The 144179-nt window shown below is 43.3% G+C and overlaps 2 protein-coding genes, 1 long non-coding RNA gene and 1 pseudogene across 18 annotated transcripts in view; 2 read left to right on the top strand and 2 right to left on the bottom strand.

Moving 5' to 3' along the window:
- The window catches only part of Ripor2 (RHO family interacting cell polarization regulator 2), a 223841-nt gene extending 212709 nt beyond the window's left edge, over positions 1-11132 (bottom strand). For 4 of the 5 annotated variants that reach the window (XM_017600533.3, XM_017600530.3, XM_017600535.3 and 1 more), the window contains exon 1: positions 10783-11132. In XM_017600533.3, coding sequence (XP_017456022.1) covers positions 10783-10858 — 76 coding nt within the window. In that variant the 5' untranslated portion in view covers positions 10859-11132. The remainder of the gene's footprint in view (positions 1-10782) is intronic. The other variant, XM_017600531.3, reaches the window with a different exon arrangement.
- A 9517-nt stretch (positions 11133-20649) lies between these two features.
- Positions 20650-105838, bottom strand: Cmahp (cytidine monophospho-N-acetylneuraminic acid hydroxylase, pseudogene). Of its 11 annotated transcripts, none has more exons than XR_010058898.1 (18): positions 105720-105835; positions 103369-103460; positions 102941-103141; positions 97820-97911; positions 91477-91586; positions 89916-90106; positions 86747-86894; positions 86346-86427; positions 85406-85543; positions 82815-82950; positions 64110-64250; positions 60687-60861; positions 57283-57399; positions 53312-53427; positions 49677-49772; positions 29435-29585; positions 21633-21750; positions 20650-21346 (listed from the first exon to the last, which is right to left on the bottom strand). XR_010058898.1 is itself a non-coding variant. In XM_039095890.2 (16 exons), exons 2-15 carry the CDS (start codon positions 103377-103379, stop codon positions 49697-49699), a joined length of 1734 nt encoding a protein of 577 aa, XP_038951818.1. In that variant the 5' UTR covers positions 103380-103460; positions 105720-105835; the 3' UTR covers positions 24473-29585; positions 49677-49696. The 11 variants fall into 11 exon arrangements, 8 of the variants coding, with proteins under 8 accessions (XP_038951818.1, XP_063132678.1, XP_038951817.1 ...); XR_010058899.1 differs by lacking the exon at positions 105720-105835 and adding an exon at positions 103581-103977; XR_005495302.2 differs by lacking the exons at positions 20650-21346; positions 21633-21750 and adding an exon at positions 24477-27775.
- Positions 23280-82733, top strand: LOC102552189 (uncharacterized). 2 transcript variants are annotated; one of them, XR_010059163.1, is made up of 4 exons: positions 23280-23418; positions 29910-30021; positions 51506-51646; positions 81676-82733. It is a non-coding gene; the product is annotated as an uncharacterized LOC102552189 (long non-coding RNA). The 2 variants fall into 2 exon arrangements; XR_005495369.2 differs by lacking the exon at positions 29910-30021 and having other exon boundaries at positions 23281-23418; positions 81676-82728.
- On the top strand, positions 30380-30475 carry LOC120097967 (U6 spliceosomal RNA; annotated as a pseudogene).
- Positions 105839-144179: the final 38341 nt, after the last annotated feature.

The following is a 144179-nucleotide window of genomic DNA, read 5'->3' on the forward strand; positions in this document are numbered from 1 at the left end:
AGTGACATGAAGTATCAGGACCCAGAACCGAGCAGCCTCCAGCCTGCACAAGGTCTCAAAGGGGTGGAGTTCAAGGGTGAATTGCAAATAACCCCAAGGAAGGCTTACCTGGGGAGATTGGGACACTGGACCTAAATAAGAGTAGACAACTGTGCTGTGACTTCCATTTTCCCCAGCAGATCACAGAAGAAAGGGTTCCGGCTATCTGTTGTGAAGGAAGTAGGTTACCACATCCTTGGTTTGGCTACACAAAGGACATTAAGCATAGACTCTTGAGCACGGAGGGCCCAAGAGCTCAGATACAGTGTTGGACACTGAGCTGGGGCCCTGCTCAATGTGAGACTTGCACCTTTGCAGATCTTGGAAGTCTCAACTTCATGGGGCAAGAAGTAGCTTAGCCAGAGACCTTGGTAAACTGGCTCCACAGAGACTGAGCCTTCCCATCTGCTCCCAGCTCACACAGGTGGCCCTCTGAGGAAAGAGTCGAGCATCAGTTGAGCCCAGCCCAGGTTGCTGAATGATCATGCTCCTTTCTCAGTGGTTCCAACCCCTCGAACTAAAAGAGTTTCCAGGCCTCAGACTAGATGCTCTGAAATGACTTCACTGGTGGCCCGTCATCTCTATGCTGCTTTCAGTGTCTGAATATTTACCTGCAGCAGACAACACTACCCAGTCCTGTCCTGCTCACAGGCAGTCCTGTCCTGGACTCCCTTCCTAAAGGAACACCCCTAGGGAAAAGCAGAGGGTGCTTGGACACTGCCTGTGAGTGGCAGGTGGAGCCTCTAATTAATTAGTTAATTAATTAATTAATTAATTCAGTTTTCACATGAGAAAAAGGGAGGTGCTGTAGCCAAGCAAGACTTCCAGCTTTGCAACCTGCGAATTCACACATGAAGAATAGAGATAGAAAGTTTTGATTTTTTTTTTCAGGCTGACACGTTAGGCCACACCATCTGGTCCACACTGGTGTCAAGAATTGGAGGAAGAGCAAGGCTGAGCCCATGCAGAAGGAAGAAGAGAAAGACTATGAAGGTGGGGTGTCCAGGACTGGGAGGAAACTGGTTAATACGAGAGCCAGCAGGTGCAGGAGAGAAAGTGACCAAAGAGAAATGGACAAGCGTTTTAGTTTCATGACTTCCTTGTGATAAAATACCTTAACAAAAGGAAGCCTAAGAGAAAAAGGTCCAGTTTAGTTCACAAACTGTGTTCAGTTCACAATTCCAGATAAGTCCATCATAGTGGGAAAGTCAAGGCAGCAGAGACCTAAAACAGGCATATCAGTTAAGAGCGGAGAATGCATGCACAGGTAGTTCTTTTCTCTACTCTTACACTCCAGGGTAATGGACCTAGGGAATGGTGCTGATGACATTCAGGGTAGGTCTTCTACCATTTATTAAGATAATCAAGAGACATTGCCCACCAAGACATGCCCACCTGATCTGGGGAACTTTCTTCCCAGGTGATTCTACACTGTGTTAGTAAGAAAATTAAAATTAACCATCCAGCATAGTTCTAGCTGTAGCTAAAAATACGTATTAGATGTGTTAAGTGGGTGAGGCCCCTGGTTGATGTTCCACAGAGGCCTAGAGCCAAAGCAGGGAGTGGGTTCCGGCTCTGTATGGTGTGCTAAGAGCCTCCTCCTATCTTCTCATGCAATGCAAAAGCAGGAGCTGCTGTGGAAAGATGAGAACTGTGTATGCGGGGGAGGGCAGCTGAGCATGGCTGGAGAGTTGTGAGCCTCAGCCTATGTGAATAATTTCATGGATGCCTCTGTTTCTACCTATTGGAATCCACACGAGGCTCATTGGATAGCTTTGGAGTGAATCAGTTTAGAAACATTTGAATTGTGCTAAATTCCAAAGCGTTCCTTTGCTTTTGGTTAAACAGAGGTGGTCTGAAGGTACTTACTGTTGTGTCCTAAGGTCACTGTCAGTTTTGACTAGATTTGGAAGCACCCAGAAAACACACCTCTGGGTTGTGCATGGGGGTGTTTCCAGAGAGGTTTAACTGTAGATAGAAAAATGTAGATAGATACAGCATAGGGTAGGCTGTGGTCCTGGATTGAATCAAGGGAAGCCAATGGGTGGAGCAGCAGACTCTCTGCAGATACAATGTGTCCCACTGCCTCAAATCCCTGTCAGCATGACTTGCCTGCCACAAAACTGTGAACCCAAACAAACCCTTCTTTCCTTAAGGTGCTAATGCTGGGTGTTTTGATAACAGCAAGGAGAAAAGTATCTGTACATGAACATGAAGAGGAGCTTAAGCTATGTTATTAACTGAAAGAGAAAGTTGCAAGACATGGTAAGAATATGATATGAAAAGAATTTTGAATATTTAAAACAAGAAATGAGAGCAAATTCCTTTCCTGCTGGGGATTGTACCCTGGGTCTCCTACATGCTAATCACACGACTGCAACTAAGCTATACTCAGAGCCCTAATTCATAGTTTTTTGGTATTGTTTAAATTTTACACAGCCACAAAAACATTAGCATTGTGTCAGATCAAAACAAAATCAAGGGTTTTGTATCTTAGTGCAAGTCTTGTAGTTTACAGTTTTGACAACTGTGTTTGTGTTTGTGTGCATATAATTAGCATATTCTTAGGCTGTGAAGTGGTTCCTAAGATGCTGATATTTAGAGAGAGAGAGAGAGAGAGAGAGAGAGAGAGAGAGAGAGAGAGAGAGAGAGAGAGAGAACTGGTACAGTGTAGCATGAAGTGAGGCTAACAGATTTCAAGATGCTGACTTCCCCACAAGTCCCCTTGCTCCCAGCTTCGTATAGTAGTTTAATGCCTCCAAGAAACTTTACAGCTCAGGTGACCTATTGCTTCTAACCAGGGATGTTGTCGTTCTGGTGACAAGCTTTCTGATTCTTTAGTCTCTTTTCTCTTTCATGGTTCAGTGGTTCATCTTTATCATTAGCTTGATTGGACTTAGAATCTCTTAGGAGACACACCTCTGCACATGTCTGTGATAGTGTTTCCAGAGAGGTTTAATGAAGGACTATCCATTGTGAATGTAAGGGTCACCGTGCCATGGGCAGGGTCCCAGACTGAACCAATCAGAGAGAAAGCTGAGTACAGGCACTCATCTATTGCTTTACTACTTACTGTGATAGACTGTATCCCTTCAATATGGAGCCAACATGAATCCTTTCTCCCTTAAGTTACCTTTTGTAAAGTATCGGATCAGAGCCACTGAGAAAAGTAAGGAATGCAACCCTGTTATGAGTAGTCATTCTGAGAGGCAAGGGCTCTGGGATTCCCGAAAGCCCTCTGACCTTGATTTGCCTTCTCTTTTACTTGCAGCCTTGTCTGGTCCCTCTCTCTCCATACCCTTCATTCTGTCTGGCGGTGGCTGGAGACAGCTAAAATATCTGTGCAGATCAATGTTCACACAAAGAACACTCTCTCACCCACAGATCCTTTGAATTATTCAAGGTATCCCCCCTCGCTCGATTTTCCTATTGTTTTTTGTTTTCTTGGTTTGTTTTTGTTTTTCTTGGCAGTGGGAGCTGACACTGGACATAAGACAGCTGCATGAGTCAATCTTCAATCAGTCTGGTGTGTGTGTGTGTGTGTGTGTGTGTGTGTGTGTGTGTGTGTGTGTATAGGGGTTGGGGATGTTTAGGGGGTAGGGCTTGTCCATGGGCAATTATTTTGGAAGATGCAGATAGGAAAATAGGAAGTCTGAACCTATATAAGGAGTTCTTATACCAGTGTAAACCAAACTAAAACAACAAGTCAGTTTCTACAGCAGGCAGAGCTGTTGGAAAACCAGATACAGAACTAGACAGTGATGCAGGTCTGAGAACTCAGCTACCTACAGTCCCTAAAAAGGCTGTTGATGAACAGCTGAGCAGGAGGTTGGGCCAGAGGCAGGAGACTAAAGATCCCAGAGCTCTGAGAGGCTGTTCATCTCTTTGTTTTCATACATTTATAATGCTCTCTTTGACTTCACCCCAAATCTCCAATCTTATGTCATCAAAGGAAACAGACAAATAGACAGTGTGCCACCTGTGTGTGGTGAGAGCGGCCAGCCGGAGGAATACGCCAGCCACAAGCAACTCAGTAAGTCACAGGAGTAGCATCGGGGAAGTCAGCCATGCACCCTCTGCCACAGCCATATCCACATCCCATGAAGTCTTGTGGGGAGGAGAAGGGGAGAAACTCGAGTGTGACTGAAGCAACATGTCTGCCTGCCAATCTTGCCAAGGAGCAGGTCAACAGACTAAAAGCCAAGAGTAAGCTCGGTTGCTCTGTAAGATGATGCTGTGTCTCCCAGAGAGCAGGAGCATCTGGCACAGCAATAGACCCAGGTTCAGAGGCTGCTGGGAGAGTCACTAGCTCAAGGCGACTCCTCCTGACCAGGCCACTTCATCTCCTGGAAGTCTGCTTGTCACTGGGGACAGAAAGAATTGCTAGGGGTTTTATTTAGGCCTTGTTCCTGTGCCCTGTGTGGGGTGGGAATGGCAAAGTGTATTCTTGCCTTCCTCTACAGAGCAGACAGCCACAGACAAGGGACCCCTTTCACAGGCATACCTGCACTCCAGCCACGGTACCGAGGCTGGTCTATGGAACTCAGACCTCTCCTTGCTGAGGTCCCCTTCTCACCCAGCCACACTAAGAATGCTGCCATCTTGGGCTGAGGGGATGGGTCAGTGGGTAACATATTTGCCATGCAAGCCTGAATACCCGTGTTTGGACCTCTAGGATTGACATAAAGCAAGGCACAGTAGGGAACACCTGTGATCCCCATGTTGGGGTGGAAGACAAAGACTTGTGTCCCTGGGGTTTACTGACCAGTCAGTCTAGCTGAAATGGCCAGGTTCAAGGAGAGACCTCATCTCAAAAAATAAGGTGGAGAAGGATGTAGAAAACACCCAACATTGGCCTCTGGCTTCTACATGTGGGTACAAAGGTGAAATACAACCCCAGCACCTACAAACATATGCACATACATACACATGGAACCTCCCCCCACCCAAAGAATACTACTAGCATGCTGAGGCAGGAGAATGGCCAATGAACAAAGCACAACAAGTCAGCTGAGCCACAGTAACTGCCACTAAGATGCCTGTGTGCCCCGCCTCAGTGCACAGCAGCTTTGCTCTTGCTGGCCTCTGGAGGAACATGAGGAAGTCATTCTCCTTCATTTCACTGGCCCCACAGAGGTCACCACCCTGTAGTCTGCTCCATCCAAACTCTGCCTTTCCAGAAAAGGACAGCAGGTCTCCGTGTGGGCTCCAGTGTCTGCTTGCGTTCACGTGCCTGAGCAGATAACACTACTACAGTGATGACTGACGCACATCCCATTTCCCAGAAGAACAGGTGGCATGTCCTGAGAGGCCAAGAGTGCCTTTCCTAGGACACTTGCCTGGTACTGTGCAAATAATTTGATGGTGGAGGAGGGTGCAAAACTGACCAAGGAGGGATGCCATCTCCAACCTGGCATTCCCCTGTAATGAAGTCCTGCCCCCGACACCATCCACCCTCTGCTATTGTCAAGTCCATTGTTACCAATCTTAGGCTTCCTATACGAAATAGCGACATGGGCATGTGTCTATGCTCAGTGCTTGACATAGCTCACGTCTTTTAATCCTTACAAAATACCATGCCTTTGATATCATTACTATAATGATTTCATGGTTCAGGCAAATAGTTACACTGGTGGAAGATTTGGAACCAGACCTCATTGTTGTTAAGCTTAGACACAGGCTTTCTTTCTTTTAACCTCTCCAGAGTGGCAGACTCAACACCACCACCACCACCACCACCACCACCACCACCATCACCACCACCACCACCACCACCTCCAACAACAACAACACCAACAACAACACCTGGCTGCAGGGTACCCAACTACCTGTACCCAACTCTCCTTCTCAGGCCCTGTCCAACAGCCCTGCCATCATTTACGAAGTCCAGGTACAAAGTGTGCATGGTGGCCATATTCCTGTAACTCCAGCACTCAGGAAGGGGAGGAGAAAGAATTGTTGGGGCTCGAGGATAGCCTATGCTACGTAGTGTGTTCCAGGACAGCCTGGGCTGCAGAAAGAGACCCTGTCTCCGGGAAAAGTACAGGTGTCTCTGCAGACTCCTCTTTCCCTGGGAGCGCTGAGTCCTGCGGCTCAGCCTGGGGCATATGGTACAGGTGAGTTCTCTAATATCTGCTCGGTACCTCATGTTTGGGTCTTTGTAGTAAGCAGCCCAGGCTTTCTTCTCACATGGTCTCTTTTTTTTTTTTAAAGGCAAATCTCCAAAGGAGGATGATATGCTATGATTCTCATTCCTGGGTTCTGCCATTTCCCATGTGGCTGGAAAGTAATATTCCTTACAGGTTCTGGGAGTGAACGGAAAGTGTAAGAGTACTCGATGAGAGCCAGACGTTAGGACCCATTATCTTCTGTTTGTTTGTTTGTTTCAGTTACATTTAGTGTGTGTGTGTGTGTGTGTGTGTGTGTGTGTGTGTGTGTGTGTGTGTGCGCGCGCGTGTGTGTGTGTCACAGCACACTTGTGGAGGTTGCGGGAACAACTTGTAGGAATTATTTTTCTTCTTCTACCATGTGAGCCCCTGATATTGAGCTCAGGCTGTCAGGCTTGGTGGCAAGGACATTTACCTGCTGGGTTTGCCCAGGAATCTTCGATTTTGCTTTTGTTTTTGTTTTTGTTTTCATTTTCAGGGCTGAAATGGAACCCACTAAGCTACACAACCCATCTGTTGAACCATAACCCCAGCCTGAACATAGTTCTGATTCAACTCAAACCTAAACCTGAGGCTGGACCAGCAACAGCCTGTGGGGAGCACGTGAGACACTGATCAGCAGTGGACTGACTTGGCAGTCAAAGCTATACAGTTCTTACAAAATCCCCTATGTGTCTCAGAAACAGGAGCTAACTAAGAATGACAGTGACATTAAAGAGTTTGGATCCTGTCCTAGTTACGTTTTGTCAACCTGATACAAGCTAGAGTTATCTGGGAACCTCAACTGAGGAAATGTCTCCAACAGACAGCCAGACTGATGTGGAGGGCCCAGCCCACCTTGGACAGTGCCACCTTGGGGCAGGTGGTGCTGGGTTGTTAAAGAAAACAGGCTGAGCAAACCACAAGGAGCAAGCCAGGAAGCGGAGATTTTCCGTGGCTCAGTGCCTGTCTCCAGGTTCCTGCCTTGAGTTTCATCCATGGCTTCCCTCAGGGATGACCTGTGATCCAAATAAACTCTTTTCTCTGCAAGTTGCTTTGGGTCACAGTAATAGAGTCCACACAAAGACATGTCCCCAAAGTAAAGCATATTTTGCTAAGGCTTATAGCCACGCTGTACACACTAAGAGTGGGTTCCTACAGGAGATCTGAGTACTGACCATGTACTGAATATTGTCTGGACATGATGAATTTTATTAGGTGGTGAGGTAGAAAAATGACATTATTTGGGCACACTTACCAAAATAGTTAGGGTTGACATGTTATAATGTCTATAATTTATTTTAAAATGTTTCAGCTGGGAAATAAATGAAGTAAATATGACAAATTTTTAAAATTGTTCATTTAAGTGACAGGCATATGGGATACATGACACCGTTTATCAGCTTGTTTGTGTATTTAAAATTTCTCAAGAAAAGATGTAAAAAAATATCAAAGCTTTTCAGTAGTCAAAAAAAAAAAAAACAATTCTAGGTTGTATGGTAAGAAAGACATTGGTTTCCTGGTAAACAAAATTCTTGGAGGGCTCTAGGATTTTTGTTTCTAGTACACATGCCCTGTGTAATTTCCTCATTTCTAGTGTACACAGATCTGTGAATGGATATGATGATATTTACCTCCATGGTCAGATTAGGCCTTAAGGCGACAATCAAGGGCTGTAGAGATGCCATTGAGAGGTGCATGGTCAGCTGACTCTGAGCTAATCAAAAGGAGTGTTATCTTGGGTAGTGGAGTCTAACATGATCAATCAAGCCTTTGAAGGAGAGATTGGCCGCAACAAATGACTCTTAGGGCCTTGAAGAAGCGAAGGGGCAAGTAGTGGAAAGTGCCTTGAGGACTGGGGCAGGGAACCCTGGGAAGTCGTTGCTTAACGAGGTCCTCAGACCTGCTGCTGCACAGAACTGAATTTTGCCTCTTGATAAGGACTCAGCCGATACGGCCACATGCTGATCTCAGGATCGGGGGACCAGCGAATTGGCAGATGCTTTTCACTCATGGAAACTGAGGTAGCTAGTTAAGGCAATCAACTTTATGAAGCAATAGGACATAAAAACAGGTTTCAACTAATGAGCCAATACTAATTAGTTAGACGAGTAGCCTTGGGTGCTGTGTAATAAAGGATGCTAGGGATGGATGCTCTTGGAGCTAGAGGAAGAGATGTGATTGATTAGCATTGTCTGAATGGACCGGGAAGTCATGGCTTAAGTCTTTTCCTACCATTCTAAGTCCCTTATGTGTTGAAGGAAACTGACTTTAATGGACTTATTTTTTCCTCAATGACAATATAGGACTGAAAGTCTTAAGCCTTCAATTGGAAGGGACATTGTGCTGTGAGAAAAGTCTCCCAGACGGAATGCAGAGACGTTATCAATGTAGGTTACAGCAGTTCTAAAATCTCAGGGTAGTTTTGTAGGCAGGCATGGGCAGAATGAAGCTCCCTCCTTGCTCTTCCCTAATTCTCACCCCTTCTCCCTTCATCCCTTTCAAGCCCTTTGAGTAAGCACAAATCTCCCCTAAATGGCAAGATCCATCCCCTAAAATTTTGTTCAATCTTGCACTTCTCTCTAGGGATCTAATACATCAAGGTTCATGACCATCCTGAAGGAATGACAGACAGAATTCCTGAGACACTTATTCCAAAGAGTGTGTATGTATGTATGTATGTATATATATATATATATATATATATATATATATATATACACACACACACACACACATATATATAGTATATACTCATACAGTAAAAGTATATATTTATTGTATATAAGTATATATACTTATACAAGTAATACTGCATTTGTATAAAATAAGTAAATGTATACTTATTTTACTGGTAGCTGCTTAGCATTGAGCTTAGATGTAATGTCTACTGACAATTCATATTAAAACTGTGAGCAGATCACAGCATAGCACCCAGCAATCAGCTTCATAGTTCAAGTATCTTCTCTGGAATGAAACAGGCTTCCACCACAACTTTTAGGGTATAAATTGCCTTCTACCCATACTGGTGAAACCATGCAAGTTCAGGCTCCCCCTTTTCCTAGTGATATACCCCCACACCCAGCTGTGGTATTGTCATGAACCTTCAAGACTTCAGCTGCTTCCCAGTACACACAGAATGAAGCAAGACAAAACAAAACAAACAGACAAACAAACAACAACAACAACAATAACGAAAAACCATAGTTCAAACAGCTGGGGATATAGATCAGTGGTACATAGTTTGCCTAGCATGCACAAGGTCCTGGGTTCCATTCTTAGCAACACACACACACACACACACACACACACACACACACACACACACACAGACACACACACATGAGTTTGAGCCTAAGAGTCCAGTGAAAGAAGCAGTCGATAAAGGGCTAAAGGCCAGGGGAAATTACTAATGGCTTCTGCAACTATACTAAGGAAAAATAAATACTTTGCTGCATGCAAAATATTTCCTTGTATGTGAATGCCATTTAGACCGACCCTGTTTGCTCCTCAACTAGTGGACCGTGACTGTGTATTTGACACTGCCTCCAGCACTCATTCATCTTAATTTAACTGTCTGCATCAAGGCCTTTTAACACATAAGAAGGACCCATTATCATGCTTTTAAGTACAAATAACATGGTGGGACAGAACTCTGATGAGAGCAGCATCACACAAATAAAATGGCTTGGTAGCTGGTTGTAAATAGCTATGTCATTTTATCCTGTACCACTGATGATTTTCATGCTTAAGTTTAAAGAATTAAATGCCTACATTGACATTTGAAAGCTTTTGCTTAGAAACTATTATCTTTTACTTGTATTTGAAACGTTGTAAAATATGATGACCATATGAGGAGGCTGAGTGGGAGGCACAGTGTCTCTATTGCACTTTACTGTGGCTGCCTGCTGGGGTCAAAGTCAACCGTGAGCTATCACAGTTTCATCGGTGATTGGAGGTAGGTAGAAAGCAAAGGCTCTCTCCCTCACGGAAACAGACCCACTCTTTCCCCACCCACAGTCTCCCTTCTCGCCATACTGCCACACTGTCCAACCGTCTATTGTTGACAATAGTGATCTTGCTTTTACTTTCTCCGATTATTTCCACACTAAAATTTTGCTTCTGGTCAAAATTCATGTTGACTCAACAAGAACCTTTCTGTGAGTTTGGTCACTGGACAAAAACCCCCAAAATACAAAAAACCCACATGATCATCTCTGTCAAGGAATGGATTCATTGATTCTTGAGGTTAGCCCCATTCTCAGCACACCTTCTGCATTCAGACATTCCATTTTTGTTCTCGGCGTAACATGTAGATCAGTTCACAAAACACCAGGAACAATGTGTGTTTTCCCATCTAGACGGAGGAGTAAAGAGGCCCTCCCCTGCTGGCCACTTTGCACAAGCTGTATCTGGTTACCTCTAACTGGAATGAGGCTGTGGGGAAGAGAGAGGAGGCCTGAGAGGGATAGAAAGTTCCCTGAAAGTAGATACAAGAAGAACAAGGGAGGTGAGAAGGGAAAACACAAGACGACAAGTGCGTAGAGCAAATAGGGGTGGGTACAAAAGTGTGGGCCATTCTTCTGGGGACACTCACGGTGGAGCCGCCGCCTCCGGATCCTGTCCCTCCATGGCCTGTTTCTGATCCAGTGTAATCGCGAAGGCAAGACCATGGTCCCCAAACGGCAGCCTAAGACCTCATGACCACGCCACCAAAGGTCTCACAGCAATTCCGGAAGTCGGTCCAGATGCATAAAAATGACAAAGAATGTTTTTTTAGAGCTTCTCTCTCCCGTCTCTCTTTTTTTAATGTCTGGGGTTTCCGTTGGCTTATTTTATCTCTAGCTATCCTTTACTTCCCTTCCTTTAACTCCCGACTGGCCCCCAGGCGGCTGCAGAGCTGAGCTCCCTGGGGCCCAGCCTCTCTCAGACTTCTGTACCATGTTTTATGCATGAACACTGTGGCGTGGTAATTTATTCGAGCAGGGCTGATCCCTGAGCTCCTCTGTCTACTGTGCGTCAGAGGAGCCAACAGTGGCTGGGGGAGGGCAGGTGTGTCTGCTGGCACAGGAATGACTTGAAATGGGAATACAAGTCTGCAGCCTGGGACTGCAGGCTGGCCTCACTCCTGGAACCCTACTACACCTCACACTCAACGGCACGATTTATTGACTACAGAGTGCTGAAGACCTAGAAGTAGTCTTGGCACTTGGTAGGTGGGCAGTAAATAGTTGCTGAGTGAATACATTGGTTATGTGAACTCAACTCGGTAATTTTTTTTCACTCACTCGAATCCTTTGAGTTAATCTATCTTCTTAAATTTTATGTAAATGAGTGTGTGGCTCCTGACTGCAGAGACCAAAGTAGGTGTGAGATCCCCTGGAACTGGAGTTATAGATGGTTGTGAGCCACCATGCTGGTGTCAAGAACTGAACCTGGGTCCTGTGCAGGAGTGGTCAGTGCTCTTAACAGCTGAGCCAAATCTCCAGACCCTGAAGAGTTGCACTTATGTACTGCCTTCAAATATGTGTATTTGAACCTCCTCACTCTTCTTTTCTCCCTACTCTTGAGCATCACTTATCCATTCACACTGAAATTCATGTTGCTGCAGTGCTGGCCAATGGATGTAGGGCCATGCATGTGCTAGGAAAATGCTCTCTCCCTGAGTTACTTCTTTAGCCCTGTACACGTGCATGCGTGCGTGCGTGCGTGCGTGTGTGTGCGTGTGTGTGTGTGTGTGTGTGTGTGTGTGTAGGTTGCTTGTCCACTTCGTTTTTGTTTGTTTGAGACAGATCTCACTGGGAGTTGGAGCTTGCTGAACATCATAAGCCAGCTGCCCAGCAAGCTCCAAGCGTTCTCCATCTTTCATCTCCCCACTGCCCAACTTTTCTACGTGATGGGATCAAACTCAGTATACCTGCAGGAGTGAGAGTGAGGGGTTAGTTACAGGAGTGAGGGTGAGGGATTACCTTCACGAGCATGGGGGACTCCAATAGGTGCGTCACCAAGAAGTCCACCCAGCATGCAATTTTACCACTCCCTGTGTCCTGGAAAGGCAGGGTTTTTGAGCCTTATCCTTCCCTCCAGGTGAGGGCACAATCTCTTGAGCGCCTCCTGGGGGTGATCTCAGATGCTCTGGCAACAATGATGCCCAGCAAGGAAGAAATACCAGGAAACAACAGAGGTGCAGAGCCCAGACAGGTGTGGCCCAGGCTCTGTATCATGCTTTCTTTATCTTAAGATGAGGGTAGCTGTTGACTCCGGGAGCTGTTGAGCTAAAACAGGATGCCATTTCTGGATGTAGCTGACATAGTCCCTGCGAACCAGCCCTGAGTGTAAACTCTCAGCAGCCAACTTAGCAGCTGGTTTAGCAACCACAAAACAATAGCATCCAGTGCCTCAGTTTGTCCATCTGTAAAATGGTAATAAGAATGAGAGCTGTTCCCTAAGGATTATGCTGGTGATCACACAAGTAAAAATGTACACCAAGAATGAGGAGCTGTGTTCGTCACAGAGGTCTCCCTCTCTCTTGTCAGCAGTCATGATTTATTATTGGCATAGACTAAATAGAGACAGTGGAGTTGGAGACTTGGCTGAGTGATTACGAGTTTATCTTGCAGAGAGGACTACAGTTTGGTTCCCACCACCTGAGTAGCGCAGCTTACAACGGCTAGTAATTCCAGCTTCGTGAGATCAGGCGCCCTCTTCTGGTCCCCATGGACATCTACATGCAACTCTCTCTCCCCTCACTAAAGAAAACGAGAGTCTCATGTACTAACTTCCGTCTGCTTCCATAAAAAGTTGCTGTAATTTTGTGGTTTGGAGCATGGTTAGTTTCTCACCTTATGCTTCCAGATATCCGGATCTGAAATGATGTCAGAGAGGCGTTTTTCTCACTATACCAGAGACGGATCTGCTTCTAGACTTTTCCGTCTTCTATCGGTAGCTGGTAAAGCTTGAATCTCTTTGAAAGCAGGGGTAGCCACCACTCTGAACCTTGACACAAACTGTAGCAGCATGCCTAGATTGTTGACCCTGGACCTTGGAAACTCACCATGTGCTTGTGCTCCAAGTTCCATCTTTAGAACCAGAGAGTATGTCAGAGATCAAGAGTAGCCTACCATCCGTCTAAGACGAAGTCTTCTTGGCGATAACAATAGCAAAATCCCCTAGGATGGCAAATTCAACCCAAAGAAACTGCTCAAGACACATAGAAATAGGTGTGGCTGCCAAGTCTCTTTCCAGTGAAATGACTGAAGTAATAAAGTTATCCTGTCCTAACTTGTCAGCCTTCCACCCCAAACAGCCACATTTGCCTTGGCAACAGTTTTGAGACTGTCCATGCATGACCTTAACCATGTCCAAGAGTATCATGTAGTATCTGCAAAACAAAGCTGAGCATTACAAAGAAAGCAGATGTTACTAGGCTGCCCAAACCCCTCACCCCATATAACCTCCCACCCCGAGCCTTAAGCACTGATGTCATTGTGGTTTGTCTTTTAAAATGATGTTCCCCTGAGCTTTGAAAAACAAGAAACTTTTCAGAGGCTCAAGCCTGCTCTTGGTCTAGCCATGAAAAAAAAAAGGGGGCTAAAAATTTGAAGTGGCTTAATCAGTGTGGTTGTCAATAACTACCTTGAGAATTGAACCTGGGTCCTGTTCAGTTTTTACCGTCTCTTACAGCTTCTCACTGCTACACCTTGCTATCTGTGTGCCATTTGACTGAGGTCAGGGCTCAGCTAGGCAAATCTGACATGAGAGAAGTCACAGAGCCATCTTCTGCCTTCTATCTCTTCTTGGGTCCTGAAAATTTGAATATGAAAATGTGGTATTAGGTCAAGACTCCTTCCTTTTCACTCCCACTATCAGACTTTCTTTCCTTCCTCCTTCCTTTCCTCCTTTTCCCTCCCTCCTTCTTCCTTCCTTCCTTGCTTCCTTTCCTCTCTGTGTCTCTGTGTCTCCGTCTCCGTCTCCGTCTCCGTCTCTCTCTCTCTCTCTCTCTCTCTCTCTCTCTCTCTCATTAAGCCACACATTTCCCAAAGCCTCTCCTGGGTGTGTGTCAGCCACATTCCTGACACACAGGGCTGACAACCGCAGAGGAAGGACCCACAAAGAGCAAGGTTGGCAGAGGTAGCACAACCTGCAGAGAGGCTGATGAAAGTTCCTTTTCTTTCTCCAACTCCCTATGTAAGTAACGTTGACCTTGAAGTCCTGACTCTTCTGCCCCCATCTCCTAAGTAATAGGATTGCTGGTGTGAGTCCCCATGCCAAGCTTCTCTTAGGAACCTAAACCAAAATCTCACCAGTTTTTCTCCATTATTATTCGAGGTCTAGGAGGTAAGATCTGAAGTTCAGGACTCTTGAACCCTTCTGGGTGGTTTCTGGTCAGATCTTCAGGGCTCAGGGGCCAGGGCCTGGGTCCTGTGACCCCATTTTGTGAACTTCTGCCATTATCTTCTCGATGACGGTGTCCATTCTCATAAATGCCTTAAACACACTATCTTGCAGCATGTTACTCTCCCCAGGCATCAAGCGTAAGGTGTCGATTTTTCCCCTTGTGACAGCCCACAATGCGATTACACATTCTTAAGTCATGGAATTTCATGGTGAAAACTTCATAAACTCAGCTGGGAGTGATGGGCTAAGAACAATATGGGTGGAAAAAAGTATAGTTGTGGGATTCTTTCCTTTTTCCTCCTCTCCAACTCGTTTTCAGTAAATGGAAGCTGGATACTGGCCTCTGGAAAAAGCACACCAGCATGTAGGCTTCTACTTGAAAACTGCCCCGAGGAGAAAGAGACCTTCAATTACTCAGTGAAGAAGGGAAACTGCTGGGCCAAGCATGTGGCAGACTTTTTAAAGAAAGTCACTGTGGAAAACTTGTTATTATTGTGAAATTAAAGCTTATCAAACACCAGGGGGAAATGGCAGCTCTCCACCTGACTTCTCTCCTGTCATCAATGTGGGAAAGAATGCTCAGCATAGAGGCTCGGCGTAGTCTTTGTAGGTTAGGAAAAAACCTTGGAGCAGGTGAACCGCAGCTGTTGGGCCAGCTATGCGCATTTACAGAGCCATTGGGTGCTTTATGTAGATGTGAGCTCCTGTTTCCTTTCTCCCACACACTGTGAGACATTTCGTGCTGATAAAAACTGTGGAGGTTAGAGTCATTGCTTCAGATGATAATTATGTAACACGTGCATCACAGAGGGCGGGCCATATAACTCCCTCCTTCAGTCTGTACCTGGGACGATGGGTTTAGAAGTTAAGAGCACTTGTAACTCTTACAGAGAACCCAGGTTCAATTCCCAGCACCTACATCGTGGCTCATAACCTTTTGTAACTCCAGTTACGGGGATTCAATAGTTTGTGTGCACACATAAAATATACAGACATAACATTCTTATACATAAAGTAAAACAAAGAATCTAAAAGCCCATGCGCTGAACCACAATCTGTACTAACTCTTCAAATTAAGTGAATAAGCTTCGCAGCAAAGGACATTTCTGGTTCCCTATGTGAGGTTTGGCAGCAGCGTTCTGTCTTAGATATGTGTTGTGGATTTGACAAAGCCAACGAGTGAAGAGCAAAGAATGAGAGAAGCAGACAGCTCTTGGAGAGTTACCTGAGACGACAGCATGTCTGAAGGTTTCATTTCATGGAAAGAAAGGGAGACTGGTATCTAGAGAGATTAAGAGACACTCAAGTTTGTACACATCTGTGGAGTGAGGCCAAGTCTCACCCCATACCCTTTCTAACCTCAACACTTCACTCTTCATCACCAGTCAGATGAGAGTGTGAGCTGTTTTAGGTGTAGAACATATTAGGGGTGTGTGTACATGTGAGCGTGCACGACTCTCTCTCTCTCTCTCTCTCTCTCTCTCTCTCTCTCTGTGTGTGTGTGTGTAGCAGAAATGTGTGACTTTGAGTTGGGGCAAGAAAGAAGTCAGGAGGCCAAAGAGAGGTTAGCGCTCACAGTTAAGACACTCCCCCCTAGCCAGTGCAGCCAGTCTCTGTCCTCTCTTGTCTCTCTCCCAGCCCTTGGTGGTGTCCCTGATCCCTATACTCAGAACATACACCCAGAGCAATCCGATTCAGGCAATTTTACAACTTAGCTACCTCCCAGCTCTTCTATCTGGCTGTCCCTACAGTCACAGACCTGACTCAAATTGTCATCACCCATCTCTGACACCTCCTTTGCAGGCTCCTAATAGGTGTCTTCTGGACCCAGTTTTGTCACCTTAAACTGTCTTTAAATGCAGCTCTGAGTGTGAAATGTCTTCTGGAACTATGTGTTTGAACAGATGATGGGGCTGTCGTGCAGGGGTTCTGGGAACCTTGGGAATGTGGGGTCTCCAGGAGGAAGTAGGAACAAGCTTCAAAGGGTACTGTGTTTCCGGTTTCGGCCTTTCTTTTTTCCTGCCTGTGATAACATCCACAAGAAGCTACCTCCTGCTCCCAATACCAAGGACCCAGTGACTCCTGTTGGAACTTTCTCACTGTGACAAGAAAACCCCTGTGAAAGCAAGAGGCCAGATAATCCTTTCCTCCCTGAATTGTTTCTGTCAGACATTTGGTGACAGGGGTGTGACAATAATGAGCTCCTAGCCACCAGGAGCCTTTCTGTAACACAAATTACTGCTGGGAATAAAACCCCAACCCCTTAGCCAAAGGCACAAGCTAGTCACTTTGGGAGGGAGGAGGCAGATATCCTGGTGTGACTGGTGGAAGGGGAGGAGGCAGATGACCCAGTGTGTCAGTGACCTTTATGGTTTGGATGTGATGCATTTGTAAACATAGTCCCCTGATGTGGCACTCTTGGAAAGTTATAGATCTTTAGTGAGACCTACCTGGGGGAAGTGGATCAGGTGGAGTGGATGGAAGGAGTCAGGCCTTAAAGTTTATAGCTCCACTGAACCTTCCCGGCCACAATAGACAGACCATACAGTTTCAAAAGTGAATAACCCTTTTTTCCTGTTAAGCTGCTTTTTGTAAACACACACACACACACACACACACACACACACACACACACACACACCCCTAATGCATCAGGGTTGACTTGTTGGAAGAGAAAGTACAAAGCGCTGTCCAGGAGATGAGATTGAGTGGGAACGGATACCAAAGAACAAAAGGAAGCACTAGAATTCCAAGATGATCTTTTAGCTGTTAGGGACCAGCACTGTCCAGGGAAACACACGAGACGACTGTGGGAGCAGCTGCTGTGAACTTGTCATTTTGGTCACCCCAGATTTGTTCCCAGAGAGTCTTCTATATTTCTCTGAGATATTAAGGAAGATTTTATTTTCTTCTGGGATAGGGTCCAGATAACTTTAAGTCTTAGAATGATTTACTACGGGAATAAGGACCAAGTGGCATCAGAGGATGGATATTGTCTCCTATGTCATAGAGGGGACAAGGGCAGGCCAGCTTTCCTGGCTGATTCCATCAGCTCTAGGGCACAGTCTTGGCTGACCAAGGTAGTGGACTTTAGAGCAGTTCACCTTTGTGAGAAGCCCCTCCATTGACATCTCAAGACAGCAAAGAGTCCAGTCTGGTGGTTCAGACCTGTAATTTCAGTACCTGAGTGGCTGAGGCAGGAGAATTGTTGTGAGTTCTAGGTCAACTTGGGCTACATAGTGAGTTACAAGCCAGACTGCACTACAGAGTGGAGATGATGTCTCAAAAATACAAAAGAAGAAGAAAAAAGAAAACCATAGAAAAATACAAAAGAAGAAGGAAAAAGAAAACCATAGGAAGGAAATATTCTCTTTTAACTATTTTAGAGCACTTGGCTTTTCTTGGACCCTCACGACACTGGACTCACAGCACTGCCAGAAGACAAGGCAGTGAAAGGTCCCATGATTCAATGTCAGCCTTCCCTTTTTACGTTTTACAGAATCACAAAATCTGAATGTTCCAGAACTGCACAGCCAGCAAACTCAGACATCACCCATCCACAGTCAATTCACAGAAGAGGAAGTAGAAACTCGAAGGAGATGTGCTAGAATAATCCAGTTCATTTTGAAAGATTATAGTAGTGATCACCGAACATACAGAGACTGGTAATACATGGGGGTTTGCCCCAGAAGGCTCAAAATCCAGAGAAGGTAGACAGATGCATAAGTCCGCTGACTGCTGTCAATGCTGGTGCTCATCCGGCTTGCTTTCTTCCCTTTTTATTCAGTCTGGGCCCCAGACCATGAATCCTGACACTCATATCCAGTGTTGGTCTCCCTTCCATAGTTAACCGTCTTTGCAAATGCTGTCACAGACTGACTATCCAGAAGCCTGTCTCCTGGGGGAATTCAATATCTACTCAGGTTGACCATGAAGGTGAACCATGACAATGGGGACATTTGTGAGACCAGCGGCTGCCGCTCACAGCAGCCTTACAGAGGCAGTGCGCTACAAGCTGGGGCTGAGGTGTGAACACACCAAGGGAGAGCTGCCTCAGGGAACTGCCTCACACCAAGCAGAGCACCAACAGACAGCGAGCACCCTGCGTTTGAATTCAAGAAAGGAAATGCATTGGTTTTTAAAGAGGAAGAAAAAATGAGAAAACAAAACATCTGCATTAACGTATTTTTAAACATTTAAACAAATTATTAAATTTCAAAAATGCAAATATTTATTGAGTACTTGTTGTATGTCAGACTCAGCATTGTTCCCCGAAGAATAGAATCTGAATGAAATGAACTGGTTAGTTGATAGTTACGGTTTTAATCAATTTACCATACTCAGCCCAAGTTTGTTTGTGGGAAACATTCCTAGCAAAGTCTGCCGTCCTGAGAAACCCCGAGTCTTGTGCAAAGCAGCGAGGTTGACCATTGGGCATCAAGTTATGATGGCCTCACGTTTCTGCTTGTGTCAGGGTTTACCTGTCATTCCTCCCATTGGAGCGTCCTCTCTGTTGGGCAGTGCAGGCTGATCCCAACCGAAGCGTTCCCTGCCCTCCTTCCCATATCTGCCACAGTACACCCTCAGGAGATGATGAGGCAGGGCTGCAGGTGGGCCCACTCCGTGGCATTCCTTTTTATGCTGTGCCTTCTTGCTCTGTGGTGGGAAAGCCCACAGACTTGCTGCAGCTAGAGCCAGTGAGTGCCTCAGTGGACGTGCACAGCAATGTGAATCTTGGAAGGGGCGAGAGAGCAAAGCAAGTTATTGGCCTTGCTGACCAGCGGCTTGACCACAGGCTGGGGGGCAGGACAGCATGGCTTTGTGGTTGGAGGATCATGAAGTAGAGTGGGTGCTTCTGGGCCCACAGCAACAGCTTCACTAGCAAGGTGGTTAGATATTGTGTATTCATTTCCATTTTCAACTCTAGAGCTTTAGTGAGACACCTTTGGGTGTGTCTGTGTGGACGTTTCCAGAGAAGGTTCATTAACAGAGGAAGACCTATTCTGAATATGGACCCCCACCCAGGGGCTGGGGTTCCAGACTGAATTAAAATAGAGAAAAGAGAAAACCGCAGACTACCAACACTCCCTATCTCGGCTCTTTGATCTTCCTAGGGCTGAACAAGTGGCCAGCTTTGAGCCTTCCTGCCACAGTGGACCAAACCCCTAAACCATGAGCTTGCTGCCACAGTGAACCAAACCCCTAAACCATCAGCTTCCTGCCACAGTGGACTGTACCCCTACACCATGAGCCTTCCTGCCACAGTAGACTAAACCCCTGAACCATGAGCCCTGCCTGCTGTAGTGGGCTGTCCCCCTGAACCATGAACCAAAATGAATCCTTTTGAGTTGCCCCTTTGAGTTGCTTCTTTTGGGTTCTTTGTCACAGTAATAAGAAAAGTAACGAATAGTGTGCCGGGCCCTCTAGAGCACTTTGTGCCTTATTAGTTCATTCTTTGTTACTGTAACAGAATACTTAAAACTTAACAGAGCTTGGTTTGAATCATGGTTTGTCTCATGGTCAAAGGCCTGCACCAGCAATGGCCTCCTCGTGTATATGTCCTAAGACTGAGGCAGGAGACAGGTGTTTCTATGAATCTTTTTACCTCTTTCCTTATAAAGCCAGCAGCATTCAACCCCAGACTCTCTACCCTGATAATGTTGATCTCCAAAAACCAGTCAAGTTGAAGTTCCACGTTCACAATACCTCACAAGGGATGATAAGTTTCAATATCTGAGCCCGTACAGAACCCATGCAAACCATGTCCTAAATACAGCTGGGAGCTGTGAGTTCCTCCAAGGGGCTGTTGCTTCCCTTGTTCCTTGGCATAGCTGGAGGACTCTTCAAGTTACAGTGAAAATCACAGTGACAGGTGACCAGGATGCCATAGCTGTACACAGCAGTTCCCTGTAGCACTTGCTAAACACAGATCTGAGACCAACCTCCCAGAGAAAGATGGCTTTGAACAAGGGTGGAAGATAAAGGGGGGGAGCCGGGGGCACACCTATTGTTTACTGCTACCCAGGGTTAAGATTTTTGACAAAGATCTATTGAATACACTGTATCACTTTTTAAAAACAATTTATTTCTTCACTTCACATTCCTATTACAGCCCCATCCCTCCTCTCCTACATCCCACCCTCACAAGTCCCTCCCCTTTTAGCCACCCCCCTCCTCAGAGAAAGGGAAGCTCCCCATGGATACTAACTCACCCTGACACATCAAGTCACAGCAGGACTAAATACATCTTCTCCTACTGAGGCCAGACAAGGCAGCTCAACCACAGGAAAGGGATCCAAAGGCAGGCAAGGAAGTTGGAGACAGACCCCTTTCCAATTGTAAGGAGACCCACATAAAGATCAAGCTGCACATCTGCTCCAAATGTGTAGGGGGCCTAGGTCCATCACCTGTATGCTCTTTGGTTGGTGGTTTAGTCTCTCTGCCCCCATGGGCCCGGGTTGGTTGACTCCGTAGGTCTTCTTGGTCTTCTTGGTGTCCTTGATCCCTCCAGTTCCCTCAGTCCTACCTGCACTCTTCCACGAGACTCCCTGACCTCCGCCTGATGGGTGGCTGTGGGTCTCTGCATCTGTTTCCATCAGTTGCTGGGTGAAGCCTCTCAAGAGACAGTTATGCTAGACACTGGTCTGCAAGCATAGCAGAGTGTCATTAATAGTGTCAGGGGTTGGCTCTCTCACATTGGATGGCTCTCAAAATGGACAGGTCGTCGTCTGACCATTCTTTGAATCTCTGCTCCATCTTTATCCCTGCACATTTTGTAGGCAGAACAAATTTTGGGTCAAAGGTTTTGTGGGTGGGTTTGTGTCCCCCTCCCTCTACTGGAAGTCCCACCTGGAGTTAGGAAGTGGCCACTTCGGTCTCCATATCCCCAGAGGCTAAGACTCTCAGTTAGGGTCACCCCCATCCCAGGGCCTCCCCTGTCCCAGGTCTCCAGCTTGTCCCAAATAGTCCCCACTCTGATTTCTTTTCTCTCTCCCAACCCTCTCCTGTCCCCTCCCCACATCTACTCCCCATCCCTGCTCCCTTTCTCACCACTTCTCCTACCCAGCTCCCTCCTTCCCTTCACCTCCGATGTTTATTTTATTTCTCTTTCTGAGTGAGATGCAAGCATCCTCCTTTGGGTCCTCCTTGTTACTTGACTTCTTTGGGTCTGTGGACAATAGCATGGTTCTTAGATGGGAGAGACATGTAGTGTAAGATAAGGCAGGTGTTTTAGGCCATCTGGAACCCGCATAGCAATCTGTCCAGTGCTTTTCTGCTCTTGGTAGCTTAGCTTGACCTGGGCTTCCAACTTAGCTTGCTGCCTGCTGGCCTTGTGGGCAGTGCTCAGCTCTGGGTTTGACCTGAGGGCTGGCCCCTGACTGTATCCTTTCAAGCTACATGGCCGGATAATCTACCAAGTCACTTTAGGTCTGAGCGTTCAGCATCTCGGATGATAGTCACTGGTCGATAGAGCCGTGGTAAGGCTCCAATGACCCATCCCTGTGGATGCAGTGCAGGGCACACAGCCAGGGCTTAATAATTAGATATTAGGATGCTTATAGTAGTAAGTCTTTATGCTCCTTTTCACTCTGTGGATGGATTTTCTTCACGCCATCGGACACAAGTCCAGTTACCTCCCAATGCTGATCTTACTTTTGGATCTATAATGTCCCACCCCAAACCAGATTAGATACAATTCAGTCTCTATGCCCAATTCCCAGAGAAAAAACTTTCCTCCAACTGTCAAAAGGCAGGTGACCTCGTCCACAGAGAGTTAAGCTGTATGTATGATGTCTTAGTTACAGTTTGTTGTTGTGATAAATGTGACCATAACAACTCAGAGAGGAAAGAGTTTATCTTACAGTTCCAATGCAAGGTCTATTACTAAAGAAACTCAGGGCAGGAACATGGAGGCAGGAAGTGAAACAGAGGCCATGGAAGATCACTGTTTACTGTCTTGTTCTCTGAGACTTGCTCAGCCTGCCTTCTTAGAGCATCCAGGACCACCAGACCACAGTGATCTGGGCTCTCCCACGTCAATTATAAATCAAGAAGACACACCACAGACTTGCTCACAGGACAATCTGGGGAGGTCATTTTTTTCAATTGAGGATCACTCTTCCAAAAATGACTCTAGTTTGTGTCGAGTTGACATAAAACCAGTCAGCATATGTGGGGAGGCCATGGAAACTCAGAGGTGACGGTGATGGGTCAGGAGTGTTAGCAGATGAGGATAAGGGGAGCTTTGGCAGGAGGAGGAGGGAAGGTATGAACAGGGAAAATGAAGCAGGGTAGTGTTAGCAGAGAAGTAATGGGGGGCTGTGGGGAGGTGTTTGCAGAAGGAAGAAAATGGCATGGGGAGGGGATGGTGGAGGTGATGGGAGGGAGGGGTGAAAGTTTGACTCTTCAAGAAAAAACAGTTGGCTTTATGGGCTGGCCAATCTTCCTGCAATGGTGGAGCCCAGCAGCTCTGCCGTTTGCACTGTTTTGTGGTGGTTTGATAGTCGCTGTGATCGTCAACTTTGCTGGTCAACCTGATATGGGCTGCCCAGATAGCTCACAAAACATGATGTCTGGGTGTGTCTGTGAAGATGTTTCCAGAAAGATTAACACTTATGTCAATAGACTAAAGAAGATATGCTCTCGCTGGCATGCACAGCATCATCAAGTACACATGGCATCACCCAACCCATTTCAGGCCTGACCAGCACAAAGAGACAGACAGCACAGCTCCTGGATTCTGGGCCTTTTGCAGTGGACTCATTACAACCCTGTCTTTCCTGAGCTTCTGGCTCAGAGGTAATGGACTATGGAACACTCCAGCCTCCATAATTATGTGAGCCAATCCTCCATTATAAACTATTTACTTATTTATATGCCTGTGTATCTACTGTCTGCATATCTACCTTCCTATGTGTAGAATATCTATCACCTGTCATCTAGCCATAATCTGCCATTTATATATCTATATTTCTATTACCTGCCTCTGTCTGTCAACTTATCCAACTACCCACCCATCAGCAGTCTGCTTAGCTAATTACCTTCCACTTCTCTACTGACCTGCCTGCACCTACCCATCCCCAACTAGTGTAGTTCTCCCTTTTGCTCGTCCCACTGTGTTATTTTGTCACTGTGATGAAAGAGCTGACAGAAGTGCTTTGAAGATGGATTTAGTTTGGCTTGTGGTTTTAGTCTATCCATCATGGTGGGAAAGACAGAGCAGCTATGGTACTGGACCTGTGGCAGTGGTGGTGCTGGGGGCTTTGGCCATCTTGGTATATCTTCATGAAGCAGAGAGCTTGGACAGGAACTGGAAATGGATACCACCTCATAGAGTTTCCACAGTTCCCCAAAAGATGGTTGCTGATGGTGGAGATTTTTTTTTTCATTTTTTTTTTATTAACTTGAGTATTTCTTATATACATTTCGAGTGTTATTCCCTTTCCTGGTTTCCGGGCAAAAATCCCCCTCCCCCTTCCCCCTCCCCTTCCTTATGGGTATTCCCCTCCCAACCCTCCCCACATTGCCGCCCTCCCCCCAAAAGTCTAGTTCACTGGGGGTTCAGTCTTAGCAGGACCCAGGGCTTCCCCTTCCACTGGTGCTCTTACTAGGATATTCATTGCTACCTATTGGGTCAGAGTCCAGGGTCAGTCCATGTATAGTCTTTAGGTAGTGGCTTAGTCCCTGGAAGCTCTGGTTGCTTGGCATTGTTGTACTTTTGGGGTCTCGAGCCCCTTCAAGCTCTTCCAGTTCTTTCTCTGATTCCTTCAATAGGGGACCTATTCTCAGTTCAGTGGTTTGCTGCTGGCATTCGCCTCTGTATTTGCTGTATTCTGGCTGTGTCTCTCAGGAGCGATCTACATCCGGCTCCTGTCGGTCTGCACTTCTTTGCTTCATCCATCTTGTCTAATTGGGTGGCTGTATATGTATGGGCCACATGTGGGGCAGGCTCTGAATGGGTGTTCCTTCAGTCTCTGTTTTAATCTTTGCCTCTCTCTTCCCTGCCAAGGGTATTCTTGTTCCCCTTTTAAAGAAGGCGTGAAACATTCACATTTTGATCATCCATCTTGAGTTTCATTTGTTCTAGGCATCTAGGGTAATTCAAGCATTTGGGCTAATAGCCACTTATCAATGAGTGCATACCATGTATGTCTTTCTGTGATTGGGTTAGCTCACTCAGGATAATATTTTCCAGTTCCAACCATTTGCCTACGAATTTCATAAAGCCATTGTTTTTGATAGCTGAGTAATATTCCATTGTGTAGATGTACCACATTTTCTGTATCCATTCCTCTGTTGAAGGGCATCTGGGTTCTTTCCAGCTTCTGGCTATTATAAATAAGGCTGTGATGAACATAGTGGAGCACGTGTCTTTTTTATATGTTGGGGCATCTTTTGGGTATATGCCCAAAAGAGGTATAGCTGGATCCTCAGGCAGTTCAATGTCCAATTTTCTGAGGAACCTCCAGACTGATTTCCAGAATGGTTGTACCAGTCTGCAATCCCACCAACAATGGAGGAGTGTTCCTCTTTCTCCGCATCCTCGCCAGCATCTGCTGTCAGATGGTGGAGATTTGATTCGTTGTCTCTTCCTCATCATCACTGTATCACATCCACTAGGAGGCTGTAAGGAGCCCTACTCTCCTGGCTGCTGTTCCCATTTTATGGCTTTGTTTTGTCTGGTATGTGACTGAATCATCAATACCTCCCTTACCCTTCCGGTTCCCTTTCCTGCTGGGAGAGAGTCTTCATGTTTATTCCTAGATTGTATTAATTTACACAAATGAATATATATGAATATATATATATATATTTAGTATTTATGAGCACATACACATGTTCTATGTATTGTAATAGTGAATCCTCACTGTGAACTGATGGGATTTAGAATCACCTATAAAGCAAGTTTCTGGGTGAGAGTAAGGGCCACTTCTAGGAAGGTTTGAGTAAGATGGAAAGAGCTAGTGTGGGTGGCAATGACACTGATTCCTCCTCTGCAGTCTCACACTAATTAAAAATGGAGAGGACAAGAGACTGGAGAAATGTTGTCCTGATCAAGAACATGTGGTACTATTGCAGTGGACTGGGATTGGTTTCTAGCACCCCTGTCAGACAGCTAACAAGCATCTATAACTCCAGTTCCAGGGAACCTGATGCTTTATCTGACCTCTGAGGCACTTAGAAACACATGTGAAGCAAATACGTACATGTAGGGACATCCATACATGTAAATAAACCTTAATAATAACCTTAATAATAACAAAATAACAATAATAAATTATTAGCCTTTTTTAAAAAAAGAAGGTGTCTTAGGGTTTCCACTGCTGTGAAGAGACTCCATAACCAAGGCAACCCTTATAAAGGACAACGTTTAACTGGGTGGGGCTGGCTTACAGGTTTAGAGGTTCAGTCCATTATCATCATGGCTGGAAGAATAGCTGTGTCCAGGCAGGCAGGCAGGTATGGGAGGAGCTGAGAGTTCTACATCTTGTTTGGAAGGCAAACAGGAGAAGACTGACTTCCAGGAAGCTAGAAAAAGGGTCTCAAAGCCCATCCCCACAGTGACACACTTCCTCCAACAAGGTCACACCCACTTCCACAAGGCCACACTTCTTAATAATGCCACTCCCTGGGCAAGCATATTCAAACCACCACAGAAGGGGGCAAGTGGAGTGCTGGCATTCAGCTCTCTGCTTCTGGGCTGCAGACTCGATGTGATCAGTCACTTTACACTCCACTACCAACCTTGCCACCCCTGAAACCAGCCCAAACCAACCCTTCCCTCCATAAGTTGCTGCCGCCAGGTGATCTGTCCTAGTGAAGAGGTCAGTAACTAGTGTATGTGTGTCTACAAAGATGTGGTCATTTGGCAAACACATCTCTGCGGCTGCTGGCTTATTTATTTACCCAAGCATGGTCAACAATTCGTCTATTGTAGGCCCTCCTTTGTTTTGTTAGGTGTACGCACAAGTACATTTTTATGAACTCATGGGGCATAATGTGACTTGGCATATGCATGTTATGAAAAGCTCATCGATTAAGTTAGTTAGCATAGCCTCTACCCTTTTATTTTGGCTGGTAAGAACAAAACATTAAGAACAGTTGCCTAACAAATTGTTATTTATCTACTCTTGCTAGGTATACATTAGATTCTGCATTAGGTTCTCCAAACTTAGCATCTTATGACTGAAAAGCCATTTTAACTCACAGAAGAAAAGAAACATGGAAAGACTCTTGCTGCCATGTGCAGTGCTTGTCTGAAGTGTAGGTGAGAGGGCTGTAGTGGGGGTGGGGCTGAGAGATGGCATTTCTAGGACATGCTTCCAGCTCGCTGATCCTCATTTAGTGATGATCTTAATTCTAATGGCAGGGCCTGTGGCTGCAGCTGTAGGGAGAAGCACTCTGAATGGTGCTTGCCTGCCTGGCTTTCTTGGGCTTGGAATCAAGCCAGGAGCTTCTTTGGGACAATGGGGACAGTCTTTGATCTGGGTCAGTCTTAGTATGGAGCAGATGAGGGACTCATGGGAAGATGGGGTTTGAACATCTGTTTTTGGTTCAGTTCATATGGACATGTGATGTACACACCCAAGGGAGTTTATGCTGAATCCTGCAATTGACCAAGGGGCCGACAGTGAGAGGTTGTAGAGTGCTGTACTCTAAATGGAACAGCAATACCATTCTTCCATGAATTCCACCACATGAATCCATCTCTTTAGAGGTAAAGACCTACGCAGCGTTAAACTGGAATCCTTCCAGGGAGGGTAACACATCTTCTTGTTGCTCTAATAAGGACTAATTTTTATTGTAAGTGGCAGAAACTTTAAGCAGCTGGAGCATGAAGCAGGCTTTAGCTGGCTCGCTCATCTCCACAGACCGTCTAGGAGCAGAGATGGAACATGTGCCAGAACACTGTCACCAGAAACATTTCTTCCATTTGTCAGATTCTCTCCCCTTTGAGCTGGCTTCATCTCCAGGGAACAAAGATGGCTTCCAGCAGCACCTGCTCACTTCCAGGCTCAAAGGAGAGGGCAGCTCTTTGCCTCTCACCCGAACCCAAATCACAACATCATTTCTCTTTGGCATATTAGGCATTTGGTGGCTATCCATAGGGCACTCACTGTGACTGATGGATAAAGATACAGTCGGTACCAAAGACTGGAGGGAGAAGGGCCAGCGCCATCCAAGGACACATTCTGGGGGTGGGAGTTCAGCAAAGAAATGGAGAAAGGGGCAGTCAGAAGGACAAAATGGACACATGCTCACCATTCTTACCAGTGTGTGCACCCCCACATCATACCTAGTAGATCAGTGCACCCGAGAAGGGGAGGCATAGAAGACATTGTAAAGATGAACCCCAGATACAGGTTCTACACTGGGAAGCAGGCAGGGTGAAGAGGTGATCTTTAGGACCCCTTTAGGAGCTAGGGTGAAACTCAAGGGCTCTGAAATGTAGGAGCAGTGGAGCTCCTGTTTGTTGAGGAACTGGCATTGCTGTTCTCAAATCATGCCAATAGCCCTCTCTTTGCTAATAACGGAAGTGCATCCTGAAGTTATATTCCTTATCAGCATGTAACAGCATCATTGCTTCAAGGACTCTTAGCCATGCTCCAAGGAGCATGCTGGTGACTAACAGGGACAACTTGTAATACAACTAGGAAGGACACTTGTCCTGTTTGCTGCACTCTTATGATCACTTTATGTTGTTCCCATTAAGGACGGATAATGTGACTAACAGGCAGCTGACCTTTCCCAAGCATTCCATTACAACCCTGAGAGGTCCAGCCTACTCCTCCAATCTGCGGATGAATTTTCTGTGCTCTGGAAGAGACACAGTGATTTACCAACCAATGGGTCATGGAACTCTCAGTCTTTTATCTCCAACCTCCATGCCCCTGCTGAGCATCTATCTGCAAGGAAAACTAGAGGAAGGGGGATGGGAGAATCATCTTTAGGAGAAATGTTTGAGCTCTAGAGCAATACACAATAAGAGATGAAGAGAAACACCATGTGTTCAAGACATGGCTATTGTTGCAAGAGCAAGAAGCTAAAAACAAGAACGTCCGTTCTGCTAATGCCGCTGCTGCCATGGGCAAGGGAGCAATGTAAGACCAAGACATTTAAGAAACAAAATGCCACTGTCCTTGTTAATTTTATGTTGGCTTGACACCAGCTAGAATCATCATAGAGGAAAAAGCCTGTATTGAGAAAATGCCTCTCTAAGATTGGGCTCTGGGCAAACCTGTGAGGGCATTTTCTTAATTAGTGATTGATGTGGCAGGGCCAAGCCCATTGTGGGTGGTGCCATCCCTGGGCTGATGGCTCTGGGTTCCATAAGAAAGCAGGCTGAGCAAACATTGAGGAGCAAACCAGTAAGCAGCATCCCTCCATGGCTTCTGCACCAGCTCCTGCCTCCAGGTACCTGCTCTGTTTGAGTTCCTGTCCTGACTTCTTTCAATGATCAACTGTGAAGTGGAAGTGTAGTCAAATAACTCTTTCCTTCCCAACTTGCTTTTTGGTAATGGTGTTTCATCACAGCAACAGAAACCCTAACTAAGACAGGCAGAGTTAATAATCATATAGCAGAGATTACAATACAGAAACATTGGCTTGGGCAGCCGTGTGAGAACCTGGGGTTATTCTAAGGAAGCTACTAACAGCAGTGCTCTGATTCATTCTTCTTATGTGGGTTTTCCTGGAAGCTACACACCAATGTCTTCACCTCAGATGGGACACCAATGACTAACTCAAGAAGTAGTCTCATCAGAGTCTCACTGTATAGACTGATGAGTTTATTAGAGTTACATGCAGGAGCGCAGGTGGTTAACAGGCAGCACTTCACTGGAAAGTCCTACCTGGCATGGCGATGACTCAGTTCTTAACTTCCTGTATCTCATGAGCCTTCCCCTCTTCCTCCAGTGGGGAAAGGCTCCATTCGAAGGGAATGGCAGGTATGGGCTTATGGAAGCTCATCCATAGCCTCTCCATCCACCAGCTTCTTGTGAGCTATGAGAGAGTGGGTGAGAAGAGGATTAGCTAGCTTTGATCCTCAGGACTCTAGGCTCTAACTGACTGTATCTTGTCACAGTAGAGTCTGAAATAGCAAAACATACTTTAAATAATTCACAACTTACTTGAACCAACTGTTGTGGAAGGCGGTAAGTCCAATGGTTTTCACTGGGAGGTTTTGGTGTTGGCTGTGAGACTTGGGGGAAGACAAGTTCTTTGAGTTTCAGGTTCCCCCCATGTAAAATTGGAAAAAGAGCGAACTCTATCTGTAGAACTCTAGCCTTATTTCAGGCACTGTGCTAAGCACTGTCTTCATCCTAGTGACACCCTCATCCCAGTGACATCACGAGGAGGGAAATCCAATCTTATTCTGCAGCCCAGAGCTCAGCAGCTCAGTGGAATGAGATGACATGGACGAACTGGAGCAATTTAAGTGAGTGTTTTATGTGGGTCTGTTTTGGTGATTAAATAGTGTGTGTGTGTGTGGGGGGGGGTCAGAGTTCAATGTTAGGTGTCTTCCCTGTCTCTCTCCACTTTAGTTTTTGAGAAAGAGTGTCTCACTAACCTGGCCCTCATTATCCTGATAGCCTGGCTTTCCAGCAAACCCAAGGAACCTCCTGCCTCCATCTCTCCAATGTGGAGATTACAGGCATGCGCTATGCCTGTCTTTTCACACAGGTGCTAGGGATCTGAACTCAGGTCCTAGTGCTTGCCCAGCAAGCACTTTGCCAAGGAACCCACCTCCTGGTCCTGGCAATAACAGTTATTGTTAATTTTTCTTTACATTTTTGTTTACTTTGGCTGTGTAACATACTGAAGTTATACAGAGATTAGCATGACTCATGCACAAAGGTGATATGCAAATTCATGAAGCGTTCCTTATTTTATTTTAAGAATAGTTTGCATCTGGAGCTGGAGATATGCCTTAGTGGTTCAAGAGCATTTGCTGTTCTTGCAGACGACCCGAGTTCATTTCCCAGTATTGACACTGGGTAACTCACAACCACTTGCAACTCCAGCTCCAAAACCATCCAATATCTTCTGGACTCCAATGGCACCAGCGCTCACAGGCATGTGCACACACACACATACATAACTTTTGAAATAAAATAAATATTTAAAAAGTTTTGCATTTTAACTGAGAGCCATGGATAAAAGTAAGCCATTTGTACTAGTAATCGAATATTCAGTATTATTTTTACCTAATATTAATAATTTGGAAGTTACTGTATTGTTTCATGTTCCTCCTGCGAGTGAAGCCCTCTCATATGCTTTAATATCCTCAGAGGACAGCCTTGTTGACATAACCCAACTTTGAAAGCACCAAGAATCTGAAACATTCAAACTTGCTGCTGCAGCTGGGAAAAGAAAAATATCCAGATATGTCCTTAAAACCCAGACAGTCATCTAGAAGAGAAAGGCATCCTCCCCTGAGGGAGGTCAGCAGGCACGGGCTTTGAGAGGAGGGAACAATTCCATAGTTTCTAATCATCTACCCCCATTTTCTCTCACACCACTGTTGGGTGCTAGGGGCTCATTCCTGCAAAGTACTGATCTGATGGTCACACAGGGCGCATGCTATAAACTTGCCTAGAATCCTTGCAAGGTCCTGGGGATACATAAGATCAACAGGGCCATTTCCGCTCTCCCTTCATTGTACCGTGGAGAGAGGAGGAGGGAAGCCTACCTTATATGTAGGAAGTACAAGAACAGATTCTGGATCCAAAGTGGTGGTCTGACCTTGGCCATACAAGGTGTCTAGGTCCCCGACAGTGCATTTCCTTGATGTTGAAATGGGATAACAAAACTCTTTAGATTTTGGCAGATTCAAGGCATGTTGTATTCATGGCAGAATATGTGGTACATGATAGGGTTATGTAGGTCTTAGCTGTTATTACTAGTAAGCGTTCCTGGAAAGCATGGCTGGATCAGGCAGTGTGACTACAGGTTACAACAAGCTGTCCCTGATCTCCAGAGCTAATAATCAAGAGCAATTCACAGCCCTTGCCTGGCTACTGAGGAGATAATGCTCACATGCCTGGTGCTCTGAGGTTCAGAAGAGGAGAGGTGGATGCAGAAGGTACAGGATGGAGAGGTCAGGGATCCTTGACTGCAAAGGAAGAACGGTGCACTGGGAACTAGATGGGCTGGGGCAGGGGTGCTTGGGAAGCAGGTACACAGCAATGCAGAGGGAAAGGACACCTTCCTTTGATCTGTCTGTAAAGAGACAGCCATGCCTCTGGTAGGGCAGGTCCCTGAAGAGTCATCTTCCACCACCCAAGTGCTTCAGGTCCTGATGCTATGAAAACCAGCACAGACAACTGAGTCATGTCTGGAATGAGACTTAGTCTCAGGTCTCTCCCAGTTACCTCGATGTATCTCCACTTATTATGGGTTACAGTGCAATGAATGTGGAAATACATTTCTAAAGACATTTAAAAAAAAGTCCAGAGTGGCACTTGGCTGTTAGCTTAGTACTCAGGCGGTGAATCAAGAGGACTGATCACTGCAAGTTCAAGGCCAGCCTAGGCTGAGTGAGGATATCCAGGCTAATCGGGGGTACAAACAAAATAAACTTAACTAGTGGAATGTTACAGCCTAGTCTAGTCTCCCTAATGGTTATATTAGCCTGTAACCGAGCAGACTGCTAATGCAAAACCAAACTTAGAAATAAAGTGTTGAATATTGAAAAGAGAAAAATATGAGTACACTTTTGCACCATCATGAAGTTTAAAAACTGCAAGTCAAAGCCTTTAAAGTTGGGGGCCACCATCTGTGCACCACACATTCCAGAAACCACGCGTGATTGCAGTGTAAGTCAATGAGACCCCGAGCTGGGTGTGTCAATGAGACCCCGAGCTGGGTGTGTCAATGAGACCCCGAGCTGGGTGTCAATGAGACCCCGAGCTGGGTGTCAATGAGACCCCCGAGCTGGGTGTGTCAATGAGACCCCGAGCTGGGTGTGTCAATGAGACCCCGAGCTGGGTGTGTCAATGAGACCCCGAGCTGGGTGTGTCAATGAGACCCCGCGCTGGGTGTCAATGAGACCCCGAGCTGGGTGTCAATGAGACCCCCGAGCTGGGTGTGTCAATGAGACCCCCGAGCTGGGTGTGTCAATGAGACCCCCGAGCTGGGTGTGTCAATGAGACCCCGAGCTGGGTGTCAATGAGACCCCGAGCTGGGTGTCAATGAGACCCCGAGCTGGGTGTGTCAATGAGACCCCCGAGCTGGGTGTGTCAATGAGACCCCGAGCTGGGTGTCAATGAGACCCCGAGCTGGGTGTCAATGAGACCCCCGAGCTGGGTGTGTCAATGAGACCCCGAGCTGGGTGTGTCAATGAGACCCCGAGCTGGGTGTCAATGAGACCCCGAGCTGGGTGTCAATGAGACCCCGAGCTGGGTGTGTCAATGAGACCACGAGCTGGGTGTGTCAATGAGACCCCGAGCTGGGTGTACCAATGAGCATGGACTTGTGCTTTGCTCTGGAGACCCAGTTCCCTTCTCCTCTCTATCCAAAGTTATTCTTCTCCTGGGGACTGTGTGAGAAGTCCATTTCAGCATAGCATTGTGAATTGGGGTTTGCATTTTTATTTCTATGCAGTTTTTACCTTGTCTAACAAACTCTGTGAAGTTACAGCCCTGGCCGAATTTTTGCCCTGGGAGGAATCCCTCCTTTTATTATGTTTTTTTCCTGTTTTCCAGTGCAGCATTTTCTTCTTGCTTGGGACACTCAACTATCTCCCAACTGCCTCTGTCTTGTCCCAAATCGCTCTTGAAAGACGTGACTGAAATTTGGAGTTTTGTCCTTTCGATGGGGAAGGACATTCTAAGCTCAAAATAGGTCTCTTCTGGGACAGGCACACGGATGCCACACTTTCTGGGCAGTGGTGCCGGGGCCAGGCTGGCCTTATGAGCACTCTGTGTGCTGTATCCAAGGCTAGCGTAGTGACAATAGTTCCTGACAGACATGTCATAGTCCACCATATGTGCCATGGAAATGCACCAGAGGTTGTGGGACTTGAACTGGTAGGGGGAGGAGGACAGCAAGGACTCACTGATGTAATGGTCCCAGAGTCCTGCTCACTATGACTCCAAAGTTTAGTTGAACCTAATACTTAATAGCGTCTTCCTTCCCAGAGGGCAGTGGGATGCTTGTTTTTGGCTTGTGAAGCCACTGATATTTTAATTAATTTTTCCAGGAAAGCATTGGCCTGCTATCCTTAGAAACATCACTTTGCTGCCTGGCCTTGCAAGAATCTGACCTATTTTAGAAAGGCAGCTCACTGTGGCCCTAGGGTTCTTTTATGCAAGAGAGAGAAATGAAGCTCTTCTCTTACTGACTGGGGATGGGATACCCAAGTCAATTACAGCTACTGAAACGAAGGCTCCATAAACATTGTGTTAGTGAACCAAAGGTCTTCACAAATTTGTACTGAGAGGACCATCCCAAAATAACCATATACACTCTGGTAGATTATTGGGCAGGGCCTATCCTTCTGAGTAGAAGAGGACCACTAACACAAAGCCTCTCAGTGCTGTGCCCTTTGATGGTATAATATCTGTGGCTGCACCACCTAGCTTGGTTTATGAACAAAACTCCACTTCCTTAGTCCACACACTAAGACTCCAGTTCTTCCAGCTTGACTTTTCTTTCTTTCTTTTTTTTAAAAGACTTATTTATTTAATGTATATGGATACACTGTAGCTGTCTTCAAACACACTAGAAGAGGGTATCAGACTTTATTTCAGATGGTTGTGAGCTACCATGTGGTTGCTGGGAATTGAACTCAGGACCTCGGGAGCAGTCAGTGCTCTTAACCACTGAGCCATCTCTCCAGCCCTTGACTTTTCAAGTTAGGAGTGGTGGCTCATGTTCGTAAACCCAGGCAGCTGAGACAGGAGAACTGTTGGGAGCTCCAAGTAGACCTGTGGGCCTGAACTACCTAGTAAGTTCTTTGTCCTTGAGAGATCTTTTCTAAAGAAAACAGAAGAAGAAAGAAAAAAAAGAGAGAAAGATTTAAAAAAAAGGAAAAGTTTTCAGCATCAGAGGAATGTCTTGGGGTTTCCTTTTTTCTTATCTTTTTTTGGTCTTATTTACCTTTATTTTATGTGCATTGGTGTTTTGCCTGCATGTTTGTCTATATGAGAATGTCAGATCTTGGAGTTACAAACAGTTGTGAGCTGCCATGTGGCTGTTGGGATTTGAACCCAAGTCCCCTGGAAGAACAGTCAGTGCCCCTAACCACTGAGCCATCTCTCCAGCTCCGAATCTTAGGGTCTCTATTTCTATTATAAGATGTGAGAGGCAACTAGAGGAGGAAAGGGTTATTTCATTTTACCACTCAATCACACTCCATCATAAATGGAAATCAGGACAGGAACTGAAGGCAGGAACTTGGAAGCAGAAACTGAAGTGGAGACCATGGAGAAGCATTGCTTACTGGCTTGCCCACCATGGCTTGCCCACATGGCTTGCTCAGCTTGCACTCATGTAGAACCCAGGACCCCTGTGAGAGTCTGCATCCTCACACCAATATTTAATCGAGAAAATGTTCTTAGATTTTCCTCCAGGTAATCTCAGTTGAGACTCATCTTCTCAGATAATGTCTAGGTTTGTGTCAAGTTGATAAAAACAGACTAAGACCGGGAATCTTGTGTTTTGTATTACTGGAAACAAGGTCCACTAATCAATGCCTTAGTCTGGCTTGTTTTGATCCCTAGTCTTCCAAGGATGTACAATTAGAAAAGGAGCAGGCAGAATGACCCAGAAGACAAGAAGAGACATGGCTTTGTCTAATGAAGCAAAACTCAAACTGTTCTCTATGGCAAGTTACAAAAACAAGCCTTTCTTTGTCCAGTTGGTTCTCAGAGTTTGCAGGGAAAATAGACACTTGCCAATCACAGGTAAGCTTGTCATTCCTATAAGTCCAGAACTGTGGACTGTAGGCAGGAAGAGAGCTGAGAGTCTGAGAGCATCCTGGGCTACATTCCAGCATCTTGTTTCAGAAAAGAAATATATGATGTGCCTATCCTCAATTTAAAAGGCAGAAGGATTGAAGATGTCATGTGCTCTCGAGAGTGTTCTGCTATACAAGATGTAACCTGAATGCCTTAGGTGGTTTCCCACAAAAACAGTTGATTCCAGGAACGGAATGTGCTGGAAGGAAGCACCTCTCCCTAGGTATTCCTGAAGAGAATGGTTCCTCTGTGACAGGTTCCCAACCAAACAGCTCAACAGCCTCCAAGAGCTCGAGCCTTGCGGTGCTCTTCCGCCACCTACTGACAACTGTGGCTCATTGCGGTTTCCCAAGGCCTTGGTGCGCTCTCCAGCTCAAATTAGAGTATTTCATTGGGTCCAAAGGAGAAAGGAAATAACCTGAAATTCTGGACAACTATTCTATTTTGTCAATTGTCTTTGGTCTTCTATTGCTAATAATAATACATGTTGCTGGTGACATGGCTAAGTAGAGATGTGTGTGCCACATAGCTTACCTGCAGGGCATGTGTGGCCCCTGCCCCTGTAAATAAATCAGGCTTGAGAGATGGCTCACTGGTTAAGAGTCTTGCTGCCTTTGTGATCAGTCCAGGTTTGATACCCAGACCCATATCCAGTTGCTCACAGCTGTCTGCAACTCTGTCTTTACAGGATCTGCTGCTATTTTCTGGCCTTGGCAGGCACATGTAAGTGGTACATATGCAAACAAGCACACAAACACATACACCTAAATAAAAATACTGTTTAAAAAGAAATACATTTATTTAATGAAAAACAAAATAACATGTTAAACAGGTAGAGTCTCATATTTTTCATAACTTAATGTCTTGTGATATATAAAATTAATGTATATTTTAAGGCATTTTTTTCATAAAATATGATCATCCTAAAGGCGTTTAAGAAACCATAGGTGCATGTGTGCATGCATATGGGTGTGTGTGTGTGTGTGTGTGTGTGTGTGTGTGTGTGTTCACAATGTTTGGGGAAATGGTCTGGACTTGTATAGACTGATATAGTATCATTGAACTACACACCCCAACCTCTGAAGGAATTTTAAGAGAGAAACAGTCTGTTTGTGAACTTGACAATCCTAGAATCACCTGGAACGAGTCTGAGAGAGAGACTGCAGCAGAGCGAGGTTGGCCTGTGGGCATATCTGGGAAGGATTATTCTGATCACATTAATTGAGGTGGGAAGATCTGCCCATTGTGGGTGTCATTGTTCCCAGGGTTTGGGCCTGGAATGGGTAAACGTAAAGAAGACACTGAGAAAAAGCAGGTATCTGTTTGTTACTGCTCTACTTCTGCTGGGGATGTGACAGGCTGTTCCAAGTTCCTGACTTCAGTTTTCCAACACGATGAACTGTATGTAACCTGTGATTGTGGACAGATAAACCTCCTTAAGTTGCCTTTGTTAGGATATTTTATCACAGCAAGAATGAAATCAGAACAAACAGCAGAGGGAGGAGTCTTTGCAGAATCAAGGTTGTGGAACTCCATGGAAAATCAGCAAACAAATACTAGCACATGCATATGCAAATTATGTAAATAAAGAATCAAGGGCTGTCATACACACAGGTCTATATATGCCTTGGAAGACTGAGCAGATGTCATCAAAAGCCAGAGTTCAGTAATCCAGCCAATGGAAAAAAGTCTAAATGCGACCCGCGGACCCCGGCCCGCAGCAGCTCTCTGCCCCCAGACCCGGTGAGAGAGAGACCCAACCGCCTGGTCAGGTGGGCACTCCTGAGGCTGCAGAGCGGAAAAGACCACCAACACTGCTCACCCCTGCCCACATCCCTGGCCCAAGAGGAAACTGTATAAGGCCTCTGGGCTCCCGTGGGGGAGGGCCAAGGAGCGGCAGGACCCCTGCCTGAGACACCGCTGGAACCTGAAAGAAACAGACCGGATAAACAGTTCTCTGCACCCAAATCCCGTGGGAGGGAGAGCTAAACCTTCAGAGAGGCAGACAAGCCTGGGAAACCAGAAGAGACTGCTCCCTGCACACACATCTCGGACGCCAGAGGAAAAAGCCAAAGACCATCTGGAACCCTGGTGCACTGAAGCTCCCGGAAGGGGCGGCACAGGTCTTCCTGGTTGCTGCCGCTGCAGAGAGCCCGTGGGCAGCACCCCACGAGCGAACTTGAGCCTCGGGACCACAGGTAAGACCAAATTTTCTGCTGCAAGAAAGCTGCCTGGTGAACTCAAGACACAGGCCCACAGGAACAACTGAAGACCTGTAGAGAGGAAAAACTACACGCCCGAAAGCAGAACACTGTCCCCATAACTGACTGAAAGAGAGGAAAACAGGTCTACAGCACTCCTGACACACAGGCTTATAGGACAGTCTAGCCACTGTCAGAAATAGCAGAACAAAGTAACACTAGAGATAATCTGATGGCGAGAGGCAAGCGCAGGAACCCAAGCAACAGAAACCAAGACTACATGGCACCATCGGAGCCCAATTCTCCCATCAAAACAAACATGGAATATCCAAACACACCAGAAAAGCAAGATCTAGTTTCAAAATCATTTTTGATCATGATGCTGGAGGACTTCAAGAAAGACATGAAGAACTCCCTTAGAGAACAAGTAGAAGCCTACAGAGAGGAATCGCAAAAATGCCTGAAAGAATCGCAAAAATCCATGAAAGAATTCCAGGAAAACATAAATAAACAAGTAGAAGCCCATAGAGAGGAGACACAAAAATCCCTGAAAGAATTCCAGGAAAACACAATCAAACAGTTGAAGGAATTAAAAATGGAAATAGAAGCAATCAAGAAAGAACACATGGAAACAACCCTGGATATAGAAAACCAAAAGAAGAGACAAGGAGCTGTAGATACAAGCTTCACCAACAGAATACAAGAGATGGAAGAGAGAATCTCAGGAGCAGAAGATTCCATAGAAATCATTGACTCAACTGTCAAAGATAATGTAAAGCGGAAAAAGCTACTGGTCCAAAACATACAGGAAATCCAGGACTCAATGAGAAGATCAAACCTAAGGATAATAGGTATAGAAGAGAGTGAAGACTCCCAGCTCAAAGGACCAGTAAATATCTTCAACAAAATCATAGAAGAAAACTTCCCTAACCTAAAAAAAGAGATACCCATAGACATACAAGAAGCCTACAGAACTCCAAATAGATTGGACCAGAAAAGAAACACCTCCCGTCACATAATTGTCAAAACACCAAACGCACAAAATAAAGAAAGAATATTAAAAGCAGTAATGGAAAAAGGTCAAGTAACATATAAAGGCAGACCTATCAGAATCACACCAGACTTCTCGCCAGAAACTATGAAGGCCAGAAGATCCTGGACTGATGTCATACAGACCCTAAGAGAACACAAATGCCAGCCCAGGTTACTGTATCCAGCAAAACTCTCAATTAACATTGATGGAGAAACCAAGATATTCCATGACAAAACCAAATTTACACAATATCTTTCTACAAATCCAGCACTACAAAGGATAATAAATGGTAAAGCCCAACATAAGAAGGCAAGCTATACCCTAGAAGAAGCAAGAAACTAATCGTCTTGGCAACAAAACAAAGAGAATGAAAGCACACAAACATAACCTCACATCCAAATATGAATATAAAGGGAAACAATAATCACTATTCCTTAATATCTCTCAATATCAATGGCCTCAACTCCCCAATAAAAAGACATAGATTAACAAACTGGATACGCAACGAGGACCCTGCATTCTGCTGCCTACAGGAAACACACCTCAGAGACAAAGACAGACACTACCTCAGAGTGAAAGGCTGGAAAACAACTTTCCAAGCAAATGGTCAGAAGAAGCAAGCTGGAGTAGCCATTCTAATATCAAATAAAATCAATTTCCAACTAAAAGTCATCAAAAAAGATAAGGAAGGACACTTCATATTCATCAAAGGAAAAATCCACCAAGATGAACTCTCAATCCTAAATATCTATGCCCCAAATACAAGGGCACCTACATACGTAAAAGAAACCTTACTAAAGCTCAAAACACACATTGCACCTCACAGAATAATAGTGGGAGATTTCAACACCCCACTCTCATCAATGGACAGATCATGGAAACAGAAATTAAACAGAGACATAGACAGACTAAGAGAAGTCATGAGCCAAATGGACTTAAGAGATATTTATAGAACATTCTATCCTAAAGCAAAAGGATATACCTTCTTCTCAGCTCCTCATGGTACTTTCTCCAAAATTGACCATATAATTGGTCAAAAAACGGGCCTCAACAGGTACAGAAAGATAGAAATAATCCCATGCGTGCTATCGGACCACCACGGCCTAAAACTGGTCTTCAATAACAATAAGGGAAGAATGCCCACATATACGTGGAAATTGAACAATGCTCTACTCAATGATAACCTGGTCAAGGAAGAAATAAAGAAAGAAATTAAAAACTTCTTAGAATTTAATGAAAATGAAGGTACAACATACCCAAATTTATGGGACACAATGAAAGCTGTGCTAAGAGGAAAACTCATAGTGCTGAGTGCCTGCAGAAAGAAACAGGAAAGAGCATATGTCAGCAGCTTGACAGCACACCTAAAAGCTCTAGAACAAAAAGAAGCAAATACTCCCAGGAGGAGTTGAAGGCAGGAAATAATCAAACTCAGAGCTGAAATCAACCAAGTAGAAACAAAAAGGACCATAGAAAGAATCAACAGAACCAAAAGTTGGTTCTTTGAGAAAATCAACAATATAGATAAACCCTTAGCCAGACTAACGAGAGGACACAGATAGTGCGTCCAAATTAACAAAATCAGAAATGAAAAGGGAGACATAACTACAGATTCAGAGGAAATTCAAAAAATCATCAGATCTTACTATAAAAACCTATATTCAACAAAATTTGAAAATCTTCAGGAAATGGACAATTTCCTAGACAGATACCAGGTATCGAAGTTAAATCAGGAACAGATAAACCAGTTAAACAACCCCATAACTCCTAAGGAAATAGAAGCAGTCATTAAAGGTCTCCCAACCAAAAAGAGCCCAGGTCCAGACGGGTTTAGTGCAGAATTCTATCAAACCTTCATAGAAGACCTCATACCAATATTATCCAAACTATTCCACAAAATTGAAACAGACAGAGCACTACCGAATTCCTTCTACGAAGCCACAATTACTCTTATACCTAAACCACACAAAGACACAACAAAGAAAGAGAACTTCAGACCAATTTCCCTTATGAATATCGACGCAAAAATACTCAACAAAATTCTGGCAAACCGAATCCAAGAGCACATCAAAACAATCATCCACCATGATCAAGTAGGCTTCATCCCAGGCATGCAGGGATGGTTTAATATACGGAAAACCATCAACGTGATCCATTATATAAACAAACTGAAAGAACAGAACCACATGATCATTTCATTAGATGCTGAGAAAGCATTTGACAAAATTCAACACCCCTTCATGATAAAAGTCCTGGAAAGAATAGAAATTCAAGGCCCATACCTAAACATAGTAAAAGCCATATACAGCAAACCAGTTGCTAACATTAAACTAAATGGAGAGAAACTTGAAGCAATCCCACTAAAATCAGGGACTAGACAAGGCTGCCCACTCTCTCCCTACTTATTCAATATGGTTCTTGAAGTTCTAGCCAGAGCAATCAGACAACAAAAGGAGATCAAGGGGATAAAGATCGGAAAAGAAGAGGTCAAAATATCACTATTTGCAGATGACATGATAGTATATTTAAATTCTATTCCATTGGTCTATCTGTCTGTCTCTGTACCAATACCATGCAGTTTTTATCACTATTGCTCTGTAATACTGCTTGAGTTCAGGGATAGTGATTCCCCCTGAAGTCCTTTTACTGTTCAGGATAGCTTTAGCTATCCTGGGTTTTTTGTTCCCAAAAGTTCCACCAGAGAACTACTAAAGCTGATAAACAACTTCAGCAAAGTGGCTGGGTATAAAATTAACTCAAATAAATCAGTTGCCTTCCTCTATACAAAAGAGAAACAAGCCGAGAAAGAAATTAGGGAAACAACACCCTTCATAATAGACCCAAATAATATAAAGTACCTCGGTGTGACTTTAACCAAGTAAGTAAAAGATCTGTACAATAAGAACTTCAAGACACTGAGGAAAGAAATTGAAGAAGACCTCAGAAGATGGAAAGATCTCCCATGCTCATGGATTGGCAGGATTAATATAGTAAAAATGGCCATTTTACCAAAAGCAATCTACAGATTCAATGCAATCCCCATCAAAATACCAATCCAATTCTTCAAAGAGTTAGACAGAACAATTTGCAAATTCATCTGGAATAACAAAAAACCCAGGATAGCTAAAGCTATCCTGAACAGTAAAAGGACTTCAGGGGGAATCACTATCCCTGAACTCAAGCAGTATTACAGAGCAATAGTGATAAAAACTGCATGGTATTGGTACAGAGACAGACAGATAGACCAATGGAATAGAATTGAAGACCCAGAAATGAACCCACACACCTATGGTCACTTGATTTTTGACAAAGGAGCCAAAACCATCCAATGGAAAAAAGATAGCATTTTCAGCAAATGGTGCTGGTTCAACTGGAGGTCAACATGTAGAAGAATGCAGATCGATCCATGCTTATCACCCTGTACAAAGCTTAAGTCCAAGTGGATCAAGGACCTCCACATCAAACCAGACACACTCAAACTAATAGAAGAAAAACTAGGGAAGCATCTGGAACACATGGGCACTGGAAAAAATTTCCTGAACAAAACACCAATGGCTTATGCTCTAAGATCAAGAATCGACAAATGGGATCTCATAAAACTGCAAAGCTTCTGTAAGGCAAAGGACACTGTGGTTAGGACAAAACGGCAACCAACAGATTGGGAAAAGATCTTTACCAATCCTACAACAGATAGAGGCCTTATATCCAAAATATACAAAGAACTCAAGAAGTTAGACCGCAGGGAAACAAATAACCCTATTAAAAAATGGGGTTCAGAGCTAAACAAAGAATTCACAGCTGAGGAATGCCGAATGGCTGAGAAACACCTAAAGAAATGTTCAACATCTTTAGTCATAAGGGAAATGCAAATCAAAACAACCCTGAGATTTCACCTCACACCAGTGAGAATGGCTAAGATCAAAAACTCAGGTGACAGCAGATGCTGGCGAGGATGTGGAGAGGAACATTCCTCCATTGTTGGTGGGATTGCAGACTGGTAAAACCATTCTGGAAATCAGTCTGGAGGTTCCTCAGAAAATTGGACATTGAACTGCCTGAGGATCCAGCTATACCTCTCTTGGGCATATACCCAAAAGATGCCTCAACATATAAAAGAGACACGTGCTCCACTATGTTCATCACAGCCTTATTTATAATAGCCAGAAAATGGAAAGAACCCAGATGCCCTTCAACAGAGGAATGGATACAGAAAATGTGGTACATCTACACAATGGAATATTACTCAGCTATCAAAAACAACGAGTTTATGAAATTCGTAGGCAAATGGATGGAACTGGAAAATATCATCCTGAGTGAGCTAACCCAATCACAGAAAGACATACATGGTATGCACTCATTGATAAGTGGCTATTAGCCCAAATGCTTGAATTACCCTAGATCCCTAGAACAAATGAAACTCAAGACGGATGATCAAAATGTGAATGCTTCACTCCTTCTTTAAATGAGGAAAAAGAATACCCCTGGCAGGGAAGGGAGAGGCAAAGATTAAAACAGAGACTGAAGGAACACCCATTCAGAGCCTGCCCCACATGTGGCCCATACATATACAGCCACCCAATTAGACAAGATGGATGAAGCAAAGAAGTGCAGACCGACAGGAGCCGGATGTAGATCGCTTCTGAGAGACACAGCCAGAATACAGCAAATACAGAGGCGAATGCCAGCAGCAAACCACTGAACTGAGAATAGGTCCCCTATTGAAGGAATCAGAGAAAGAACTGGAAGAGCTTGACGGGGCTCGAGACCCCAAAAGTACAACAATGCCAAGCAACCAGAGCTTCCAGGGACTAAGCCACTACCTAAAGACTATACATGGACTGACCCTGGACTCTGACCCCATAGGTAGCAATGAATATCCTAGTAAGAGCACCAGTGGAAGGGGAAGCCCTGGGTCCTGCTAAGACTGAACCCCCAGTGAACTAGTCTATGGGGGGAGGGCGGCAATGGGAGGAGGGTTGGGAGGGGAACACCCATAAGGAAGGGGAGGGGGGAGGGGGATGTTTGCCCGGAAACCGGGAAAGGGAATAACACTCGAAATGTATATAAGAAATACTCAAGTTAATAAAAAAAAAAAGTCTAAATGCATCTCTCTCTGTCTCTGTCTCTGTCTCTGTCTCTCTCTCTCTCTCTCTCTCTCTCACACACACACACACACACGATGTGCACACACATGCACATACACACAAAACTGTGTGTACACACTATTAAGTATTCTCTTATTTTAACATAAAACCTAGATCATCCCTAGCTGGCTTGGGACTCTCAGACACTTGCTTCTTCCTGCCTCCAGAGTGCTGGGACAAAAGGCATGTACCATATCATCCTGCCTAAAAGTTAGAGTTTTTATAACATAATTTTCTAAAAATAAACATTTTACCTTTTTTGATCAGTAAACAAACAAAAACAAAAACACAACATTATTTTCATGAGTGGCGACACTTGTTATTATATATGTAGCACAGTACAGTGTTTATTTGCACAAGAGGAATACATTTTAATGAGGATAATTTCCCGTTGAAATCATGTCAGTTTTTAAAGTATAATACTTTCAAAAGTACTAGCCTACTAATTTGTCTACAAAAGAAATCAAAAGATCGGTTGGGTTTTAATGTGTCAGGAATGCAGTTAGAAGAAGAAAGGAGGAAGAAAGAAGCAGAGGGAGAGAAGAAGAAATCCTCCTGTGCTTGAGACAAGCTCTACTGTTCCCTACAGCAGTGGTTCTCAACCTCCCTAATGCTGTGACCCTTTAATACAGTTCCTCATGTTGTGGTGACCCCTACCCTCACCATGAAGCTATTTTTAATGCTACTTTATAATTGTAGTTTTGCTGCCGTTATGATTTGTAATGTAAATATCATGCTTTCTGATGGACTTAAGTGACCCCTGTGAAAAGTTAGTCAACCTCCAAAGGGGTCGGGACCCACAGGTTGAGAACCACTGCTCTAGAAGATGGTTGTGAACCCATTGGGTGAAGCCAAGGCCATGGAAGGTGTGAGTCCTGGGAAAGCCAGGTCATCAGTGTAAATATTTTTAGCTACAGGTTTTCCACAACACTCTCTCTCTCTCTCTCTCTCTCTCTCTCTCTCTCTTTCTCTCTCTGTGTGATGTGTGACTGTGTGGTGAGGTCAAAGGTCAGTGTCAGGGGTCCTCAGTTACTCTCTACCTTATTTTGTGTGACAGGGTACCTCACTGAACCTGGAGCTCATCAATTCAGCTGGCTTGGCTTGACACATCCCCTCCCCCACCTAGTGTTGGAATCTTGGGCACACACTATAACCAGGGATTTACATGGGTGCTAGAAATCTGCACTCAGTTCTTCATGTTTACCTAGCATGCACTTTACTGGCTGAACTTTAGCTTTCTTAGCCACTCGAGCATGTGAACTGTGTAGACTTCACGAAGTGTTTATAGGAATGTTTCATGTTATGGTTGGTTTTGGTGTCAACTTGGTTACAATTTAGGAAAGAACCTAGACAAAAGGGGGTATTTTCAGAAGGAAGTCAGGTGCCTTTTGCTTGCATGGCCTCCCCTCTTGCTGCAGTGGTATGTGCTCTGTTGCTGCTGGGATTCCTTCTCTGGCAGTAGAACCAGCTTTCCCAGGCTCTCCTTGTAGGCTACCACCAGCAACTCTCCGGGGCCTTTTGATTCCAATCACCAGATTGCAACCACTGAAACACCCTGCACGTGGACTGAGTTACCAGTCATCTCCCCCAGTAAGAGATTTCTGTGACCACCTCAATGGTTGGGGCCCAGCCTTAAGAATTAAATCCGGGGTTCTTGGTGTCTAGGGTTACGTGTTTTGATCATTTGCTTGTTTCTGTGCGTGCGGTTCTGTTTCTCTAGAGAACTCTGACTAAAACACCCCACACTACATTTGTGGGTCCCCTCCTCAGTGCCTTCTCTCTAGAAGTTCTTGATTCCCACTTCCCTTACCACCCTCTCAGATCCTCAATCTAGATTCATATGAATGGGGAAACAGTTGCTAATAATAATTTTTCTGTTCCAATTTTCTTTTTAAATTTTTGATGTGTGTTGTATGTGTGTGTGTGTGTGTGTGTGTGTGTGTGTGTGTGTGTGTGTGTGTGTGTACGTAGGAGTACATGTGTGCTTGCTCATGCCAAGATACACATGTGGAGGTCAATTTTCAGTTGTTGTTTCTTTCCTTCCACCATGTTGGTTCCAAGGATTAGACTCAAGTCATCAAGTTTGGCCACAAGCCTTTATTCACTGAGCCATCCTGATAGCCCATGATATTAAAAAGTAAGCCACAGTAGGATAAACTATCTTAAATTTCTAGAGAGATATGTAATAGCTTTGAAAAGGGGTGTGGTGGTCTGTACATGAATCCTCAAATTTCAGAGAATGGGGTAGAAAGATCTGGAGTTCAAGGCCAGCTTGAATTACATTAACGGATGGATGGATGGATGGATAGATGGATAGATGGATGGATGGATGGGTGGATGGATGGTAGTAAATAAATGACTGCCTTGAAAATGTGGATAAAGGAGAGTAACAAGAGGAGGAATACTTATTTCAGAACATGCTATGAATTTGTGCACACAGTGGACTTTAGTATAGGAATTGATTATGTCAATGAGACAGGAGTCATTTCCAGACTCTCGCTGGGGAGTTCTACTGTCCACAGTGTCTCTACTAGGAAGCCAGAGCATACTATGGTACTGTACACCACACAGCCACCAGAGGTGGGTATAAGCTTTTCAAACTCAGAGCTTTACTTTTCTAAAAACCACTATACCCCAGAAATGCTGTCATTTTGTTTGACTGGAAGTGACAGGTTCTGTTCATGAGGAAAACACCTGCCTCTATCCAGGCTAGGAGTGAGTCCCCAGTCCTACCCACCATTAAAGACTGTACTTCCTCTGTGGCTCTGTCACTCTTTGTACTAAAACAGATGCATGTGATCCAGCACTGGGGAATAGGCAGGAAGACAAGGAATTTAAGGCCAGCATGGGTTTGTGTTTTTTCTTATTCAGGCTTCTCTTTATAATAGCTTTGCTTCTTCTCACTCTTTCCTACTTTTTTTGAGCAATCCTTTCTATATCTCATTACTAAAAGGGGCGTTTCCTTTAAACTTCATTAAAGGATATGGAAAATGCCTACCAGATACAATTCACTTTTGTTTCAATAAAGCAGAGAGGAGGAGGTCTCACTGCAGAGGGCCGAGGGGACTGTCAATGCCAATAGAAATGGAAAGGAGACCAAGAGGCTTTAAAGCAGCATTTCTAAGAGTTCAGTAGAAAGGTGAGCCCTGTTATTCCAAATTACAGAGGGAAGCAGGAAGATTGCCATTAGTTTGAGATCAGCCTTCGGCTACCGAGTGAGAAAACAAACTTCTATTTTAAAATAATCTTTTATTTGTCCATCATATACATCTGAACAAATATTTGAATAAACATTATTTTAATAGTAACTGAATAATTTGCTCTGTAGTATAAATCACAAAGTCTAATTTCTAAGCACTTATATTTTTCCTAGTGTGCTGTAAACAAGAATAATCTACCATTCATGTTGCTGATTTTAATGAGGAGATACATCTGTCTCTCATTGATTAGAGTTAGGCGTTGATTCTGAGGTCAAAATCAAGAGGTAGGTGACGGTCAGAGACTGCACTTGACTGTCCTGTCAGCAGGTGAAGGAAAAACAACATGCAAAGGAAAACTCTGGGTAACAATTACAGTTCCTTAGAGACACATTAGTACATCTGAAACAAACAAATAGAAAAAAACCACAGGCAGCTTACTTGTCTATTTTAAACATTAAAACAATGTCTTTCAAATTCTAAAAGGATGCTTTCTCATGGCTTTTTGCTGTGATTATTTTGAAGACAAAGATTCTTATTCTCTATAGATTTTAAAGTATTTTCTTTCTAAGATTATTAACTAGTGTTCTCATGACCCGTCAATCAAAGATCTATCGAACTATTAGAACTCCCAGGCCTCATTAATTTGACACATTTCACAGCAGAATCAAAGTTATTTCAGTTCACGAGACAGCCTGTGTTTGGGAAGTAGATGATGCCAATAGCTCTCTGAAAACCTGAAAATATCGATCATCCTGAAGCTACCCAGGCGATAGATCTACCAAAGAACACAAGAGTCATTTATAACTTCTTATCAGCAGCATCTCTTCTCTCCCAGTTTCTTCTAGTCTCTCCCACTTCCCTCCCAGCCCACCTTCTCTTCTCTAGCTTGCTTCCTTCATGCTGCTGGAGTCTTATAACTTTCCCCTCCTGTGCCTACTATGCTGGGACTCCCTTTGCCTTTTGTTAGGCTTTCTTTCCCATACAGAGCCCATTCTTGGTTTTCCTTGGTTCTCCTTGCAGGGAGTGTGGATGGGAAGAATTTGAAAGCATGTTGGGGGTGGAGCTAGGGATCTTATGCCCTGGAAGTACATGCTATACTACTAGGCCACACCACCAGCCCCAGTGAAGTAGTTTTGAGTCAGTCTATGCATTAACGTACAACAGGCACATGTGTGAACATCCCTTAAATGTAGTGTTTATCCATTGCTGATAAAAATTTTCTTCTTTGTCATAAACTGCCGCGTTCAAGATGTGAGAGCCAATTCTTGATTTGGGGGCATTATTTACTACCTGAGTAAAAGACACTACCAATAACTAATGGCAGTTATTGGTATGAAAGTATGAAAATACTTCCAGAAAGGTTTATCCAAGCAAGGAGACACATCTTGAATGTGCAGACACCGTCCTATGGGCTGGGGTCCTAAATTGAATGGAAAGAGAAAGCCAGCAAAACACAAACATTCATCTCTCTTTGGGATGACTGGGGCACGATGTGTCTGGCCATCCGCTACTCTATTATCCTGCCTTCCCCAACAAAATTGTCTGGTTCCCCTAACTGTGAGCTATAACAAACCCTTCCTTCACTCGGTTGCTTTTGCTAGTTACTTTCTTGCAGATATGAAATGCGTTCTTTTCCCGCTTGAGTGTGTATCACCCCTAAAATTATGCAAGGGGTGTGGGGCTGTGTACTAGGGCAATTATACAAAATTGCCTACTTTGTAGTATGTTCATGAATTCTGAGGTCTGTTCAGGTGCCTTCCTCAAGAGATGGCCACCTTGTTCTGAGACTGGATCTCACTGGCTGGAACCCATTGGTTAGACTAGCCTGGCTAGCCAGCAAGCCCCAGAGACCTGCCTGTCTTCCTCTCTCTAGCACTGGAATGACAAGCTCTACCAAGCCTGCCTCTCTACATGGATGCTGAGGAGTAACTTGGTTCTCATATGTATACAACAAACCCTTTCCCAACTGTGTCATCTCTTCAGTCCCGACTGTACTGGACCAGCAAGTGTTAGCACATGTGATAAATACAAAGGGGTAGGCACTGGTGGATAAATGAATGTAAACACACGGGGACGGAACATTACCATTTCTATAGCATGTGGTCCTTTTGATCATGTGTAGGTTGGAGCAAACTTTGTAGCTCAGCTGAGGAGACTCTATGCCTGAGAAAGGGCGAATCTGACTTGCGCCACAAAAGCTGACCTCAGGCTCCATCTCAGTCATTGCTTATAGCAATTCTCTTTCCAAGTTCTATTGTGTTTAGAGTGTTCTCTCTCCTTTTGTACTCAGGATTTTTCTCTAAAACAGCGTCTGTTTTCCTAGGCAGTGTGTGTCATCTCTACCCTTCCAAGGAGCCTGTGCACGCTGAGCGAGTGATCTCATGAACTGTCTTTACGTCTTCTTTATACCTTTATATATTTACTCTTACTCCTTAGTGTTTTCATGGCATCTCTCTTTTATGATCCCCTGGAAGTCATGTTTCCTGTAACTCAGTGATGAAGCGAATGCATGGATACATGGCTAGGGGTCTACCAGCCCCACCTGGTACTTACCCGGGATGTCCAGGTCCAGCCTAACCACAGCGCATTAGGAACAACTTCCAGTTAGGTGGTGTTAGAGGGAGTTTTATCTGAAAATGATTCCAAAACCTGCAAGAAACAAAGCAGAGAGATGTGAGCTTTGAACGCTGATGCCTCTTTTTTTTAAATACTTTTATTTATTTATTATATATGAGTACACTGTAGCTGTCTTCAGACACACCAGAAGAGGGCATCGGATCTCATTACAGATGGTTGTGAGCCACCATGTGGTTGCTGGGATTTGAACTCAGGACCTCTGGAAGAGCAGTCGGTGCTCTTAACCACTGAGCCATCTCTCCAGCCCACGCTGATGCCTCTTGCGTGGCCAGGATTTCTTTGGTGCCTGGTCTCAGCTCTTTCCCAGAGGACAGTCTTGTCCTGTTGTTTCAGATACTGAGTCTTCAGATTCCTTAAAACAGGGCGGCCATCTGTCTGTCTGTGGTGAGCCCACTTTAAGGAAAGTTATCTTTCTACAAGATACACAAAGCCGCAGGTTGGAGTATTAGTGAAGGTGACCACATCACCTTAGATGTAGGAAGATGAACCTGCTTCCTAAAGAATGACCTGGCGGGCTGCTGAACTAGACTCAGAAACAGCACACACAAGAACTCACCCCGAGGAAAACATGGGGAACATGTCAAGAGATGCAGACATAATCCATTCAACCACTATTTCACACAGTGAAAAGCTGGAAAGGGCTCAATGGCCAAAGACTGTTAAAGGAGGTCTGAATCCTAGCATACAGTATTGGGTAGGCTGGCATTCAAATGCCCGTGGGAGAAAGGTTGAGGAGATAGGGAAATGGCTAGTGGTGGCCGTGCCAGTGCATGGGTGAGGATAGCATTGTCCTCGCTGGGAACACCCCAGAGTGTGCTTGGAAACAGGAAAGGAAAGATTAACTAGATACCAAATACAAATTGTTCTACCCGAGCAAGGAATATTTCTGGTCTTACTTTTTTTATATTGTAAAAAAAATTTTTTTTTCAAGCAGAAGCAGGCAGATCTCTGTGAACCCAAGGCCAGCCTGGTATACAAAGCAAATTCCCGGACAACCAGAGACACACAGAGAAACCCTATCTCAAGAAAAACAAAAACCAGCAACAACAATAATAATCATTAATAATAATAATGATAATAACAGTAATAAAGAATTAGGTCCTGTATAAGAGTTAAATGAGGCTGTGCCTGGTTCATCAGGACATCCTCCTGTACTCATGACTTTTATTCTCAAAACATAACATAAGCCAGCTGTGGAAAAAGGCTTGTAAGCCTAGCACTGTAGAGGTAGAGGGGCGCCAATTCAAGGTCATTCTCAGCTATGTAGAAAATTTGAAACCAGTTTGGGCTATGTGAGATCCTGTTTCAATTCCTACAAAACAAAACAAAACAAAACGAAACAAAACAAAACAAAACAACAAAAAACAGCCATACAATATGACAAGATAGATTCAGCATCCATATCTGAGATGATGCCAAAGTGAATTATTTTTATACAGAAATGGCATCTCTACATTCTCTCTTTTTCACCCTAGAATAAGAAGTCAGGTATAAGCATGGCCAGTACTAGGGAGCCCAAGAGCACTGGTCACTCATTTGGGCCCACAAGGTGACTGAAGCAGAGTGTGAGGCTGGCACCTCTGTCTTCACTCTCTGTCTCCATCACTGCAGTTTAGACTCCTGAGCTCTGTACTAGCATGTTAATGACTAAGGGGTAACTGCCTCCCTAGCCTAGCTCATCCTGCTTTAAGGCTAAAGGTGCAAAATAATTCACTATCCTAACCTGTGCTAACCTTGATTTCCAGAAAGAATAAAGCACCCTCCACCCCCTGCAATACATCTCTGTACCTCACCATGAAGGAACTATTCATTTAGGGGGTGAGGCTATCCCAGGAACAGAAGTGACCATCCTGAAGGACCTGGATCATTTCCTGAAGTGATGAGAGGTAATAAGGACTTCTTTCATCCACCCTGCTATACTGGACGAGAACTGGGATAATGGCTTAGTCATACCACAGCTTGGCTGGACTACCTGACTGTGCACTCTTCTGTCCTATCCCAACAGCCTGAGGATGGATTTGAGCCTCTGGTTCCTTTTATTTGCTTTTCTGTGTGCAACCTCCCTGAGTGTTCTATCACCTCCACGTGCATACCATGCACACACACATACTTGTACATGCACACACTGGGGAACTGTTCTAACTCCTTTGCTATTCATTGGCACATTGAGACAGAGACTTGGGGTGGGAGGGAAAGGAGGAAGAAATGTGGGGTGTCCTGTGTTTTTTCTCTACAGCACTGGTTACATGTGATCTGTTGAAAATGAACAGAACTCATATGTCCCAACTCTAAGAGTAAGAAGATGGGCAGAAAAGCCAGCTTTGGGTTGTAGTTAGAACATTCTAGATGAAGTTGCAGAATGTCTATACTGGTGTGTCACTGAGATACTGTGGTATCATTTCTCCCCTACTCCCCAACAATATGTGACATGTTATTGAAGACACTCTATCTACAGAAGTGTGGGTAGGCCAGAAAGATACATCCCTTTATTAAGAGTCATCCTGAGAGAAGGTGGAGGGAGGGGCAGGAAACATGTTTCACAAGAGGGGCAGTCGAAACCATAACGGCTGTAACAGACACGTACGCCTACATTCTTTATATTTTAACATACAGTTTTAAGAGAATAAAGGGTGGGGGCTGCATGTGGTGGCTCACACCTGTTATTTCAGCAATTTGGAAGCTGAGCCAAGGGGGATCATGGGAGGTTTGGGGACAGCTTAGGTTATGTAATGAGTTCCAGGCTGATCTGGGATATAGAGTGAGGGCCTGCTGCAACCAACCAAAGAAAACCAAAATTGTAAAGGAAATAACTTTTAAAAAATTTAAAGGGATATTTCAATAACTCACTAGAGGGCTTTCCTTAGACATTGTAATTTTTAAAAATTCTATCCTAATTAGTTTATTTTGTGTATGTTTCTATGTGTGTGTGAATGCACGCACGTGCGCATGGTGTGCATGTGGAGGTCAGAGAACAACTTTTAGCAGACATCTCTCTCCTCCTACCATATATCTCAATGAGATAGAACTCAGGTCAGCGGCTTAACAACGGAACCATCTCTGCAGCCCAGACATTTTAAGTAATCAGAATTTTAAGGGTGAAATGTCTTCATCTTTTCAGAGGGCGAGTGGTGGTAAGTGGTAAGAAGACTACATTCTCTTTACTCATCTTGTGCACGTAAAGACAGGAAATTGCTCTTTCTTAGATTCCAAATATGATCTTAATACTGTATGACACTTCAGGGTATAAGCAAACACAGATACAGTGGGTTATTCCTGTAAACCACCAGTCTACAGACACTGAGCTCAGGCATGATGGTATTTTCCTGTAAGCCCAGCCTATGAGAGACGGTGAGGTAGAGATTGTCAGGAGTTAGCCTGGGCCACAGAATGATCCGCTGTCTTAAAAACACAGAGGACAGAGGATGGAGCCTGTCCTCTCTCCGCTAACTTGGTGAGCAGAGCCACCGAATCTACTTCTCTACAACCACTGTGCCCTAAGCCCCTCTCCCACCACAGTCCCGTGGCATCAAACATTCCAGGGCTAGGCTTACAGATGATGGTATATATCAGGGTCCCGCTGCAATCGGGTCTGAAATCCAATATACAGGTCATCCCACAGCAGGCCGTTCTTCACCACGTGCCTGATGACATCCACACGGCTGCGGATCTGAAACAGAAACAGCAGCTCTCAGGGAGCCTTGGCAGTGTGGGAGTTCACTCCCTTGTATCCTTGAAAAGGTAGCTGCCATACTGGCCGGAGCGAAGAGCTTAAGAAAGGAGGAAAGAAGTCTCCTGGATGCAGGTCACAGGCTGAGGACACGAGTGGGGAGCCAAGAGCACTGGGATAGCGTTGCAGAAAGCAGGGTGCAGAGGAGAAGCTGGGCCGCTGGGCAGATCCACGGCTCAAAGCCAGGGTCGAGTTTCGTGATTTAATCACTACGGCCTCAGTTTTCTCATCTGTAAAATGAAGATTAAAGGTGACATTCCTCATAGGACTGTGGGGACAACAAGTAAGACTATGAACAGAAAACACTTAACATGAGGTTATACTCTAGGTGCTCAATAAATGATACTGTCGTCAAAAGTAGCAGGCAAGCCGCCACCTGCTCTGTGTTCATGGCAGCAAGTGTGTGTGTCCAGTCTGTCAAAGAGCAGGGCTGCTTTAAGCCAGGAGGTTAAAGTCTTTAAGGAATTCCCACCATGTGATGACCTGGGCATCACATGGCCATGCCAAAGGATTTGCCAGAGCCCCATAAAGCACGTCCACGTTGACTTAACTCACTCTACAGAGACTCTCACTGAACTTTTTATTTTATTTTTTATTGGATATTTTATATACTCATATTTCAAATGTTATCCCCTTTCTCCCCTCTCCCACCCCTGTCCCCCTGCTTCTATGAAGATACTCCCACTCCCACCTCAACACCCTGGCATTTCCCTACACTGGGGTAATGAGCCTTCACAGGACCAAGGTTTTCTCCTCCTATTGATGCCAGACAATGCCATCCTCTGCTACATATGCGGCTGGAGTCATGGGTTCCCCCATGTGTACTCTTTGGTTGGTGTTTTAGTCCCTGGTGGCTCTGGGGTGTCTGGTTGGTTGATACTGTTTTTTTCCTATGGGGTTGCAAACCTCTTCAGCTCCTCCAGTTCTTTCTATAACTTCTCCATTGGGGTCCCCGTGTTTAGTCCGATGGTTAGCTGCAAGCATCCTCATCTGTATCAGTAGGGCTCTGGCAGAGCCTCTCAGGAGACACCTATATCAGGTTCCTGTTAGCAAACACTTCTTGGCATCAGCAAAAGTGACTAGGTTTGGTGGCTGTATATGGGATGGATCCCCAGAGGGGCATTCTCTGGATGGTCTTTCTGTTAGTCCCTGCTCCACTCTTTGTCCCTGTATTTCCTCCAGTGAGTATTTTGTTCCCCCTTCTAAGAAAGACTAAGAATCCACGTTTTGGTCTTCCTTCTTCTTGAGCTTTGTATGGTCTGAATTGTTTCTTGGGTATTCTGAGCTTTTGGGCTAATATCCACTATCAGTGAGTGGATACCATGTGTGTTCTTTTGTGGCTGGGCTACCTCACTCAGGATATTTTCTAGTTCCATTCATTTGCCTAAGAATTTCATGAAGTCATTGTTTTTAATGACTTTAGATGAGTAGTAATCCATTGTGTAGATGTACCACATTTTCTGTATCCATTCCTCTGTTGAAGGACATCTGGGCTCCTTTCAGCTTCTGGCTATTATTATAAATAAGGCTGCTATGAACATAGTGGAGCATGTGTCCTTGTTATATGTTAGAGTATCTTTTGGGTATTTGGCCAGGAGTGGTATAGCTGGGTATATAATGTATATCCATGTTATACCAGGTATAACATGTCCAATTTTCTGAGGAACCTCCAGACTGATTTCCAGAATGGTTGTACCAGCTTGCAATCCCACCAACAATAGAGGAATGTTCCAGCATCTGCTGTCACCTGAGTTTTTAATCTTAGTCATTCTGACTGGTGTGAAGTGGAATCTCAGGGTTGTTAGTTTCACTGTGTCTCTGTTGAGTTTCTGTTTCCATGATCTGTCCATTGATGAGAGTGGGGTGTGGAAGTCTCCCACTATTATTGTGTGTGGTATAATGTGTGCTTTGAGCTTTAGTAAAGTTTCTTTTATGAATGTGGGTGCCCTTGCATTTGCAGCATAGATGTTCAGAATTGAGAGTTCATCTTGGTAGACTTTTCCTTTGATGAATATGAAGTGTCCTTTCTTATCTTTTTTGACAACTTTTGGTTGAAAGTTGATTTTATTCGCTATTAGAATGGCTTCTCCAGCTTGTTTCTTGGGACCATTTGCTTAGAAAAAAAATTTCTCAGCCTTTTACTCTGGAGTAGTGTCTGTCTTTGCACTGAGGTGAGTTTTCCAGCAAAATGCTGGGTCCTGTTTAAGTATCCAGTCAGTTAGTCTGTGTCTTTTTTTGGGCGGGGGAGGATTGAGTACATTGATGTGAGCAATATTGAGGAAAAGTGATTGTTGTTTCCTGTTATTTTTGTTGTTAGAGGTGGAATTATGTTTGTGTGGCTATTTTTTGGGTTTGTTGCAAGAAGATTACTTTCTTGCTTTTTCTAGGGTATGGTTTCCCTCCTTGTGTTAGAGTTTTCCATCTATTATCCTTTGTAGGGCTGGATTTGTGGAAGGATAATGTGTAAATTTGGTCTTGTCATGGAATATTTTGGTTTCTCCATCTATGGTAATTGAGAATTTTGCTGGATCTAATAGCCTAGGCTAGCATCTGTGTTCTCTTAGGGTCTGTATGACGTCTGCCTGCATGCCACCATGCTCCCAGCCATGATGATAATGGATTAAACTCTTGAAACTGTAAGCCAGTCCCAATTAAATGTTGTCCTTTGTGGTGGTTTGAATATGCTTGGCCCAGGGAGTAGCACTATTAGAAAGTGTGTGTTAGCATTTTGTCTAAGCTCTGCCCCACAGTTACCTGGCAACAGGCTGCTCGCCCCCTCCTCACCCTCTTGCTCTCTTGCTCTTGCCTTCCTCCTCCCACTCTCTCTCCCCCATCCCCTCCCCCCTCTTCACCTGCTCATGACTGACCTTCTCTTCTCTTCTCTTCTCTTCTCTTCTCTTCTCTTCTCTCCTCTCCTCTCCTCTCCTCTCCTCTCCTCTCCTCTCCTCTTCTCTTCTCTCCTCTTCTCTTCTCTTCCCTTCTTTCCTCTCTCCTTCCCCCCCTCTCTGTCTCTGTCTCTCTCTTTCTCTCTGTCTCTCTCTCTCTCCCCCTTCCCTTTCTCTGTGTCTATTACCCTCTTAACTCCCCTCCCCATGCCCTGAATAAACTCTATACTATACCTTCATGTCCCTCAGAGGAAGGGATGCCTCAGCATAGGCCCATCAAGGCACCCCCTTCCTCCACACCTCCATAGAACATACTCCTCCTCTATTTATCTTTTTATAAACACATCAGTGATGGTAGAAAGATATAAACCATAGACAAAATCATCCCAGGCTATCTTCAGTTCCTTACAGCCACCCATTGCCCACCTTTGTGTCTGACCCAACACTCCCTGGCCTCTCAGACAAAGCCTTTGGAATGAATTAACTTAGCGATCCTGAGTTTCCATCAACTCCAAAGCTAAGCATGTCATCAGATAGCCTGTGAAGACTGTAGCAGAATATACCGTTTGACTGCAACCTGACTACCTGATGTTCTCTTTGAGAAACCCCTTAAGACTTTACTTCATTCTGAAATTTAAAACTTTCTAAGTCATCTCCACATTGCCGAATATGGAACTTGGAACAATCCTTACTCATGTTCGTAGGTCACAGTCTCTCACATTTAGCTCAAGGATAAATCATGACTTACTTATTTTGAGCTGTGTTTCTGAGTCAACAGAAAGAAGTGGTCGTGAGAAGGGAGGAAGGAACAGTAATAAAGACAGGTAGAGAAGGGGAGAGGGAGGAGGACAGTATGCAGGAAAAGGAGAGGGAGGAAGAGGAAGGGATCCCCACCAGGGGAGGTACTCACTTCTTCATAAGGATGCTCCCGGCTGGGTCTTTCTTTCGGAAAGGATAAATCTAGAAAGTCCACCAGATAGTCGTACCCTCCAGGCACAGGGCTGAAGTCTTCATCTGTTTCAATCATCTGTGAAAATTACAAGGCAGTAAATAGAAGAGTATCATCAAGTAGGGGCGTCTTGAAGAAATTCTAAGACTATGGAAATCTTAAATACCCTCAGAGAATAGCAGTGGCTTAAAATACCTGCCTCATCTTCGTACCTCCCTCACTAAATTTCCCCCTTTCTCTAGTTCAGTCTCTCTTGAGCTGATAGGGTTACATTCTTCCACACCAACAAAACTGTTTCCTCTTACTACTGGAACTTCAGTGGCTCAGAGCTACTGAAGCGTTATCAGCAGTGTTATCAGCAAGAAGCACCGGAAGCTTTCAGATGGGGGGAACATAAAATGTGGAATTTATGTCTCACATCATATAGTATCCAGAGAGAAATACATTTACTGGGTCAGTGAGACAGCTCAGCAGGTAAAGGTGCTTGCCACCAAGACTAGCCACATGAGTCCAGTGCCTGGAACCCACATGGTAGAAGGAGGGAACTAATTCCCATAAGTTGCTCTCTGACCTCCACACACTCACTATAGCACATATACATACATATATATATATATACATACATACATACATGCACACATACATACACACATACACATATACATACATACATACATACATACATACATACATACATGAGCTTTATGTTTCAAAGATGATCTCCTTAAAAACAGTTGAGAGCTGATCTAAGTACCAGCATTTTCTAATACTTAAAACAATGGTCTTATATCTTATTCTTTTATGTTATTAAAAGAAGAATGTTTGAATGCCTCAAATATAGAAGTGATCTAATCTGGGAATAACTCATCTCAAGAAGAGGGGTAGGTGTGGAGAGTGGGCATCTTTCACCAACACACACGTAGTCACATGGTGTTTAGTTCATCACTGACCAGGGAAAACATGGCCCCAGGCTAGCCTAAAAGGCATGCTTCTCGAGAACCATGACGCTGGAGCACAGCAACTGTGACCTGGTATTCATACTCAGGGACTGCACAGTAAATTGGTCCTCTTTTGAGAGCAGCCAGTACCTGTTGGTGATCAGGAGTGCTGCTCACATGCTACTGTCATCCAAGAGTGCTGCTTGTACAACCCCAGGCACCATACATACATACATACATACATACATACATACATACATACACACACATTGCCCTGACCACTGCCTACCCTAGGCCTCTTCTTCCTCTTGCATTCCCTGTCTGCTAAGTTGGATTGCTGCCATCCTAGGTATTGAAGCCAGGGTCTCCTGTGTACAAGGCATGTACTCTACACAGAGCTGTACCTCTAGCCTGCTCTGCTTTTGGCAAACCTTGAGTAGCATATAGCCTGAGGTTCTGGGTTGCTGCTCTGCACATGTGTGCTTGCTGAGGGCCGTGCAAAGAGGAAATCATGGAGTGAGGCCTATTGGCTACCACAGCCACAAGGGTGAGCCTCAGTGTGCCATGACCCTGAGGTCCATGTTTCCTGAGGACTTCATGCTGTTACGGAGTTCTGTTCTGATTGCTGCCCTCACATCCCTCTCAATCTAAGAATTGTTTGAAAACCTTAAGAGGGCCTCCAGTTACTCACTGGGCATTTCTCTGGCACTCACAATAACAGTGCTTGATCTCTCTCAGGCATTGCTGCTGGAAAGATTAATGATTCAATTACAACCCTGGGAAAGAACTTAGAGACGTAGATTTTCAACAATGACCACCACTTTTAGGAAACATTTGGAAAAATAAATCTTCTAGTAAAGCTAGGTTGAGATATTTTTACTATTAGCTTTGATGTAGATATCTTAGGAAACAATGTGGAGTTCAGAAAGGCATACTCTTACTAGTTAAGCTAGGGAACAAGCTTTATGGTCAGCGAACAAGAACAATGGCATCAAAGGCTGACGTGACTCTCACTGAGGCTGGACTGCTGATGATTGATTTCTTATCCCCAGTTTCGCCCTCAGATTCCTGATATGATTTAATAAGAATTGCTGATGAGTACATGTGCATTTGTAGGATTTAAGGTAGATACGACTGAATTTTATATAAATGTTTAGATTTGTGATTCTAAAGATAAATAATAAAATAATCACTCCCCTTTTTTGTAACCGAAAGTTGCTCCCTGTCGGTAAGAGAAACTGGCTGAGGAAACTCCCCTGCTTGATTACACTTTGTTAATCTATAACAAGTTGCTCAGCTACAAATGTATGTGGACTTTTGGGAATAATTTGTTTTATTTACCTGTATTCTGTAATGTTATTTCTTTTAAAGGAATTGAGGAACACATTGTTTTTTCATAATCATTCACTAGAAGAAAACTAAAACGTAGTCACATTGAATTTTATACTATTTGAAAGATTTTGCTGGGATATGTAAGCTATGGGAGAAAGAATAAAGTATGGGGGCTGGAACATTGTTCCTCCCATCCATCAGCTCTGTGTGTGTGTGTGTGTGTGTGTGTGTGTGTGTGTGTGTGTGTGTATGTGTGTGTTTTCTCTTTTTTCTTGATGATCCCAAGAAGTTAAAAGAGTTCATAGTTTTTCTGCTGGCCACGGGGAGTGCCAGCCCGGTAAATTAAACTTTGTTTCCTCAGAGAAAAGTCTGCTGGGTAACTTCTCTAATCCCTGGTTGACTTTGGCAGCAGCCCCTGTAACTGTCTGGATCTATCCCCAGCGGTTCTAGCTCTGACCCTCAATGGCTACCTGCCTCAGTTTACCCAGCACATGATTGCTGAGGCTGGTACTGGCATGTCCTGGGGCTAATTCCTGTCCAAGCATCCATGCTTGCCTTTGCTTTATGCCATTCGGTCTTCAGCACCATTGCAGATAGGAATTAGCAGTTTCTGTCTCACACCGTTCCTTCCATCCATGCCCCTTTGTATGGGCGCCACTGTCTAGCCTCACAGTCAAGCATTCCTGACCTGTCAGACAATGTACAGGACAGCCACAAGGGGATGTGGGGGGAGGTTAATAAAGCACACGTGTGAAGGGAACAGCAGGAGCAGAAGGGTACAGAGGACAGGGTTGCAGGAGCTGGAGGACCCAACCAAATCAAAAGACAGATGAAAGTTCTACAAGGAAGCCTGCTGTTTTATTTGGTGGTTTAAAAAAATAATAATAACTCATGGTGATAGGAGAAAAAAATACTGCAAAAGCTAAACTGAGCTGTGCTTAATGACTCCTTCTGTCTCAAAGGAGGATTATTCGTCACACGGCCTGAGTATCCTCTGCTGGATGGTTTGTACAGCTTCCCAAGTGCCAATTAGAAAGCAAACTGGAAACTGGGGGATTGCAAAGATCTCCAAATTACAAGAGAGTGGAGGCATACCCTGACTACCAGGTTGTAATTCTTAAATCCAGCCCAAGTGAAGTATTCTTTAATCCAGGATGAGTGAAGGAAGATTGAGTCTCTGACAGAAGAATTCAAGGTCTTCAGGTATGGCTCAAAGTCCCAGGAATCCTTGTAAATTTTGGTTCCTTCCGGAGGTTCCACAATGCCCTTGCTTAAAGACACAAAAATGAAGAGGATCAAAAAAGCAGTGAGATGTTGAAGTGATTTTCAGAGTCCCTTCCTAGCTTAAGCCCTACTGTTTCCTATACACTATTAAATAGGCCAGGCTCCCAAGTCAGGTTTTATTGACTAATCGTGTATATGTCTGGGAATAGAAAGGTGCAAGATCCCTGACTGGGACCCTTTTGTTCCAAATAAGCAGGCGATGGAGATGTTCAATATGATTCTCTTGTACCAGCTTTGTGGACATTGGCACTCAGATGTTTCTGCATCCCTATTTGGACAGGCATTTGGTGAAAGAACAGAAGGGAACTGAAACATTTCTTACTGGAAGTGGGGGATCCCAAGACTCAGCAAGCTAAGAAACCTTAATGACTAAACAAGACTCCTTCCCCAGGCTATGTAAGCCATCACCAAAGCGATGGGGAGGGGGAGGGCATCCTCCTGGGGAGCTGCTCACAGGCTGCTCTAGGAGTTCCGGGGTGCAGCTTTCATGAGTGCAACTGTAAGTTTGGAATTTTCTGTAATGAGCTGTCTTTGATCCAGTCACATCCCCATAAGTGACCCCAATGAACTCACTGGTTCACCAAGCTACACTTGGATCTGGTTTTGGTCTGTTAATGGTGTCCTTCTGGGTTGAACAAATGTTTGTTGACATCTCCAGTGGCCACATGGTGCCCAGCAAATATCTGAGCATACAAATTACCTTCATCTCTAGGATTTCGTGCCTCTGGTATACTGTGCTCTGGCTGTTAATCAAATGCCATCTTGAAGACAGATTTGTAATTTTATCTTTCAATCCAGTTAGTAGTACAGACAGCCCTAAAGTTCTGTTCATCCCTACATGGAACATGGATGCTTGGATCTCGAGAAAGTAACAGGATGTGAAATACCCAAGGAAAACTCTAAGGAGGCAAACTGTAAGGAATAGTAGATGCCTGTCTTCTCAAAGCTTCACTTTGAGTCTACTGTGTCTCCAAGGTTACAGAGGCACGTTGGTATCACTTCTGAAATACATCTCCAATCTCCTCTAGCTCCTTGCCTGGTGTCATTTTGAAGTGTCACCATCTCTTCCTGTGACAGTACAGCTTTCCCCCTGTCTCCCAACTGCGGAGGCCTAGATTTAGCTTCCTCTCTAGTGTATCCTTCCCTACAAAGCTGAGGTGTTTCTGGAAGCACAGCTCAAGACTGATCCTACTTTGCTCTGTCATTTTCTGTGGCTCTCCTCACTTGCAGGACAGGTTCAAGGCCCTGATGATCTAGGAGGCCATACTGACCCTGGCCTCCATGTGGTATCCCTGCCTCCTCCTGCCCCCACCCATCAGCTCTGAACTTGGGGCTGGGAGGGCTTCCCAAGGACCACGGCTTCTTCCTGGCTGTGTCCTCTACTTCTGGCACTCACAATCAGAAGGTTGCAAGGAGTTACTTATGGATCAAAGGCATCTATGCACTAACTTTATCTTCTGTCTCTGCCCTGCCCTTCCCCAGCTAGGCTGTGACCTTTGACTAGGAAATTTCCTTCTCTGCCTCCCTCTCTCCCTCCCTCCCTTCCTCTCTATTGTCTCCTCTCCCACTTCCCTCTTATTTCCTTTTCTGACTCTCTTGTACTTGTAATAGTCTTCTCATCCCTAAGACCTAGCTAAATGCCTACTGTTTCAGACTGAGCTTCTGTGACTACAGTCCCAGATTTCTTGTCACTTCTTCCTTCACAAGGCAGTTAGGCATGGTGGCTTTACTGTATGTGAGCACTGAGATACAGCCATACTAGTTCTTGTTTCCCAGAATGCTTTGCTGTGACTCTATCTCAGACGTATTGTATCCGGCATATCCCTGAGGGATTTATCTGCATTTAGCAAGATCATTGGTGACTCTGATGTCTATAGGGGTGACAATATAGCCACATGCAGTAAAACACAATGAGAGGCTTGCACAAGGATGATTCAGGAGGCTTAGGAAGATGCCAAAGAACAAGGAAGGTTCTTGAAGGATGAGTATTAATTGAAACAATCAAGAAACATCCTTACTCTCCAACTGGACATCCTGCCTCTTCCATGTCGGAGCACTTGGGACCTCTCAAAGAATTTTAAGCAATTTTAACTTTCACAATTTAGAAGGATTCACTTGTCATCAATGAAGAGAGGGCTTTCGAATATTTTGCCCATAATTCCTGTAAGAACTATTTCACGTAGGGGTGGGGTGAGAGAGAGCAAGTTCTCACTTTGTAACCCTGAAACAAACCAGGCTGGCTTTGAACTTTTGGTAATCCTCCTGCCTCTTGAAGTACTGGGATTACAGATGTGGAGCATTGCTCCCAGCTAAGAACTATTTCTACCAGGATGTAAAGGTATTTCAGAATTAAAACCCTTACTACATGCAAGAATCAGGAGGGGGAGGGGCCCAACCACAAACCAGGGAACAACAGGCAATGTCAAGGCCTGAATGAGTGGTGGAGACAGCATGCCAGGAAAGGGGCAGCTGAGTGAACACCCCATGAAAACGAGGGCTGACCAGGCTAGTCATATTTAGAAAGTCAGCAAAGGGTAACACCAGTGCCCTACTTCCTGCACTTCTATATGTGGGAAAAAAATTATGACTATGTAGCTCGGGATGTATGTACTTATGTAACTACAGGCCTCTTGAGTCAATGTTAGCTCTTTTGGAATTGTGTTTTCCTGTTTAATATTTGAAAAGTGCTGCTAATTTTATAGGCCATATTTGCACTGAGGTAAAAACTAACTTTCGGAGCCACCCAACATAGGTGTTGGCAATTGAACTCTGGCCCTCTGTGGTAGCAGCTTTGAAGTACTAAGCAATTTCTCTAGTCCCTTATCCTTACTCTCTAGTAAGGCTCTGCGGTGATGAAAGTGCTTGAGTCATTCATTTTACAGGATGAAATGCTTGGGAAAGCTGTCTGACTTGAGCAATAATTACTAGTCTATTTTATTTTGACATAGTCGACATTTATTTTTCTTAAGTCAGGGTCTCAAATAGTACAGTCTGGCTTGATCCTCCTGTCTCAGCCCCCCTATCTGCAAATCTGTTGGATTTGCAGGTGTGTGGTAGACTGACTGGTTCTAAGATTTTTATGTTTAAAAGTGAGAGAGAATTTTATCAAGTAAGAAGCTCGGCATGTTACTGCAGAGTAGGGACCTGATGCGGGTCAGGAGGGTGAATTCTTTATCATAATATTAAAAAAATTATATAAGGTGTTTTTATCCCCCATAAATATTTAAGCCAAACCTGTCAGTTGGGTCCTTCAGCATCCTGCCCAGGTCAAGGGTAGCTCCAGGTCGAGGGGTCCATGTCACCACATTCGAGTTTTTCTTGATAAGGTTGTTGAGTTGATTTGGGTCGTTTTTGGTGTTTGTTTCCTTAATATACCTAAGAAATGGGAGTGTTCCCAGAAGAGGAAGTTTATCCCCTAGTGTGTGCAGCAGCAACAGTGAACATTTCGGTTTACTCTTTAATCCCACTTTATTCCAATCCCCTCCACACACCTAAGAAAATTAAAGACCACATTTAGGCTATTGTCCTTAATCAGTCGAGGAAGCATATATTTTTGTTTTTTAAGTATATTCAGGTGGTGAGTGGAATTACTTGAGGGAACTGCGAGTGAGCAGAGGAATTATAATACACAGTAATTGCATAGTCAGAATATCAACCGGAATGAAGACTGGTTGGCTTTTACTTGGTAGGCGTTACACTAAGTGCTTGATATGAACTTATCAATGCTTCATGAAATCACTACTATCACTGTGTTCATTACCTAGAGATGGAAGCAAAGACTACACAGCCCACAGCCTGCATAGGCTTAAACTACAGACAAGGCCCCACGGTCTCTCTCCAGCTTTCAGAATAAAATCTGAAACGTCTCTGCATTCAAAGCCACTAAAATGGTATCCGTTATCCTTGGGGCTTGCTGGCCAGCCCAACAATGACAGACTGACTCAAAAACACAGGTGGATAGCACCTGAAGAATGACACTCAAGGTTGACCTCTGGCATCCACAGTCATCCAAGTCATAGACAGGCACACACTGCACCCTCATACATGTGTATGTGTGCACACAGAGAGAAGGGGGACAGGGAAAAGACAAGACATTCCGCTGCTTACAGAAGAGCACATATCCTCAATTATAACCCTTCCTGAGACCTCCTCTCCTCTCCTCTCCTCTCCTCTCCTCTCCTCTCCTCTCCTCTCCTCTCCTCTCCTCTCCTCTCCTTTCCTTCCTTTCCTTTTCTCATGAATGAGAAAGGTAAGGGCTCTACTGAAGCCCTACATCCTTAGCTCAAGATCTAGAATTTAATTGTGGTAAGCTGGGCATCTCCCCAGTCAAACTCCAAACCCCCACCTTTCTCAAAAACATCAAACCCTGTAACTTGTTAATTTCCAACATCATACTGACAGTGGTGTTGGGGCAGAAAATGATTGACTCAGAGAAAACAGGTTTGTCACTGTAATTCTCCTTATGGTAACTTCCGTAGATATTACTACTAAAGAGACTTTGGCTTCCTTGACCTGAACGTTGGTTCTCCAGACCTGATGTTTAGTGAGATAATTAAGTAGAATACAAACATCTGTGTTTCTTTCCTGAAAACCCTGTCACTGCCCTTAAAAGGTGCCCATGGCTTTGTCCCTGCTCTGATACCAGCATCTTCCTGCTGCTTCGGTTCCTGCGTGGGTGTTGCATGTGTGCAGCTGTGAGCATAAGCACGTGGTGGCCAGAGGTAGACATTTGCATCTTCCTCCACCACTCAACCCTTTCAGAAAGGGTCTTTCATTGCCCTGGAGCTCACTGACTGGCTAGGCTGGCTGGTCAGCAAGCCCCAGTGAGCCATGTGTATCTGACTCCCTAGCACTGGGATTACAGGTGCACATGGCTAAGCCCAGGCTTCACACGAGTGCTAGATGCTAACACAGGTCCTGGTGCTTGTGTGGCAAGCATGGACTCCCGAGCAGCCTCCCCAGATCTTCAGTTTCCAGGGTAAAGCAACGCCATTGCTGTCTCTCTTTCATGGCTTTCCCTGCTGTGAGACTCCATCTCCTCATCCAGGGTGCGGTCCATCACTATTTCCAAAGCACAGATAGTTCACAAACTATGATAACTGCATGGTGCCTTTCTGTCTCTTTCTCTACAATAATAATGAACTGCTTACCTATGGGATCGTAGCTTTTAACTACTTTCACCACAGAAGTATGTTGAAAGTTTGAGTACCTCCTAAATAAACACCCACTTCCTCTAGCTTTTGTTGTTGTTGTTTTGTTTTTGTTTTGTTTTTTTGAGACAAAACTTCTCTGTATAGCCCTGGCTGTACTGGTGCTTACTTTGTAGCCCAGGCTAGCCTAGAACTCAATAGCGATTGGCCTGCCTCTGAGTCCAAGTGCTAGGATTAAAGGCTTGGGTTGTGCACCACACCGGCCTTCCAGCTCTTCTCCAATACCCTGTGCTTCCAGCTACCTAATGTTTCTTTCATCTGAATTTCTCGTTCACTTTCCATTGCCACTCACCATTCCTTCCTGGGGGTAACTGTAATAGTTTTAAATTGGTCTCCAAACCAATGCTTTTCCCTTTTTGCCTTTCCTACAATGTGGACTCACAGCCTGTCAACTAATGATGACCGTCTTCCTCACTAGACTTCATGGGGATTTCCCAAACTTCAGGAAAACCCCCAAACTGTTTACCATTGCAGACTCTGTGGTTCTTGTCTGCTGTACCCCGCCCTCCCACACACACACTTCTTTCCTGTTTTCCTCATAATGTCCCCTATCCCAGCCCTTAGGCTCAGCTGCAGACTCTCTCTCTAAAACCCATCTTCCACAGGGTCTCCCAGTATAACTCACAAAGGTCTGGAACTTTCCATGTAGTCCTGGCTTTGAACCTTTGCCAGTTCGCCTCCCAAGTGCTGTTGTTACGGGTGTATGCTACCAGGTCTCATCATAAACTACAATGTCTCAGCTCAGCACCTTCTTAACTTTTCTGGACAGGCTCTGTATGGTCTTTAAGGATAGTTTTCACTAGTCTAGAGGCATCCTCTAACCACTTGTCTCCATCTTAAATCCAACGGCATTTGCTACCTGGTATTCTAACTGTTTTTTCTTCCTACAAACTAGAACTCTGAGGACAATTATTTTACTTCTAGTCATCTATGTCATCCCATCCCCTATTCCCTGTGTTGTCCCATATCCCACCCCTCCAACCCTTGCCAATCCCCACCCCCATCTTGAGCACTGTGCTACTTCATAAACAATATATCACAAAAAGCAAAAACAGCACTGACCACAAGAAGTTGTCTTTTAACCTTAGGCTATGCTTACTAAAAAGCATTTAAAAGAGTCAAGAAAGCTAGATAGCATCAACACAGATATAGGAAAAAAGAAAATAATAATAACAAATCACATTGATGGTTCCAGGGGCCACATGGTGAGAGATAGGTATTAATTACAAAATCGATCCATCATGTCTAATCACAAGATGAATGAAATCATAAGTGTTGGGTGACTGGTTTTGATAAATGGTGGCAATGGTGGTAGAACCTGAGCTTAAATCCACACCACTGTCCCTTCTGTGTAGCTGCCACCACTTAACAGGAAGTCAAGGGCCTTCCTTGGGTGAGTATTGCCATGAGAATTTATCTCTGAAACTAGCTTCTTCATTACTCAGTGAAGTCATAAAAACACAGACCTGACCACTCCCGTCTGAAGGTGATCCACAACTTTGCTGTTTGAGGATAGGCAGTCTGTGTCCCCCTCACCCCCAAGTCCTAAATGTTATGCCCAAAATTGATCTTCATGGAGCAGAGGGCACTCCTTCATAAAGTCCCTGCTAGAATTTAGTCACCATGTGTGACAACTGTCAACCACACGATATGTGTAACAACAACAACCAAATTATAAGAGCAAAATTTGAACATCTGTAAAATCTTGTTTAGCATTTAAAATGATAAAATTAAACCAGGCCTGGTGGTGAATGGCTGTAATCTCAGCACTCAGGAGGCTGGGAGATCACGAGTTTGGGGCCAATTTGGTCTGCATAGCAAGATTCTATCTCAAAAAAAAAAAAAAAAAAAAAAGCAAGTGAACACTAAAGTAAAATGTAATATTATGTCCCCAATACTACAAAATAGGTATTTATTTTCTCAAGAGATGTGAACTCTAGAAAATAAGCATTTTAGCACAATTTGTTTGTGTTACAGATATGACTAAAATACTCTTATTTTGGCTTTGGGGTCTTCTTTAAAATCATTATGTCTGTAAAATTATATATAATTATATAACTATATATATGACATGGCTGTAGGAATAAAAATATCTAGGGGACTAATGGGAGGGGAAGAAAGGAATGATGTGGACACAGGGTAAATATATGCAACATGCAGCTATATAGTTATATAAAAACTTTTAAAAATAGGTAAATCTTTAAAGGAGAAGGAAAAGGGTTGATGAGTTAGCTCAGCAGGTAAACGCACTCGCCACAGAACCTGCCAAGCTGAATTTAATCCCTGGGACTTACACTGGTGCAGGTAGTTCTCTGACCCCTGACACTAAATAAACAAATAAAACTTCAATTTTTCCTTTTTAAAGAGTAATCATGCTTTCCTAACAGCAGTCAGAGGGCAAGAGTATATGAGCATGAGTCAAAAATAACAATCCACATGGGTGAAATGTCACGGTGGAATCTAATGTTTTATATACTAGCTGAAAACTTACAAAGTTTGCCCTTTACCCCTTATATTTTTAAATATACTTAGACTCGTGCTTTAGCCATGTGCAGATTTGTGTGAGCCCCAGTCAGAAGCACTCCCCAAACTTTCTTGCATTAGGCTGTATTGCCTCTTGACCTCTCAGCTCTTAACTATAACTGGCCTGTGCTTCATTCCCATAGATTTGGTTTTCTTTTAATTGCCATAATCCACATCATAAAGTTTGCCACCCTTTGATACTGTGTCCTCTCACTTCACAGTGCCTTTTAGATCTATTTGTCTGGTATGGCATTATAATTCTTTCTGTGAACCAGAAGGGATAACTCATAAAGACGTTCTATCTGGGAACTTAGTTACTACTGTGTGGGCTTGCAGCAGATACATTGTACATTAAACTAAGCAAGATTTAAATATTCGTACAGTCGGAGTTAGCATTTAAAGTGATGAAACCATGTTAGGCAGGGTGGTAGATCTGTGGTCCCAGCACTCATGAAGCTTGGGTAGAGGATCACAAACTTCAACTTATGGTTTCACAGTCTGCTTCTTCTTTCTGGTGGCATGTGGGTTGAGATGGTAATTATGAGCATGCCTCTTATTCATTTGCAAATAGTTTTATGCAAATAAAGATTTGAATTTCTAAAAATAGAATGTCTGAAAGTGGAAACGCTAGATCATATAAGAAGGTTAGGTTCAAAGCAGCTTCCAAACTTCTTCCAGGGTGGCTAAGCAGTACTGGCAGCAATGAGGAAGAATGCTGTTAACCCTGACAGCAATGTCGCTCTGGGAACTTTTAGTGCCATTGTGGCTTTTGCAACTAACCACCTTACCATGGCTTATTGCTGTCTAAAAGTCTTCCTGGTAGCCCACTCTCCTCCCACAAAAACAAGCAAGCAAACAAACAAACAAACACAAAACAAAACAAAAATAAAAAAGAGGGCCATAGAACTGAGCAGAGAGTTCTCAGAAGAAGAAATGCAAATGACTAAGGAATGTTTTTTTAAAATGTCTAACACGCTGTCAGGGAAGTACACATTACATTTACGCTGAGATTTCATGCAGCGCAGTAAGAATGGTTCAAAGTAAGATGACAGATGTTGGCAATGATGTAGCCATCAGGGAACCCTCATCCACTGGTATAGCCACTATGGAAATCAACGTGGAGGTTCCTTAAATAGCTAGAAATAGATCTACCGCATGATCCACAAATTTTACTATTCACACATCAGTTGGCGGTATCTAGGCTGTTCCCATGTTCTAGCTATTATGCATAAAGAAGCTATAAACTTGGATGAGGGTGTGTGCCTTTAGAAGGAAAGAGAGTCCTTTGGGAATGCTCAATGTAAGGAGAAAAGGCAGCAGGAAAAGTGAGGCAGGATCCAGTCCTAGGCTTAAGAAGATGAAAAGCTCAAAGACATGCCTGATGATAATTGGAATGAAGGCAGTGGTGCCCTCAGGCAAGGCCCCATCCAGCGAACTCCCAATTCTAAAGGACTCAAAGGGAGCTTCGGCAGTGAAGGAAACCACCAGCAACAGAAAGATGATGTGGACGTAATCGAAGGTGGGCTGAGTTCCAGCCCACCATGCAGCAGAACTTGGCAGCTTCAGCTACATGGTTCTGGCTTTACAGTCAAGGGTACAAGAAAGACTCTCCTGCAGCTAAGGAAAGCAGCTGAAGCCAGGCATATATCAAGAGTGTCCCTGCATGGAGACCCAGTGTGCAAGGCTGTGAGGCTGTGAAGCCGTGAGGCTGAGGCTGTGAGGCTGTGAGGCTGTGAGGCTGTGAGGCTGTGAGGCTGTGAGGCTGTGAGGCTGTGAGGCTGTGAGGATGAGGCTGTGAGGGAGGCTGTGAGGCTGTGGGGCTGTGAGGCTGTGAGGCTGTGAGGATGAGGCTGTGAGGCTGTGAGGCTGTGAGGCTGTGAGGGAGGCTGTGGGGCTGTGAGGCTGTGAGGCTGTGAGGCTGTGAGGCTGTGAGGCCGTGAGGCCGTGAGGCCGTGAGGCCGTGAGGCCGTGAGGCTGTGAGGCTGTGAAGCTGTGAGGCTGTGAGGCTGAGGCTGTGGGGCTGTGAGGCTGTGAGGCTGTGAGGCTGTGAGGCTGTGAGGATGAGGCTGTGAGGCTGTGGGGCTGTGAGGCTGAGGCTGTGGAGCTGTGGGGCTGTGGAGCTGTGGGGCTGTGAGGCTGTGAGGCTGTGAGGCTGTGGGGCTGTGGGGCTGTGAGGCTGTGGGGCTGTGGGGCTGTGAGGCTGTGAGGCTGTGAGCTGTGAGGCCGTGGGGCCGTGGGGCCGTGGGGCCGTGGGGCCGTGGGGCCGTGGGGCCGTGGGGCCGTGAGGCCGTGAGGATGAGGCCGTGCGGCTGTGGGGCCGTGAGGCTGGGGCTGTGGGGCTGTGGGGCTGTGGGGCTGTGGGGCTGTGGGGCCGTGGGGCCGTGGGGCCGTGGGGCCGTGGGGCCGTGGGGCCGTGGGGCCGTGGGGCCGTGAGGCCGTGGGGCCGTGAGGATGAGGCTGTGAGGCTGTGAGGCTGTGAGGCTGTGAGGCTGTGAGGCTGTGAGGCTGTGAGGATGAGGCCCAGCTGGTTTTAGGCCTTGCCTTAGTCTGGTATTCCCTCACCGTGATCCTTTTTTCTCCCCTTTGGAATGGTAATGGATATTCTGTCCCACTATAAGTTGGAAGTATGTGATTTGCAGTTTGATTTTGATTTTAGAGTGGGTTACAGGTAAAGATTGTTATGAATTGCAGAGGAGACCTAGGCGTAGGGACTGTAAAAGACTTTAGGGCCTTTGAATGTAGATTAACTGCATTTTACATTATGATATAGCAATAAGTCTCTGGGAGCCAGGGAGTGGAACGGAGTGTTGTGTTAAGAGTGGCCCCCATAAATTCATATATTTGAATGATTAGTCACCAGGGAGTGGCATAATTTGACAAGAATTGGGGCTAATGACTGCTAGAGTAAGTGTGGTATGTCGGAGAAGGCATGCTACTGGGTGTGGGCTTTGAGGTTTCAAAAGCCCATGCCAGTCAGTCTCAGCCTGCCCGCCTGAAGAGTGGGATGTAGCTCTGAGCTGTGTCTCCAGTGTCATGCCTGCTGCCATGCTCCCCGACATAATGATAATGGACTAACTTCTGAAACTGTAAGCAGCCCCAGTTCATGCTTTTTTTCTTTTCCTCTTTTTATAAAAGTTGTCTTGGTCATGATGTCTCTTCAGAACAATAGACCAGTGACTAAGAGAGGGACCATCGTGGAAGAGGGACAGAAAGATTATAAGAACCAGAGATTGGAAAGGACCAGACAGAAAGTGTCTTCTGGGGAAGACAGAACAGTTGCATCCATAAACTTACAGTGGCTGTGGTTACCTACCTAAGACAGTCAACGTTGCAGCACGGAATGGAAGGGGCCCAGAGAGAGAGCAGAGCCACCAACATTTGGTTGCTTTGTGGGGAGGGAAAATCAGTCTTTTTTTTTTTTTTGTTGGATTTTTTTTTATTTACATCTCAAATGTTATTCCCTTTTTGAAGGGTCTGGCCCTTAATAGGGGTACCACTATCCAGCACCTGGTCCTGCACTCATGAATATGACTGACTTAGTGGGTTGTTAAACAAGCAAGCACCCACCTAACTGGTTGGGGATGAGAGTGGGTGGTTCTGGGGAAAGTTGGTGGGAGGAATAGGGGTGAATATTATCAAAATGCATTAGAGGCACACATGCACTTCTCCAAGACTACTATATTTTACTTAATTGTTTGCTTTGGCCTATGAGATGGCTCAGCACGTTAAAGTGTTCACCATACATGCCTGATGACATGAGTTTAATTCCTGGAGCATACATGTTGTTTTTAAGTGCCAGATGCAATGATGCACATCTGTAACTCCAGCACTCCTACAGCAAGATGGGAAGCAGAGACAAGAGAATTGTCTGAATGCTCAAAGGCCAGGCAATAGCATGCAGTATTGCAGAAAGAAGAGACCCTCAAACAATATGGGAGGAGACGACCAAGTCTCCAAAGACATCCTCTGAAGTCCACTTCCAGGCCATGACATGCATGGCCACACACACACACACACACACACACACACACACACACACACACACACACACGCACACACGCACACGCGCTCGCGCGCGCACACACACACACACACCCTAATAATGAAATCTTTTGCTAATTTGTACCTTCTAACTTACCTTTTGAAATTATTATCTTACATAGCTGAGGGTGATCTTAACTTCTGAGTAGGCTGCCTCTGCCTCTCCAGTGCTGGGATAGCAGGCATGCACGCCCATGCTTGGCTAAAATGATTATTTTAAATTTTTGCTTGACTGCTAAGCCTCGAGAATTTATCACACATTTTGAACACTAGCTGTTTTTCAAGTGTGCTTTCAGCACACATCTCCAAACTGCATTTAATCTTTGCGTTCTCTTAGGGCTTTCTTTGATTGAACATTTTTCTTTTTAAAGTTGGATAAAGTATAATTCATCAGTTCTTTCCTTTCTGGGCGAATTCTTTATTATTTCTATGTGTGAACAATGCATGTGGGAGTGCACCACATTCGTGCCACCTCACTAAGCGCGTCTCACTTTACTAAGAGTTCCTTTTTTATTTGATTTCGTTTACTTCGTTACAGATACTGAATTGTGTCAAGTACTTTCTTGGCATCAACTGATACATCTGAGGTTTTCCCCTTAGTTTGTTAATATGATTTTGTGTGGATTTATGTGCTATGTGTGTGACTGTATGTGCTGAGGTACACTCAGAGGTCAGAGAAAAGTTCTGTTCCATCAACTCTGCATCTTATTCCTTTAGCACAGTGTCTCTCACTGAAACAGGAAGCTGGGCTGGTAGCCAGCAAGCCCCAGTGACCACCTATCTCTTCCTCTGCCCACCCGTCACCCCTAAACACTAGGTTTATAAGCTTCATGCAGCTCCCCCCATTTTTTTAAAACCATGAGTCCTTGGGATCTGAACTCAGACTCTCATGCTTGCACAAGTGCTTTTAGTCACTGACCTAACCTCTCCAACTCAGGGTTAGAGCAATTAGAATCCACTGAAGTGACCTTGCACTCTTTAAATAAACTCTAGCCAGTCAGTTATTTACTCTTTTTATATATCGTTGGATTGGTTCATTTCGAAGACTTTAAGATCTATGTTCATGAGGTATACTGATTTGTAGTTTTCTAATAAGGTCTTGTATGTATCAGTATAATGCTGGAATAATAAAACGAACAGATGTCACAGTCTCAGACTTTTTGGACATGAATATTAAAGTTGGTATCCGTCCTTTAAGTAATCTGAGCTTAGAGTTTTCACTGTGGAGTTTTTAAACAATGAATCCAGTTTCTTCTAATAGATACAGGGTTATTTCTTCTTGGGTGAGGTTTGAAGGTCTGTGCCTTTCACGTAATCAGCTCCTTCCTGCAGGTGTCGACTTTTCATACATAGAATTAGTTGTGTCTGTCTTTCATAGTCTCTTTTTACCTTGGCATCTGAAGAGACAGCTGTCGCCCCTGAAGGCAGTACTGGTCTCTTCTTACTCCCTTGGTTTTTATTGTTCTCTGTCATTTTCCTAAGCTTTATGTTGTTAATGGCATTTTTGTTTTCGTTTGGTTTTGGGGAACAGTGTTTCATGTAACTCAGACTGGATTTGAACTCATGACCAGCCCCTTGCCCAGTGTTAAGGTTTCAAGTATAAGCTACCGAGCCTGGAGGATGTTTTTCTGTTCTTCGTTATTACTGAAACAGACTCTTCACGTCCATTACACCTTCATTACTATTGTGAGCTTATCTTGCCCTCTCTTTGAAACTTTTAGAACTTTAGATCTGGGGATTGACATTTGGGAGTTGCTTGGCTCAGGTGTGCTACCCTGCCAGGGTTCTACCTCCAGGCTTCAGCCCCTGACCCTTTTTTACAGTAGGAGCTTAGATTACAGCCCAAGTTACTTTGGAAAGCTTTGCATTGCTAGAGATTGAGCCCAGGGCCTTGTACATGTTCTCTGTTTTCTGTTATACTTTTCTCTTTCTTGAGACACTGTCTTACTAAGCTATCCAGGCTGACCTTGGTTCGAAGGATTTCTCCTGCCACAGCCTCCCTGGTATCTGAGGTATAGGAATGTACCACTGTTCCCTGTTTGTATCCTACACATCATGAAACGCTCTTTCATTTGTTACACACAGCAAAATGTTTACTAGCTTTCCTTGAGACTTCCTCCTGGGCCCAGGGAGCACCAAGAAGCGTTGACTTTCTCGGCAATTGCAGACAGTGCAGCTCTTTGGACCTCCGGCAGAATTCCAGTAAGGTTACAGAGCATGCGGAGTGTGACCTCTGTTTAACCCCTTTAATGTTTGATGTGGGACCCAGGATATGGTCTCTTGGGTGGATGTTTAATATTGCTTTGAAAAGGCCCATTTTCTGCTACCCTGGGATGAGTTCTTTATAAACGTCAATCAGACCCACAGGGGTTACGTCAACATCTTCCCCGATTCTTTGAATTCTTGGTCTTCCAAACACTGAAAGAAGAATCCTGAAGCCTCTGCCTGCAGCTGTGGGTTCTCTCAGCTTAAAGACCTGATGTCAGGCACACACATAGCAGACCCTTCTGCCTCCCGTGTGAACTGAAGTCACACCCTGTCTGAAGCCTCATCAGCAAGCCCTTTCTTCTTCTGTGGTAACTTTTTGTAACCATTTACCTCTGTGCTTATGTTTAAATGGAGTTTGTCTTGTTTTGTTTCGTGGATAAACATTAGTTTGTCTTCTTTTATCCATTACAACCTCTATCATCTAGTGGTTTAATTTTGTTATTTTTGAAAGAAACTGCCTTTTTATTCTACCCCCACTTTCTGTAGGCCATGAAATCATGGAAGCTTGAGTGGGGTGCTGAAAAGGAAGTGCTCTGGGCTATGTGGACTGAAGCAGGCTACTCTAACAGACCCCACGTGGTTTCACTTACAAGTCTGTAGGTCACTCATATCTAATATAATTATCAATATCTCTTGAGTCATATTTGTCATTTAGGTGCACTCCTCCATTTCCCCTTCCCCTTTTGGCTTTCTTTCTATTCACCTGCCTGTTAATTTTTTTTTTTTTTTATCATTCACATCCCTTAGAAACTAGTTGCTCTGGGGATCATAATGTTACAACATTCTACAGTAGCTACACCAGCTTCTCACAGTCTACTTGGAATGTATCGTGTGTGTTGACTTACTTTGCTCTAATTGCCACGCTGGTGGTGCTTCAAGAACAGAAGTAAAATAGGAATATTGTTTTGCTTGTCACTGCAGAGGCTGGAAGGTTAAAAGTTCCCGTACAGCAGGACCTACACCTCCAGTGGACTCAGCGCAGACTCTGACCATGACTATTCCTTAGTCACCTCACCTTTGTCTCACATTATCTTTCCTTCATGTGGCTCTGTGACCAAATTGTGCCTTGTAAGGACATCGGTCAACTGGATTAAGGTCTGCCCTCATGAGTTCACTTTAACTGGATTACTTTTGCACACACCCTGCCTTCAAGCAAGTTCCATTCTGAACTGCTCAGGGCTCAGTGCTTTAACATGAAAATGTTGAACAGACACAATTTAATCAGTAACATCCCTGTGTACAGACAATTACATTGGCGTTATATCATCTTTCAAATTAAAGAACCTAATGAAAGAAAAGCCGTCCATTAAATATGTCAAGGTATTTTAATTTCTGTTTTCCCTCACAACCACGTCTCTTTACCTAAAGAACTTTGCATACATTTTTCTAAGGGGGGGGGGGGTTCTGTAGGCAGTGACTGGCAGAGCCCTCCTCTCATCTGAGAATGTCTGCTTTCCTCTCTGCCCTGAGAATCTCTTTCCCGGATCTAGATGCAATTCTTTTGTTTGCTTTGTCCTGTAAACACATTTAAAATTCTATGACCTTCCACTCATCACTGTTTCTGATTAGAACCCAGTTATTTGAATTGCTTCCTATGATAAAAAAAATCAAGGTAATTTGATATTGCCGTGTCTTTATGCTTTGGTAGTTTTGTTTTGATGGGTCCAGACTTCTTTTGATTCAAGTTTATACTGTTTGGGGTTTTACTGTGCCTCTGGGATTTAAGTTGTGCCTTTATTAACTTCGGTTCCATCTGTTCCTTCTTCCTCTTCTTTATGGATACCTGACATTTGCCATTGTCCCACGGGCCCCTGCTCTTGTTTGCCACAACCTTGTTCTTCCTGTTTATAGGTTTCCTGGCTTCTGTTGCTCTATCTTCAAGTTCACTTCCTTTACTCATCAGGTCCTGGAACACTTCCCAGGTGTTTGCCGCTGCGGACCGTGTACTTTGCATGTAAATTTTCCAGTTGGTTCTTCTATCTTCTCTCTGTGTGAGTAGCTTTCTTTCTGTTTTTACAGTTACGGGGTTTTGCCATTACTTACTGAAACATGCCTTTTATAGACATTTGATTTTTTTTCCCTGATAATTCCAGCATCTGTGTCATCTTGGATCTATTATTTATTGTGCTCCCCCACAGTATGTGGTAAGATTTGCCTGTTTATATTTAGTTTTTAATCCTATCCCTTTCCTTTGAAAATTATTTTATGTGATCTCGGCTTAGATTTTCATTTTAATAAATGATATAGACAGGCCATGTTTATGCTGTAAGTTCAAAAACACCATTCTCAGGCTGCAGTTTTAATTTCAGTTCCTCTTTCAGCTCTGTTCCACGTACACGTGCCACCAAGTCCCCAGCATGGGGCCACGTGTGTACCACAAGGCTGAGTGGCAGAGACTTGACCTCCTGCTTATGGTCACAAAGTACAACCAAGGGCCGAGCTCTAGAGTTTACTTGTTCTTCTGGTTCATTTTCATAAGTACCCTCCCTGAAACATTCTCCAATACTTTCTTGTTTCCTGAGTGCCCGCTCTTTGTCAATGTCAAATGATCGATCAGTAGAAGATAATCTTTTACTGAGAAGCCAGGGCTTCGGTTTCCCCAATTTTCCAAGAATTCCATTTACTTTGGGGCCAAGTGTTAGAGAAAGAAAACAGCCACAGCAAGACACAGTGGCCCCTCTGAGTCATAGGAAAGCTGGAGCAAGGTTTACTACAAGTTCAAGGCTGGACTGGGATACTACATCAGACCCTGTCTCCAAAAGAGCAAACAGGGAAGGGAGGTGGAGCAAGTTGAGGTAAGGAAAGAAAGAGCAGCAGGATTCTCTCTGCTCTCTTGAAATCAAAGTCCTTCCGACCTGAGACAAGGCTTCTTTCCCCTGGGGTTTCATTAAGGCAGCCTTGTGACTGCAGCAGAGTTGCCTGGGGACTTGGCAAGTGAAAAGGAAAGAACCAAAAGAAAGGAAACCTTCCAGACTCAGAAGGCTCTCCTGCTTTTTCTGATTCTCCTAGATTCTGACCCCACCCCTACCCTACCCCTACCCTAGCAATGCGTCCTTTCTTAACAAGCATTCAACACCACTCTTAGGCGGTCTTGAGTAGAGAGCAAGAAATGCTATGTTTTTGAGAAAACTGAAGCTCAGAGTGTGGCATGGTGGCCCTTGCTCATAATCCTAGCATTTGGGCCTGAGCCAGAATAATCATTAAATCATATTCCCAAGAGCCTGTTCAGCCTTGAAAGGTTAACACAAGCCAATTTTCCCCACAGGCAACCTGAGCTCTGCACAGTCAACCCACTGGGCAGCAGCACACACTGAGCAAATACATGACTTATGACCTCAGGGTCCAGAAAAGTAAACAGTCACACAGGATAGAGACAAAGGACAGCCAGACTGACCTGACAGTCTGGCAGTGACTCTGTGGTCTTAGCTTTAGGTTTACTTCATTATTTGGGAATGGCACCCCGTGATGAAGCCCAGATTAGCCTCAAACTCATGATTCTTCTGGCTCAGGAAGATCTTGTCTCAAGAAAATAACTATAATAATGCTTGGCTGTTACTTCTCTTGTGTCCTGTTTAGAGTTCTGGTTGATATCAGCCTCGGGTTCCCCTGTTAGCACAGCATACTTCTAAACTCTAAGCAGTCTAAAGTCTGAATCGTCAACTTCTCTGCAATGCTACACTGCCTGCCTGAGCTGTGCACTGTGCTGCATTCGTGGTGGTGTTTGAGGTGCTTCTAGTTTTCTGTTTTGTGGTAGATAAAGTCTGGAAGTCCTCTATCCCCTTCCTGGGTGTCCCTGTGTTGTTGGGTGTGACAGCTGTGAATGCTGGCAGGTTCTTTTCTTTACCACAACCCTTTACCATTTACCCTTTACCTTTGCCTTCAGGGCAAAATTGCTATTTTCTAGTTAGATATACCAGTTGTTAAAATATCAAAAGCATTCTGAACTCTGAACCAAGGACTATCTTTGCTACTCCAGTTCCTGCCTCTCCCCTGGGACCTATTGGCTCTTTTCAGATTCCAGCTCAAGGATTAGAGTGTGGGAAACAGGCCTAGAGCATCTTTCCTGGGTGCTTTCTAACATCAAGTGTGACCAGCACTCAGGATGATCCCAGGGGGGTGGTGGTTCAGATCCCACCTCTGCTCCAGTGAGACTACTTCGTCACAGTTGCCATTTCTCTCTTGGGGGCTGCAGAGCTCAGGGTCTAGCTGACTGCCATGTGGCTGCACACCAGCCGAGCGCACAGCTACTGAGCTCTGACCTCCTTTCCTTTTCTTTATTGGTCGTTATTGTGTGGGTTTGGTTTGAGAAAGGCTCTTAATTCATAACCCCAGCTGACCTAGAACTGGCAATCCTTCTACCTCAGCCTGCCAAGCACTGAGGTTATAGGTGTCAGTAAAAACTTTATTTGGGGCACCTAGAGAACCTTGGGGATGTTTCTTACAATTATAAACTTAGAGCATGAAGGAGAAGATGATGCCTCTGATCCTGTGCCGTCATTGTGACCAGACCCAGTCCTCTGTGGGTCTCAGGGTCTGGCTTTTCTTAGCTGCCTCTGTCATCTCTGCCCTTCCTACCCACTTTTCCTCCTTCAAGATTAAATGCAGGCGACTAGAGGCTAATGGACCAGTACTCTCTGTGTGGCCCAAGGCTCTTTAGTTCTGTCAATATAATATTCCTTATGGAAAAATGACTTGTAGTATATTTTCAAAGGTACATGAATTTCTATATGAGCACAGACCCTAACACAATTTGTGTTTATCCAGCAATTCCAAATGATTTAAGAACCCACTCAGTGTCATAGGAGATTATCTAGAGATAGGGTGTATGGGTTTTTTAATTAGAAAATATGACAATTAATCCAGACATGGTGGCTTGATCCTGTAAACCTAGCATCAAGGAGGTAGAAACAGGAGGACTGGCACAAGTTTGAAGTTAGCCGGATGTCTATGGAGAGTTTTAGGCTAGCCAAGGCTAGATTATATCCCTAGAGATATAACCCATTAAGTTAAAATCATGAATTTAGTCTATGATCCAGAAATAAAGGTCTAGCAAAGCTTCATAGGAAGTCACTCAAAGCTTTGTCCACAGCACACACCCCTGTGCATAGGCCTGCTTATAACAGTAGTGAGGGTAAGGCTTTTCTGCCTGAGGCCACTTTGTGCTGGGCTCATAACCTATCAACTAGACTATTGACTGTACGGTCATTAACAGACTCCAGTGAGCCATCAGTATACATCAGTTCCTTGGTGTAATGAATGACGTATGTAGAGTGATTAATGAAATGATGGTGAGGTAGACTAAATGCGAATGGCCCTACAGGCTCATATACTTAAATACTGGGTCCCCAGTTGGTGGACCTATTTGGGAAGGACTGGCAGGTATGGCTATGTTGGAGGAGGTATGTTGCTGGGAGCAGGGCTTTGAGGGTTTGCCCCAATCCCAGAGTGCTCTCTGTCTCCTACTTGTAGATCAAGATGTGAGCTCAGCTCTTCCTTCCAGCAAGTTTTTGCTCATCCATCATGGAGTCTTAAGTCTCTGAAACTATAACCTCAATCAAATGCTTCCTTTTCTAAACTGCCTGGGCCATGGTATTTTTTTTGTCACAGCAATAGAAAAGCAACTAAATCAGAAGTGAATGCAATTCTACTAAAATCAAAAATTTCATGTTTAGAGAAATAAATTACAGATAACTAAAATTCTCTGCTACCTATTATGGCTTTATTATCAAGATGTCCAAGTAGTGCATAGCTGAGGTAGTTTGCTATAGTCTCTACTAAGATATATAGTGTTATATGATACATGTGTATACTTTCCTGTCACTTTTGCATGTTCTGTGTGTATTTGCATGTGTATGCACTGTTTGTGGAGGTACATGTGTGAGGGTGTGTAAAGGCAAAGTCAATATTGGCTGTCTTCTTCAACAGTTCTCCCCCTTTGCTTTTGAAGCACTGTCACTCATTGGTTCTGCTACATTGACAGGCCACTGAGCCCAGGAATCCTCCTGTCTCTACTTCTCTAGCACTGGGATTGCAGAGTGTACTGCCATACCTGTTTTTTTGTTTGTTTGTTTGTTTTTTTAAGGTGAGGGTTAGAAATCCAAACTTGGGCCCTTAAGATTATATTGCAAGTGCTTCGTCAGGTGAGCCAACTCTTCACTCGCTCAGTTAATTTTTTAAATTAAAAAAGTATATATTAGTTGATCCATAGATCCTGTTTACATATTTTACATATTTTGTATATTTAGGTTATATGAATTCAGACAATAATTTCTATCAGAAATACTTGATCTATACTTAGATGACATAAAACTTATGGTTCAAAACTAGATTTATATGTTTGTTGATCAAGCTATACTTAAAGGTTTTTCGATACCAAAATCTAGTACAAGAAAAGTTATCTTTGTGTTAATATTCAAATACACATCGACAAAATTACCTCATTTTTTTCAGAATTCATTTGATTTTTGAAACAAAATTATATGGGTTTCTAAAATTGTTTGCCTGGAAGTAAGCTGGCTCATTCTGTCTCAACTGGTGACATGAACATCGATGTCAAAGGAATACCACGTGCGGAACTGACTCTAAAGTACCAAGACTAACAGAGTGTGCTTCAGCCCTGACTTGGAATATTTCGGTCAACTGTGATGCTACTTATTGGAAACAAACCTTAGGCCAACAAGATGGCTCTGAACACAAGGGCATTGTTTCTTATCCTAATGACCTGAGTTTTTTTTTTTTTTTTTCTTTTCTTTTTTTAGGAGCTGGGGACTGAACACAGGGCCTTGTGCTTGCTAGGCAAGCGCTCTACCACTGAGCTAAATCCCCAACCCCCATGACCTGAGTTTAAGCCCCAGATTTCATATTGTAAAAATAGAGAACTGACTCCTTAAAGTTGTCCCCTGATCACTACTTGTATGTGGGCTCACACACACACACACACACACACACACACACACACACTCCATTGAAAAAATTAAGTAATAATAAAGAACCTTTTCACATCAATTATTTTAGAAACTACATAAAATGGTAGTTATTGACAAGTTGTGAAAAGTTTTGATTTTAACATGAGTTGGTACAGGTTGAGTTGTGTCCCTCTCAGAAAAGATACATCAGCCAAGTTCCACAGAGTGTGACCTTTGTTCGGAGAGGAGAGAACAACTTTACAGAGGTAATCAGGCTAAACTGAGGTCATAAAGGTGAACTCTCACCATCTGAGACTTAGAGTGTCTCTGGGGGAATTACTTTGATGAGTTAATTAAAAGGCCCCAATTTGCCACCTGGCACATGCTTAGTAGCTATTGGTTACCTCTTGCCTTCCTGAGGGATCCTTCAACCATTGTCTCTGTGTCCTAACTCTGGGGCCTCTGATTCACCTCTGTTGACAACTGGTTAAAAGGCTGTGGACGCTTGGGCTGGAAGAATAGATAAGTAAAGTACTTGTGGGGACAAGTGGGGACCAGACTCTGATCATTAGAACTCGTAGGAGAAAAGCCAGACTCAGTGACACATTTGTAATCCCAGTGCTAGGGACAGAAATGGGCAGATCCCTGATACTTACTGGCCAGATGACCAACCTATTCTTCTTGAGTTCCAGGCTAGTGAGAGGCCTCGTCTCAAAAAGAGGAAGATGTCACCCAAGAAACAGATATCCAAAGATGTTCTCTGGCCTCCACTTCCTCACAAATATATATGCACCCTCCCTACAAACATGCACACACGCACGCACATACACATGCACATATGCATGCACAGATAGAGAGAGAGAAAGATAGAGATAGATGTTTTGGATTCCCACAATCTTTTTCGCATTGCACAATGGACATATAGCACAGTCACTCATTTGACAGACACTAAGTCATATATAAAAATATTGAATTGAAATGTTGACCCCTACTTGTCAGATGGGTGAGCTTCCACAAAGTACCCAGCAAATGGGCAGTAGATTCGAGGCTGCAGATCCTTCACCAGCTGAGCTTTGTAGTTCAGAAGTTTTCTTCTTTCTGCCTTAATGAACTGGGCTTTCCATTCCTCTGCAGGGACAGATTCGGGGTTAGTGTCCTCCAGTCAGAAAGTGAATCCCTGGTTCCTACCTCCTTAAACTGGGTCGTGACCCCTCATGGGGATGTGTAACTAAATGTGCAGGATCCAGGAAAATCAGCAGCAGTCAGTTTTCTGAGGATCCGACTAGTAAATTTAATTAAAAATGAAACACATAGTGGTACCGCTGGCCTTGTGACATCACTGGGCATCATGTAATATTTCTGCAGCCTTGGTTCTGAGCATCCAACAGGAGAGTTTTACACTATACATGTTGTCATGTGACACAACAGCAATCAGTTATGTGTGCCCTTGTCACACATTCAAAGCTATTTTGTGCTACAAACTGCGTCATTTACCACCAGACCCCCTTTTCTGCCCTTACAGAAACGAAATGGTTTAATTATGGAAAAAAAGGCTTCATATTTTCTTATCATCCTCCCTCAGAATATACCAAATTAATGTACCGTTGGGTTGTACTGTGCTAGAATCTTTTATTTTTAAAGATTGCTGTTTGAGTTGTTGACTTGTGTTTTACAAAATTTCATAGTTCAATGAATTTTAACTCGGGATCAGGACAGTATTTCTTAAAGCTTATTAAACGGCCCTAAACACACTTGTGCTGTATAATTATATGTATTTATGTAAATGGAATTCTCAGAATTGATCATAAAATCAAAATATCAATCAACTTTGAAAACTTCTGGAGATACCCCACGTCTTACTGTATCAAATGCTCATCCAAAACTCAATTCTTTATATAAAAAAATAAGTACATCCAATTTATACCATACAAATTTGCTTTTGTCTTTAGCAAATACTAAATTATATGCATAGTAAAGAATTATTTTAAAATCAATTTGTTTATCATTTATTATCAGTAAAAACTTGATTTTGTACTGATTTTACATATTTATATGGCTAGGGTTGTGTAAAAATTTTTCTGGTGCCAAGGGATCACAAATGGAGAAGTTTAATAAATCTTGCTCTACTTGAAAGGGGCTTGCCTGGGAGAAAAAAAAGGAGAGAGACAAGTAAGACAGAAGTGGAATAAATCCCATGACATTGATGGAGATGTGTCCTCAGCTTGAGTTAGCAAATTTTGAATATTTACCAGGAGACTAGCCACTGGTCCCAAGCTCGCTGCTTGCTTGTGTTTTTGGAGAGTCTAGCTGAGTACAGGGCTCAGTGTGGATAGCGTTCCTTTGTGGCAAGCCCATTCTATACGCACTGTAACTCCTAGAGTCATTAACCTTTTACTAGTGTGCACTACTGCCTGGTGTGCTATGAAACTGAAATCTATTTTTTATAGCCTGACAACTCGCAGTGTCTAAAATCACAGGCACAGATGTTAGTCACACATAGGAGCCAAGCCCTGTCCATCTCTTACAGAATTGAGTAGATTCTGTCTCCTCCTCTGTTAATGGAATCATTATAGACACCTCACAAAGTCTCCTTCTCTCTCTCCCCTCAGCCCTGCTCCCCGCCCAGTGTTTTTATTACATACCTTCTGTGATCTCTGGGCCACTAAGCAGACAATACTGAATGGGACTATAAATCCTATAAACAAGAAAAGGGAAGTGCTGCCAAGGAAACATTTTCTTAGCAAGAGAAGCGTGTTTTAAAAGGAGAAACAAGTTATATAAATAATTATATAAAGTGATATGAAGAGCACAGCAGGGCAGTAAGATGGGGAGTGTCAGTGCAGAGGCGGGGTGAGGAGGACAGGGCAGTCAAGGAACAGACAGTAGCTGATTGCATCCATGGGAAATTGCTGGTCATTCAGAGTTTAGCAGCAAGAGGACTCCAAAGAATGAAAATAGTCAATGTAACAAGCTGGGCCAGGAGTAGACCAGGAGCTCTAGCCCGAAGACACCAGCAGGCAGCAAAGAAGGCTGACTGAGCACCCAGGGAGGCATTGGTCAAAGAAGTCTAGGATTAAACAGGGGCTAGAGTTGCAGCATACAGCATCAGAGAGGTGGTACAAGGATACGAAACCGAATGAACTGTCTCAGGCATACTTTCCCCACACGAACCCCAGCATCACCCTTGGAGCCAGAGCAGAAGAGCCCCTAGGTGGGAATCTACCCTGTGGAATGCCCTGCTCTGCCTGTACTACCCATGAGCATTCCACAGGACTGTTAGGAAGCAGGCATACTGAGTCCCACACACTACATCCTTGACCTCTCCCTAAAAGCATGGAGGCCAGAGTTGGGCATCACATCCTTCCTCATCCCACTCTGGGCTCCACACCCTGATACTCAGCAGCCGTCTTTCTTAGCCCCCCCACCAGTCTGTAGTGTCTGTAGTTCACAAGGTTGGTTGTCTGACAACGAACACTCCTTCAAGCAGGAACCTCATGTCAGGCATCTTTGTGCTTCTTCCTCTCAAAGCATCCATCGAAGCACCACGCCTAATGCTCAGTATTGCTAGGATATAAATTATTACCAGTAAATTTTCCACCACTGAAAGTCATGGGAAAGCCTGATGCTCCTCCAGCGAAATCACTCATCATTAGAGCAACTTTCTCAGGCAGCCTTCCCCCGTTGGGTCTGGTGCAGTCCACTGTGTTGAGGATTTTATGACCTGTGGGGAAATAACATGAAATCTCAAAGGCTTTTTTGAATGATCAAGATTATATGATTATACAGTGCAGTCTGTATAATCTAATTCTGTTGATCACACACACACACACACACACACACACACACACACACACACACACACACACCATCCAAAAAAACAAAAAAAAAAAAACCCAAAACTCAACAATCAAACAAAGAGGAAGCTGTCAGAGTCTAAAGGTTAGAAGTTCAATGAAGATGTCCTTATCTCTGGCAAAAATCTATGCACAATTGTTTTCCAAATGACTACTGGGTAACTAAGACCATGCCTCACTCATGATGAAATTTTCCAGTCATAATTTTTTATTTTTTCTTTCCTTTTGTTTTGTCTTGCTCTGTTCTGCTTTGCTCTTTAAGACAGGGTCTTGTAGAGCCCAGCCTGGCCTGAACTGTTTGTCAGAGCATGACCCTCAATTCCTGTTCTTCTTGCTTCTGCCTCCTGACTGCTGGGATGACAGGTATATATCACCACACCCAGCAACATGGTGAAAGGGACTTATGACATTTTTCAACACTAAAGTAACAGTAGTTTTTGAAACGATGTAAATATTGGTTCCCTTGTGCTAAAAGCAATGCACTCTTAATTATTGGCAAGTTTTCATTTGAAAAAAATCTAAAAGGTTCATTTTCCAAAGACAAGAGCATAACGTACGGTATTCTTTGAAAATGGAGACAGAAGATGAGCATAGCCTGAGGTTTTAGACATCCTCTTTCCTACCCATGGTGCATTTCCCTTTCCATTGCTTTTGGGGATAGGAAGGTACCTTTGTACTCCACGATGATGCACGTGTCCATCTCAGGATGAACGCCGTCCATCAAGATCATGAACCGAAGATTTTTGTCTACCTACAATCCAACAATAAAACCATTTTGTGGGTCAGCTAGGCCTTGATATTTGAGAAGGTTGTCATTTTGAGAAAAATTGGCAAATCAAACCAAAATTTAAAGGAAAAGAAAACCTTTATCTGGAACTGGGCTTACTAGTCTATTTGATAAGGTTATACATTTGCTAGTGGAAATGTAAGCTTTAAGCAAAGACAGTTATGTCCCAAACTGAAGCTTCGATACTGGTGATATTCACTGTATCTCGTGTACCAACAACATGAGCTACATTCTATAAATGTCACCTCAGAAAGCATAATAAGAGAACAAACAGATCTCTTACCTGTTGCCATATTCCAAATGGAACCACGTTGATGTTAGTTAATTGGACACCGCTATGATTCAGATTCCAAAACACAGGCCTTTCTGTGTCACCAACATAAATGGGGATGTCTGGTCGTCTCTGGGAAAGCTGCTTCAGGGTAGGGTAACTAGACCAGAGAGGTGGGAAGGTGAAAGGTAATAAACCAGGATTCACTAGCAAAAGAACGGCCTGTTGACTGAGAGGGAAGGAGTGGAAACCAGCCTTTCATAGCAGTCCAGACAAGGTTGCTGCTCACACTCACGGCTGCATCCCAGAGGATCTTACTTCATGGCTTGGACATACTAACAAACCACAGAGCAGACATTAGCCAAGTGTGTGATTCCATGTCCCACACCAGTGTTGCTTCCAATGGTAAGGCTGGAAGTCATGAGAGAGTCATGCAGATGTTGCTGTAAGATGAACATCTTCATGATCTTCCTAAGTAGTCGCTCTCAGTAAAACAGAGGACACAGCACAGACAGAGTTTCTCTGTATGGCCCTGGCTAACCTGAAACTTACTCTGTAGACCAGGTTGACTTTGAACTTAGAGATCCACTTGCCTCTGCCTCTGAGTGCTGGGATTAAAGGCATGCACCACCATCACTTGGTTCCGCCTGCTTTCTTATAGAACCCAGGACCACTAGCCCAGGGGTGGCACCCCCTCATGCCCCTATGAGTCACCATCATGTTTTCTAAAGGCTGATGGTTACACTGACATTATTTATCCTTTGGAGAACTCGAGTTACCAGAAGGGTCATATGATGAAATGTAACAGAGATGAAAACCATCCAGCATTCTAGGAAGCTCAATTGTGCAGAACCAGGCACCCAGGTCTTTTCAGCTGCTTATATACATGAAGGCAACTGTCATTTCGACTGAGCATTAATTACTTAAAATGCCTTTGATGTATCACTGTGGGATATGGCAGAAAGATGAGCGAGTGGTTAGTTACCCATTCTGTCACAACAAGTTCACTGTCGTGAGTTTCCACATTGTTTTAATTCTTTTCCTACTGTGTGTGGGTTTTATTATTTTTGTTTTTGTTTTGTTTTATTTTTAAGGTAGGGTCTCACTGTGTAGCCAAGCTGATCTGAACTTCTTAAAATTCCTCCTAACTCAGCCTTTTGGGTATTAGGATTACAGGCATGAGGCACCATACCCTGCAGTCAGTAGTTTGGGTCTTATTATGTACTCTGAGGATTTTTGTTTTCATAGATGAGAAAACATATTAATAAAAACAAACAATAATTGGTGTTCAAACTTTGTTTTCTCTGACCAAACCCAGCATTGCTTCCATTAGAAGGTGTTTCTAACTTCAACATGTCCACTTTCTAGTTTTATAATCCGGCCAGTGTCTAGGCATGGTATTACATGTCTGTAACCTCTTACAGACAACACATAAAAAAAACCAGACTATCATACGAAATGAAATATGTTGCCATAAGCATAAACAAAATCTAACATTAAACCCTCTGAAGAGCTACAAAAATAAGCAGAACTCGTGAGGCAGGGAGAGGAAATGGGGAGGGAGCAGGTTTCATCCTCTAATCAAAAGATGTAAAAACTCCAGGATTCTTTTGACCTGCCTTCAATCTCTGAGGTCAGAAAATACACCTTGCATCATAACGAGAATTAAGAAAAAAATGACCCCAAAAGAGATATTTACTATTTTTATGACTGTGGTGGTATGGATGAGAATGTCCCTATAGTCTTGGGCATTTGATTTTTTTTCGTTGGTTTCTGTTTGCTTGCTTGCTTGCTTGCTTGTTTGCTTGCTTGCGATAGGGTTCCTCTGAGTAGCAGCCCTGGCTGTCCTGAAACTCACTCTCTAGGCCAGGCTGATCTTGAATTTACAGAGACTCATTTGCCTGCCTCTGCTTCCCAAGTGCTGGGATTAAAGGCGTACTGCAGCCAGCGAGTCTTGGACATTTGAATGCTTGGTCCCCAGTCGGCAGCAGTTTGGGGAGGCTTAGGAAGTATGTCGGGGGGGGGCATTCTCTCTGTTCATGCTCTTAGTTCAGTACATGAGCCATCTGCTTGTGGCTTCAACCACCTCAACAGTCATCCCTCCTCCACCCCATGATAAACTCTAAGGCTCTGGAACCATAAACCCAAGTAAATTCTTTCTCCCATAAGTTGCCTTGGTCACAGTCTAGGGGAAAAACTAGAGCAGGACATGGCTGTGAGGGATGGTAACCCTAGTGCATGGGAGGCTAAGACAGGAAGACCCAGATATGTGTGGATGCACAGCAAGGCTCCATTTCAATAAACAATGAAGAACCGGGTTTGGCAAAACAGTGCACGAGCTTGGCCTGATCCCTACTTCTATGTACAGCCTTACAAGATAAGATAAAGGTAATAATATTTTATGATCCATGGGAATTATATCCATCACTAAACTTTTATTGGGACACTAGTTCCTACTCTCACTTGTGACTCCCTGTAGCACTCCTGTGTTTTAATGAGGGAGGCTCAACATGTGTTCAATACCCATAATATTCAGTTGGTCCTTTATTTTAAAGGTAACTGTCTGTCATTTTTGACACAATATTGTTACATATCCCACATTGGCCTTGAATTCTTCATCTTCCTTCCTCAGCTGAGATCACTACTGGTCCTTTATAGTTTTGTGTGTGTGTGTGTGTGTGTGTGTGTGTGTGTGTGTGTGTGTGTGTGTTGGTTTATGCTATAAATTTTGAACAAAAACAAGGCCACTCTGATGAGCTTTATGCCTGTTCCTGGTCATGGACAGAGAGTGGAGGTCTGTGAGAAGTGATCAATCAAGCACTCAGCTTTCCATGACGCTCCTTCCTCACTCGGTGGAAGCATTTTAAAATTAGAATTGTGGTACATATACAAAACTTTACTTGTAGTTTTCTTCTTTTTCATAGTCCTAATGGAACAAGTCAGAATGCAGGACCATCTACAAATGTTTTCTAAGCAGAGCATAGTGGCACATGTCTATAATCCCAGTATTTGGAAGTGGCAGGATAACCATCAGGCAGGAGTTCTCAGCTACAAGCAAGTTCAAGACTAGCCTGAACGTCATAGATTCTGTCTAAGAAATAAAGCAACAACCCAAAAGATCCCACTGATGCCTCCAGTTCAGCCATTGTTCTCTTAAGAATTGGGTATGTTGCTTCTTTACCTCAGGTGGTCTGAGTGCATGTGGCTGATGTAAATGAGGTCTGCTTTGCACAGTCTCTCCAGCCAGTCCGATGGAGGCTCGTGTAGCAACCACCATCCTCTGGCAAAAGCAGGACCAATTAACCAAGGGTCAAACGCCATCCGCTTGTCTCCCAACTTGAGGTCCATGCAGGCATGAGTGAGATATGTTATCTGTTGGAAGAGAGTGAGGTCCCTGTTATGGCTTGGTCAGCAGCAATGGAGTACAAGGCTCGGGCTGTTTCTGACAAGGTCAGGCCAGCTCTGGCTCCACTACAACTGCAGACACACACACTGACAGAACACAAGACCCTCCACAGACTGTCCACATGGACTCCAGCACCTGGTGCTTCACATTAAATCGATGCATGCACCAGATTTTATTCTCTTTAAACCAGCTCTGATGTGTTTATCAGTGAGCAATGTTAGCACAAGCATTGGGGGACTTGGCATGCCAGTGTGGCTTTGAGGAATATCGATTACACGATTCCTAATTAGTTTGGTGGGTTGGCACAGCTGGACAGACTGGACTGAAGCCAAGTTAGCTGGGCTCTACATTGCCCATTTACTCATGCTGTAGGGTGCCAAGAGCTGAGAATGGTATCAACAACGATTTCCAGACAGGCGCAGGTGGGGGAATTCCAGACCTGGTCCTCACCCCCACCCTCCTGCCAGGCACAGCCACGGAGCACAGAGGAGCAGAGATACTGCAACAGGAATTTCATTCGAGGAGCCAGGGACATCCAGGAAATAAGTGAGTTGTTAGTATTCCTGTCTGAGTGGAGTTTCATTTGTTTCAAACAAAACAAAATGAAGGAGAAAAAACCCTGTCCAAATGCACACAGCTTCCTAAACATACGGAAAAAATTATTTAATTTTGCTTTTTTGTCTTCCCCAAACTTCTGAGGTGTTTCCCTTAGAGGAAACTGCTCTGAAGATAGAACCTGTGTAAAAGACTTGTGAAGATCTCAGGATGACGGGCAAAAATATACAACTTGCTATCTGCTGCAGTGGGAATGCAGTTTACTCCCCAAAAGGTTCATGTGCTTGAAACTTAGTTCCCACTGTGGGTATGTTGACAGTGCTTGGGTCTTTAAGAGGTGGAGCCTAATATAAGGTAATGAATTCATTATTGGCAGAGCTTTTAGAAGAGATCAATATATATATCAGGATCGGCCAGTTCGGTTGAGAATGAGTTTTCATGGGAGGACTGGCACCTCCCTGCAGTCCTTGTTCTGCATGTATGACAGTATAGTTTCATGCACACTCCTGCTATGGTGAAGCACTCACCAGAGCTGGGTGCATACAAACACCATACTCTTGAAGTTCTCAGCTTCAAGGATTCTATCATCAAAGCACTGATTGACACTATCTTATCCACAAATGTTCAGGCAGTAAAAATACTTTCTAATATATACATATACATATATATATACATATATATATATAATTTCACATGTATGAAAGATATGCAAATATATGCATGAGTGACATTTTAGTTTCATTTTGTTATTGAGAATGTTATAGCATTAATGTTTGCTTACCTGTACCTCCCCAAAAGCTAATTCTTCAGGAGACCTGGGGTCAGAGTCCCAGGGGTTAGGAGGGTTCAGTTCTACAAGGCAAAGCCCATTGTTCTCATCCATTTCCACAACTAGAACCAAAGGGAAATACATCTGAGCATGTGAGAAAATGACATTTTTGAAAACCTTGCCAAAATACAAACACATAGTCAAAATACAGAAGGTCAAAACCATGCAGGGCAGAAGAGAACACTCACTGAGTGCACAGCAGCTACCAAGGCAACAGCCACTGCTCATTTGTTCATGCTACACTTGAGCAACTCGAGCTCTCCGGCATGTTTAACACATGCACTGTGATGAAACCAGTGAAAGAGAGGGCAGGGTGCTGAGAGGCTGTGCAGGAAAGAGCTCCCAACCTGACAACAAAAGTCAAAAGAAGTATACCTAGGAAGCAGTTTCAAGTCATTCAAGCTAGACAGGAACCGTGAGATGTCTGACAGACACAAATGAAGTAGGATCCAGGCAGTCAGCATAGTGCGTGATGTCATGCAGAGGTGTGTGAGATAGGAAAAGCTTAGACTTCACAAAGATCTGTTACATGTCCAGTCCTACCATGAGCTAAAATAAACCTCTCCAAAATAAAGCTGCTCCTTGTCAGAAACTTGGCCACAACAATGAGAAAAGTAACTAAACAATTCCCAACAATAGTTGTCTCGAAGTCTGTTGAGATGAGCCTCTGCCCAATGCCTCCCACTCCCACAAATTTTTCAAACAAACAAACAAACAAACAAACAAACAAACAACATATCTCCATTTCAAAATGAGTAGAATTCACACTACTTTGAGATAACCTCTATCAGAGAAACTGTTGGAAACACATTTTTTTAAAATCCAATTCAGAATTTGTCTCAGTGATGCTAAACAAAGACTTGTTTATCATTGTTTCTTTTGGGTGTATGTATCCAGGTTTCTATGCATACATGTGTGCAGAGGTACTGATAAACATACATGTGCACATGGTGCATGTGGAGGCTAGAGACTAACCTTGGCCGATCTTCCATCTTGTTCTTTAAGACTAGGTCTTTTATTTGACCTAAAACTCACCAAGTAGGCTCTCCAGACTGACCAGTAACCTTCAAGGACCCTCTGGTCTCCTCCTCCACTTTGCTAGAATCACAGGTATGCACTGCCATGCCAAGTTCCTCAGAGGATCTGGCAAGCACTTTGCTGGCTGAGCCAATTCTATCCTTTTTTTGTGTGTTGCAAACATTCAAAATGTTTTCTACTCAGTAGAAAAAAATGCACATGTAGTCGTCATCAAGCACTGTTCATCTCCAGCTACACCCTTGTGCCCACTAATCATCCAAAGAGCTTAGTCAACACTCCAAGTCAAACAGTACTCCTTGGCCATGGTGGTCTAACATCTTCCCAACCCTCTATGACTCCTCATTTTCCCTTGAAGCCCTGATCATCACTAGATATATTACTTTTTTTTTTCTCAGACACCTATGGTATTTCCCGACTGTCAGCCTTATGAGACCTGAGACAGCTTTTGCAATTTCAGAAGAGTATGTGGTCTACATCAGGGACTGTTTAATGACTCAGTCAGGCCCAGTAGTACATGCCCGCAACCCTAGTACTTGGGAGCTAGAAGCTTGAGGATCAGGAGTTGAATTCCTCCTCTTGTAGGAGCCAGAGGGTGGAGAACAAGAACACCAGGAAAACTTGGCCCACAGAATCAACTAAGCAGGCATTGAAAAAAATAATAACTTTACTGTGGTAATTATGTATCCTTACGGGAATGAATAAACTTAGGAAGAATGTTGATTACAGCACAAGCACGCCAACAACAAGAGGCTGACAGGAAAGCAAGGTTACGCATCATGGGAGCCCAGAAAAAAACTTGTGCTCCAACACCCACTGAAGCAGTTTCCTTCTTCCTATTTTTTTCTCTCCTAAGAGATGCTAGGAAAAGTGGAGGCTGTTAATCTCAGCAATTATTTGGAAGGCATTTCCACAGAAGCCTTTGTGCTCCTTACACAAGGATAACCCACACACTTAGTAAAATTGAATGTGATGTTTGTCAACTCTGTTTCTATAAACAGAGAAACTGTTATCCCTATTCTGAGCTCAGGAGAAACAAACAAATGATATTCCCTCAGGCCTTCCTCTGCCCCATTTTGGACCAGGAACTTGCTGTGTAGTCCTGGCTAGACAGATATTCAGTGTGACCCAAGCAGGTTTGGAATCCACTCCTGCCTCAGCCTCAGTGCTGGGATTATAAGCATGTACTACACACCTAACCCTCCTTAAAACCCTTATTTAAAAAGAATAGGAAAGAAATGGAGCAAAGGCATGTCAAAAAGTTACAGTTATCAGCATGATTGGCTTAGGTCAGCAGGTGGCTCATAATGACACAATGGCTGTAGGTGTCATGGAGAAAGCGTGAACTGGTGGCCTAACAAGCAGTGCCACTGCCATTGGCTTACTGAGTTTTCCGGTTGATACAAAAGAAAGCCACGAAATCATGACAACAGATGATAAAATAGCTTTAAAAAAAAGACTTGTGAATTGAACAACTATAGAAGCAATTCCCACAGAAAACTGAAAAAGATAAGAAACTGAAAAAAATTCTAACATCAAAGACAAGTTATCAAACATACTGTGCTAAATGTTAATTATCAACACATTACCATCACATTTGACCAATAGTTGTAAACAGAAACAATGAGGAGATTTAATTAGTACCCAAAATGAGAAAAGAGTAAGAGCTGAATCATGTTCTGTGCAGAGAGATTAAAGGAATGCCCACATACTGTTTCTGGGAGGAAAAGCCCATACATTCCAGTGAGCAGATGTCAATGCTATTCACATTGAGGATGAATGAATGAATGAATGAATGAATGAATGAATGGTCTCACAAGTGAAAGGATTGTTGTGTCCATCCTACTTCTCAGTTCATCATATTTTGTCCATGTAAACATTTCCTCATTTTATTTAATTTCCTTTTCACTCTCATTCATAAGTTGTATTTGATGCTATTTTGTAAATGATTTTTAATACCTACATTCATAAAAATATCAATCTTTTGTTTTCTTTTTTTTTTTTTTTGGTTCTTTTTTTCGGAGCTGGGGACCGAACCCAGGGCCTTGCGCTTCCTAGGTAAGCGCTCTACCACTGAGCTAAATCCCCAGCCCCAATCTTTTGTTTTCTTTTCCTGCAGTGTGTTTGTCTGGTTTTGGTATCAAGACCCAATTGGTCTGAAACAGAATCACACATGTCCAAGTGAGCTTTATACCAGCATGGTTTAGTATTTGAAAAATGCAATGACGATTCAGTATTCAAAAGACCAATGGACTACATCACACTCATGGAAGAAAAGGGGGACATATATGAACATCTCAATGGATACAAAAAAGATAGTTAACAAAACGCAACATTCTGAGTTAGAAGATAGTGTTAGGAGGCAATGAACAGCACAGCAGGTCCTCAACCTGAAAAGGGCTGGCTGGGAACTCCCAGATGCTTCCACTGTCTGAGCAGAGATAGAACAAGCAAGTTTTCTCTTGCCACTTCTGCCTGGAGGTCTTAGATAAAGCCACCATGCAAGAAAGTGAAATAAAAACATACAAGTTAGAAAGAAGTTAAGCTATTCGTGTTCATAGAAAACATGATCTTAAATACAAACCATCTAATATATCTAACAAGAAACTATAGAGTTAATAAGTGAGTTCAGGGAGGTTATAGATACATGAGTAGTACGAAAGTTAACATTTCTATATGTAGCAACAGGCAATCTTAAGATTACATTTATAAGATGATCAAAAAGAATAAAATATGTTAGGAGCCATCTAGGAGAGGCTAAAGGCTAGCAGGTGCTTTTCCTGAGATGGTTTATGTCGAACTGTGATGAATGAGCTCTTGGTGACAAGGCCCAAGGGACTTTGTCTCATGATTGATTCTTGATATTGATATTAATATGCCTTTCCTGTCATTATTAGATTGATATAACAACCCTTGGGATTAGCTTACCCTATTGGGCAGGTTTTCTGCAAATAAATGAAGATGCACTCTTTTATAGCAATGCTATTTAGACAAATAGAAGATTTCTTAATTCCTAATAATGATTCTATAGAATTCCTAAACATATGCGAATGATATAAAAACCCTCTGTAATATGAAAACTGCAACTAGGACTCTGCCAGTCTTCAAGTGTCATGAGTTAATTGCACTAAAAAAAAAACAGGCACGGTACACATTCATAACATAGAAATACATTCCCTTAAACTGTAAAACCATTGACTAAAGTCATAAACTGGGAGTGAACATTTTATTGTAAGTGCAAGGATAGGAGATGAAATATTGACTGGACTTATCTGTACAAAACTTCAATATTAACTTAGACCTAAGAATTATAATATTCAACTCTCAATGAACCTGTGGAGCTAACAGCAGAGAGTGAATGTTTAGTCATATAACTAGTCTTAATGGAAACACATGTAAACATCTTTGTTGTAACTTCTTGTTCAATTTATGATTTGAATTTATGTTTGAACTTTTGTGAACTCTTGAAAAATAGGATGCTTGGAATATCATGTGATCTATTCTCCTGAAAAGGTACCAAAAAAAAAACAAAACCAAAAAACCTAGGGATGATGAATTAACCAGGCAGAAGGAGAACAGGACAGAAGCATCACAGAGATGAGGGGCTGGGCAGATGAGGAGAGATAAAGAAGGGCCGATTTATGTACATAGAAGGGAATAGAGGAGAAGCAAAATAGAAGCAGAAGAGACAGCAGAGCAGCAGAATACAACAGGGCTGAAGAGGGAAGAGGAGGGGCTAAGGAGAGAAGACGCCTTAGAGAGAGCAAAGAGCGGGCAGGCTTCTCTTACAATGAGACAGGTTTTTAAATTCATTTAGCAATAAAGGGTAGAAGCTTTTTCTCTCTCTATGTATTAAAAGTTGAAACTTCTTTTCATCTGGAAAGAGTAAGTTCTTCTGCACTAATGCTTTTACTTTTACCCACTTAAATATATCATATATACATATAGGTATGTGTGTAAGTATGTAAGTTGATGAGACAGATTATTGCCCCCCAAAAAAGTAAGTGATAATGAACGTATATGTATTAATGTGTACATGAATGTATTGTCTTTATGCATATTTGCTTGTGCAAAAGTTTTTCCTTTTGAGAGTGCAGCTTTAGTCTTCTGGTTCAATAAAAGTTGATTGCTTCAAGTCTCCTTCTCTTCTGGCCAGCCCAAAGACACTGGCTTCTGGCCTCAGAGTAACTTAGAGTCAGGATAGGTAAATGTTATTTAGTAATAAGCAACAGGTAACAATTTTCCTGAGGCCATTGGCTTCTGGCCCAGAATAACTAAGAATCAAGAAGAATAAATATTATTAATACTAAGCAACTTTTACACTCGCAAGGCCAAGTCTCGCCCCTACCAATACTCCATTCATTTGGTTGCCTCAGAGAGGACCCAGCACTCGGGCAAAGCTCTCGGCAAAAATACTTATGAATTAATTTAACAAAAAGTAGTACAAATTTTTCACAAAGCTAGATAAACAAAACAAAACAAAAGACAAAACAGGAGGATATGAAAATAAACACATAGATAACTGGGTAAGAGTGAAGAACTCATATAAGTACACTTAGCTAGAGGCATTTCAGTTTTTGACAAAGATGCCAAAAGTAAACATTAGAGAAAAGAAAGCCTCTCTAGCAAACAGTGCCGGTAAAACTGGATAACAACACGTACAAGGATAAAACCATATCACCATCTCTTACCTTAATGAAAATTAACCCAAAAGGATCTGAAACAGTGAAAACAGGAGAGGAAGGAGTAGGGGAAACAGTTTCAAATACAGATAGGTACAGCTGAGAGGTGTCTGAACAGACCTGCAGTCTCTCAGGAAGCAGCACCAACCACTGAGAACACATGGCATTAACACGCTCCTACACAGCAAATGAAGCGATTTGGTGAAGACAGCTCAGACTTAGGTGAGTATATTTGCTCACAATACATCTGGCAGAGATGTCGTATCTAGACTATACAAAGAACTAAAAGGGCTAAACAGAAATCAAGTTACCCAATCTGTAAATGAACTAATGAGAGGAGCAGGCAATTCTCCAAAGATGAAGTACAAATGATTAATAAGCATGAGAAGGAAGACCTTGTCTCAATCAAACAATCAATCATGTAGGTCTAACAGTTTACAATTAGAACAGATCCAAAACTTGGAGTGAAGCCATCAGGACAAAGCTTCCAAAGTCTCCTCCCTTCCACTCCTCCCCCCTCCCCTCCCATGCCCTCCCTTCCCCTCCACCTATGGCAGAAAGCACAGATGAGTATTTACCAAGCTCGTCTTGACAGAAGCTCCCTGGAGGGTTGGTATACTTCATGGTGCTCACATCTAACTTCCAGTTGTGCTTTGTGCATTTAACGGACCTGGAGGGAAACGACAGTCAGCTGTATGACACAGTGGAAAAAAATCAGTGTTGATAAAGCATGAGGGCATCTCATGACACAGAAGTCAAAGCAATCGATGGAATTCAAAATACATAAAAGGAAGCCAATGAAGAGGTGATACCTGGGGTGGGGGGCAAGGAAATGCTGGCTAATCACCAAGCGATGTCTTCAAATGTGAAGATCAAGTGTGTGTCACATAGTGATGAGCAGTAGGGAATGGACTCAGGGTAACTCCTGGTCATGGACCTTTAGTGGCTGGTGTCAGTTTGAAATGAGCTAATCCCACAGCAGCTCTAGGTGGGAAAGGAAGGCTGTCCAGTGGTAAAGCAGCATTTAGCAGCATTTATACACGTGTGGATAAGCAAGATGCTGGTGGTGACCCATGCTTCTTCAAGACAGTTCTTATCCACAAGGGTGCTGTGCTCACAACAGCTAAGTGAGGTTCTGAGAGAACGTGGTCATATCTATATATGATGTATCTCTCCTTAGCCCTCACTTCTAGGGTTCAACTAGTTTCATATCCACAAGAGTTTAAGGTTTAAGAGTATGATTGCAGGGTTGGGGATTTGGCTCAGTGGTAGAGCGCTTGCCGAGGAAGCGCAAGGCCCTGGGTTCGGTCCCCAGCTCCGAAAAAAAGAACCAAAAAAAAAAAAAAAAAGAGTATGATTGCCAGATCATATACAATATACTCAGATAAACATGAATTCCAGACAAAGTGAGAATAGAGAATATTTTCTTTCTTTTTCATTTTTCTTTTTCTTTCTTTCTTTCTTTTTGGCTCTTTTCAAGACAAGGTTTCTCTATGTAACCCTGGCTGTCCTACAACTCTCTTTGTAGACCAGAGCGGCTTTGAACTCACAGAGTTCACCTGCCTCTGCCTCTGAGTGCTGGGATCAAAGGCAGGTGCCATCATGCCCCACTAAAAGTGAGTATATTTTCAACTGTTCATCTCCCACAATATTTACAAATGCACTAAAATTATTTTTATCTGTAAATATTTAGGTTTAATTCTAGGTATTAATTTAATCCATTTCAGAATAAGACTCAGACTATAACCAATGGGAGGTACTGTATAATTTTTTATATTTGCCTGAACTAACTTCCTTCCTTCATTCTTGCTCTTTTCAACTTTTTTGAGGCAGGACCTCATGTAGACCAGGCTAGCCCTGACCTTAATACGTAGCCGAGGATGACCATGACCTTATTTCCCTGCTGCTTCTCAGCTCTTGTTTACAGATATGTACCACCATTTCATGGCTCACTGCTCCCAGCTCTGTTTTATTTTGTTTTTCAATCAGAATTTTATTTGTAGCCCAAACTGGTCCCAGATAAACAAAATTCCCTGTCTCAGTTTGCCAAGTATTGGGATAATAGGCATGAGCTACCATGCCCAGGTCCCTTTTATCTCCCCAGAAAATAAAGCTTGCCAGATCTGGGGGTGCTTAGTTGGAAATAGGGTACACTTGGGGATGTTCATACAGAAGTCAGGTACAGCCATTTCTTTCCTTATCTTTATAAATTTCTATTTAATATAAGTTTTGTTTCAAGACAAAGAATTTTTTTAATCAAGAAATGGCTATTACCAGGAGCATCATTTAAAAAAGAAAGAAAAGAAAAAAGGAAGGAGGCATAGCATGTCGGCATTTCCAAGCTTCGTTGTATTCAGAATTTTTAAATGCCCGTTATAGGTCAGCAAGAAAGTTTTGTTACTTTGTACCTCCTGTTTTCTCAGGAATGAGTGGGAAACAACCTCTAAAAATCAGGATGAGACATTCCAAATGGCACTGTAGAATATTCTAGAACCCACGAGGGTAAGTTGATTGAACCAAGTGTGGTTGAGTGGCAGTGCAGTGGGAGAGGATTGGGAGGGGACAGGAGTAGGGCAGGAGAAGATAGCGGGACAAGAGACAGGAGGGTGTGGGAAAGGACTAGGAGACAAGAGAGAGGTGGAAGGGGTGGGTACAAGAAAGGGATCAGCTCCGCACACAGAAGCTATAAGAGCATCATTAGACTTAAGAACATGAGATGTGCAGCTTCTATGGATCCTGATTATGTATCAGGAAGGAAACTGACTGGATAGCAGGAAGGAATGGACTATGCTTAACTGTACCCTGATAAAGATGATTTTCTAGGATTGGCAACTTTACCGAGAGCTACAAAGAGGAATGGAAAATGGAGGGGCAGACGGGAGCCCCCTAGACATGCAGGTTAATTACCATATGGTCAGCTCCAGAGAAGGAAGCTGGAGACTGCACAGCTTCCCTGTGAAGGTAGCAAAGAGAAGAGGTTTATAGGCTGGGAAGCAGCCCAGTGGGTGAAGGGCTTGTCACACAAGCATGAGATTCTGACTGTGAAGCACTATATTCCTGTGAAATGTTAGGGGTGGCAACCTGTACCTAGAACCGGCACTGGGGATGCTGAGACAGAAGGATCCACCCTAAGGTTCCTAACTGATCAATCCTAATTAGTGAGGTCCAGCTTCAGTGAGAGAGGCTCAGAGCATAAGATGGAAAGGTATTAAGAAAGATATCCTCTGTCAACATTTGGTTTCTCACGAGCAGGCGTTGTACACACACGTACACACACAGACACAGACACAGACACAGACACAGACACAGACACAGACACAGACACAGACACAGACACAGACACACACACACACACACACACACACACACACACACACACACACACACACACACACACCAGAGCAGAGCTGCTGGCAAACAAAAACTAAGATTTTGAGTAACCCAAGAGCAGCTAGTCTGTGGTAAGGAACGTACTATATTTAGGTGAGCAAACTGCATGCAAAAACTATCAGTCCTTCCTAAGAATCTGTGTGTATAGACCACAGGAAGTTCATGGCCCACACGAATAGTAACAATGGTGAGCATTATTGGCTGCTTATCCTACACTACAGGTGAGGTCCTTTTAAACATTTTTTTGTAGGTTTTGAGTGAGTGGGACGTCTTTGTGTGTGTGTGTGTGTGTGTGTGTGTGTGTGTGTGTGTGTGTGTGTGTGTGTGAATGTTATTTGCATGTATGTGAGCCAAAAGTCACTTATTAGGAGTCTTTCTCAGTTTCTTTTTCATTTGCTTTATTCTATTTTTAAAATTTATTTTCAATAATCCTTATTATTTTTTTAAAAAGTAGCTTGCAAATAAATAAAAAACATCCCACACCAAAATTATCTAGACCCACAGTCTAACTTATAACTTGTATAACTTAGTAAACTTATATAAAGATAGAACTGACCTTCGGAATGGGACATGAAGCTTCACTTTAAATTTGACACTATATGCATTTACCCACTACCCAAACCAAAACAGCTATGACAGGATTAGAAGTAGAAATACAACTGGCATCATATCCTCTTTCCTAACATGACTGCCGTCTGCCGTTATTCCTTCTTCATTTCTTTCATTTGCTCTGAGAGAGAGCGTCTCTCTCTGAAGCTAGATTGGCTGGCCAGGAAGCCCAGGGTCCTCGTGCCTCTGCCTCTGCAGAGGTTAGGATTGCAGGCACACATACTTTTTATATAAATGCTCCGAATATGAACATGGGTCCTCATGCTTCAACAGCAAACTTTACTCTCTCAGAATTCTGACAAAGTAGGCAATATTTTCAATTTATAAGTGAGAGGACTGAGAAAGATTATGAACTTGTTCAAGATTACTCCAGAGCTGGCGAACAGTGAGGCAGGCAGGCAAGGAGGAGAAAGCTTTAACATCTCCCTCAGTGGTTAGCTGCATATAGAAAGACAGGAAATTCAGCATCTCCCAAAGATCATGAGCAGGAGAACAAAACCTCTACCTACCCTGAGGACTGCATGAATGTACCAGAGATGGAAGGAGGTGAGGGCCCCTCCCTATTCCATAGGAGGTCACCAACAAACAACCCAAATTAAAGATAATCTGAAGTTTCTGGCTACAGGTGCAACAGAGAGTCACATTGGAAAGTCCACTAGGATGTGGAACATATCTAGAATCAGACAAGTCTATGGGTAGTTATGAGAATATTCTAGATTTGGGAATTGTCCTCAGCACAATGAAAGTGGGACATTCTTGGACAGCCCCTCAGCTCCCTCTATCACTGAACTATCCATACAAGGGCACAGGTAAGATCGATCACATAAAGGAATGACAAGGCCCAACACCCAAGGTCTCAACCCAAGTAGACCAGGGCAGGCTTCAGAGGACTCTAAAGGGTAGGGTCCAGCATTCATAAGGTGACTGGCGCTGACACTGCAGATGCCCAAGAATTCTTAGTTGTGCCAGATAGTTCCTCAAAGCCAAACAACTCTGTCCTAACATTGCTACTGCCTGGAGGACAGACATTCTATATGGGGATGAAGACTGGCAAAAGCATAGGCTCAGAAAAATAATCAGAACCACCATTGTTTAGGGAGAGAGCTGCGGCTCTGTCTTTCCCCCAAGCGTGGCTAGGCTGACAGAAAAAAAAAAGAATCTATCAGCTCTTTAGCAAGATTTCGAAAGCACTCTCTGTCTATCTGCTTGTCTGTCTGTCTCTTACGTGTGTGTGTGTGTGTGTGTGTGTGTGTGTGTCTGTGTGTGTGTGTGTGAGAGAGAGAGAGAGAGAGAGAGAGAGAGAGAGAGAGAGAGAGAGAGAGAGAGAATGTGTGCATATGCATGTGCGTGTCCTGGCAAAAGGATTTCTAGAAGAATTGAATCTTCGATGAATACAATACCTCATATGTGTGGTTGTACTTCTGCAACCCAAATACTGCCATACATGTACATATACTCTAGAAGGTAGGTTACAACAGGCAGCTAGGATTGTCAAGTATTTAGAAAGAGAGAAGGGAAAGGAAATCTAAGCAAAACTTAATTTTGAAGTCAGGGAACTGTCCCAATGAAAGAAGAGGAAAACTTACTAGAAGCAATTTGCTGACCGGGTCATTTAAAATAAAATATCAAAGTGAGCACCCTTTGTGTCAAATCTAACTGCCAATAGGATCCCTGGCAGGAGAGCAAAGGACCCATGGTACCTTCCATCTAAATCCTCGATATCTCTCATGAACAGGCCACCTTGGTGCTTGCAGAGGTTCTTGCATGCCTTTAGGTGGTCCTTCTCCTTGTATAAAATGTACTCTTTCCCAGTAGTCTTATTTCGACAAAAATTGACTCCTTCCTTGAGGTTGGCGACGTCAGCAGGAGACAAGGACAGCAGGGTCTCGGCTGTCTGTTTCCTGCTAGGAAAAGACAGGCATTACAAGTGGAGTGTTTGTCCTTGGGCTTGAAAGAATAAACACACTGAAATGACAGCTGAAAACTTCCCTTTTTGTCTGAAGCATCTCCCACAACCCAGGCTCAGTGGCCCCCCAATAGTGAGTGCCCTTTTTCCCCAACCCCCACCTTTAAATCCATGCAAATGTGTGTTCTGCTCTCTTACAGAACTGAGCCCTTTCTCACTTGCCTGTCCATCATCTGCCAGCTCCTGGTATTTCAAAGCAATTGCTGGGTGTTCTTTCTACTTCTGTGGCTCACACCAGGAAGGCGTTAGACCGCCTGGAAAGAGAATGTTTACTCAAATTCACTATTTCCGTTGATAGTTTCCTCTCCCCACCCCACCCCCTCTTTTAAAAGCCTGGGTCTTCAGTTCAGCTTTCTCTTTCTTTCCTTTTATACCTGGACATCCCTCAGCCCTGGAGGGAGTTCAAGTCCTGCAGGGTCACCATCAGACTGCAGCTCCAGCTAGAATTCACCCTGCTCGGCTAAGCTGTCTGAATCCATTCCTGACTACTTGGTCTGACCCCACCACTCAGTACCAAGACAGCACCTGGTATGCCACCTGCTCGCCTGCCCTGTTCACTTTCAGAGCCCTGTTTTTTTGTGGGTTTTTTTTTTTTCTCACCACTTAGCTGACTGCCTTTCCCATGCTGTGTTCATCACCAGTTAGCTATTTTACAACATAACTCTCTCAGGCACTAAGTTTGAGTAATTTACAGAAAACTTCAGCCGTAGTGAGGCATCAGCTTCAACCCAGTTCCTCAACAGGCTGTCTCTCTGAATCATAACAACAGCAAAGTTCCACGAAGAGACTTTTCAAAATGAACCTTTTTTGCATATCTGTGATGCAAAAATCTGGGTGTGTGTGGGCTTATTTTATCTTTTACTTCAAATTTAAAGTGGCCCAAATTATCTCCTCTCCTCGTGTTACCTTTAAAAATGAGCTCAAATGTACTGGGATGATTTCACTTTATTCTTTAATGTCTTAAACCATAAGGTAAAAAGGATCAGGGTGCAGGGTAGGGTGGTGGTGGGGGCAGGGTCAAGAACTCAAGCTACTTCCCTTGCTAAATGGTGGAGGGCAGAGCTCTAGGACAGTCCTGCAGTAGGAGTCCCACTGTCACATCTGTCCTAACTCCTCCCAATTCTGTTCACAGCAGACGTGGCATTATTTCAGACATGTTTTAAGTGGATATGGTTGGAAGGAATCCAATCTAAAGCTTGCGGGTCCTTTTACTGATTTCTTACAGTATAAAGAGCTAGCACCGAGTTAAATAAAGACAAGCACAGGCGCCACACCGACACACTGGTTAAAGGTGCACAGGAAATCCATCTTCAGATGCACAGGAAAACACATCTTCAGGTGAATGGACCAGAAAACCCACATTCTGTGTTCAAGTGTAACTGTCACCCAGTGAAGAAAGCAAGTGCAAAAGGTAAAATAAAGTATGGGTGTTCAGTGTGCAAGCTTGTTTTTGAGATAGGGTCTCATGGAGTCTGTCCTGGTCTCAAACTCATCATGTAGGTGGTGACAGCCTTGAACTTCTGACTCTTGTGCCTCTCTATCCCAAGTGCTGGGTTTTCAGATGTTGCTACCATGTGTACCAAACTTCCTCCACTCACAGGCATCCCTCCCCAGCCTCTCATTGCCTTGGGGCCTTCCTATTTCTCTTGTGCTTTCTCTTGGCTCTCTTACTCCCATCCCTTAGTCTCCTTTGCCTGCTTCTCTTTCTCTCTGCCATTCCCTCTTCTCATGGACTTGTCCAATCTGCAGGTCGTGTACAGTCTATAGTCTACTACTTTCTTTCTCTGCCCTGGACTCTTCCAGATGCCTCTGTCTGTACTTTCCCTCATATCTACACTAAAACAACCAACCAACCAACCAACCAACCAACCAACCAACCAAACAAACAAACAAACAAACAAACCCTTCTCCTCAAACATACCTTGAAATGGTTATGTCCTTGGTTTATGCACCTGGTACTGAAATCACCACAAGTCTAAATAGATCCCTTTCCAAGTGGCCTGGGCTCTGCTAATCAAACCATGCCATTGATTTGATTGTTTCTGCCAATTTCTGCCATCCACCATAGTAGACTTCAAATTCTAGAGTCTGCCTTTTTATCTGCTTCTTCCCTCCACCTGCTGTGCTTCTTCACTGTGATTGTAGGCATCTCTCAGTCTCTGTGGCTCCCAGAGCCCACTATGCTGTCCTGGGCACCCATCACATGGAAAAGCTTCTCCCTCTACCTGCTCTCTCTTTGTCTAATGGGGAATACCACCCCAGCGCTGCCTGCACTGTCTCTGTTGGCTGCCTGGATCTTACTATACTGTAAAAGCACACTAGTGTGCTGGGTCCAATCACATGAAAAGAGACACCTCTCCTTTACTATTTGGAGCATTTTTCTCTGACAAGTCTTTTAATCCACTTAGGGATGCCCTATATTATAATTCTTGTCACCAGGACACTTTCCCTTCTTCCTCCCGCCATTTTCTCCATCCCCCCATGTTCTCAACTCCCTCCTGGAGCTTTCTTACCTGTACCTAGGAGCTTACTGTTCTGCCTGTGTCCCTCCCATTGGTTCACTGGAGCCTTCTGTTGTTTCACAGTTCCCTTGTGCACTTATGAGTCTACAAGATTGGGATCCTCCCTTGGGTGGAGTTCCCTCTTTTTGACCCTTTCCCTCCTTATCTAATCTCTTTTCTTCCTCAAACTCATCAAAGCTTTGCTGTCCTTCTGCAAATGGCTTGACTTCACTACAGCTGGGTGGCCAAAACATGACACACCCTATTTTCAAATTCTTGTAGACTGTAAGAACTTCTACCACTGCACAAGCAAATGATTTCCCCAATCCCTCATATGTAAACTCCTCTGCTCCATGCTCTCAAAAGTCTCATATTGCTAAGTTTTGTCTTCTTTCCTCTCTTTATTTCAGGATTTCTTTGCTCTGCTATCAGAAAAACCTCTTAAGACTATGGTATAAACTCTTTATCTCAGGATTTGTAAGTTCATTGGGTATGGTTAAATATATATAAAATCTCTTAGAACAAGCTTGCTTAAAACTTGTAGCAAAGGACTAATGGTTTAAAAAAAAGTCTATGCATAGGTAATTTTAATTTGCTTTAGCTCATCATTGTGTCTCCTTTTAGACTAAGAATACAGCAATAGGTCTCTAAGATGTTCTGGATTAGGATAAACTTCTGTATGACGATTTTTGTCCTGAGAGTAAAAATTTTAGATTATAAAAACCAGCATATGTTTAAAAATAAAATGTTTGATTAAGGCTTATAAATTCCTAAGGTTTAAAAGTTCTACTCAGTTTAACAGAACTGACTTGGAGATATATACCTGACCACTTATGTCTTTGCTGTGTCAATTCCAGGCTTCTAGAAAAATTTAGATAAGTAGCAAGAAATATTTGACAAATAAGATTTAGGAATTCCTAAGGTCTACTCAGGCTAACAGCAACTGACTTGAAGGTATATGTCTAGCCTCTTTGTCTTTGATAACTTTGTTAAACTTTAGCTATTTGAATAAATGAGTAGTTATACACACTGCCAACATTGACACTTGGACCAAAGGAAGGCTTTCTCATTCCTGAGCATGTCAGGAGAAAGGCTCTGCCAACGTCCCATAGGTCTGAGACATTGATCCTTAGCCATTCTTTTGTAAAATTTTTAATGATATCACTTCATGGGCTCTGTAAAATTATAAGCAAGCTCACGAAATGAAAACTCCTCACAATCGCCAGGACGTAAACAAATTGCATAAAATCAATCCGCTAAATCTATCTTGAAATGGCAGTTGGAGTAAGTAAACAGGCTGTAATGCTCTCACAAGTTCTAAAATCTCATCAATCCTTTGTAAATCCTGTAACAATCCCTACCTGTTTGATTTTTTCTTAATTACAAATAAGTTTGAATTAGTCAATGTAACACTGGCAATCCTTAATCACAATCTTTAAATTCTCCTTGTAATGAAAGATCCCTGAAGAGAGATCCTTACTCAAGTCTCGGGAAGTTGCAGACCCCAGACACCGAGAGACCATTTTGGATGTAATATGCAAAGGCGAGGTTTATTACAAAGATCTATTACAGAGATCTCCGAGCCGACACGTATCCCACGCAGGAGACAGAGGTGTTGACCCCGAGTGGCTGGGAGAAGGCCTTTTTAAAGGAAGAAGTCACAACCTCCAGGAGATGGGGGGATGTCAGAAGGAAATACCAAAAATGCCACAAGGGGAAACTCTCAAAGTCACAGGATTGTCCTCATGGTAGTGTTTTATGGTCAGGTAGTTCCTGGGACAGGGCTATTACTAAAACCAGAGGAAGGTCAGGTCGTTCTCATTGTTCCCAAAGCAGGCCTCTTCTTTGTCCTTTTGGGGTAAATGTTTGTTAGAGTTAATGACACTCCTGCACCTGATAAACATCTGGATAGGCTTTGCTCCATCTCCCCGGAACTCTATCTGTAGGACACAATGACTAGAGCAGTATACAATTAGGACTTGGACAAACATCACAGGGGTAGGGCTCGTTACTCGTTTACTCACGTCCAGAGGGCTGGTGAATGAGTCAGTACCAGATGCCCTGGAATTTTTAATTTTCTTATCTGCCTTAAGATGCCATCTCTCAGTAACACCAGAGCACAGCCACAACTTTGGGAAGTCACCTGAGTCCTGAGTATGTGACGAGGCAGCTGTCCTTGGGGCAGTGGAATTAGCATCAAAATACAGATAACTTCAGGGCAAACCACAACTTTGGAAAACAAAACTCAACCTCCAAAAAACAATCTAGTCTCCAAAATCCAGTCTCCAAAACGCCCGAGTCTATCCTCCATGCTACAAAGTTTGACTGCCAATTCCTACATGTGAACGCATGATGGTGCGGGCTCCAATACCTCAACAGAGGGACATTGCCCTAAATCTTTTAGAAGCCTGGTTTCTAGGATAAGAGTTCCATAAAAATATTATCTCAATTTAGACCTGTTTCCCTAGGTTGGTTCATGCCGCATGTTGTCTAGAATGACTCTATCCAAATTACCAGTTTTATGCCAACTTTCTGTTACCAATGTTACATTTTTTTGGATACATATTGGATACCATATCCAATAACTTAAAAGCCAATAGTCCATAACCAAGGCATGTAGAGCATATTTATACATTTAAAACCAATCAGAAACAAAATTGAAGTGGCTGCACATATCTTTAATATTTAGACCAAGCATCATCTTTACTTTTTCTATCTGTAATATTAAGAGAAGCACCTTGTCACCTGCTAAGTCTAATAATAAGTCAGGGATTTTTCTAAGAGAAACAGCCATCAGCTCTCTACCATAGAAGCTGAGGAGTTGCGGGCACCTTTAAGATCAACTCATGCAGATGCTCGGTCCCTGGGCTTCTCCAGCTGACCTAGGCTCCTAGCTGCAGGTACAGGGCTCCAAAGGCCAATTGAAACTGCTTTTTATTCATTTGTTCCTTTTTTTTTTTTTGAAACGAGTTAAAACCAAATCAAGATGTGAACGACCAGCAGATAAAGTTTTTACCATTTTTTCTTTTGAACATGAAACATAAAACATTTAAACAATGAGAAACAAAAACCACAGACATAAACTGACAGACATGGACAGCTTGGTGCACCAAGGACAGACAATAGACATAGAGGGGAAAAAACTAGATGGTGTCCCACCGAAGGGACCCACATATCCTATCTATGGAACCCAGAAGCAGAAGTAAGCATTTCTCCAATAGGAGCCAGCAGAGAGGCAGGACATCTCCTGCCTTCCCTCTGTTCCTAGGAGAGCTCTAAAAAGTTTTTCTCTTTCTCCAAAGCATCCGAGGAGAGTCCGGGAGGACTGTTTTTCCCAAACCCATTCTCTCTCATGTCTAGCGTGTAAACTATCTCTAATCAGGGTCCAAAGACTAAAACATAACTCTAAAAGAACGCATACACAAAAACACTTTACCATTACCTTGTCCCTTTCTTATTACAAGTTTTACTCACACTAGCCCAAATCATCGAGGCCTTTCCTAGCCCATCTTACCCCAATACGTCCCTGCTTTTGCGCCGACTTTCTGGGACGTCCCGTAGGATCACTAGATTCAAAGTTCAAATCTTGGTGGGATCTCCATTTGTCAGTGCCCCATGCCCGCACTGACACAGTACCGAGAATCGGGCGAAAGCTTGCAGGATTAAAGAAACACATACATACAGGTTATTCGTGTCAAGCCAGAGAAGGAAGAGAGAGACTCCTGTAGCTTTATTCACCCCTTATATACCCAAGTTCCCCAGGTAGAAAATATCTGGGAAGCATAGTTGGAAACCCTGGCTCTTGACTACCTGGCTCGTGACTTGGGTAACCAAAGACCGACTACGTGACCTGAATTAATTAGGGAGAAATCTGAGAAGACCAGCCTAAATCTCAAGGACAAAGGCTGAGAAAGCAAAAGGCAGGAGTGAATTGACCACTGCCCAGGTGTGGCCCAGGTGTGTTCCACATGTATCAGCCGGGCTCAGCAGGGGTCAAACCTAGGAGGCTCTGACATGGAAGAGTACCATACAGTAGACGGCTAGCCTAGGAAAACATAAAAATTTAGAGTTCTCATAGGATGTATACTATTTCTGCACCACTAAAGAGTCAAGAACAATCATAAACTGATCCATCTTAAGGCAAGGACGATTTGAAGTAATATAAGAAACAAAAAGGACAACACTATAGACTTCATGGTCATTAAGGAGACAATAAAAGTATGCTATGAAATTCCCTGCTAATGTCTGGGTCCATGCTGCTAAGGGCCCTTTCTGGGTCTAGTGTTTCTGCAGCCAAGGTCTGTGTTCATGACTGTGGCCTTCAGGCAGGCCACGCTGGTATCTGTGGTCTGTGATGCAGCCTGAAGGCGTGTTGATATCCTTAGGCAGTGCTGCCCCCAGGGGCCATACTGATGAGTGGCCTGCACTGTCACTGTGGTTCTACTTCAACCAGGAGGAGGCTGTGTGTACTGTCACCAGAAACCACATGGAAGCTCATGAGCTGCATTCCCACTGACTGTAAAGAGCACAGAAGCTACTTTTGGAGTAATATTGATAACTGCAGATACACAGTCAAGAAAGAGGGGCATGGAAGGCTTCTGTGACAATTCCTAACCTCTACCCAAGGGAACAGCCTAGACAGGAAGCTATCAAAGAGAACTCTTAGAGAGCGTGATAAGGATGCTGAAGTGTAGCTCTCCACAACTGATGGCTTCTGGTGGGGGTGCTGGAGAGGAAGGACTCAGTTCTTTTAAGGGGCAGGCCGCTGTGAGTTTGACCGTGCTCCAGTGAGTATATACTGAACACAAAGAGGACTTGCTTTGTTTCTTTTTCTGTCTTTTTAATTTTTATTTATTTATTTATTTTTTGGCAGGGGTGGGGGTGGGGGCAGGTCACGAAGGTTAGTGGGAAGACATGGAAGGACTGAGGAGTAAGTGTGGTGGCGCATGATATGAAATTCCAAAAATCAATAAAAATACCATGTTAAAAGAAAAAAGTTAGATAAGACAGACTACAATACACACACACACACACACACACACACACACAGAGCAAGATAAAACAACAACAAAAAACTACTACAAAAGAAAATTATCAAAATTCAAGTTGTATTAAGATGATAATGCATTCATTCCAAAACACCATAAAAGAATAAAAAGATAAAAAGTAAAGACCTGTTTGTTTGGGCAAATAATTTTCTGCAGAGTATATAAGAATTTCTACAAATCTGTGGTTAATAGGAAAATAGGCTAAAAAGGAGGTTTGGACAGGCACTTTACATGAGAGAATATTCAGATTATTAATACATTTCTAAAGGGAGCCAAGCATCTCTAGTAGTTGTGGAAATGAAAAATAAAGCCATAACAAGATATGCCTGCAGTCACTAGATTAACTAAAATTAAAGTAACTGGAAATACCAAGTGTTGCTGCAAGGGGTGGGGAGTCGGAGTGGAGGGCAGTGGAAACTGGGAAGTCACTGTAAGCAGGCAATTTGATTCTGTCACCCTGAAAACACTGGGGCCTTGTCTAGAAAAACAGAAAGTACATGTGGGCCACATCTGTCAATACTATTCTAGTCTCAAAACTAGACAAGAACTATGCATATGTTCGTCAAGACAAGTTTGCAAGGATGCACAACCACATTATTTACATTTAGTCCTTGATTATAAAGTTCAAATATTCAGCAATGAAATGATAAGTTATAGCTGTATTACGTTCTATAGGTCATATTATCATATATCATATTAGGGTATGTGTGACAGACTTCAGTAGGAAAAGAAACAAATTTAAACAACTTGCAGAGACAAATACCAACATGCACACGCTGGGGGAAAGAAGCACGCATACCCTAAGTGCTGGAGAGCTCATCCTTGTGTTCAGAATAAGGGAGAACCAGAGGGCTGACCAACTCAACTGACACCCAGGCCCAGACCCAGGGCTCTGAGTTTGCCCATCTCCAAACCGATATCATCTGCGAACTGCTGGGGTGCATGAAAAGACCAATCCTGCCAATCTGAAACTGCAGGATCTCTACGGAACAGGGCAACAACAATATAATCCAAAGGAGTCCGGGTCAGAATCCAAATATTGCTGGTGCCACAGAAGCCAGAGACCTCTAACTAAACCAATGACCTATTACAGTGAACATTTGCAAGACAGAGTAATATACTATGGCACACGCTGTGACACACTACAGCTACGACAAGATGTTTTCTATGCTCTGTGTGTGTGTGTGTGTGTGTGTGTGTGTGTGTGTGTGTGTGTGTGTGTTTTGGGGAACAGGTTGCAAGAGCAGAGCGTAGATACAAGAGGCCACTGAGATAAACGAGACTGGGGTGCATGACATGAAAGCTAATAAAAAGTTAAAAAAAGAAGTGCATGCTTAATTTTATTCAGATAACATTCCTCGGTGGATGAAATTAACATTTGTTGTTCAAAAATGTGAGCAAAATGTTGCATCTTCAGTAAGAGAATTATCACTAGAAAAGAATAGCCTTTGTGGGTTTAAGTAGTCTCGGTAAAGAAGAAGAAAATCCCCATCTCTGCCTCCCATGTTCAGGCTGGGAAAGCTGCATGGACCGATCTAGGGTAGGTAGAAGGAAGAATTTAACAGAGTAGATGTTAAAAAAGTAGAACAGAAAACAGCAGGAAATTTAAGCAAATCCACTGTCCCAAAACAATTTCATTTGGGAAGATCACAAAAATCAGAAATAAACCAGGGTAAGTTACCATCACCTCTATATAAGCAAGTGGGTAAATCCCTAGAGTAACACAAATTGCTGAACCTGTCTCAAAAAGAAATAAATAATCAAAATAAGCCATTACGGGTAAGCAGATAGAATTAATAACAGTAAATGCCCTTTTCTCGGAGGCAGCCAAAGTGTTCTGAGTGCCAAGGCCACGTTACAGTGAGACTCTTTCTTCATCTGGGAACGAGCACCCCGCCGAGGTCTCTGAGTTTGCCCGCTTCTACTTCACCTCACCCTGTACAACGAGAGTCCAGTCATGGGGGATAGGATCAATGCCGTCATTAAAGCAGATCAGATTAATGTTGAACTTTATGGCCTGAATTGTTTGCCAAGGCCCTAGCCAACATCAACATTGGGAATCTGCAAAGCAGGGTTTGGTTGCCAGTCCCAGTGCTGAAGCCATGCCAGTGGGCAGTCCAGCGTCCTCCACCACGGCGGCTGCCCCAGGCGAGGAGAGGAAAGCAGAAGCAAAGAAAGGGAGAATCTGGGGGAATCTGATGGTGATATGGGCTTTGGTCTTTTTGACTAAACCTCTTCTGTGGACATGTTCAATAAAAAGCCAAATGTATAAAAACAAAACCTAAAGTTTAGTTCTATAGCTGGAGGTATAGGTCAACTCTACAGTATGCATTACAACATGCGAGACCCAGAACCAAATAAAATAAACTCCATTCCAAAAGCAAAAACCACAGTGCTGCAAGAATCATGTCTCAATTTCAAAACCTACAAACTACAAGTGAGCAATGAAGGAACACACCTGGGTGTGAAAGCCATGAGCACTGCGATGAGAACCAGGTGTATTTAGTCCCTTAATTTTCAGTGCAGATGTTAGGACCTTTTGCTGCAGGATGAACAGCCTTTTAAACCACTGGTAATAGAACAACTAAATAGACAAGGAAAAGAATAGCTTCCCTCCTACCCAAAATGATACACAAAAATTAACCCCAAACTAATCACAGACAAAAATATAATGGCTTAAACTATAGAACTGTTCAAAGCAGGGAGCTTGTTCCAAGGATTGCTAGACTGAGAGCATCACGACCATTCACTGACCGTATGTGACTGAGTTCCTACAGGCCTACAGAGGAGCAAGCCCTTCCCATCTTCCCAGTATCTAGAGGCTTTGTGGTGCCACCTTTTGGTTGGTGTTGCAGAATCAACTCAATGCCCATTCTGTAGATGACTGGATTAAGAAAATGTGGTACATATACATGCACAGTAGTGTATTTGCTCTATAAAAAGATGAAGTTCTGTCATTTACCCAGTGGGCTTGGAGAGCATTATGTTAAATGAAATAAGCTAGCACAGAAGTACAGATGCTGCATGATCTCTTCTCTGGGGAGAGCTAAAGATGCTGGCATCATCGAAATACAGAGCAGAATAATAGCTGGCAGAGGTTGAGAGTGCTAAGGAAAGGAGGTAACAGAGAGGTTGGGCAATGGGTACAATACTATAGTCATATGGGAGACATAGCACAGTAGGGTAACTGTGTTAGCAACAATACATGCACTAAAAAGTAGCTAGAAGGTTTGAATGTATGCACCACAAATAAGTAATAAGTATTGGTGAATAAAATAACTACTCCAATTTGATCGTGTTATACACATCACACAAAGCATGTGCCATTACTGTGTGTTTAAATGGTTAACAATACAATAACTAAAAAGTGAAAGAATTAGAGTTGAAAGTCAGAAAAAACATCAACCAAAAGATGATCAAAGACATTTGCAAATAGAAAAACAGCCCATACCAAGGGATTTAGGCAACCCTTGGCTGGAGAAGACCAGGAAACTACTCTTTTGCTAAGCTCCTCAGGAAGAGAAGGACAGGATGAAGGGAGGGAGGCATGGAGGCAGGCAGAGAGATGGGTGGGCAGGGAGCCAGGCAGGCAGGCAGAAGGCAGGGGAAGCGGCAGGCAATGAAATGGCTCCACAAGTAAAGCTCTTGCTGCAAAAGCCTGAAGAACCGAGTTCCATCCCAGAACCCACATAACAGTGGTCAGAGAGAATCTACTTCACACAGTTGTCTTCCAACCTCCACAAATGCACTATGACACATGTCTCTTCCCCATCACACACACACATACAGAGAGAGAGAGAGAGAGAGAGAGAGAGAGAGAGAAAGAGAGAGAGAAAGAGAGAGAGAGAGAGAGAGAGAGAGAGAAAGAGAGAGAGAACAATAACCAATAAAAAAGTAATGACTAAACAGAGCCACCCCTTCATTATTGTTGTACATAGATAGCTTATGGCAAAATGATACACAGTTCAAAAGACATTGCCCTAGTACTTGCATCCCATTCAATAATCAATAAGCTCACTCTATAATTAAACTGTTAAAAATATGTCTCCAAAGTGAGAACACTTGCACTTGCATGCTCTCATTCATTTGCTGGACTCCTACAACAAGAGTAGTCATGGTCCACAATGTAGATTCACCCTTCTGGGATCCTGGTAGAACTGTACTGAGAGATAATACTATCTTCTTCCTCTGAGTTTCTCCCAAGCTATTCATAGAATGTTAGATTTCCTCTGCTACATAACCCATTTAGTCCATCCTTTATCCTCAGCTACAGTTCTTGCTCCCTTTGTTTCTACTCAGAGTTTGTCCCCATTGGGAGGGCATTGAGTTTGCTCATGGCACTGGTCTAGACTGCAGACCATAATACTAGTTTACACAGTGCCTCTTTCTCAATGCACTCTTATTCATATGGGGTAAGATTACACAGATGCAGAAACATCTAGGCTATTTTTACCACCAGGCAATACATGTACATTCACACTTAACCCTAATATAGTCAGTTGAGAGAGTGGCACTATCAGTCACCTGAGTTCTGACAAAGTTTAAGAATACTGTTACAGACTATTGCTTTGGAACCATTCATACAGAACACAGACTTGGTTATATGCCCAGTGTGTTGGGTGTAGAAGGAAGATTGAAACAATGAACAGAAAGAAAGGAGAGGAGAAGGAAGAGAGAAAGAGGATGGAGAAAGGAAGAAAAAAAATCTGTCACTTGTCACATAAGTGTTTTGTTCTGGACTCCATTCCCAGGTCTACCAGGGAACAGGAGAACATCTGGATGAAATACCTGGGCATCTACCTGTTAAATCACTGCCACAGTGAGGTAGAGATTTCTACTTACTGTTGGACACTGTGGTTTGTGCCATGTGTTCTTTGGTTGGAAGGAGCTACATTCAGCCAGGTCTCCTGTTTTGGTTTTCCTTGCACAGTTTGAGTTTTTATGTATCCCCTACATGAGCAAATTTCTACTCTGATTTGGTATCTATTATGAACAAGATGTCTGAGCAGCTCCCATGGCTACACAGCTCCAGTGTCATTTGTCAGCTGTGTTCAGAGTCTTCCCATCCACATGTATCCAGCAGTCTCTGATTCTCTTGCCAACAAAAGAAACAGTGCTTACAGCGTGATATGACAAAAAGGTATTGGTTTCAATTCAAATGGCAGCAGCCTCTCAATATGTGCTAAGTCATTTCTTAACTTAAGTGCCACTTCCCACCGGCCAAGCATATTCAAACCACCACATCTTCCAACCCCAGAAGGAATTTCTGGTGGCCACTAATATGCTTGGCTTTAATGTACACTTCAAGCTTCTCAAGGATCACATATCTTATAACCATCCCTTTAGTATACAGGTATTTCTTTCTTTTTTTTCGGAGCTGGGGACTGAACCCAGGGCCTTGCGCTTGCTAGGCAAGCACTCTACCACTGAGCTAAATCCCCAACCCCAATACAGGTATTTCTATTTGATCTATATATCTAGGTCATTGACAACTGTCTATAAGTCTGTAAAATCTTAAGTCTAAAGTTATGTTGGATAGATATTCAATGTTAATGCGGCAAGACTTGCAATCATCTAGGAATATGCCTTAGGACATGTCTGTGAGAAGGTTTCTAAAGTGGCTTAACTAAGGAGGGGAGACACCCTGAATATGTCCCATGATTTGGATACCACGGTGAATAAGAAGGAACCAATAAGAAAGTGGTCTGAGCTCTATCATTCATGTCTCATCTGCTTGCTGACTGTGGACATGATATGGCCAGCCATGATATGCTGCTACAGACATGACTTCCCTACTATGGCAGACAATATCCTCCTAAACTACAAGCTTAAATAAGCCCATCCTTCCTTAAGTTGCTTCCTTCCATTATTTTGTCACAGCAACAAGAAAAGTAACCACGGCATCAGATTTTCCCACCACTAATTCTTTAGCAGAACCTGTAGGGGCAGTTCTGATGCTAAGGTCCTATTCCCCAATTGGTTCTTGATCTGTCAGAAAAGAAAGCCAATGGAAGATGTAGGCAGAATTTCCAGTCCCTGGGGGGAAAGGGATGCAAGGGAGAAGAAATTTGCCAGGCTGGATGGAGTAAAGTTGACCAGACATGTGAGATCTCTAGCAGAGTGGTCGCCTGTGGCCATTCCTACAAGTGGGAGGTCGGGGATGTAATTAGCAACTAAAGTTTAGGGTAGGTGAGAGGAGTGCAGATAAAAATATTATGAAGGGCACACTTTCTAGGTGGGAGATAGTAGCACCCAGCAGTTGTGCTAAGAAGGCAAGTTGAAACTGAACAACTCTGAGTGTGTGTGTGTGTGTGTGTGTGTGTGTGTGTGTGTGTGTGTGTGTGTTATCCATGGATTCAAGGGAAGCTGAAAGGGGGCTGGTAGCATGGCCCAATCCTGGAGCTTAGGCAAGGTAGTGAAGAGCTATATGCAATATTCCCCATAGGGTGTTCTGCTTGTAAACTATGGACTTCTGCTATCCAACTTTAGATGGAAACAGTCTCTCCAGAAGCTCCTGTAGTGCCAGAAACTCATCCCAATGGAAAATCCTTCTTGGGACCTGCCTCTGGATTTCTGGATGGATTTTTGACGATGTTCCAAGCTTCTCCTAAGAAATCTCCCCTAGACTAATGGACAGTGCTGGATAGAGTTGGCAAATAATACTGATAACAGAGTACCTAAGGACTGGGTAGATTAGAATGGCATGCAATGGCTAGCTACAAGTGTAAAAATTACATCTTAGCCCCAAGATTTTTGGGCTTGAAAACTTCCTCACAGGTTGGTGGGATTAAAGAGAGGAGGAGCTAATCATAGATACCTATCAAGAAAAAGCTTCAGATGAGATCTAAATGATTGAACAAATTCTCTGTCCTAGATGTTAGCAAAAGGACTTACTTAAATCAGTCCTCAAAATACAATTTTTTTTAATTTAAACATTTTGCTTTTTAAAGAATTTTATACATGAGTACTATATTTACATTATTTCTACCCCTCCTTCTGCCCCCTCCAAGTTCTCCCTTACTTTTCCTTACTAGTTCCTAAATGCATGATCTTTCTTTATTATTGTTACATAGACAGATATAGATTATACACCTAGTATATTCATGTGTTTAGGACTGACCATTTCAGATTAGAAAACCTATCAGGGAGTTCATCCCTGGAGAAAATAGATTCTTCTGCTCTAAGCAGCCATTACTGCCTGTAGCTTCCCTGGAGCCTTGTGAAATTCCATGTATGTGCTAACATGTTATTTGGTGCTGTCCTTATGCAAGTCTTTGTAAATCAACCATATTGATAAGATTTCATGGATATCACTTTTCCATCTTGACTAAGAAGATACTGTCTTTCTGCAGGTGTCCTGGACCTCTGACTCTTGCAATCTTTCTGCCTGCTCCTTCCATGGTGTTCTTTAGGCCTTAGTTGTCGGGTTTGCGTTATAGATGCACAGATTGTGATTGGCATCCTGTTACCATTTATTCTCTGCATTTTGACCAACTTGCAGATCTCCAAATTGTCTCCATCTGCTACAAAAAAAGAAGTTTCTTTGATGAGGCAGGATTCATGATTTTTTTTTTAAATGGAGAAGATGTGTGTCTTACTTAGGGTTTTACTAATGTGAACAGACACTATGACCAAGACAAGTTTTATAAAAGACAACATTTAATTGGGGCTTGCTTACAGGTTCAGAGATTCAGTCCATTATCATCAAGGCAAGAACATGGCAGCATCCAGGCAGGCACGGTACAGGAGTAACTGAAAGTTCTACATCTTCATCTGAAGCCTGCTAGTGGAAGACTGACTTCCAGGAATCTAGGGTGAGGGTCTTAAGCTCACACTCACAGTGACACACCTACCCAACAAGGCCACACCTCCAAATAGTGCCACTCCCTGAGCCAAGCATATTCAAAACCATGACAATGTGTATTTTGTTTCTTCATGTTCTGGAAGCCTGTTGCTTTGTCATGTAAAAGAGCAGTAGCCAATGCAACATATTGTGAGCTGAAGACAGTAGTCCTTCATATGACACTGTATAACATACAACTTCTTCAACTCCCCAGACATTTCCAATGTGAAGATTGTTAAGTCTTTTGACATAAATCCAGGGATGGACATAGCAAGTTGTAATATTACGTGTGTTGGGGGGCAGCCCTTAATCCTAGCACTTAGGAAGGAGGTAGAGGCCATTTAAGGTTAGCCCAGTTTGTATAGTGAGAATCTTTCTCAAGCAAACAAAGAAACCAAGAAACAAATAAAAAAAACCCAATATTATATGAGACCTACAATAACATTGTTATCCTGAAATACAGAATTCTTAGAAGCACTTTTTACTGTAGATAATACCATGAATTCAGAACTATAAAGCTTAGTCCCTGGTCCACACATCAAGTCTAAGGCATCATCCAAAAGAAGTGCACAGTGTTTACCTGCACCCAGTAGGAATTTTGTTGGCATAATTCTTAGCTATTTCATTGGATTCTTATATCTACCACTCTTCCAACTCTTATTACACTCTAAACCCTTCCAACCCCCACAACACTAGGTAGGTGAGGCATAGACCTCCTTAGGCTACTTCCTGCTGATTAGAAGCATCCGGTTTCTAGGAGCAAGACTGAAATCTTCCTTGTCAGAATATCAATATCCAGAAGTCCAGCAATCTATTATAAGTGACAGCAGGAAGCAGCAGCAGGGGAACAGCTTCCACCACAGGCCCTCGAGGCTCTCCCATTCACATCCTCTCCAGAGTCCTCAGAATTAAATGATTGGCAGTTGGCACGGATCATGCCCCTGCTAGTGCAAGAGACAAATCATAATAGTTTGCTGTGAAGCAGCCTCTTACCCCACACCTTGGATTATAGTCACATAGCATAGATGGGTTTTTTAAGAACCCAAAATTCTCACTGCAGGAGTTGGGGGAATTTTTTTCCTAGCAATACTATTGAGAGCAGATTACACGCACATAGGGGTGGGGGGGTTGGGGTAGGGAGAGGCAGTGCTAAAGATCATTTAGCCCCACCTCTCCACTATTTTAATGCAAGCATGCTGGAGCAAGTTACCTTACTTCTGTTTATTTGGGGGTGGCATAGTCACTCCCAGTGGATTGTACACGGGTTCCCTTCAGCAGTGAGTTAGGGGCCCCATGGCCTCATCTTGATCAGCCAGACAACCTCATAACAGACGTCCTGCAAACACTTCATTAACTAGAGTTACTTCTCCCAGCAGCGGGGTATTCACTGGAAGCATTCACTCTCCGAGCAGTAAGCTCAGCTTGCTTTTTCAATTGCGTCCCAACTTCAGGCAGGCTCTGTAAGTGTCTTCCAATGACTGCTGTGCAACTCTGCTGCTTCCTGCCCACTATTGAAATAACTTTTTCTGTTGTCATTTGGTCGTGTCCACCCTGAGCTTTGCAGTGAAAAGACAGCACATCTGATGTGCAAGGTGACAGAGTTCAATGCCCAGGGCCACCAGGAATGTGGCAGGGCCAGCACCAGGGTGATCGGGCAACAGGCAATGCCCACATGCTTCTTACTATCCACAGACAGCAACAGGATCACAGGGCTTCTCTCACTTAGCTGTGTCACTTGATTCCAAGGTAGCAATCAATAGGACCTTTGATATTTAACTGACCATTTCAAAAATGAAATACCTTGGTGGCACACACCTTTAGTCCCAGCACCCAGGAAGCTGAGACAGGGGAATCTTTATCAGCTGGAGGCCAGTCTGGTGTACATAGTGAGTTCTAGGCAGCCAGGGCTCTACACTGAGACTTTGTCTCCAAATTATTAATAACAAATTAATTAAAATAAAACTAATTGCAAAGAAAATTTCTATTTATAGGTCATTCCTCTGTCTCTGGACTCACTGAAGTCTGTATAACATGCCCTAGATGTTAATCCTTTGCCACATTGGACTTTTAAGGCCTTCTCAGTGATATTTACATTAAATTCTGATATTTTTAGATGTACACATTATTAATTTTCTTTTGCCAAAAGTCCAATGTTTGAGAGAATACATTTGAGATTAAAGACTGATTGCCTTGGTCTCTGATGGAAACAGTCACATCACCATGGGTCTAACATCTGAAAATGAGCAAATGATGATTCTAAGTGAAGCTATGGAATCTTGGGGCTTTGTCTATTCTTATGTATGTGTACATATATCATGTCATATCTGCCTGTGTGCTTTTGATTGTATATTGTTTGCACAGTTCCAAATTAGCTTATAGATAAATCAGCACTCAAGTATAAATTAACACAAATGCCTTTTAATTCACATGACTTAAATGTATATATTATTTTCTATTTTATTTCTATTTTTGTATTTTATATATAAATTTTTATTTTATTTACTTTTTTATTTACTTATTTTTTTAGAGACAGGGTCTTTCTAGGTATCACTGGCTGTTCTGGAACATCTTGTGTAGAGCAGACTGGCCTTGAATTTATTCAGATTTGCCTGTTTGGGATCAAAGCTACCATATTTAGCTCCTTGAGCATAGTTTTGGAAATATGCTAATTTAAATTTGTTGGTGAGAGAAAAGTAATTTTTTTAAATTGCTAACTAGAGAGAACATTCAATAGTTAGATGCGACAGTTAGAGGTGACTCCTGCTGTTGCAGAGGACCTGAGTTTTGTTCCCAGCTCTCATCTCTGAGAAAAAAGGCAGAGGACCTTTACCTCAGGTGTACTGTGTCCCCTGGATTGTTCTTCAGCATGATTTTGTGCCTCCTGTGACAAACATTTACATTCAATGTATAAGATCTGTTCATTCTTGTTGGATGTGAGATCATAGCTATAGAATCTAATCTGGTCAGTGTGCCCTGAATCTGGATATGGCCTTCTGCCTTGCTATCCCAGATTAAACTTGGGAAAGTACACTCCAGACAATTGTGTTTAAATCAGTCTGTCCTGAGAAAGTTCTGGGAATGGGCTGCTCTGGTAATATTTGGTATGTGCTTTCTGGCACTTATTGACATGTTTTTCTGATCATGACTTTTCTGAACTCAACCTTCCTTGGATGATTGCTACATTTATATACAAAAGTGCACCAAAACTGAAGTAAGTTTGTCTATAGCATTAGACTGTAATTGCCCCATTCTTGCAGCTCCTCAGACCCTAGATCTTGAAGACATTGATCTGCATAGGTTATCAAAAGTTGATATCAATTTTTTTAAATTGAAAACAACAATTTTGCCTAGGCTAGCGGTCAATTAGGATCATATTTATCTGTTTCATATTTAATTCTGGAATAGCTAGTGTTCTCTGCTTCAAGAACAGCAAGTTCTAAGGGCTTGTACTGGTAAGAAAACAAAGTTTTGGCTGTATGTGTTGGATATCTTGGGAGGCCTAGAAAATAATTCTAAAAAGTAAATAAATTAGGTAAGTTTAAATAAAATGTGTTTTTAAATTCATTCTTCCTATAACTTAAATATCTAAACAATTTTATGATAAACATGAGAGAGCTGAGTTGTTTCTAAATAAAAATACTAAATCACCAATTGCTAAACCTAAGCTAGAGTTTGCCACTAGTTGTCAAAATTGTATAAAAAGGACAACATTTACCTGGGCCAATTAACAAACACATCTGGTGGTAGAGCTAGTTGTTGGTATATGGCAAACAATTCAAACTTGCTTTCTTCTCTAGAGGTCACTCTAAATACTAAGAGCTACAGAGTCTCCTTAACGCTGTGTGTAAAGAATACATGAGCATTTAAACACAGTTTTAATGAGGAAAAATATAAACAGAAAGTGTGTCGTTTTGTTTATTTTAAAGGGAATGGTTTGTCTAATCCAGAGATTTCATCAGACACGGTTCTGAAGTGTAAACGGAAGGGCATCCTCAGACCAGAGCAGGAGCTGAATGTGTACTTCCGTCCTGTTCTCTCCTTTAGAACAAACTCTTGCTCTATCACACAGAATCCATGCATGTTGTCATACTTTGCTCTCTGTTGCTGTGATAAACACTGGGACCAAGAGCAGCTCACGGGTAAAGAAGTATAGTTTACCTTATAGCTATAATCCATCATTAGGGGAAGTCAAGGCAGGAACTCAAACAGGGCAGGAACCAGGAGGTAGGAGCTGATGCAGAGACCATGGAGGAGTGCTGCTTACTGGCTTACTCCTCATAACTCACTCATCTTGTTTTTTTATAGAATTCAGGACCACCAGCCCATGAGAGGCACTGCCCATAGTGGGGTGGGCACATGTCCATAATCAATCAAGAAAATAACCCACAGCCTTGCCTACAGGCCAATCTGTAGAGGCATTTTCTCAACTAGTGTGTCCTCTTCCCAAATAATCCTATCTTGTTTCAAATTGCCAAAATTAAAAAAAAAGTAAGCAACATAATTTGTTTTCTGAAAGGTTGGTAGCATATATCTATAATTCCAGCACTCAGAAGGCAGAAGTAGGAAGTTTGTCAGTTCAAGACCAGCCTGAAACACTGTACACGAATTTTCTAAAAAAAAATAATAGTAGTAAAAAAATAAAGAAGCCAGTCAGTGATAGAGAATGTATTTTTTGCTAAGAAAAGTTAAAGAGGAAATAGATACATTTTTGTGGTATGAGACGTTGAACTGAGGGCTCAGTGTGCTAGGCAAGTACTTTGCTTTTAATATTGGGATAGGATCTCAGGAAGTTGCCCAAGCGTTCCTTAAGTTAGCAATCTTCTTGTCACAACCTCTTGAGTAGCTGCACCACATTCTCACGTAGAGAAAGAAAATCTTTATGGAACTTCCATATGATAGAACAAGATTTTGTTCTCATATAAACGTACTAAAATGGATAGGGCAGAACTATAAGATTAGGCAAATGAAAGGATGGTAATTACACAGTCCTGAGAAGCTTGTCTTAGAGTGCTCCTGGGGCATACAGAGGCCTCCCAAATGCTCTGGATTCTGATACTGACCTTTCTTGGCTGGTAGATGTTAGCATTCTGTCTAAGCTCCACCCCACAGTTACCTGGAAACAGCCAGGTAGGCCTGACACTATAAAAGGGGCTGTTTGCCCTCTCCTCACCCTCTTGATCTCTTGCTCCTCTCTTGTTCTTCCCTTCCTGCCCCCACTCTCTTCCCCTTCCCCTTCCCCAGTCTCTATCCAGGTGCTCATGGCTGGCTTCTATGTCTCTACCTCTCTCTCCCTCCCTCCCTCCCTCTTTCTCTTTCTCCCCCTTTCTCTGCCCCTACTACCCTCTTAACTCCTCTCCCCATGCCCTGAATAAACTCTATTCTACACTGTGGCTGGTCCCTCAGGGGAAGGGATGTCTCAGCATAGGCCCGCCTAGGCACCCCCTTCCCCCACACCTCCATAGAACATATCCCCCCTCTCTTTATCTTTTTGTAAACACATCAGTAGAGATGCTATTTATGGTTTTTAACAACATAAGGGTGACTGAAGAGGAATTTTTAAAAGTGAGACAGCATGCAGTTTTACCAAAAGTCACCCTGCAATCCTCTTAAGGGAATTTTGAAGGAAGAAGCCACTTATGAAGGAAGAAGCCACTTTAGGCATGACTTCCTGGATTCATCATGCCCTATAAAGAGGACATGAAATCCAAAAGTGTGTGTGTGTGTGTGTGTGTGTGTGTGTGTGTGTGTGTGTGTGTGTGCGTGTGGGTGTTAAAGTAGAAAGGGCATCATGAGAAGGAAGGAAGAGGCCTCAAGGGAGGGAGAGAAGAAGAAAACTTAAGTTCAACTTTGCTCTTAGCTTCTTAAATTGTACAAAAAGGATGACATATATTTGGTGTGTTAAGAAACATGTACATGATTTGAAAGCAGAAGAGGGACTCTGGGGAGAAGGAAGGTAACCATCTGGAGGAAGAAGTGGGCCCCAGACACTGTGTCAAGAAAGCAAATGAGAACAAACTCTATGCATGAAGATGCCAGAAGGACACCCATTGTTTTTTTGGATTAAATTTCCACAGAAATTAAGAATTTATTTTCTGGATTATTTAAATTAGGAACATCAATTTTCTAATTTAATCAGACTTCCCTCAAAATTTACTGAGCTTTAAACTACTGTACTAAAAAAATTACAAAAGGAGTTCAGGAAGCAATTGTGATCTTAAGATTTATCATAATTTAGCAGCAGGGGAGCGTTCACACAGTGTCCATCCATGTAGAAATAGTCTTAGAAGATTAATCTCCATCCCCTTAGCCTCTCAAGAATGAGAGTGGGGACTGGAAAGATGGCTTAGTGTTTAAGAGAGCTTACTGCACAATCATAAGGGCCGGAGGACAGATCCCAGTACCCATTTAACAATGGTACATCCCACATGTATCCGTTAACACCTGCTCTGAATGGGGCAGAGGCAGGAGGTTTGCTGGGACTTGCTGGCTACCAGCTTAACTAAAAAGACAGGAGCCCTAGATTCAAGGAGAGATCCTGCCTCAAAGGAACAGACTGTGAACATAGAGGAAAGATACCTGATGCCTTCTTCTGGCCTTCGAGGGGGTACACACCTGAATACCCTCACAGAGACATTCATATACATACATATACACACACTTAAATAGGCAGATAGATAGATAGATAGATAGATAGATAGATAGATAGACAGACAGACAACAGACAGAAGACAGATAGAACTTCACAGCTTCTGTATTTCTCACTGATCTCCCCTCAACCATCCTGACAACCTCATTCTCTGCAGACAGCTATTGGACTCCTGACTCCTCATTCTCTATAAGCATAGAAGAAACCTGAGCTCCATTTCCCCAAGCAAACCACAAAGTTAAAAATAGTACTCAAATCTTCCCTTTACCTTTCTGTCTTAGAGCTAGCCAAGAAGATGTTTGTTGACTTGCCTTGTCTGAGAGTAGATCTTAAGGCCAGTGTTTTACAAGAGATACTGTGCTAATGTCAGGGGAAAGAAACGTGTACAAACAAAACAAGAAGGATCAGGGGAGACAGGTTTGCTGAGTTTTTTCACTCAGCTTATTATCTGACTAGATCATATACCTCTTGTTAATGGCTGTCCATGCTTCAATTTCCCTGATCCCAGCAAGTCGCCATGCAAATCCCTATCACTTCCTCCAGCTGCTTTTATTTTTCATTATATTGTGTGTCTGTATGTGTGCAAATACATGTCATGACACACACGTGGAGCTCAGAGGACAACTTTTGACAGTCAGCTCTCTTCTTTACTATGTGGATCAAACTCAGGACTACCAGGCTAGCAGCAAGCATCTTTACCTACTGAGGTATATTACCCGCCCCCTTCATTGTATTTTACTCTACAGTATTAGGAGTACAGTCTACTCCTAATAACATGTACCTGGAATGCTCTCTGATTCCTTTGCACATATTTAGCTTCCTTACCTCCCAGCCCCAAGTCAATTATCATCAAGGAAGACTTCCCAGAGAAGGTGAAATTCACTCCAAGTATGACACTCTCACAGCACCATGACCCTTTCCTTCATGAGACATATCAAAAGTTATCATTTGGTTTTTAGCTCTGATGTTTATTGGTTTCTCTGTCCCCTAGAAAACTGTCAGACATATGCATGCGTGAGTCTCCATGGTACCTCTGCAGCCTGACACACAAAAGGACATTAATAAACAGCTCAAAGAATTGGTGACCACTGCAACTAATAGCCCTCGGTGGCGATGCCCATAGAATCTTCTCAGGAACCTACAGTTTAAGCCTGATGTCACCCTAGGATATCTTCACAACAGTTGCATGCTTGTTCGTAAAAGTAAGACTTAGCAAAATGTTACATTTGACATTCTAGAATTCACCAGTGTAACAGAAAGTACCTGAAAGCTGACTAGGAAGTGGTCTACAGGATTATTTGCATTGTGTTTGCTAGTCAATAGAAAGAGAAGGTGGGTGGCAAATTGTTCTGACAAAGCTTATTCTGTGAAACATGCAGCATCTTACTGACAGGTGTTTTAAGTCTGATTACATTCTATTGCTGTTTGTTTTGAGAACATGTAGCCGAGGCTGGTCAAAACCCCATGACTCTCTTATCTTCTTCTGAGATCTTTGGATCCCTGAATTTAATTTACTTCTTGGCCAGAACACCCTCAGATCCAAACGCGAGTTCTCTAATCCCTGGAAGCCTTGTTGCTCAGTATCTTTCTTGGCTGTGTCCCTTACTATGCTCCTGAGCAAAGCAGAAAGTATTAATACACTAGCAGAAGGAAACGTCTCGAACCATAAAGATCAGCTGGCAGCTGCTTAAAAATAAGAGAAGTGCCCAGAGAGTGACTGGTGACAGTGGATTGCAGAGAGCAGGCTTGTGAAGATAAAAAGTATGGATGTCAAACAAGGTGTGGGTAGAGTGGACTTCCCACACAAGTACCTCAGTTAACTGCCTACCCAATGTCCCTAAGGTAGATACTGCTATATCTTCAAAGAGATTTTTAGAGTCATCAACTCTGCCAGCAAAAGCTCTCAGTTCTCCTACCACAGAACACTAAAGACAATCTGCTACGAATGTGAAGCCTTAAATTTGATGTGGTAATCTGTACCTGTAATCCCAGAACTGGGGAAGTAGAAGCAGGAGGATTAGGATCTTAAGATCATCCTTGGTTACATAGAGGGTCAGAGGATACCTTAGGCTACATAGCAATCCACCTCAATAAGCAGCCACCTAAAAGTAGAGACAAACACACACAAGCACACAAAATTGAATAGACTAAAACGTAAAGCATACCTTTACTCCCTTCCAAGTAGACAAAGGTGACAGCATTGAGCTGGTCAGGGAACATAAAAGGCCCAGGCCGAGATGATGTTTATAACCAGCAGGAGTACAGCCTGGGTTTTTCCATTCGCTTGATTAAGATTTTGATTTGATTTCTGTGTGACCAGGAGGTCTTTTCGGAAGCAATTACAAAAGTACAGCTGGGAAGTTCAAGTTCCTCTGGAGACAGAGATGCTGAGCAGGCCAACGTGACAATATGTAACTTCTACACTACCCCTCTTCCAGATCCACCCTTTAGACACAAGGAAGGAGATTAGAAATTTTAGATAAACCAAATATCTATGTCAGGTCAGAGATAGGGTGTGTCAAGGTTTGTGAGCATGCATGTGTGTGTTATAGATACATACACATGGTCTAGCAGGAAACACTAAGTCACTGAGCTAAGGAAACCTGAGTGTTGTACTCATCTGGAAGTGAGTTGATCTACAACCACACCTTTGGTAGTGTCATGAAAAGCATTAATATTTATTACAAAGAAGGGTCTGCATGTCTTGGGGATAGAATTTAGTTGTAGGCTCAATTCCTTCTGGTCCCCTTGATGCCCTGATTAATACCCTTCGTCTTGCTGGTCCCAAGGGTTTAGAATCCAAGCCTGGATCTCACAAGACGCTTCTAGCTCTCCTCACTTTAATTTCCTTGTTTGACAAATATTCTTGCATTAGTTCTTAGAAGGGTGTCTTTTATGGTTATTTCAACAACTGCAACAGTGTCAAGAAATGTGGGGTGGGCTGGAGAGATGGCTGAGCAGTTAAGAGCACTGGCTGCTCTTCCAGAGGTCCTGAGTTCAATTCTCAGCAACAACATGGTGGCTCACAACTGTCTGTAACTTCTGTTCCAGGGGATCCTCACACATTCAGGCAAAACACCAATGTACATAAAAAGATAATTTTTTTTAAAAAAAGTAAATACGCAGTGCCTTGTCTCCCATTCTAATTTGAAAAAAGTCAGCTCAGGTGCTCTCATTAAAATGGACTAGCTGAGCATGGTGGCTCCTGCCTGTAAGTCCTGGCACTCTGGAGGCTGAGGTAGAATTGCCATGTGGTTGAAGCCAACCTGGACTATCTGTGAGTTCCAGGACTGCCTATGCTCTAGAGTAAACCGTTCACTGAATAAACAAACAAACAAACAAACAAACAAACAAAATGCTGAAATAGAACAAGAACAAAAGCCCATGGTAAAACTTTGTCTTAATTAATTCCAAAACAGAACAAGGGCCAAGGAGTCAAAGCACTTGCCCATAAGTCTGAGGAATGAGCCCAGGACTCCTGTGAGGTGGGAGGCGAGATAGGAGTATGGCCCTGAATCTCTTGGGCCACCTTAGCAGGTAGTCTGAGGAAAAGCAACAGAAATAACGAAAGACCCTGTCTTGACAAGGTAGGTGGCGAGAACCAACTCCCAAAGTTGCCCTCTGACCTTCAAATGTGCGCCACGGCACAGACTCTCACCCAGTCCCACAACACACAAGAAAACAAAAACAAAGTAAATAGACAAACTGGCCACAGTACACCACGTCTGTGGTCTCAGCTCTCAGGAAGCTGATGCAAGAGCACCCAGAACCAGGTAGCTTAGATTCCCAAGTGAGACCCTGTCTCAGAACAACAGCAGCAACGAAATAACTTATGCTCCATTCTGGAACTTCTTGTCTCATGAGTCCCAGTGAACCTCCGAACTTTCACTTAAGAAACCACACACTAATACTGAGTTCTCTGAGAATTTTATTTATGTGCCTCTGGCCTCTCTAATAACATTATAAATGCCTGATTAGGTTGTAAGTCAGTAGTTAGCTTCTGCACCTCACTCTCTGGTTAGCTTGCCTCTGTAATTAGATTGTAGGCCTAGAAGTGCAGCTTTGGCCCTGCACTTACCACAGTGCATAAAATGGCAACTAGGAAACAACCTGGCAGCAAGTCAGGAAATAAAAACTCAGTTCTAACGGCATCTCCAGCTACAGAATTGCCTATCAGGATGAAAAATGAAAAGGAATTTCCCCTTAGAGTTCTTCCGGGCAGTACCAGGAAGTTTCTTTTTCTTCTCTCAGTTAAGCTCTCTCAAATTCTTGCTTTCCTTCTCTATCTAGAGCCAGGTGGTTATTTTTAGTATTTGTTTCTGCCTCTTGAGTCAGAGTCTCACTCTCTAGTCCAGGGGTCTCTCAAACTCAGGGCACGGCTTCAGCTTTATACTCCCCATTGCTGGAATTCAGGAGTAAACCCCGACATGGCATTAAAAAAAATAAGCATTTAAATTTCATATAGAAAGTTTTTTTCCTGAGTGTGCTTTTCTGGGTTTTGGTTGGTTGGTTTTATATAGGCACACATTTATACAGCTACCTTCCACATCGAAAGATGGAGGAGAGGTCTGAAGAAAGGCCAGAGCAGTTCACAGTTGTTGCTGCTTCTGCAAAGGACCTGAGTTCAGTTTCTAGTCCCCGAGCCAGGTGGCTCACAACCATCTGTAACTCCAGCTATGGTGGATCCAATGTCCTCTTCCAACCTCCACTGTCGTGTGCATACATGTGGCTCTCTCTCTCTCTCTCTCTCTCTCTCTCTCTCTCTCTCTCTCTCTGTCTGTCTCTCTCTCTCTCTCTCTCTCTCTCTCACACACACACACACACACACACACACACACATGCACGCACCCTTCCAGTCTGCTCCCATGCAGAGGTTGACCATTGTTCTAAGCCTGTTACTGTAAGGTGATGATGCCTGGTCTTAGCTTTTACATCACTAATCACTCAGCTGCATACTCTCCTGCCTCATCTTCTCCCCAGCACAATAACTGTGGTATTCAACAATACAGCTATGCAGAGCAGTGGTTCTCTTCATTACTGGTTAGCACTAGTTTTTTTTTTTTAAACAAACAACTTTTGTTTCTCTCTCTACTGTTAGATATATGCAGTTATTTCTTGCTTTTGACTCTTATTATTAGATATTAACCTGTATGTGCACAATGTTCTGGGCAGAAGTACCCATTTATTGGGAATGTATTCAGTGGTGAAGTCTCAGAACCAAATAGCCGACGTGCAGTAATCTTTCATAAGTGTTATCAACTCATCTTCCAAAGGCTTGTGGCAAATGACAGCACATGGAAACCTCCTGCTGGAGCTCCTGGCTTTGGGTACCCGGCATTTGTAGTTACCCGGACATTGACTAAGTACACACTGGCTGAATTTGGGGATTGGTTTGTCAGCACTAAGGCAATAAATAACAAGAACATGTCAGGTGTACTACACCCAGAAGATAAGGAATGAGGAGTGAGGGAAAAGATAGGGGGAAAGACAGACAAGGTATGCAGAGTGAAAGAATGAGAAGAGAGAGATAAGGACTAAAAGATGGGGGATGAGGGACAAGAACCAAATGCCTCAAAAAGTGGATCCAGATCAGTGGAGCAAAGACAGGGAGCTGAGCCTAGTATATATTCCTGGCTTGGGCAATTTGAGAGTCTGGGAGGGAGGGGCGGTAGGAGTCCATGTTAGAGTAGCATGCTTGGGAGTCCATATTTCATTACTGGAAGTTCCATACACATTACCTTCTCATAAATTCTATGAGTTTCACTTTTAAGAAAAATGTTTGACTCTGAAGCAGGTTCTCTCTATGTACATCCCTAGATGTACAGATGTTGGCCTAGAACTCTCTATGTAGACCAGGCTGCCCTTGAAATTATGGCAATCCTGCTGTCTCTGCCTATGAAGAGAAACTAGGTTGCATGTCAAGGGCTGGGATTCCAGCCGTGCAACACCATGCTCGGTTAGAGTCTCACCTTTACAAAGAAACTCAGAGCTGGACGTGTTAACATGCCAGTCATTCCTGTCCTTGAGAGGCCTAGGTAAAGAGGATCGTGTGGTTCAGGCCATCCATTGCAAGAGACTTCAATGTCAAAAAAAAAAAAAAAAACTAAGAAAAATTAAATAAAAAGGAAGCAAGAAGCCATCAGCAGGAAGTAAACCCTGCTGGGCATGACCGTGAGCCACTTATCATGGATACGAACAGGTTACAACTGCTTAGGACAAGAGCAATCAGGCCTGGAATCCCAGCACTGGGGAAGAAGGGTCAGGAAGGTCTGGGACAACGTTATCCTTGGCTACACATCGAGTTTCAGGGCTGCCTCGGCTATGTGAAATTGTAGCTCCCATAAACCAATCAGAGACAAAAGAGGAAGGGAAAAGAAAGAACGACCTAGTTTCCCCGTATAAGAAGAAAACTAGGCATGTAGAATAATTAGCTGCTGGAAGTAACAAATTGAATCTCCATTGTAAAAATACAGCTCCCTCAGAGTTTAATAAAAGAAACAGGGAAAACTTAGTAAATTGTATTAAAGGCAGAAATCTTTTGAATTCCCAGAAATGGGAAGACAGGTTTGGAATTGGAAGAAGAAATGGAAGAGGACCTGGGGGTTCAGAGGGGAAGTTCAGACAGCCAGGACAGGGGTGAGGGGATGGCCTACTGAGAACAAGTTGATGTTCTCTAGGGGACTAGAGGGCCATGACCACGCCTCCCACCCCACCCCTGGCCTCATCAAAGTGTGCTACCAAAAATGAATGGTACCAGTGCCATTTAGGGAGCACAGAAAATAGAGCTGCATAGCTCCTCTGGGCTAGGATGAGATGTGTGCGAGAAGTGGGTGTGATTGTGAGATCACCTGTTGGGGTACACTATGTGAAGCTGTGTCTCTGTCCTTTCTCCCCTGCCTAGAGCTGATGGCCAATAACTAGGCAGGAAAGGGAAGATGGGACTTCCAGGCTGAGAGACAGTGTCTGGGAGAAGAATTAGGCTAGGGAAGATTTGCCAATGTGACATGGAGGTGGAAGGAACTGGTGCTAGAACTAAGTGAGAGGTGACAGGCCATGGGGCAGTAATAGTAATAGTAATAGTAATAGTAATAGTAATAGTAATAGTAATAGGAATAGTAATAGTAATAGTAATAGTAATAGTAATAGTAATAGTAATAGTAACAGTAATAGTAACAGTAATAGTAATAGTAGCAGTTAGCTCGTTTGAACTAGCTGGGAGACTGCTCAGCTATATTGTCTAAGCTTTCTTAAATATTAACAAGTCTCTGTATCATTATTTAGACGTGGCAGGTTCAAATCAGTCTGGCAATAATCACCAGCCAGAGAAAACTGGAGCCAGAGCACCCACGAAATATAAAAGTCATTCAAAATCAAAAAGAAAAACAACTTAGTGGTCGTGGTGGTGTACACCTGAACTCACAATTCAGAGTTCGTGAAGGCAGAGGTGTCAAAGAGTTCAAGACCAGCTACATAATGATGTTTGAGGTGAGCCTGGGCTACATAAGACCTTATAATAAATAGACAGACAGACAGAATAGGCATTAAATATCTTACTGCAGATAAAATTTAGAATTATAAATTTTATTGAAATCCCCATGTAAAGGGGATTCTGTAAGTAAAGCAGGGGCCATGGGAAAGGGACACAGAGAATAAAACAAAAATTTAAAGTTATAGGAGTCAAAGCAGATCCAGAGGTCATCAAAGATGTAAGTAGCAGAGAGGCCAACACCAAGTTCAATAGCAGGAAGGATCATGTGGACCCTTGTTTTGTACGGGGTATCCAGAAGACGCAGAAGAACATATGAAGACAGGGTCAGGGAAACCATAGGAGAGCATTTCTTCATCTGACGGAAACCTCGAGTTCCTAGTCAACAGATCTAATGATTGTTTTTGAAAGAACACTGAGAAAAGTTATATTATACTCTGATGACTGACAGCACCACCCCCACCCCCACCCCCAAAAATGTGCCAAGAAATCCTACAAACTGGGCGTGATAGTTAAGGCCTATAGTCCTAGCACTCAGCAAACTGAGGTATGAGTTTGAGCCAGCCTGGGCTACATATTGAATTCAAGTCCAGGCCAGGATACACAGTGAGTTCTAGGGCAGCCAGAAGTACATAGAAATACTTTGCCTTTAACAAAACCAAAAGAACACAAAAAACAAAACCAGAAAGATGGAGGAGTGAAAAGGAGAGAGGTGAAAGAGGAAGGAAGCAGGAGGACGAGGGAAAGGGCAGGGAGTACCCCCCAAGTTTTCAGAAGACACTCTGTCCACCCCATTCACCACCCACAAACTATCACAGTGTCCTGAGCCATCTAGTTTGTGTAGTTTGCACACCTGGAGTGCTGCTAAGAGGATTCCCAGGGAGTCCCCTCCCCCGCCACTGCCCACTTTAACTCACCGTGATTCAGTGGAAAGGTGAAAACAAGTTAAAGGCATTTTTAGTCCAGAACACATAGGGTTTCAGCTGCACTCAGAAGATGAGAACCACAGCTTCCTACTTTCTCTCAGCCCTGCTCTTCGAGGTGCCTTTCCAGCTGTCTCCATGGAGACTCTTACATGCTCCTTTCCCCAGAGCACCCTTTCTCGCTAAACTTTTAACATGTCCAGAAACTTACCTCTTCTCGTTCCCATTCTCCTTCCTTTTCCTTTCCTTCTTTCTCCCTCATCTGCCAAGTTTCTTCACTACTTTCACCTATCTCCCCTCATCCTGACTTCATGCCCCTCATTGAAGCAATCTACCTCCAGTCCACTTGAACTTTCAACCTAGAGACCAGTGATGCCCTCCTGTTGAGACACCCAGAGCCTGTTTCCTTTCCAAACCTCTTGTACACATCCCTTATGTGTACTTGTGTGGCTCTTCCTGGTGACCTACTCCTCCGCAGAGGCTCCAGATGTCTTTCCCTCTTAGTGTGTCCATGGTTCTCATGGTTTTCCTTCCATTTGTGTGGTGTGACTATGGATATACCAATTTGCAAACTTCCCTCCCTTGTTGCTCTAACCTGATAATGAGTCTTCTTGACATACTTCTCTCCTTTATTCACAGAGATTGAAACCTCCACAAGTAAAGGGAGATGGTGTTATATGCAGAAATTGCTGGGAAGATCCCGAGATATTTCTGAAACCTCCAAAATTAAAACTTCAGCCCATTTGGGCTGGTGCAGGGTAGATGATCCTGCTCTCACATTAATCTTGAGAGAGGGGGGAGATCATCCATTCACAACAGAAGAATGACTAACCACTGACACTCTCAAAGTCAAACACGGAAGTTGGCAGACCATTGTGCCGCATGCATCTCCCATCTGTCTGGGGCAGCAAAGTGTAGTGAGAATTTTGGTTTCCCTAAAAACTCAATTATGGTATGTGGATATGTTTTGTTTAAATCCTGGGTGTGGGATATGGGGTCGCTTCAGATTGTCCAAAGCAGCTGACTATGATTCGTATCAGGCTCTGGCTGGGGCATGATTTTGCCAGTTGAAGATAGTTTAGGTTTGGAATTCTGGAGACTCTTGAGAGGGTTTTAAAATGCCACAGCTTTGAAGGCTGCGGCAGCTGCTGAGGTCCTGGCTGCTGCTGCTTTTGCAGTCAATTGATTTCTGTTCACTCTTTTGCTGGATTACTGGTTGCTGGTTGGAGATATACTGACTGATTGAACTTGCCCCAAGGAACTTGATGTCCCTAATCAGCAGGAAGTAGTTTAAAGAGGTCTATGAGCCCCTTCTCCTCTAACCTTCTTTCTCACCTATCTAGTGTTGGGGAGTTGAAAGGAATTGGGGCAGAGAAGGGTGGTAGATATAAGAACCCAATAAAGTAGTCAGAAAGACAAGCACCAGTAAATGGGGGCTAGTTATGGAGCTTTTGTTTGCTTGTTTTTGACAGTCTTGATATGTAGCCTAAGTAGGTCTAGAATTCAGTATTTAGTCTAGGCTAGCCTCTAACTCATGGGAGTCTTCCAGCCTCTACCTCCTAAAGTGTAAGATTACAGGAATAAGCTTTGAAAAAAATTGATAAAGATAAACCAGAAGTTCTAATCCTAGGTAGATCAATAGATAGATGATAATAGATGATAGATTATAATAACAGATAAATAATAAATTATAGGTAATAATGATAAATTATAGGTAATAATGATAGGTACATTAAAGGTGATAAGATACATAGATGGTTGACAAATAGAGATAATAGGTAGATGATACATATATGATATTAGGTGATCTATAGACAATAGGTAGATCAATAATAGATTAATAGACAAGTAAATGATAGATAGATAGATAGATAGATAATATTCAAAAGAACTCTAAGCAAAGACCCCAGCAGAGATCTACACATCTGTATTCATCATTTACAATAGCTAAAAGGTAGAAGAAGTCATGAATACACATGAACAAAATTCTGACGTGCTTTTCAACAGGGGAAGCTGAACAAAAGTGTGCAGAGTGAAATAAGCCCAACACAAAAGGACACATTGTGTATTGAGTCATTTAGGATAAGTAAACTCACAGGAACAGAAAGCAGAAGAGAGGTGACCTGCTAGCAGCAGTGTCCATCTGGGGTTATTATTTGCTGTATGACTAGTTTCTCTTTAAAATGGCAATGAATTCGCAGGTAGATTTGAGAATGATTTTACAGTCTTTCAAATACACCTATGTACTTGGACTGTTGGGTGGTAAATTTTATGCTATATAACTGTCTAGGACACCAAATTCCTACAATAACAGCCAAGTGACACGAAGAAAGCAAAGCAAGAATGAAGATTCCTAAAGCATGTTCCAGTGACCCAAAACTGTGCAGAAAGAGAAGCAGGGGGACAAGAAACTACCAGAAAACAAAATGCCAGATAGAATCGTAAATACAGCATAGTTATGGTTACTAATGCAAGTCCAAGGAGCTGGGAGTCTGAGGCAAGAGGATTATCACAAGTTTGAAGCAAATCTGAACTACATAGTTAGTTCTAAGTCAGTCTGTCTTAGTAAGAGTTTCTATTGCTGTGAAGAGACACCATGAACACAGCAACTCTTAGAAAGAAAAATATTGAATTGGGGCTGTCTTATAGGCTCAGAGGGCTAGTCCATTATCATGTTGGAAACATTGTAGTGCTTCCAAAGACTGCCATTCCCCATAGGCTACGGGAGCCATTTTTATTCGAGCTACCACACAGCCTGTGTTACATTCTGAGGCCCTGTCTCAAGCAAACAAACACCTTAAAAATAAATGGTCTGACTCTATCAATCAAAAGACAGAATTTGGAGTAGATGATTTAAGATAATTTGGTGATCTGTGGCCAATATAGCCTGAAGAACTAGCAAGAGCTCATCTAAAGGTGACCTGCCCATGTTTTATCTGCTAGAACAACACAGGAAGGCTAATAGGATGGAAAAAAAGTAATCCTATTAACCAAAAGAGAGCAACAGAGTTCCTTGTCTATGTTCATTCACCAGCAGTAGAGCGCCTGGGCCTTCCCACTGGTGGTTGTTTCAAGCTCTGTACTATAAAAGAGCCATCCTCTCTTTTTATGAAAGACCCCAGCATTTATTGTTTTTGTATGTTTTGATAAGAGCCATGCTCATTAGAGAAAATATCCCAAGGACTTTGTAATTTACCTTTGCCTCGTGATTAGTGGTGTGATTAGGGACTTTCACATGCTGTGAGGCATTTGCAGATCTCTTTTGAGAGCTTACTCTCCAGTTCATTTGTTCTTAGCTGCACACAAATTTTCTCCATTGAGCAGCTTAAGGTCCTCATACATTCTGGACATCACCTCTCATTAGGTAAGTCGTCTGCAAGTGCTTTCTCCTGTTTTTATAGGTTGTGGCTTAGCTGCTGTTCCCATTGCTGCACAGAGGTTTAATCTCAGTTGTCAAGTTTTACTTCTGTTGCCTTGCATTTAAGATCATGCTCCCAAAATCTTTGCTCAGGCCTGCATCGTCTTCATTAAATGAGTCTAGTCATTCCACAGTCATAGATCTCACACTTCAACCTTGACTCATTTTAAGTTAATCTTCATATATGATGAGGATAAGTATCTAGTTTATACCAAGCTTATGAGTGTACTCTGTATGCATGCCCTGAAGTGCATGCTGTGATGTAGAATTTGGTAGAAAAGACCCATTATTAGATGCTAGTTTATTGATTTATTGTTACTTACTTAAAGCACTGTCTGTCCTGCCAAGTATAACTCTACTTGCTACTTGGAACAGAATGACCTGGAGAAACTGCTAAAACAACTGGCTGTTGCCTTTAACAACATACTAACTGCCACATATTCTTCTGTAAAATCATGTTTGCATGCTCACTCCCACCTTGTGAGTTTTGATTATAAAAAGAGAATGCAAACTGGACCTTGCCCAAGACCTTTCAGGAGCTGTCCTGGCTTCGGTCCACCAAGAACATCTCCCTCTTCCAGTCTCATTGGTGTCAAAGTGCTTATTCCAAAAAGACTCTCAAAACATTTCCGGAGGTCCCCAGCCAGATCTCCGTTTCCACAACTCCAGTTGGTCTGGAGAAACAACACTGGCACCTCTCAGCCCATCAAAGGTCCCTGAAACCAAGAAGCTAGACCTCCAATGGAATTCTGAGGTTCTCTTCCAGTGGCCAAGAAGTCTGAGACCCAGGACTAGAGTCTTCAAGTGGAAGATGAGACTGAGCTGTGGAGATGGAGAGCTAACACAGGCTTGCTCACCCTGCAAGAGTTTGTGTCCGAAGCCTCAATGGGTTACTGAGGTAGCACAGGTCTCCAAGGAAAAGCCTCAAAGGGATACTGAGGCACTGGTATTGGTCTCAGGGGAATATACAGACGAGTCACTTAAAATGAGACTGTATCCTTCTAAAGAGATGGTGAGCGAATGTGGGAAGGTTTGTAAGCCCCCCCCCCCCCCGTCAACTCTGTGATTATAGGATTTGATTGGGCTCTAACCTGTTGTTCAACTGAGGTCATTTTATCCAAAAATGAACTCACTTTTCCTAATAGAAAGTGATACCTTGGATATATGGCCCCAACATAAGAGCTCTTAAGTTGGAACAATGTGGCAGCCAAGCAGGGACCTGCTTGAGGGAGAAGCTGGATGTTTCCAGCCTACCCTGTGCACCACAAAGTTAGGTCTAAGCATATACCCCATCCCCTACTTTTGCTTAGTAACTATCCTAGTCATGGGAACCACACAGTCCTATGTGAGACCTTCATAGTTCTGCAAAGCTGGTAAGCCTGAAGGCATCAAGAAAGCCCCCATTATTTTCCCCAGAGGGAGAGATTTTGCTGGGATGCCACCTCCAATTGCCAGGGTCACAAGGGACCAAGGCAGGTGCAAGACCACTAGATCACATCCCTCCATTAGTGTCTACTTGCCACTGAGGAAAACTCCAGGTCCTCCTCCATCCAAGCTATGTTATCTGGCCATATGCTTGCCTGAAGAGAAGGGAGATGTTTAAAAGAGATATGAGGATACGGTAGACTTGAAGAACTAGCCACTCCCCAATTCAAAAACTTTTTTTTTTTAGTTCTTTTTTTTTGGAGCTGGGGAACGAACCCAGGGCCTTGTGCTTCCTAGGCAAGCGCTCTACCACTGAGCTAAATCCCCAACCCAATTCAAAAACTTTTATTGATGAAACTGAAGCTACAACAGCGGGGAGAGCATCTCACAACAAGAGACTCAAAGTAGGCCAATACTGAGAAAGGGACTACTTATGTCAGGAGGCAAAGAAATTAAAAGAAAAATGACATTGCACCACTCCTAGAAGCTGGGTGGGCCCTTGGTAGTAGCAGTGGTCCATTGCCAGGCTCACATAGAGTCAAGGTCTGGTGAGCTGGGGAATCCAACTGACAAACAAAGCAGCTAAACAAGCCACTCTCCCTGAAGACACAGCCCTGGGGCATTCTCCCTTCAAAGTATGTGTTAGACTCTAGGTGCTCCTAAGAGAGCCCCTCATAGAAGCCAGAAAAAAAGATAACAATGGATAAACACGGGGTGGGGGTAACAGGAAGGAAGGCTGGTCGGTTACCACAGACAGTAAAATAATAATTCCTGAAATGACAACTTTCAGCCTAATCTGGCAAAGCTCATTAGACAATCCATCTGGAAAAGCTGCCTGTACTAGCCAGGGTTCTCTAGAGTAGCAGAACTTATAGACGCTTTCTCCCTCTCCTCCCTCTCCATTCTCTTCTCCCCTCTCCCTCTCTTCTCTCTCTCTCTCTCTACAATATGTATTACAAATACGTTATATATTGTATACTATAAATATACAAATGTTATATGTGTGTGTGTGTGTGATTTATTAGAATGATTTACAGACTGCATTTTGGCTAATCCAACAATGGGTGTCTATGAACAGAAAGTTGGAGAAGTCAGTAGTTTCTCACCATGAAGCTGGATGTTTCAGTTGGTCTTCATATGCCAGAAATCCAAAGAGGCGCCAGCTCTAATGCCAGTGAAGGAGCGGACTTGCTAGTGAGCTGAGAACAAACAGTCAAAGAGTAAAAGCTTCCTTCTCTCATGTGCTTATATAGGCCTCCAGCCGAAGGGTGACCCAGATTCAAGGTGTGCTTTCCTGTTTCAAAATCTGTACTAAAGGAATGCCTCCCCATCTCAAAGATGCAGATTAAAAGTGATTTCTTCCACTTTAAATTAAGCAAAAACCCCATACAGGTGTGCCATTCCATTTGGTGGGGGTTGTGGTAGTTAATTTCAGATGTAGTCCAGTTGACAGCCAAGAATAGCCGTTATACTGTCCTACAATGATATTTAGTGGTCCCGAAGGTGCCAACACTGACTCAAAAGGTTAGCAAAAGCCTGTCAGAAGTATGCTTGGAACAATCTAAAACAAGGACCTAAGACCACATGTTGATACATAAACAGGGTCCCACACATTTGAACATATAAAAGTGGACTTGACTGGCATTCAGCCCAGCAGAGGGGATTAATATTTGCTGCTTATGGTATGCCCTTTTCAACCTGCATAGAAGTCTTTCTTCCTAGCACAGACTTGGAACTTCCATGCACAGTACCGAGGCTAGGCTGAGAGAAGAAATGGGACTTAAAAATGGCCTGGCCAAACCCTGGTGCACAGAAGTTCCCGGAAAGAGCTGCGCAGATCTTCCTTGTTGCTGCCACCGCGGAGAGCTCGTAGGCAGCACACCACAAGCAAACTTGAGCCTCGGGACCACAGGTAAGACCAACTTTTCTGCTGCAAGAGACCTGCCTGGCGAACTCAGGACACACAGAGGCAGAATTCCTCTAGGACCGGGCACTTCCGCTGTTTACTGGGAGTCCCAAACCCACGGATCCCAGCCCGCAGCAGCTCTCTGCTTCCAAACCCTGTGGGAGAGAGACCTCACCACCTGGTCAGGTGGACACTCCTGAGGCTGCAGAGCGGAAGAGACCACCAACACTGCCCACCCCTGCCCAATTCCCTGGCCCAAGAGGAAACTGTATAGGGCCTCTGGGTTCCCGTAGAGGAGGGCCAAGGAGCAGCAGGACCGCTGCGCCTGAGACACCGCAATAATCTGAAGGGACCTACCGGATAAACAGTTCTCTGCACCCAAATCCTGTGGGAGGGAGAGCTAAACCTTCAGAGAGGCAGACACGCCTGGGAAACCAGGAGAGACTGCACTCTGCACACATCTCTGACGCCAGAGGAAAACACCCCATGGGCAAACTTGAGCCTCAGGACCACAGGTAAGACCAACTTTTCTGCTGCAAGTGACCTGCCTGGTGAACTCCAGACACAGGACCACAGGAACAGCTGAAGACCTGTAGATAGGAAAAACTTCACACCAGAAAACAAAACACTCTGTCCCCATAACTGGCTGAAAGAAAACAGGAAAACAGGTCTACAGCACTCCTAACACACAGGCTTATAGGACAGTCTAGCCACTGTCAGAAATAGCAGAACAAAGTAACACTAGAGATAATCTGATAGCGAGAGGCAAGCGCAGGAACCCAAGCAACAGAAAAGAAGACTACATGGCATCATCGGAGCCCAATTCTCCCACCAAAGCAAACACAGAATATCCAAACACACCAGAAAAGCAGGATCTAGTTTCAAAATCATATTTGATCATGATGCCGGAGGACTTCAAGAAAGACGTGAAGAACTCCCTTAGAGAACAAGTAGAAGCCTACAGAGAGGAATCGCAAAAATCCCTGAAAGAATTCCAGGAAAACACAATCAAACAGTTGAAGGAATTAAAAATTGAAATAGAAGCAATCAAGAAAGAACACATGGAAACAACCCTGGATATAGAAAACCAAAAGAAGAAACAAGGAGCTGTAGATACAAGCTTCGACAACAGAATACAAGAGATAGAAGAGAGAATCTCAGGAGCAGAAGATTCCATAGAAATCATTGACTCAACTGTCAAAGATAATGTAAAGCAGAAAAAGCTACTGGTCCAAACATACAGGAAATCCAGGACTCAATGAGAAGGATAATAGGTATAGAAGAGAGTGAAGACTCCCAGCTCAAAGGACCAGTAAATATCTTCAACAAAATCATAGAAGAAAACTTCCCTAACCTAAAAAAAAGAGATACCCATAGGCATACAAGAAGCCTACAGAACTCCAAATAGATTAGACCAGAAAAGAAACACCTCCTGTCACATAATAGTCAAAACACCAAACGCACAAAATAAAGAAAGAATATTAAAAGCAGTAAGGGAAAAAGGTCAAGTAACATATAAAGGCAGACCTATCAGAATCACACCAGACTTTTTGCCAGAAACTATGAAAGCCAGAAGATCCTGGACAGATGTCATACAGACCCTAAGAGAACACAAATGCCAGCCCAGGTTACTGTATCCTGCAAAACTCTCAATTAACATAGATGGAGAAACCAAGATATTCCATGACAAAACCAAATTTACACAATATCATTCTACAAATCCAGCACTACAAAGGATAATAAATGGTAAAGCCCAACATAAGGAGGCAAACTATACCCTAGAAGAAGCAAGAAACTAATTGCCTTGGCAACAAAATGAAGAGAAGAAAAGCACACAAACATAACCTCATATCCAAATATGAATATAACGGGAAGCAATAATCACTATTCCTTAATATCTCTCAACATCAATGGCCTCAACTCCCCAATAAAAAGACATAGATTAACAAACTGGATACGCAACGAGGACCCTGCATTCTGCTGCCTACAGGAAACACACCTCAGAGACAAAGACAGACACTACCTCAGAGTGAAAGGCTGGAAAACAACTTTCCAAACAATTGGTCAGATGAAGCAAGCTGGAGTAGCCATTCTAATATCAAATAAAATCAATTTTCAACTAAAATTCATCAAAAAAGATAAGGAAGGACACTTCATATTCATCAAAGGAAAAATCCACCAAGATGAACTCTCAATCCTAAATATCTATGCCCCAAATACAAGGGCACCTACATACGTAAAAGAAACCTTACTAAAGCTCAAAACACACATTGCACCTCACACAATAATAGTAGGAGATTTCAACACCCACTCTCATCAATGGACAGATCATGGAAACAGAAATTAAACAGAGACATAGACAGACTAAGAGAAGTCATGAGCCAAATGGACTTAACAGATATTTATAGAACATTCTATCCTAAAGCAAAAGGATATACCTTCTTCTCAGCTCCTCATGGTACTTTCTCCAAAATTGACCATATAATTGGTCAAAAAATGGGCCTCAACAGGTACAGAAAAATAGAAATAATCCCATGCGTGCTATCAGACCACCACGGCCTAAAACTACTCTTCAATAAAAATAAGGGAAGAATGCCCACATATACGTGGAAATTGAACAATGCTCTACTCAATGATAACCTGGTCAAGGAAGAAATAAAGAAAGAAATTAAAGATTTTTAGAATTTAATGAAAATGAAGGTACAACATACCCAAACTTATGGGACACAATGAAAGCTGTGCTAAGAGGAAAACTCATAGTGCTGAGTGCCTGCAGAAAGAAACAGGAGAGAGCATATGTCAGCAGCTTGACAGCACACCTAAAAGCTCTAGAACAAAAAGAAGCAAATACACCCAGGAGGAGTAGAAGGCAGGAAATACTCAAACTCAGAGCTGAAATCAACCAAGTAGAAACAAAAAGGACCATAGAAAGAATCAACAGAACCAAAAGTTGGTTCTTTGAGAAAATCAACAAGATAGATAAACCCTTAGCCAGACTAACGAGAGGACACAGAGAGTGGGTCCAAATTAACAAAATCAGAAACGAAAAGGGAGACATAACTACAGATTCAGAGGAAATTCAAAAAATCATCAGATCTTACTCTAAAAGCCTATATTCCACAAAACTTGAAAATCTGCAGGAAATGGACAATTTCCTAGACAGATACCAGGTACCGAAGTTAAATCAGGAAGAGATAAACCAGTTAAACAACCCCATAACTCCTAAGGAAATAGAAGCAGTCATTAAAGGTCTCCCAACCAAAAAGAGCCCAGGTCCAGACGGGTTTAGTGCAGAATTCTATCAGACCTTCATAGAAGACCTCATACCAATATTATCCAAACTATTCCACAAAATTGAAACAGATGGATCACTCCTGATTTCCTTCTATGAAGCCACAATTACTCTTATACCTAAACCACACAAAGACCCAATAAAGAAAGAGAACTTCAGACCAATTTCCCTTATGAATATCGACGCAAAAATACTCAATAAAATTCTGGCAAACCGAATCCAAGAGCACATCAAAACAATCATCCACCATGATCAAGTAGGCTTCATCCCAGGCATGCAGGGATGGTTTAATATACGGAAAACCATCAACGTGATCCATTATATAAAGAAACTGAAAGATCAAAACCACATGATCATTTCATTAGATGCTGAGAAAGCATTTGACAAAATTCAACACCCCTTCGCGATAAAAGTCCTGGAAAGAATAGGAATTCAAGGCCCATACCTAAACATAGTAAAAGCCATATACAGCAAACCAGTTGCTA

Source organism: Rattus norvegicus, chromosome 17 (genome assembly GCF_036323735.1).
Source record: "Rattus norvegicus strain BN/NHsdMcwi chromosome 17, GRCr8, whole genome shotgun sequence".
In the NCBI taxonomy this organism is placed as follows: Eukaryota; Metazoa; Chordata; class Mammalia; order Rodentia; family Muridae; genus Rattus; species Rattus norvegicus.

Excerpts from the sequence above, each read along its gene's own strand:
- Cmahp (XM_039095890.2), bottom strand. Across the intron at positions 64,251-82,814 it reads GAAGCTCACCCATCTGACAA|GTATATTAAGGAAACAAACA; the intron begins GTAGGGGTCAAC and ends CCCATTTCTTAG. Across the intron at positions 57,400-60,686 it reads ATTACAACCTGGTAGTCAGG|ATGATTGAAACAGATGAAGA; the intron begins GTATGCCTCCAC and ends TAATTTTCACAG.